A 144,179-nucleotide genomic window follows, 5' to 3' on the forward strand; every position below is an offset into this window, starting at 1 on the left:
AGGCTGATGGGGTGGGTCCGAGAATGAGGACCTCCGTCTTGTCTGAGTTCAGCTTCAGTCTTCTGTCCTTCATCCAGTCGGCTACGGCCTTCATTCCTCTGTGGAGGTTGGCTTTGGCGGTGTGGGGGTCTTCGGTGAGGGATATGTTCAGCTTGGTGTCGTCGGTGTAGGAGATGATGTTATGTTGTCGTGACGTGGGCGAGCGGTGTCATGTAGTTATTGAACAGCATCGGGCTGAGGGAGGATCCCTGTGGGACGCCGCAGATGATCTCGGTGGGTTTTGAGCTGAAGGGTGGGAGGCGGACGTTCTGGGTTCTGCCGGAGAGGAAGGATGTGGTCCAGGCCAGGGCCTTCTCTTGAATTTCGGCATCATGGAGGCGTGCTGATAGGGTGCGGTGGCAGACTGTGTCAAAGGCAGCTGATAGGTCCAGGAGGATGAGGGCAGCTGTTTCTCCTTTGTCCATCAGGATCCTGATGTCGTCAGTGGCGGCGATGAGGGCGGTCTCGGTGCTGTGGTTGCTGCGAAAACTGGATTGGGAGGGGTCCAGGATGTTGTTGTGTTCGAGGTAGCGAGTTAGCTGTTTGTTGACAATCTTCTCTGTCACTTTTGCCGGAACGGGAGCAGGGAGATGGGCCAGACGTTTTTGAGGTCCTTGGGGTCCGCCTTGGGTTTCTTCAGAAGGGCGTTGATCTCGGCGTGCTTCCAGCTTTCCGGGAAGGTTGCTGTCTCGAAGGGGCTGTTGATTGTTTTTCGGAGGTGGGGGCCGATGATTGTGCTGGCTTTGTTGAAGACGTGGTGAGGGCAGGGTTCCGATGGGGATCCGGAGTGGATGGAGTTCATGGTTTTGATGTTGTCTTCGTCGCTGACGTTGGACCTTGAAGGTGCCGAGTTTGACATACAGTTGGACATAATAACGTCATCAAAGAGTCTCAGTTCTTTGAAAACTCCATGAGTTCCTGGATAAATCAATACTCAAGCAAAGGGAAGTTCCTGACTGCTGAAGGCGGGTTTTTCCAAGAAATCGTTGTGGATTTTCGAAACTAGTGGAAGTAGCCCTGACATATTTGGACTGCATGAGCTATGCCTAAAGCTTGTGCCATGTGTGACACTCCCCTTTTACTGCATGTCAGTCACCCCTAAGGTATGCCTTAGGCAGCCCTATATGCAGGGTGCATTGTAGGTAGAGGGTAGGACATGTACCTTAAGTGTGTGACATGTCTTGGTAGTGACAAATAACTTCTTTGGTTTCTCACTGTTCTGAGGCTGCCCTCCCATAGGATTGCATTGGGGATTCCCTGATAAGTGTTACAGTGATAATTCCTGATATGAGAGGAGCAGCGTGAGCAAGTTTAGTATGTTTGGAATATTGATAATAAATGCTACGTAATGGTGTGCGCAGATTTATTATACCTATTTTAAGAATGCCACTTCTAGAAGTTGGCATATCTGTGTGCTATGTGTCTGCCTTCCGGATGTGGATTGCATGTCTGGCTTTGGAGTGACAGGGGCTGGTGAGGTGTGTGTGGCTTCAGGGAGGGCAGGGTGGGGCAGTGCTAGGCTGATTGGGAGATCTGCATTTGGAGTAGTGGGAGGAGTAGCCCCTGACCCTGAATAGGTGTGTGCCTGCCTAGGTGAATGCTGGCTCTGCCCCCCTGTCGTGTGTCTGATGACATTGCCTCAACCTGACAAAGGAGGGTCGGAGCCCTGTAAACAAAGTGCTCCACACCCCGCAGAACCAATTGAGGCTGGATTCCCCCCAGCCCTGTGCCAGGACAGACAAAGAAAATGCTGTTTAAATAGTAGGACTGTGACCCCATGTAGATGTGGTGCTTTTTGTGCTTCCTGGTGACTTTTTGCTGCTGGGTGCCAGGAGGAACCAGCACAAGGAACTGCTTCCCTGTTTGAGGGCCCTGTGAGCTAGCCTGCCTGGGCCTAGATCGTGCAGAAGCTGCGTAGGCTCACTAGACAACGAGGAGCGGAGTACTCGAAGGAGCCCCAGTCAGTGGGGCTCTTTGATGCATTGTGGGCTCTCTTTTTGTCTTATCCCCTGCCACGGACTGGAGTGAGGAGAGGTGGCCAGTGCAGAGAGGAAGCCAGGTGTGACGGTGCCTGACGGTGGCAGGAGCACCCTGCTGATGGCAGTTTAAGGAAGCAGAGAAAGGAGAGGTGGGCCGTGTCACCGCCATGCAGAAAGCGCTGCCCCCAGGTGAGAGGCCGTAGGAGAGGTGGGGGTAGTGCGGCTCCATTTTCCCGCAGTAGCAGCAGCCTCGGATGGTAGTGGGCAACTGCCTTGAGTAATTCCACTGCACCGTGGTGCCGAGTCGGTGCCAATTGCTACAGCTGCTCCACAAGAGAGAGCGGGCAGCTAAAACGTGGGGCACATCGTTTTTAGGGTTCCAGTGGGGGCTCAGGAGGCACAGTGGTGTCAAGTCTAATTGCTACAGCTGCACCACGAGAGAGAGAGGGCAGCTGCAACTTGGAGCATTTTTCCTTTCTGATGATGAAGGAGTGAGATACACTCCTCTGCCCCAGCGCATTGCGTACTTTGTTTTGGCTGCATTGGCAGCAAAAGGGCACTTGGAAAGCCCTAGGATCGCACCATGACATTTTGGACAAAGGGCATTTGAGCCCCAAAGAAGGCCAGTTGGCCTGGGGTCATTTCAGGGTGAATGCTAAGGTGCTGTGTGCACTTTATCTGTGATATTGGGGGGGGGGCAGTATTCATGTTTTATGCATAATGTGTTTATTCCTAATGTGGTTTATTCCTAATGTGTCTATGCCTACTGTGGTGCCTATGGCATGATGTGTTTATGCTTAGGATGGTTATGCATGAGTTTATGCCTACAGAGATTGCATAATGTGGTTATGCTGATGAGTATGCCCAAATGCTAATGTGATAATGTTGAGTACATTATTTTGCCAGTAGTTACTGGTTGTGATTTTTACTACTGGTGCTTGTGATGGTTCTGACAGTGGCATGATTGGCCCTGCCATGTATATAATCCCCTCTGAATATTGCCCAGTTGGCACAGTATATATGTGTGATTATAATTCTAATGTGTTTTGGGTAATACAAAGGCTATATTTTATATAACCTTGGGTGGAGTTTCTTTTGTGGTGTTCCTAGTGTGTTGCTGCTGTGTGTGTGTGTTGCGCAAATGCTTTACACATTGCCTCTGGGATAAGCCTGACTGCTCGTGCCAAGCTACCAAGGGGGTGAGCAGCGGTTATCTTCAGTGTGTAACTCCCTTGCCCTGACTAGAGTGGTGGTTTCTGCCTGGCTTAGGCGCAAGCCCATGCCAACCAGAAATCCCATTTCTAACATTGATCAGCAACAAACTGTTGTTTTGTTTTAAAAATTGGCAGACTGTATCAATGGTTTTATATGTTCTTTTATTTTGTAATATTGTTAAGGTTTTAATTAACTAAACAATAAACAAACTGTGAACAGTGGGGTAGCACACTATACTAAGTACAGATTTTTAGCTCTACTGTATTAAGCCACCCCCTTAATTACATCAGCTACACCCCTATGGGACACCCCTCCAGTTTTTTCGTCCCCCTTAAAGCCCTGCATGTATTTAAAATTAAGAAAGTGTCAGGACACCAAGGCAATTCTTTGAAAACTGGCAGTGGCGTCACTAGGGTTGGTGTCACCCGGTGCAGGTAACTCATGGTGTCACCCCCTCACGACTTACCGCATGGACCACCTCTGTCGGAAATGTACGGCGCTAGGTACTGTCTTACTCCCTCTAGCTCCCTCTCTCTGTCTAGCTCCCTCTCTCTCTGTCTTGCTCCCTCTAGCTCCCTCTCTCTGTTTTACTCTTACTCCCTCTAGCTCCCTCTCTCTGTCTAGCTCCCTCTAGCTCCCTCTCTCTCTGTCTTGCTCCCTCTAGCTCCCTCTCTCTGTTTTACTCCCTCTAGCTCCCTCTGGTTCCCTCTCTCTCTGTCTTACTCCCTCTAGCTCCCTCTCTCTCAGTCTTACTCCCTCTAGCTCCCTCTCCCTCTGTCTTACTTCCTCTATCTCCCTCTCTCTGTCTTGCTCCCTCTAGCTCCCTCTCTTACTCCTTCTAGCTCCCTCTCTCTCTCTGTCTTACTCCCTCTAGCTCCCTCTCTCTCTGTGTTACTCCCTCTAGCTCCCTCTCTCTGCCTTACTCCCTCTAGCTCCCTCTCTCTGCCTTACTCCCTCTAGCTCCCGCTCTCCCTCTTACTCCCTCTAGCTCCCTCTCTCTGTCTTACTCCCTCTAGCCCCCTCTCTCTCTGTCTTGCTCCCTCTAGCTCCCTCTCTCTCTCTTACTCCCTCTAGCCCCCTCTCTCTCTGTCTTACTCCCTCTAGCTCCCTCTCCCTCTAGCTTCCTCTCTCTCTGTCTTACTCCCTCTAGCCCCCTCTCTCTTACTCCCTCTAGCTCCCTCTCTCTCTCTTACTCCCTCTAGCCCACTCTCTCTCTGTCTTACTCCCTCTAGCTCTCGCTCTCTCTGTGTCTTACTCCCTCTAGCTCCCTCTCACTTTGTCTTGCTCCCTCTAGCTCCCTCTCTCTCTTACTCCCTCTAGCTCCCTCTCTCTGTCTAGCTCCCTCTCTCTCTGTCTTTCTCCCTCTGGCCCCCTCTGTCTCCCTCTCTCTGTCTTACTCCCTCTAGCTCCCTCTCTCTGTCTTACTCCCTCTAGCTCCCTCTCTCTCTGTCTTACTCCCTCTAGCTCCCTCTCTCCGTCTAGCTCCCTCTAGCTCCCTCTCTCTCTCTCTCTTACTCCCTCTAGCTCCCTCTCCCTCTGTCTTACTCCCTCTAGCTCTCTCTCTCTGTGTCTTACTCCCTCTAGCTCCCTCTCTCTCTCTTACTCCCTCTAGCTCCCTCTCCCTCTGTCTTACTCCCTCTATCTCCCTCTCTCTGTCTTACTCCCTCTAGCTCCCTCTCTCTGTCTAGCTCCCTCTAGCTCCCTCTCTCTCTCTTACTCCCTCTAGCTCCCTCTCCCTTTGTCTTGCTCCCTCTAGCTCCCTCTCTCTCTATCTTAATCCCTCTAGCTCCCCTCTGTGTCTAGCTCCCTCTCTCCCTGTCTTACACCCTCTAGCTCCCTTTGTCTCCCTCTCTGTCTTACTCCCTCTAGCTCCCTCTCTCTCTGTCTTTCTCACTCTAGCTCCCTCTCTCTCTGTCTTACTCCCTCTAGCTCCCTCTCTCTCTGTCTTACTGCCTCTAACTCCCTCTCTCTCTCTGTCTTACTCCCTCTAGCTCCCTCTCTCTTACTCCCTCTAGCTCCCTCTCTGTCTTGCTCCCTCTAGCTCCCCCTCTCTCTGTCTTGCTCCGTCTAGCTCCCTCTCTCTCTGTCTTACTCCCTCTGGCTCCCTCTCTCTCCGTCTTAGTCCCTCTAGCTCCCTCTCTCTGTCTTGCTCCCTCTAGCTCCCTCTCTCTCTCTTACTCCCTCTAGCTCCCTCTCTCTCTGTCTTGCTCGTTCTAGCTCCCTCTCTCTCTATTTTACTCCCTCTAGCTCCCGCTCTCGCTGTCTTACTCCCTCTAGCTCCCTCTGTCTGCCTTACTCCCTCTAGCTCCCGCTCTCCCTCTTACTCCCTCTAGCTCCCTCTCTCTGTCTTACTCCCTCTAGCCCCCTCTCTCTCTGTCTTGCTCCCTCTAGCTCCCTCTCTCTCTCTTACTCCCTCTAGCCCCCTCTCTCTCTGTCTTACTCCCTCTAGCTCCCTCTCCCTCTAGCTTCCTCTCTCCCTGTCTTACTCCCTCTAGCCCCCTCTCTCTTACTCCCTCTAGCTCCCTCTCTCTCTCTTACTCCCTCTAGCCCACTCTCTCTCTGTCTTACTCCCTCTAGCTCTCGCTCTCTCTGTGTCTTACTCCCTCTAGCTCCCTCTCACTTTGTCTTGCTCCCTCTAGCTCCCTCTCTCTCTCTTACTCCCTCTAGCTCCCTCTCTCTGTCTAGCTCCCTCTCTCTCTGTCTTTCTCCCACTGGCCCCCTCTGTCTCCCTCTCTCTGTCTTACTCCCTCTAGCTCCCTCTCTCTGTCTTACTCCCTCTAGCTCCCTCTCTCTCTGTCTTACTCCCTCTAGCTCCCTCTCTCCGTCTAGCTCCCTCTCTCTCTCTCTTACTCCCTCTAGCTCCCTCTCCCTCTGTCTTACTCCCTCTAGCTCTCTCTCTCTGTGTCTTACTCCCTCTAGCTCCCTCTCTCTCTCTTACTCCTTCTAGCTCCCTCTCCCTCTGTCTTACTCCCTCTAGCTCCCTCTCTCTGTCTTACTCCCTCTAGCTCCCTCTCTCTGTCTAGCTCCCTCTATCTCCCTCTCTCTCTTACTCCCTCTAGCTCCCTCTCCCTTTGTCTTGCTCCCTCTAGCTCCCTCTCTCTCTATCTTAATCCTTCTAGCTCCCCTCTGTGTCTAGCTCCCTCTCTCCCTGTCTTACTCCCTCTAGCTCCCTTTGTCTCCCTCTCTGTCTTACTCCCTCTAGCTCCCTCTCTCTCTGTCTTTCTCACTCTAGCTCCCTCTCTCTCTGTCTTACTCCCTCTAGCTCCCTCTCTCTCTGTCTTACTCCCTCTAGCTCCCTCTCTCTTACTCCCTCTAGCTCCCTCTCTGTCTTGCTCCCTTTAGCTCCCTCTCTCTCTGTCTTGCTCCGTCTAGCTCCCTCTCTCTCTGCCTTACTCCCTCTGGCTCCCTTTCTCTCTGTCTTAGTCCCTCTAGCTCCCTCTCTCTGTCTTGCTCCCTCTAGCTCCCTCTCTCTCTCTTACTCCCTCTAGCTCCCTCTCTCTCTGTCTTGCTCGTTCTAGCTCCCTCTCTCTCTATTTTACTCCCTCTAGCTCCCGCTCTCGCTGTCTTACTCCCTCTAGCTCCCTCTGTCTCCCTCTCTCTCTGTCTTACTCTCTCTAGCCCCCTCTCTCTCTGTCTTACTCCCTCTAGCTCCCTCTCTCTCTGTCTTACTCCCTCTAGCTCCCTCTCCCTCTGTCTTACTTCCTCTAGCTCCCTCTCTCTGTCTTGCTCCCTCTAGCTCCCTCTCTTACCCCTTCTAGCTCCCTCTCTCTCTGTCTTACTCCCTCTAGCTCCCTCTCTCTCTGTGTTACTCCCTCTAGCTCCCTCTCTCTGCCTTACTCCCTCTAGCTCCCTCTCTCTGCCTTACTCCCTCTAGCTCCCGCTCTCTCTCTCTTACTCCCTCTAGCTCCCACTCTCTCTCTTACTCCCTCTAGCTCCCTCTCTCTGTCTTACTCCCTCTAGCTCTCTCTCTCTCTGTGTCTTACTCCCTCTAGCTCCCTCTCACTCTGTCTTGCTCCCTCTAGCTCCCTCTCTCTCTCTTACTCCCTCTAGCTCCCTCTCTCTGTCTAGCTCCCTCTCTCTCTGTCTTGCTCCCTCTGGCCCCCTCTGTCTCCCTCTCTCTGTCTTACTCCCTCTAGCTCCCTCTCTCTGTCTAGCTCCCTCTAGCTCCCTCTCTCTCTCTTACTCCCTCTAGCTCCCTCTCCCTCTGTCTTACTCCCTCTAGCTCTCTCTCTCTGTGTCTTACTCCCTCTAGCTCCCTCTCTCTCTCTTACTCCCTCTAGCTCCCTCTCTCTGTCTAGCTCCCTCTAGCTCCCTCTCTCTCTCTAACTCCCTCTACCTCCCTCTCCCTTTGTCTTGCTCCCTCTAGCTCCCTCTCTCTCTATCTTAATCCCTCTAGCTCCCCTCTGTGTCTAGCTCCCTCTCTCCCTGTCTTACTCCCTCTAGCTCCCTTTGCCTCCCTCTCTGTCTTACTCCCTCTAGCTCCCTCCCTCTCTGTCTTTCTCACTCTAGTTCCCTCTCTCTCTGTCTTACTCCCTCTAGCTCCCTCTCTCTCTGTCTTACTCCCTCTAACTCCCTCTCTCTCTGTCTTACTCCCTCTAGCTCCCTCTCTCTTACTCCCTCTAGCTCCCTCTCTGTCTTGCTCCCTCTAGCTCCCTCTTTCTCTGTCTTGCTCCGTCTAGCTCCCTCTCCCTCTGCCTTACTCCCTCTGGCTCCCTCTCTCTCCGTCTTAGTCCCTCTAGCTCCCTCTCTCTGTCTTGCTCCCTCTAGCTCCCTCTCTCTCTCTTACTCCCTCTAGCTCCCTCTCTCTCTGTCTTGCTCGTTCTAGCTCCCTCTCTCTCTATTTTACTCCCTCTAGCTCCCGCTCTCGCTGTCTTACTCCCTCTAGCTCCCTCTGTCTCCCTCTCTCTCTGTCTTACTATCTCTAGCCCCCTCTCTCTCTGTCTTCCTCCCTCTAGCTCCCTCTCTGTCTAGCTCCCTCTAGATCCCTCTCTCTGGCTCCCTCTAGCTCCCTCTGTCTCCCTCTCTCTCTGTCTTGCTCCCTCTAGCTCCCTCTCTCTGTTTTACTCTTACTCCCTCTAGCTCCCTCTCTCTGTCTAGCTCCCTCTAGCTCCCTCTCTCTCTGTCTTGCTCCCTCTAGCTCCCTCCCTCTGTTTTACTCCCTCTAGCTCCCTCTGGTTCCCTCTCTCTCTGTCTTACTCCCTCTAGCGCCCTCTCTCTCTGTCTTACTCCCTCTAGCTCCCTCTCTCTGTCTAGCTCCCTCTAGCTCCCTCTCTCTCTCCCTTACTCCCTCTAGCTCCCTCTCCCTCTGTCTTACTCCCTCTAGCTCTCTCTCTCTCTGTGTCTTACTCCCTCTAGCTCCCTCTCTCTCTTACTCCCTCTAGCTCCCTCTCCCTCTGTCTTACTCCCTCTAGCTCCCTCTCTCTGTCTTACTCCCTCTAGCTCCCTCTCTCTGTCTTGCTCCCTCTAGCTCCCTCTCTTACTCCTTCTAGCTCCCTCTCTCTCTCTGTCTTACTCCCTCTAGCTCCCTCTCTCTCTGTGTTACTCCCTCTAGCTCCCTCTCTCTGCCTTACTCCCTCTAGCTCCCTCTCTCTGCCTTACTCCCTCTAGCTCCTGCTCTCCCTCTTACTCCCTCTAGCTCCCTCTCTCTGTCTTACTCCCTCTAGCCCCCTCTCTCTCTGTCTTGCTCCCTCTAGCTCCCTCTCTCTCCCTTACTCCCTCTAGCCCCCTCTCTCTCTGTCTTACTCCCTCTAGCCCCCTCTCTCTTACTCCCTCTAGCTCCCTCTCTCTCTCTTACTCCCTCTAGCCCACTCTCTCTCTGTCTTACTCCCTCTAGCTCTCGCTCTCTCTGTGTCTTACTCCCTCTAGCTCCCTCTCACTTTGTCTTGCTCCCTCTAGCTCCCTCTCTCTCTCTTACTCCCTCTAGCTCCCTCTCTCTGTCTAGCTCCCTCTCTCTCTGTCTTTCTCCCTCTGGCCCCCTCTGCCTCCCTCTCTCTGTCTTACTCCCTCTAGCTCCCTCTTTCTGTCTTACTCCCTCTAGCTCCCTCTCTCTCTGTCTTACTCCCTCTAGCTCCCTCTCTCCGTCTAACTCCCTCTAGCTCCCTCTCTCTCTCTCTCTTACTCCCTCAAGCTCCCTCTCCCTCTGTCTTACTCCCTCTAGCTCTCTCTCTCTGTGTCTTACTCCCTCTAGCTCCCTCTCTCTCTCTTTCTCCCTCTAGCTCCCTCTCCCTCTGTCTTACTCCCTCTAGCTCCCTCTCTCTGTCTTACTCCCTCTAGCTCCCTCTCTCTGTCTAGCTCCCTCTAGCTCCCTCTCTCTCTCTTACTCCCTCTAGCTCCCTCTCCCTTTGTCTTGCTCCCTCTAGCTCCCTCTCTCTCTATCTTAATCCCTCTAGCTCCCCTCTGTGTCTAGCTCCCTCTCTCCCTGTCTTACTCCCTCTAGCTCCCTTTGTCTCCCTCTCTGTCTTACTCCCTCTAGCTCCCTCTCTCTCTGTCTTTCTCACTCTAGCTCCCTCTCTCTCTGTCTTACTCCCTCTAGCTCCCTCTCTCTCTGTCTTACTGCCTCTAACTCCCTCTCTCTCTGTCTTACTCCCTCTAGCTCCCTCTCTCTTACTCCCTCTAGCTCCCTCTCTGTCTTGCTCCCTCTAGCTCCCTCTCTCTCTGTCTTGCTCCGTCTAGCTCCCTCTCTCTCTGCCTTACTCCCTCTGGCTCCCTCTCTCTCCGTCTTAGTCCCTCTAGCTCCCTCTCTCTGTCTTGCTCCCTCTAGCTCCCTCTCTCTCTCTTACTCCCTCTAGCTCCCTCTCTCTCTGTCTTGCTCGTTCTAGCTCCCTCTCTCTCTATTTTACTCCCTCTAGCTCCCGCTCTCGCTGTCTTACTCCCTCTAGCTCCCTCTGTCTGCCTTACTCCCTCTAGCTCCCGCTCTCCCTCTTACTCCCTCTAGCTCCCTCTCTCTGTCTTACTCCCTCTAGCCCCCTCTCTCTCTGTCTTACTCCCTCTAGCTCCCTCTCCCTCTAGCTTCCTCTCTCCCTGTCTTACTCCCTCTAGCCCCCTCTCTCTTACTCCCTCTAGCTCCCTCTCTCTCTCTTACTCCCTCTAGCCCACTCTCTCTCTGTCTTACTCCCTCTAGCTCTCACTCTCTCTGTGTCTTACTCCCTCTAGCTCCCTCTCACTTTGTCTTGCTCCCTCTAGCTCCCTCTCTCTCTCTTACTCCCTCTAGCTCCCTCTCTCTGTCTAGCTCCCTCTCTCTCTGTCTTTCTCCCTCTGGCCCCCTCTGTCTCCCTCTCTCTGTCTTACTCCCTCTAGCTCCCTCTCTCTGTCTTACTCCCTCTAGCTCCCTCTCTCTCTGTCTTACTCCCTCTAGCTCCCTCTCTCCGTCTAGCTCCCTCTAGCTCCCTCTCTCTCTCTCTTACTCCCTCTAGCTCCCTCTCCCTCTGTCTTACTCCCTCTAGCTCTCTCTCTCTGTGTCTTACTCCCTCTAGCTCCCTCTCTCTCTCTTACTCCTTCTAGCTCCCTCTCCCTCTGTCTTACTCCCTCTAGCTCCCTCTCTCTGTCTTACTCCCTCTAGCTCCCTCTCTCTGTCTAGCTCCCTCTAGCTCCCTCTCTCTCTTACTCCCTCTAGCTCCCTCTCCCTTTGTCTTGCTCCCTCTAGCTCCCTCTCTCTCTATCTTAATCCCTCTAGCTCCCCTCTGTGTCTAGCTCCCTCTCTCCCTGTCTTACTCCCTCTAGCTCCCTTTGTCTCCCTCTCTGTCTTACTCCCTCTAGCTCCCTCTCTCTCTGTCTTTCTCACTCTAGCTCCCTCTCTCTCTGTCTTACTCCCTCTAGCTCCCTCTCTCTCTGTCTTACTCCCTCTAGCTCCCTCTCTCTTACTCCCTCTAGCTCCCTCTCTGTCTTGCTCCCTTTAGCTCCCTCTCTCTCTGTCTTGCTCCGTCTAGCTCCCTCTCTCTCTGCCTTACTCCCTCTGGCTCCCTCTCTCTCTGTCTTAGTCCCTCTAGCTCCCTCTCTCTGTCTTGCTCCCTATAGCTCCCTCTCTCTCTCTTACTCCCTCTAGCTCCCTCTCTCTCTGTCTTGCTCGATCTAGCTCCCTCTCTCTCTATTTTACTCCCTCTAGCTCCCGCTCTCGCTGTCTTACTCCCTCTAGCTCCCTCTGTCTCCCTCTCTCTCTGTCTTACTCTCTCTAGCCCCCTCTCTCTCTGTCTTACTCCCTCTAGCTCCCGCGCTCTCTGTCTTCCTCCCTCTAGCTCCCTCTCTGTCTAGCTCCCTCTAGATCCCTCTCTCTGGCTCCCTCTAGCTCCCTCTGTCTCCCTCTCTCTCTGTCTTGCTCCCTCTAGCTCCCTCTCTCTGTTTTACTCTTACTCCCTCTAGCTCCCTCTCTCTGTCTAGCTCCCTCTAGCTCCCTCTCTCTCTGTCTTGCTCCCTCTAGCTCCCTCCCTCTGTTTTACTCCCTCTAGCTCCCTCTGGTTCCCTCTCTCTCTGTCTTACTCCCTCTAGCGCCCTCTCTCTCTGTCTTACTCCCTCTAGCTCCCTCTCTCTGTCTAGCTCCCTCTAGCTCCCTCTCTCTCTCCCTTACTCCCTCTAGCTCCCTCTCCCTCTGTCTTACTCCCTCTAGCTCTCTCTCTCTCTGTGTCTTACTCCCTCTAGCTCCCTCTCTCTCTGTGTTACTCCCTCTAGCTCCCTCTCCCTCTGTCTTACTCCCTCTAGCTCCCTCTCTCTGTCTTACTCCCTCTAGCTCCCTCTCTCTGTCTTGCTCCCTCTAGCTCCCTCTCTTACTCCTTCTAGCTCCCTCTCTCTCTCTGTCTTACTCCCTCTAGCTCCCTCTCTCTCTGTGTTACTCCCTCTAGCTCCCTCTCTCTGCCTTACTCCCTCTAGCTCCCTCTCTCTGCCTTACTCCCTCTAGCTCCCGCTCTCCCTCTTACTCCCTCTAGCTCCCTCTCTCTGTCTTACTCCCTCTAGCCCCCTCTCTCTCTGTCTTGCTCCCTCTAGCTCCCTCTCTCTCTCTTACTCCCTCTAGCCCCCTCTCTCTCTGTCTTACTCCCTCTAGCCCCCTCTCTCTTACTCCCTCTAGCTCCCTCTCTCTCTCTTACTCCCTCTAGCCCACTCTCTCTCTGTCTTACTCCCTCTAGCTCTCGCTCTCTCTGTGTCTTACTCCCTCTAGCTCCCTCTCACTTTGTCTTGCTCCCTCTAGCTCCCTCTCTCTCTCTTACTCCCTCTAGCTCCCTCTCTCTGTCTAGCTCCCTCTCTCTCTGTCTTTCTCCCTCTGGCCCCCTCTGCCTCCCTCTCTCTGTCTTACTCCCTCTAGCTCCCTCTCTCTGTCTTACTCCCTCTAGCTCCCTCTCTCTCTGTCTTACTCCCTCTAGCTCCCTCTCTCCGTCTAGCTCCCTCTAGCTCCCTCTCTCTCTCTCTCTTACTCCCTCTAGCTCCCTCTCCCTCTGTCTTACTCCCTCTAGCTCTCTCTCTCTGTGTCTTACTCCCTCTAGCTCCCTCTCTCTCTCTTTCTCCCTCTAGCTCCCTCTCCCTCTGTCTTACTCCCTCTAGCTCCCTCTCTCTGTCTTACTCCCTCTAGCTCCCTCTCTCTGTCTAGCTCCCTCTAGCTCCCTCTCTCTCTCTTACTCCCTCTAGCTCCCTCTCCCTTTGTCTTGCTCCCTCTAGCTCCCTCTCTCTCTATCTTAATCCCTCTAGCTCCCCTCTGTGTCTAGCTCCCTCTCTCCCTGTCTTACTCCCTCTAGCTCCCTTTGTCTCCCTCTCTGTCTTACTCCCTCTAGCTCCCTCTCTTTCTGTCTTTCTCACTCTAGCTCCCTCTCTCTCTGTCTTACTCCCTCTAGCTCCCTCTCTCTCTGTCTTACTGCCTCTAACTCCCTCTCTCTCTGTCTTACTCCCTCTAGCTCCCTCTCTCTTACTCCCTCTAGCTCCCTCTCTGTCTTGCTCCCTCTAGCTCCCTCTCTCTCTGTCTTGCTCCGTCTAGCTCCCTCTCTCTCTGCCTTACTCCCTCTGGCTCCCTCTCTCTCCGTCTTAGTCCCTCTAGCTCCCTCTCTCTGTCTTGCTCCCTCTAGCTCCCTCTCTCTCTCTTACTCCCTCTAGCTCCCTCTCTCTCTGTCTTGCTCGTTCTAGCTCCTTCTCTCTCTATTTTACTCCCTCTAGCTCCCGCTCTCGCTGTCTTACTCCCTCTAGCTCCCTCTGTCTGCCTTACTCCCTCTAGCTCCCGCTCTCCCTCTTACTCCCTCTAGCTCCCTCTCTCTGTCTTACTCCCTCTAGCCCCCTCTCTCTCTGTCTTGCTCCCTCTAGCTCCCTCTCTCTCTCTTACTCCCTCTAGCCCCCTCTCTCTCTGTCTTACTCCCTCTAGCTCCCTCTCCCTCTAGCTTCCTCTCTCTCTGTCTTACTCCCTCTAGCCCCCTCTCTCTTACTCCCTCTAGCTCCCTCTCTCTCTCTTACTCCCTCTAGCCCACTCTCTCTCTGTCTTACTCCCTCTAGCTCTCGCTCTCTCTGTGTCTTACTCCCTCTAGCTCCCTCTCACTTTGTCTTGCTCCCTCTAGCTCCCTCTCTCTCTCTTACTCCCTCTAGCTCCCTCTCTCTGTCTAGCTCCCTCTCTCTCTGTCTTTCTCCCTCTGGCCCCCTCTGTCTTCCTCTCTCTGTCTTACTCCCTCTCGCTCCCTCTCTCTGTCTTACTCCCTCTAGCTCCCTCTCTCTCTGTCTTACTCCCTCTAGCTCCCTCTCTCCGTCTAGCTCCCTCTAGCTCCCTCTCTCTCTCTCTTACTCCCTCTAGCTCCCTCTCCCTCTGTCTTACTCCCTCTAGCTCTCTCTCTCTGTGTCTTACTCCCTCTAGCTCCCTCTCTTACTCCTTCTAGCTCCCTCTCCCTCTGCCTTACTCCCTCTAGCTCCCTCTCTCTGTCTTACTCCCTCTAGCTCCCTCTCTCTGTCTAGCTCCCTCTAGCTCCCTCTCTCTCTTACTCCCTCTAGCTCCCTCTCCCTTTGTCTTGCTCCCTCTAGCTCCCTCTCTCTCTATCTTAATCCCTCTAGCTCCCCTCTGTGTCTAGCTCCCTCTCTCCCTGTCTTACTCCCTCTAGCTCCCTTTGTCTCCCTCTCTGTCTTACTCCCTCTAGCTCCCTCTCTCTCTGTCTTTCTCACTCTAGCTCCCTCTCTCTCTGTCTTACTTCCTCTAGCTCCCTCTCTCTCTGTCTTACTCCCTCTAGCTCCCTCTCTCTTACTCCCTCTAGCTCCCTCTCTGTCTTGCTCCCTTTAGCTCCCTCTCTCTCTGTCTTGCTCCGTCTAGCTCCCTCTCTCTCTGCCTTACTCCCTCTGGCTCCCTCTCTCTCTGTCTTAGTCCCTCTAGCTCCCTCTCTCTGTCTTGCTCCCTCTAGCTCCCTCTCTCTCTCTTACTCCCTCTAGCTCCCTCTCTCTCTGTCTTGCTCGATCTAGCTCCCTCTCTCTCTATTTTACTCCCTCTAGCTCCCGCTCTCGCTGTCTTACTCCCTCTAGCTCCCTCTGTCTCCCTCTCTCTCTGTCTTACTCTCTCTAGCCCCCTCTCTCTCTGTCTTACTCCCTCTAGCTCCCTCTCTCTCTGTCTTACTCCCTCTAGCTCCCTCTCCCTCTGTCTTACTTCCTCTAGCTCCCTCTCTCTGTCTTGCTCCCTCTAGCTCCCTCTCTTACCCCTTCTAGCTCCCTCTCTCTCTGTCTTACTCCCTCTAGCTCCCTCTCTCTCTGTGTTACTCCCTCTAGCTCCCTCTCTCTGCCTTACTCCCTCTAGCTCCCTCTCTCTGCCTTACTCCCTCTAGCTCCCGCTCTCTCTCTCTTACTCCCTCTAGCTCCCACTCTCTCTCTTACTCCCTCTAGCTCCCTCTCTCTGTCTTACTCCCTCTAGCTCTCTCTCTCTCTCTGTGTCTTACTCCCTCTAGCTCCCTCTCACTCTGTCTTGCTCCCTCTAGCTCCCTCTCTCTCTCTTACTCCCTCTAGCTCCCTCTCTCTGTCTAGCTCCCTCTCTCTCTGTCTTGCTCCCTCTGGCCCCCTCTGTCTCCCTCTCTCTGTCTTACTCCCTCTAGCTCCCTCTCTCTGTCTTACTCCCTCTAGCTCCCTCTCTCTCTGTCTTACTCCCTCTAGCTCCCTCTCTCTGTCTAGCTCCCTCTAGCTCCCTCTCTCTCTCTTACTCCCTCTAGCTCCCTCTCCCTCTGTCTTACTCCCTCTAGCTCTCTCTCTCTGTGTCTTACTCCCTCTAGCTCCCTCTCTCTCTCTTACTCCCTCTAGCTCCCTCTCCCTCTGTCTTACTCCCTCTAGCTCCCTCTCTCTCTCTTACTCCCTCTAGCTCCCTCTCTCTGTCTAGCTCCCTCTAGCTCCCTCTCTCTCTCTAACTCCCTCTAGCTCCCTCTCCCTTTGTCTTGCTCCCTCTAGCTCCCTCTCTCTCTATCTTAATCCCTCTAGCTCCCCTCTGTGTCTAGCTCCCTCTCTCCCTGTCTTACTCCCTCTAGCTCCCTTTGTCTCCCTCTCTGTCTTACTCCCTTTAGCTCCCTCTCTCTCTGTCTTTCTCACTCTAGTTCCCTCTCTCTCTGTCTTACTCCCTCTAGCTCCCTCTCTCTCTGTCTTACTCCCTCTAACTCCCTCTCTCTCTGTCTTACTCCCTCTAGCTCCCTCTCTCTTACTCCCTCTAGCTCCCTCTCTGTCTTGCTCCCTCTAGCTCCCTCTCTCTCTGTCTTGCTCCGTGTAGCTCCCTCTCCCTCTGCCTTACTCCCTCTGGCTCCCTCTCTCTCCGTCTTAGTCCCTCTAGCTCCCTCTCTCTGTCTTGCTCCCTCTAGCTCCCTCTCTCTCTCTTACTCCCTCTAGCTCCCTCTCTCTCTGTCTTGCTCGTTCTAGCTCCCTCTCTCTCTATTTTACTCCCTCTAGCTCCCGCTCTCGCTGTCTTACTCCCTCTAGCTCCCTCTGTCTCCCTCTCTCTCTGTCTTACTCTCTCTAGCCCCCTCTCTCTCTGTATTACTCCCTCTAGCTCCCTCTCTGTCTAGCTCCCTCTAGATCCCTCTCTCTTGCTCCCTCTAGCTCCCTCTGTCTCCCTCTCTCTCTGTCTTGCTCCCTCTAGCTCCCTCTCTCTGTTTTACTCCCTCTAGCTCCCTCTGGTTCCCTCTCTCTCTGTCTTACTCCCTCTAGCTCCCTCTCTCTCTGTCTTACTCCCTCTAGCTCCCTCTCTCTGTCTAGCTCCCTCTAGCTCCCTCTCTCTCTCCCTTACTCCCTCTAGCTCCCTCTCCTTCTGTCTTACTCCCTCTAGCTCTCTGTCTCTGTGTCTTACTCCCTCTAGCTCCCTCTCTCTCTTACTCCCTCTAGCTCCCTCTCCCTCTGTCTTACTCCCTCTAGCTCCCTCTCCCTCTGTCTTACTCCCTCTAGCGCTCTGTCTCTGTGTCTTACTCCCTCTAGCTCCCTCTCTCTCTTACTCCCTCTAGCTCCCTCTCTCTGTCTTACTCCCTCTAGCTCCCTCTCTCTGTCTCGCTCCCTCTAGCTCCCTCTCTCTCTCTTACTCCCTCTAGCTCCCTCTCCCTTTGTCTTGCTCCCTCTAGCTCCCTCTCTCTCTATCTTAATCCCTCTAGCTCCCCTGTGTGTCTAGCTCCTTCTCTCCCTGTATTACTCCCTCTAGCTCCCTTTGTCTCCCTCTCTGTCTTGCTCCCTCTAGCTCCCTCTCTCTCTGTCTTGCTCCGTCTAGCTCCCTCTCCCTCTGCCTTACTCCCTCTGGCTCCCTCTCTCTCCGTCTTAGTCCCTCTAGCTCCCTCTCTCTGTCTTGCTCCCTCTAGCTCCCTCTCTCTCTCTTACTCCCTCTAGCTCCCTCTCTCTCTGTCTTGCTCGTTCTAGCTCCCTCTCTCTCTATTTTACTCCCTCTAGCTCCCGCTCTCGCTGTCTTACTCCCTCTAGCTCCCTCTGTCTCCCTCTCTCTCTGTCTTACTCTCTCTAGCCCCCTCTCTCTCTGTCTTCCTCCCTCTAGCTCCCTCTCTGTCTAGCTCCCTCTAGATCCCTCTCTCTGGCTCCCTCTAGCTCCCTCTGTCTCCCTCTCTCTCTGTCTTGCTCCCTCTAGCTCCCTCTCTCTGTTTTACTCTTACTCCCTCTAGCTCCCTCTCTCTGTCTAGCTCCCTCTAGCTCCCTCTCTCTCTGTCTGGCTCCCTCTAGCTCCCTCCCTCTGTTTTACTCCCTCTAGCTCCCTCTGGTTCCCTCTCTCTCTGTCTTACTCCCTCTAGCGCCCTCTCTCTCTGTCTTACTCCCTCTAGCTCCCTCTCTCTGTCTAGCTCCCTCTAGCTCCCTCTCTCTCTCTCTTACTCCCTCTAGCTCCCTCTCCCTCTGTCTTACTCCCTCTAGCTCTCTCTCTCTCTCTGTGTCTCACTCCCTCTAGCTCCCTCTCTCTCTTACTCCCTCTAGCTCCCTCTCCCTCTGTCTTACTCCCTCTAGCTCCCTCTCTCTGTCTTACTCCCTCTAGCTCCCTCTCTCTGTCTTGCTCCCTCTAGCTCCCTCTCTTACTCCTTCTAGCTCCCTCTCTCTCTCTGTCTTACTCCCTCTAGCTCCCTCTCTCTCTGTGTTACTCCCTCTAGCTCCCTCTCTCTGCCTTACTCCCTCTAGCTCCCTCTCTCTGCCTTACTCCCTCTAGCTCCCACTCTCCCTCTTACTCCCTCTAGGTCCCTCTCTCTGTCTTACTCCCTCTAGCCCCCTCTCTCTCTGTCTTGCTCCCTCTAGCTCCCTCTCTCTCTCTTACTCCCTCTAGCCCCCTCTCTCTCTGTCTTACTCCCTCTAGCTCCCTCTCCCTCTAGCTTCCTCTCTCTCTGTCTTACTCCCTCTAGCCCCCTCGCTCTTACTCCCTCTAGCTCCCTCTCTCTCTCTTACTCCCTCTAGCCCACTCTCTCTGTGTCTTACTCCCTCTAGCTCTCGCTCTCTCTGTGTCTTACTCCCTCTAGCTCCCTCTCACTTTGTCTTGCTCCCTCTAGCTCCCTCTCTCTCTCTTACTCCCTCTAGCTCCCTCTCTCTGTCTAGCTCCCTCTCTCTCTGTCTTTCTCCCTCTGGCCCCCTCTGTCTCCCTCTCTCTGTCTTAAACCCTCTAGCTCCCTCTCTCTGTCTTACTCCCTCTAGCTCCCTCTCTCTCTGTCTTACTCCCTCTAGCTCCCTCTCACCGTCTAGCTCCCTCTAGCTCCCTCTCTCTCTCTCTTACTCCCTCTAGCTCCCTCTCCCTCTGTCTTACTCCCTCTAGCTCCCTCTCTCTGTCTTACTCCCTCTAGCTCCCTCTCTCTGTCTTGCTCCCTCTAGCTCCCTCTCTTACTCCTTCTAGCTCCCTCTCTCTCTCTGTCTTACTCCCTCTAGCTCCCTCTCTCTCTGTGTTACTCCCTCTAGCTCCCTCTCTCTGCCTTACTCCCTCTAGCTCCCTCTCTCTGCCTTACTCCCTCTAGCTCCTGCTCTCCCTCTTACTCCCTCTAGCTCCCTCTCTCTGTCTTACTCCCTCTAGCCCCCTCTCTCTCTGTCTTGCTCCCTCTAGCTCCCTCTCTCTCCCTTACTCCCTCTAGCCCCCTCTCTCTCTGTCTTACTCCCTCTAGCCCCCTCTCTCTTACTCCCTCTAGCTCCCTCTCTCTCTCTTACTCCCTCTAGCCCACTCTCTCTCTGTCTTACTCCCTCTAGCTCTCGCTCTCTCTGTGTCTTACTCCCTCTAGCTCCCTCTCACTTTGTCTTGCTCCCTCTAGCTCCCTCTCTCACTCTTACTCCCTCTAGCTCCCTCTCTCTGTCTAGCTCCCTCTCTCTCTGTCTTTCTCCCTCTGGCCCCCTCTGCCTCCCTCTCTCTGTCTTACTCCCTCTAGCTCCCTCTTTCTGTCTTACTCCCTCTAGCTCCCTCTCTCTCTGTCTTACTCCCTCTAGCTCCCTCTCTCCGTCTAACTCCCTCTAGCTCCCTCTCTCTCTCTCTCTTACTCCCTCAAGCTCCCTCTCCCTCTGTCTTACTCCCTCTAGCTCTCTCTCTCTGTGTCTTACTCCCTCTAGCTCCCTCTCTCTCTCTTTCTCCCTCTAGCTCCCTCTCCCTCTGTCTTACTCCCTCTAGCTCCCTCTCTCTGTCTTACTCCCTCTAGCTCCCTCTCTCTGTCTAGCTCCCTCTAGCTCCCTCTCTCTCTCTTACTCCCTCTAGCTCCCTCTCCCTTTGTCTTGCTCCCTCTAGCTCCCTCTCTCTCTATCTTAATCCCTCTAGCTCCCCTCTGTGTCTAGCTCCCTCTCTCCCTGTCTTACTCCCTCTAGCTCCCTTTGTCTCCCTCTCTGTCTTACTCCCTCTAGCTCCCTCTCTCTCTGTCTTTCTCACTCTAGCTCCCTCTCTCTCTGTCTTACTCCCTCTAGCTCCCTCTCTCTCTGTCTTACTGCCTCTAACTCCCTCTCTCTCTGTCTTACTCCCTCTAGCTCCCTCTCTCTTACTCCCTCTAGCTCCCTCTCTGTCTTGCTCCCTCTAGCTCCCTCTCTCTCTGTCTTGCTCCGTCTAGCTCCCTCTCTCTCTGCCTTACTCCCTCTGGCTCCCTCTCTCTCCGTCTTAGTCCCTCTAGCTCCCTCTCTCTGTCTTGCTCCCTCTAGCTCCCTCTCTCTCTCTTACTCCCTCTAGCTCCCTCTCTCTCTGTCTTGCTCGTTCTAGCTCCCTCTCTCTCTATTTTACTCCCTCTAGCTCCCGCTCTCGCTGTCTTACTCCCTCTAGCTCCCTCTGTCTGCCTTACTCCCTCTAGCTCCCGCTCTCCCTCTTACTCCCTCTAGCTCCCTCTCTCTGTCTTACTCCCTCTAGCCCCCTCTCTCTCTGTCTTACTCCCTCTAGCTCCCTCTCCCTCTAGCTTCCTCTCTCCCTGTCTTACTCCCTCTAGCCCCCTCTCTCTTACTCCCTCTAGCTCCCTCTCTCTCTCTTACTCCCTCTAGCCCACTCTCTCTCTGTCTTACTCCCTCTAGCTCTCACTCTCTCTGTGTCTTACTCCCTCTAGCTCCCTCTCACTTTGTCTTGCTCCCTCTAGCTCCCTCTCTCTCTCTTACTCCCTCTAGCTCCCTCTCTCTGTCTAGCTCCCTCTCTCTCTGTCTTTCTCCCTCTGGCCCCCTCTGTCTCCCTCTCTCTGTCTTACTCCCTCTAGCTCCCTCTCTCTGTCTTACTCCCTCTAGCTCCCTCTCTCTCTGTCTTACTCCCTCTAGCTCCCTCTCTCCGTCTAGCTCCCTCTAGCTCCCTCTCTCTCTCTCTTACTCCCTCTAGCTCCCTCTCCCTCTGTCTTACTCCCTCTAGCTCTCTCTCTCTGTGTCTTACTCCCTCTAGCTCCCTCTCTCTCTCTTACTCCTTCTAGCTCCCTCTCCCTCTGTCTTACTCCCTCTAGCTCCCTCTCTCTGTCTTACTCCCTCTAGCTCCCTCTCTCTGTCTAGCTCCCTCTAGCTCCCTCTCTCTCTTACTCCCTCTAGCTCCCTCTCCCTTTGTCTTGCTCCCTCTAGCTCCCTCTCTCTCTATCTTAATCCCTCTAGCTCCCCTCTGTGTCTAGCTCCCTCTCTCCCTGTCTTACTCCCTCTAGCTCCCTTTGTCTCCCTCTCTGTCTTACTCCCTCTAGCTCCCTCTCTCTCTGTCTTTCTCACTCTAGCTCCCTCTCTCTCTGTCTTACTCCCTCTAGCTCCCTCTCTCTCTGTCTTACTCCCTCTAGCTCCCTCTCTCTTACTCCCTCTAGCTCCCTCTCTGTCTTGCTCCCTTTAGCTCCCTCTCTCTCTGTCTTGCTCCGTCTAGCTCCCTCTCTCTCTGCCTTACTCCCTCTGGCTCCCTCTCTCTCTGTCTTAGTCCCTCTAGCTCCCTCTCTCTGTCTTGCTCCCTATAGCTCCCTCTCTCTCTCTTACTCCCTCTAGCTCCCTCTCTCTCTGTCTTGCTCGATCTAGCTCCCTCTCTCTCTATTTTACTCCCTCTAGCTCCCGCTCTCGCTGTCTTACTCCCTCTAGCTCCCTCTGTCTCCCTCTCTCTCTGTCTTACTCTCTCTAGCCCCCTCTCTCTCTGTCTTACTCCCTCTAGCTCCCGCGCTCTCTGTCTTCCTCCCTCTAGCTCCCTCTCTGTCTAGCTCCCTCTAGATCCCTCTCTCTGGCTCCCTCTAGCTCCCTCTGTCTCCCTCTCTCTCTGTCTTGCTCCCTCTAGCTCCCTCTCTCTGTTTTACTCTTACTCCCTCTAGCTCCCTCTCTCTGTCTAGCTCCCTCTAGCTCCCTCTCTCTCTGTCTTGCTCCCTCTAGCTCCCTCCCTCTGTTTTACTCCCTCTAGCTCCCTCTGGTTCCCTCTCTCTCTGTCTTACTCCCTCTAGCGCCCTCTCTCTCTGTCTTACTCCCTCTAGCTCCCTCTCTCTGTCTAGCTCCCTCTAGCTCCCTCTCTCTCTCCCTTACTCCCTCTAGCTCCCTCTCCCTCTGTCTTACTCCCTCTAGCTCTCTCTCTCTCTGTGTCTTACTCCCTCTAGCTCCCTCTCTCTCTGTGTTACTCCCTCTAGCTCCCTCTCCCTCTGTCTTACTCCCTCTAGCTCCCTCTCTCTGTCTTACTCCCTCTAGCTCCCTCTCTCTGTCTTGCTCCCTCTAGCTCCCTCTCTTACTCCTTCTAGCTCCCTCTCTCTCTCTGTCTTACTCCCTCTAGCTCCCTCTCTCTCTGTGTTACTCCCTCTAGCTCCCTCTCTCTGCCTTACTCCCTCTAGCTCCCTCTCTCTGCCTTACTCCCTCTAGCTCCCGCTCTCCCTCTTACTCCCTCTAGCTCCCTCTCTCTGTCTTACTCCCTCTAGCCCCCTCTCTCTCTGTCTTGCTCCCTCTAGCTCCCTCTCTCTCTCTTACTCCCTCTAGCCCCCTCTCTCTCTGTCTTACTCCCTCTAGCCCCCTCTCTCTTACTCCCTCTAGCTCCCTCTCTCTCTCTTACTCCCTCTAGCCCACTCTCTCTCTGTCTTACTCCCTCTAGCTCTCGCTCTCTCTGTGTCTTACTCCCTCTAGCTCCCTCTCACTTTGTCTTGCTCCCTCTAGCTCCCTCTCTCTCTCTTACTCCCTCTAGCTCCCTCTCTCTGTCTAGCTCCCTCTCTCTCTGTCTTTCTCCCTCTGGCCCCCTCTGCCTCCCTCTCTCTGTCTTACTCCCTCTAGCTCCCTCTCTCTGTCTTACTCCCTCTAGCTCCCTCTCTCTCTGTCTTACTCCCTCTAGCTCCCTCTCTCCGTCTAGCTCCCTCTAGCTCCCTCTCTCTCTCTCTCTTACTCCCTCTAGCTCCCTCTCCCTCTGTCTTACTCCCTCTAGCTCTCTCTCTCTGTGTCTTACTCCCTCTAGCTCCCTCTCTCTCTCTTTCTCCCTCTAGCTCCCTCTCCCTCTGTCTTACTCCCTCTAGCTCCCTCTCTCTGTCTTACTCCCTCTAGCTCCCTCTCTCTGTCTAGCTCCCTCTAGCTCCCTCTCTCTCTCTTACTCCCTCTAGCTCCCTCTCCCTTTGTCTTGCTCCCTCTAGCTCCCTCTCTCTCTATCTTAATCCCTCTAGCTCCCCTCTGTGTCTAGCTCCCTCTCTCCCTGTCTTACTCCCTCTAGCTCCCTTTGTCTCCCTCTCTGTCTTACTCCCTCTAGCTCCCTCTCTTTCTGTCTTTCTCACTCTAGCTCCCTCTCTCTCTGTCTTACTCCCTCTAGCTCCCTCTCTCTCTGTCTTACTGCCTCTAACTCCCTCTCTCTCTGTCTTACTCCCTCTAGCTCCCTCTCTCTTACTCCCTCTAGCTCCCTCTCTGTCTTGCTCCCTCTAGCTCCCTCTCTCTCTGTCTTGCTCCGTCTAGCTCCCTCTCTCTCTGCCTTACTCCCTCTGGCTCCCTCTCTCTCCGTCTTAGTCCCTCTAGCTCCCTCTCTCTGTCTTGCTCCCTCTAGCTCCCTCTCTCTCTCTTACTCCCTCTAGCTCCCTCTCTCTCTGTCTTGCTCGTTCTAGCTCCTTCTCTCTCTATTTTACTCCCTCTAGCTCCCGCTCTCGCTGTCTTACTCCCTCTAGCTCCCTCTGTCTGCCTTACTCCCTCTAGCTCCCGCTCTCCCTCTTACTCCCTCTAGCTCCCTCTCTCTGTCTTACTCCCTCTAGCCCCCTCTCTCTCTGTCTTGCTCCCTCTAGCTCCCTCTCTCTCTCTTACTCCCTCTAGCCCCCTCTCTCTCTGTCTTACTCCCTCTAGCTCCCTCTCCCTCTAGCTTCCTCTCTCTCTGTCTTACTCCCTCTAGCCCCCTCTCTCTTACTCCCTCTAGCTCCCTCTCTCTCTCTTACTCCCTCTAGCCCACTCTCTCTCTGTCTTACTCCCTCTAGCTCTCGCTCTCTCTGTGTCTTACTCCCTCTAGCTCCCTCTCACTTTGTCTTGCTCCCTCTAGCTCCCTCTCTCTCTCTTACTCCCTCTAGCTCCCTCTCTCTGTCTAGCTCCCTCTCTCTCTGTCTTTCTCCCTCTGGCCCCCTCTGTCTTCCTCTCTCTGTCTTACTCCCTCTCGCTCCCTCTCTCTGTCTTACTCCCTCTAGCTCCCTCTCTCTCTGTCTTACTCCCTCTAGCTCCCTCTCTCCGTCTAGCTCCCTCTAGCTCCCTCTCTCTCTCTCTTACTCCCTCTAGCTCCCTCTCCCTCTGTCTTACTCCCTCTAGCTCTCTCTCTCTGTGTCTTACTCCCTCTAGCTCCCTCTCTTACTCCTTCTAGCTCCCTCTCCCTCTGCCTTACTCCCTCTAGCTCCCTCTCTCTGTCTTACTCCCTCTAGCTCCCTCTCTCTGTCTAGCTCCCTCTAGCTCCCTCTCTCTCTTACTCCCTCTAGCTCCCTCTCCCTTTGTCTTGCTCCCTCTAGCTCCCTCTCTCTCTATCTTAATCCCTCTAGCTCCCCTCTGTGTCTAGCTCCCTCTCTCCCTGTCTTACTCCCTCTAGCTCCCTTTGTCTCCCTCTCTGTCTTACTCCCTCTAGCTCCCTCTCTCTCTGTCTTTCTCACTCTAGCTCCCTCTCTCTCTGTCTTACTCCCTCTAGCTCCCTCTCTCTCTGTCTTACTCCCTCTAGCTCCCTCTCTCTTACTCCCTCTAGCTCCCTCTCTGTCTTGCTCCCTTTAGCTCCCTCTCTCTCTGTCTTGCTCCGTCTAGCTCCCTCTCTCTCTGCCTTACTCCCTCTGGCTCCCTCTCTCTCTGTCTTAGTCCCTCTAGCTCCCTCTCTCTGTCTTGCTCCCTCTAGCTCCCTCTCTCTCTCTTACTCCCTCTAGCTCCCTCTCTCTCTGTCTTGCTCGATCTAGCTCCCTCTCTCTCTATTTTACTCCCTCTAGCTCCCGCTCTCGCTGTCTTACTCCCTCTAGCTCCCTCTGTCTCCCTCTCTCTCTGTCTTACTCTCTCTAGCCCCCTCTCTCTCTGTCTTACTCCCTCTAGCTCCCTCTCTCTCTGTCTTACTCCCTCTAGCTCCCTCTCCCTCTGTCTTACTTCCTCTAGCTCCCTCTCTCTGTCTTGCTCCCTCTAGCTCCCTCTCTTACCCCTTCTAGCTCCCTCTCTCTCTGTCTTACTCCCTCTAGCTCCCTCTCTCTCTGTGTTACTCCCTCTAGCTCCCTCTCTCTGCCTTACTCCCTCTAGCTCCCTCTCTCTGCCTTACTCCCTCTAGCTCCCGCTCTCTCTCTCTTACTCCCTCTAGCTCCCACTCTCTCTCTTACTCCCTCTAGCTCCCTCTCTCTGTCTTACTCCCTCTAGCTCTCTCTCTCTCTCTGTGTCTTACTCCCTCTAGCTCCCTCTCACTCTGTCTTGCTCCCTCTAGCTCCCTCTCTCTCTCTTACTCCCTCTAGCTCCCTCTCTCTGTCTAGCTCCCTCTCTCTCTGTCTTGCTCCCTCTGGCCCCCTCTGTCTCCCTCTCTCTGTCTTACTCCCTCTAGCTCCCTCTCTCTGTCTTACTCCCTCTAGCTCCCTCTCTCTCTGTCTTACTCCCTCTAGCTCCCTCTCTCTGTCTAGCTCCCTCTAGCTCCCTCTCTCTCTCTTAATCCCTCTAGCTCCCTCTCCCTCTGTCTTACTCCCTCTAGCTCTCTCTCTCTGTGTCTTACTCCCTCTAGCTCCCTCTCTCTCTCTTACTCCCTCTAGCTCCCTCTCCCTCTGTCTTACTCCCTCTAGCTCCCTCTCTCTCTCTTACTCCCTCTAGCTCCCTCTCTCTGTCTAGCTCCCTCTAGCTCCCTCTCTCTCTCTAACTCCCTCTAGCTCCCTCTCCCTTTGTCTTGCTCCCTCTAGCTCCCTCTCTCTCTATCTTAATCCCTCTAGCTCCCCTCTGTGTCTAGCTCCCTCTCTCCCTGTCTTACTCCCTCTAGCTCCCTTTGTCTCCCTCTCTGTCTTACTCCCTTTAGCTCCCTCTCTCTCTGTCTTTCTCACTCTAGTTCCCTCTCTCTCTGTCTTACTCCCTCTAGCTCCCTCTCTCTCTGTCTTACTCCCTCTAACTCCCTCTCTCTCTGTCTTACTCCCTCTAGCTCCCTCTCTCTTACTCCCTCTAGCTCCCTCTCTGTCTTGCTCCCTCTAGCTCCCTCTCTCTCTGTCTTGCTCCGTGTAGCTCCCTCTCCCTCTGCCTTACTCCCTCTGGCTCCCTCTCTCTCCGTCTTAGTCCCTCTAGCTCCCTCTCTCTGTCTTGCTCCCTCTAGCTCCCTCTCTCTCTCTTACTCCCTCTAGCTCCCTCTCTCTCTGTCTTGCTCGTTCTAGCTCCCTCTCTCTCTATTTTACTCCCTCTAGCTCCCGCTCTCGCTGTCTTACTCCCTCTAGCTCCCTCTGTCTCCCTCTCTCTCTGTCTTACTCTCTCTAGCCCCCTCTCTCTCTGTATTACTCCCTCTAGCTCCCTCTCTGTCTAGCTCCCTCTAGATCCCTCTCTCTTGCTCCCTCTAGCTCCCTCTGTCTCCCTCTCTCTCTGTCTTGCTCCCTCTAGCTCCCTCTCTCTGTTTTACTCCCTCTAGCTCCCTCTGGTTCCCTCTCTCTCTGTCTTACTCCCTCTAGCTCCCTCTCTCTCTGTCTTACTCCCTCTAGCTCCCTCTCTCTGTCTAGCTCCCTCTAGCTCCCTCTCTCTCTCCCTTACTCCCTCTAGCTCCCTCTCCTTCTGTCTTACTCCCTCTAGCTCTCTGTCTCTGTGTCTTACTCCCTCTAGCTCCCTCTCTCTCTTACTCCCTCTAGCTCCCTCTCCCTCTGTCTTACTCCCTCTAGCTCCCTCTCCCTCTGTCTTACTCCCTCTAGCGCTCTGTCTCTGTGTCTTACTCCCTCTAGCTCCCTCTCTCTCTTACTCCCTCTAGCTCCCTCTCTCTGTCTTACTCCCTCTAGCTCCCTCTCTCTGTCTCGCTCCCTCTAGCTCCCTCTCTCTCTCTTACTCCCTCTAGCTCCCTCTCCCTTTGTCTTGCTCCCTCTAGCTCCCTCTCTCTCTATCTTAATCCCTCTAGCTCCCCTGTGTGTCTAGCTCCTTCTCTCCCTGTATTACTCCCTCTAGCTCCCTTTGTCTCCCTCTCTGTCTTGCTCCCTCTAGCTCCCTCTCTCTCTGTCTTGCTCCGTCTAGCTCCCTCTCCCTCTGCCTTACTCCCTCTGGCTCCCTCTCTCTCCGTCTTAGTCCCTCTAGCTCCCTCTCTCTGTCTTGCTCCCTCTAGCTCCCTCTCTCTCTCTTACTCCCTCTAGCTCCCTCTCTCTCTGTCTTGCTCGTTCTAGCTCCCTCTCTCTCTATTTTACTCCCTCTAGCTCCCGCTCTCGCTGTCTTACTCCCTCTAGCTCCCTCTGTCTCCCTCTCTCTCTGTCTTACTCTCTCTAGCCCCCTCTCTCTCTGTCTTCCTCCCTCTAGCTCCCTCTCTGTCTAGCTCCCTCTAGATCCCTCTCTCTGGCTCCCTCTAGCTCCCTCTGTCTCCCTCTCTCTCTGTCTTGCTCCCTCTAGCTCCCTCTCTCTGTTTTACTCTTACTCCCTCTAGCTCCCTCTCTCTGTCTAGCTCCCTCTAGCTCCCTCTCTCTCTGTCTGGCTCCCTCTAGCTCCCTCCCTCTGTTTTACTCCCTCTAGCTCCCTCTGGTTCCCTCTCTCTCTGTCTTACTCCCTCTAGCGCCCTCTCTCTCTGTCTTACTCCCTCTAGCTCCCTCTCTCTGTCTAGCTCCCTCTAGCTCCCTCTCTCTCTCTCTTACTCCCTCTAGCTCCCTCTCCCTCTGTCTTACTCCCTCTAGCTCTCTCTCTCTCTCTGTGTCTCACTCCCTCTAGCTCCCTCTCTCTCTTACTCCCTCTAGCTCCCTCTCCCTCTGTCTTACTCCCTCTAGCTCCCTCTCTCTGTCTTACTCCCTCTAGCTCCCTCTCTCTGTCTTGCTCCCTCTAGCTCCCTCTCTTACTCCTTCTAGCTCCCTCTCTCTCTCTGTCTTACTCCCTCTAGCTCCCTCTCTCTCTGTGTTACTCCCTCTAGCTCCCTCTCTCTGCCTTACTCCCTCTAGCTCCCTCTCTCTGCCTTACTCCCTCTAGCTCCCACTCTCCCTCTTACTCCCTCTAGGTCCCTCTCTCTGTCTTACTCCCTCTAGCCCCCTCTCTCTCTGTCTTGCTCCCTCTAGCTCCCTCTCTCTCTCTTACTCCCTCTAGCCCCCTCTCTCTCTGTCTTACTCCCTCTAGCTCCCTCTCCCTCTAGCTTCCTCTCTCTCTGTCTTACTCCCTCTAGCCCCCTCGCTCTTACTCCCTCTAGCTCCCTCTCTCTCTCTTACTCCCTCTAGCCCACTCTCTCTGTGTCTTACTCCCTCTAGCTCTCGCTCTCTCTGTGTCTTACTCCCTCTAGCTCCCTCTCACTTTGTCTTGCTCCCTCTAGCTCCCTCTCTCTCTCTTACTCCCTCTAGCTCCCTCTCTCTGTCTAGCTCCCTCTCTCTCTGTCTTTCTCCCTCTGGCCCCCTCTGTCTCCCTCTCTCTGTCTTAAACCCTCTAGCTCCCTCTCTCTGTCTTACTCCCTCTAGCTCCCTCTCTCTCTGTCTTACTCCCTCTAGCTCCCTCTCACCGTCTAGCTCCCTCTAGCTCCCTCTCTCTCTCTCTTACTCCCTCTAGCTCCCTCTCCCTCTGTCTTACTCCCTCTAGCTCTCTCTCTGTGTGTCTTACTCCCTCTAGCTCCCTCTCTCTCTCTTACTCCCTCTAGCTCCCTCTCCCTCTGTCTTACTCCCTCTAGCTCCCTCTCTCTGTCCTACTCCCTCTAGCTCCCTCTCTCTGTCTAGCTCCCTCTAGCTCCCTCTCTCTCTCTTACTCCCTCTAGCTCCCTCTCCCTTTGTCTTGCTCCCTCTAGCTCCCTCTCTCTCTATCTTAATCCCTCTAGCTCCCCTCTGTGTCTAGCTCCCTCTCTCCCTGTCTTACTCCCTCTAGCTCCCTTTGTCTCCCTCTCTGTCTTACTCCCTCTAGCTCCCTCTCTCTCTGTCTTTCTCACTCTAGCTCCCTCTCTCTCTGTCTTACTCCCTCTAGCTCCCTCTCTCTCTGTCTTACTGCCTCTAACTCCCTCTCTCTCTGTCTTACTCCCTCTAGCTCCCTCTCTCTTACTCCCTCTAGCTCCCTCTCTGTCTTGCTCCCTCTAGCTCCCTCTCTCTCTGTCTTGCTCCGTCTAGCTCCCTCTCTCTCTGCCTTACTCCCTCTGGCTCCCTCTCTCTCCGTCTTAGTCCCTCTAGCTCCCTCTCTCTGTCTTGCTCCCTCTAGCTCCCTCTCTCTCTCTTACTCCCTCTAGCTCCCTCTCTCTCTGTCTTGCTCGTTCTAGCTCCCTCTCTCTCTATTTTACTCCCTCTAGCTCCCGCTCTCGCTGTCTTACTCCCTCTAGCTCCCTCTGTCTGCCTTACTCCCTCTAGCTCCCGCTCTCCCTCTTACTCCCTCTAGCTCCCTCTCTCTGTCTTACTCCCTCTAGCCCCCTCTCTCTCTGTCTTGCTCCCTCTAGCTCCCTCTCTCTCTCTTACTCCCTCTAGCCCCCTCTCTCTCTGTCTTACTCCCTCTAGCTCCCTCTCCCTCTAGCTTCCTCTCTCTCTGTCTTACTCCCTCTAGCCCCCTCTCTCTTACTCCCTCTAGCTCCCTCTCTCTCTCTTACTCCCTCTAGCCCACTCTCTCTCTGTCTTACTCCCTCTAGCTCTCGCTCTCTCTGTGTCTTACTCCCTCTAGCTCCCTCTCACTTTGTCTTGCTCCCTCTAGCTCCCTCTCTCTCTCTTACTCCCTCTAGCTCCCTCTCTCTGTCTAGCTCCCTCTCTCTCTGTCTTTCTCCCTCTGGCCCCCTCTGTCTCCCTCTCTCTGTCTTACTCCCTCTAGCTCCCTCTCTCTGTCTTACTCCCTCTAGCTCCCTCTCTCTCTGTCTTACTCCCTCTAGCTCCCTCTCTCCGTCTAGCTCCCTCTAGCTCCCTCTCTCTCTCTCTTACTCCCTCTAGCTCCCTCTCCCTCTGTCTTACTCCCTCTAGCTCTCTCTCTCTGTGTCTTACTCCCTCTAGCTCCCTCTCTTACTCCTTCTAGCTCCCTCTCCCTCTGCCTTACTCCCTCTAGCTCCCTCTCTCTGTCTTACTCCCTCTAGCTCCCTCTCTCTGTCTAGCTCCCTCTAGCTCCCTCTCTCTCTTACTCCCTCTAGCTCCCTCTCCCTTTGTCTTGCTCCCTCTAGCTCCCTCTCTCTCTATCTTAATCCCTCTAGCTCCCCTCTGTGTCTAGCTTCCTCTCTCCCTGTCTTACTCCCTCTAGCTCCCTTTGTCTCCCTCTCTGTCTTACTCCCTCTAGCTCCCTCTCTCTCTGTCTTTCTCACTCTAGCTCCCTCTCTCTCTGTCTTACTCCCTCTAGCTCCCTCTCTCTCTGTCTTACTCCCTCTAGCTCCCTCTCTCTTACTCCCTCTAGCTCCCTCTCTGTCTTGCTCCCTTTAGCTCCCTCTCTCTCTGTCTTGCTCCGTCTAGCTCCCTCTCTCTCTGCCTTACTCCCTCTGGCTCCCTCTCTCTCTGTCTTAGTCCCTCTAGCTCCCTCTCTCTGTCTTGCTCCCTCTAGCTCCCTCTCTCTCTCTTACTCCCTCTAGCTCCCTCTCTCTCTGTCTTGCTCGATCTAGCTCCCTCTCTCTCTATTTTACTCCCTCTAGCTCCCGCTCTCGCTGTCTTACTCCCTCTAGCTCCCTCTGTCTCCCTCTCTCTCTGTCTTACTCTCTCTAGCCCCCTCTCTCTCTGTCTTACTCCCTCTAGCTCCCTCTCTCTCTGTCTTACTCCCTCTATCTCCCTCTCCCTCTGTCTTACTTCCTCTAGCTCCCTCTCTCTGTCTTGCTCCCTCTAGCTCCCTCTCTTACCCCTTCTAGCTCCCTCTCTCTCTGTCTTACTCCCTCTAGCTCCCTCTCTCTCTGTGTTACTCCCTCTAGCTCCCTCTCTCTGCCTTACTCCCTCTAGCTCCCTCTCTCTGCCTTACTCCCTCTAGCTCCCGCTCTCTCTCTCTTACTCCCTCTAGCTCCCACTCTCTCTCTTACTCCCTCTAGCTCCCTCTCTCTGTCTTACTCCCTCTAGCTCTCTCTCTCTCTGTGTCTTACTCCCTCTAGCTCCCTCTCACTCTGTCTTGCTCCCTCTAGCTCCCTCTCTCTCTCTTACTCCCTCTAGCTCCCTCTCTCTGTCTAGCTCCCTCTCTCTCTGTCTTGCTCCCTCTGGCCCCCTCTGTCTCCCTCTCTCTGTCTTACTCCCTCTAGCTCCCTCTCTCCGTCTAGCTCCCTCTAGCTCCCTCTCTCTCTCTCTTACTCCCTCTAGCTCCCTCTCCCTCTGTCTTACTCCCTCTAGCTCTCTCTCTCTGTGTCTTACTCCCTCTAGCTCCCTCTCTTACTCCTTCTAGCTCCCTCTCCCTCTGCCTTACTCCCTCTAGCTCCCTCTCTCTGTCTTACTCCCTCTAGCTCCCCCTCTCTGTCTAGCTCCCTCTAGCTCCCTCTCTCTCTTACTCCCTCTAGCTCCCTCTCCCTTTGTCTTGCTCCCTCTAGCTCCCTCTCTCTCTAGCTTAATCCCTCTAGCTCCCCTCTGTGTCTAGCTCCCTCTCTCCCTGTCTTACTCCATCTAGCTCCCTTTGTCTCCCTCTCTGTCTTACTCCCTCTAGCTCCCTCTCTCTCTGTCTTTCTCACTCTAGCTTCCTCTCTCTCTGTCTTACTCCCTCTAGCTCCCTCACTCTCTGTCTTACTCCCTCTAGCTCCCTCTCTCTTACTCCCTCTAGCTCCCTCTCTGTCTTGCTCCCTTTAGCTCCCTCTCTCTCTGTCTTGCTCCGTCTAGCTCCCTCTCTCTCTGCCTTACTCCCTCTGGCTCCCTCTCTCTCTGTCTTAGTCCCTCTAGCTCCCTCTCTCTGTCTTGCTCCCTCTAGCTCCCTCTCTCTCTCTTACTCCCTCTAGCTCCCTCTCTCTCTGTCTTGCTCGATCTAGCTCCCTCTCTCTCTATTTTACTCCCTCTAGCTCCCGCTCTCGCTGTCTTACTCCCTCTAGCTCCCTCTGTCTCCCTCTCTCTCTGTCTTACTCTCTCTAGCCCCCTCTCTCTCTGTCTTACTCCCTCTAGCTCCCTCTCTCTCTGTCTTACTCCCTCTATCTCCCTCTCCCTCTGTCTTACTTCCTCTAGCTCCCTCTCTCTGTCTTGCTCCCTCTAGCTCCCTCTCTTACCCCTTCTACCTCCCTCTCTCTCTGTCTTACTCCCTCTAGCTCCCTCTCTCTCTGTGTTACTCCCTCTAGCTCCCTCTCTCTGCCTTACTCCCTCTAGCTCCCTCTCTCTGCCTTACTCCCTCTAGCTCCCGCTCTCTCTCTCTTACTCCCTCTAGCTCCCACTCTCTCTCTTACTCCCTCTAGCTCCCTCTCTCTGTCTTACTCCCTCTAGCTCTCTCTCTCTCTCTGTCTTACTCCCTCTAGCTCCCTCTCACTCTGTCTTGCTCCCTCTAGCTCCCTCTCTCTCTCTTACTCCCTCTAGCTCCCTCTCTCTGTCTAGCTCCCTCTCTCTCTGTCTTGCTCCCTCTGGCCCCCTCTGTCTCCCTCTCTCTGTCTTACTCCCTCTAGCTCCCTCTCTCTGTCTTACTCCCTCTAGCTCCCTCTCTCTCTGTCTTACTCCCTCTAGCTCCCTCTCTCTGTCTAGCTCCCTCTAGCTCCCTCTCTCTCTCTTACTCCCTCTAGCTCCCTCTCCCTCTGTCTTACTCCCTCTAGCTCTCTCTCTCTGTGTCTTACTCCCTCTAGCTCCCCCTCTCTCTCTTACTCCCTCTAGCTCCCTCTCCCTCTGTCTTACTCCCTCTAGCTCCCTCTCTCTCTCTTACTCCCTCTAGCTCCCTCTCTCTGTCTAGCTCCCTCTAGCTCCCTCTCTCTCTCTAACTCCCTCTAGCTCCCTCTCCCTTTGTCTTGCTCCCTCTAGCTCCCTCTCTCTCTATCTTAATCCCTCTAGCTCCCCTCTGTGTCTAGCTCCCTCTCTCCCTGTCTTACTCCCTCTAGCTCCCTTTGTCTCCCTCTCTGTCTTACTCCCTCTAGCTCCCTCTCTCTCTGTCTTTCTCACTCTAGTTCCCTCTCTCTCTGTCTTACTCCCTCTAGCTCCCTCTCTCTCTGTCTTACTCCCTCTAACTCCCTCTCTCTCTGTCTTACTCCCTCTAGCTCCCTCTCTCTTACTCCCTCTAGCTCCCTCTCTGTCTTGCTCCCTCTAGCTCCCTCTCTCTCTGTCTTGCTCCGTCTAGCTCCCTCTCCCTCTGCCTTACTCCCTCTGGTTCCCTCTCTCTCCGTCTTAGTCCCTCTAGCTCCCTCTCTCTGTCTTGCTCCCTCTAGCTCCCTCTCTCTCTCTTACTCCCTCTAGCTCCCTCTCTCTCTGTCTTGCTCGTTCTAGCTCCCTCTCTCTCTATTTTACTCCCTCTAGCTCCCGCTCTCGCTGTCTTACTCCCTCTAGCTCCCTCTGTCTCCCTCTCTCTCTGTCTTACTCTCTCTAGCCCCCTCTCTCTCTGTATTACTCCCTCTAGCTCCCTCTCTGTCTAGCTCCCTCTAGATCCCTCTCTCTTGCTCCCTCTAGTACCCTCTGTCTCCCTCTCTCTCTGTCTTGCTCCCTCTAGCTCCCTCTATCTGTTTTACTCTTACTCCCTCTAGCTCCCTCTCTCTGTCTAGCTCCCTCTAGCTCCCTCTCTCTCTGTCTTGCTCCCTCTAGCTCCCTCTCTCTGTTTTACTCCCTCTAGCTCCCTCTGGTTCCCTCTCTCTCTGTCTTACTCCCTCTAGCTCCCTCTCTCTCTGTCTTACTCCCTCTAGCTTCCTCTCTCTGTCTAGCTCCCTCTAGCTCCCTCTCTCTCTCCCTTACTCCCTCTAGCTCCCTCTCCTTCTGTCTTACTCCCTCTAGCTCTCTGTCTCTGTGTCTTACTCCCTCTAGCTCCCTCTCTCTCTTACTCCCTCTAGCTCCCTCTCCCTCTGTCTTACTCCCTCTAGCTCCCTCTCCCTCTGTCTTACTCCCTCTAGCGCTCTGTCTCTGTGTCTTACTCCCTCTAGCTCCCTCTCTCTCTTACTCCCTCTAGCTCCCTCTCTCTGTCTTACTCCCTCTAGCTCCCTCTCTCTGTCTCGCTCCCTCTAGCTCCCTCTCTCTCTCTTACTCCCTCTAGCTCCCTCTCCCTTTGTCTTGCTCCCTCTAGCTCCCTCTCTCTCTATCTTAATCCCTCTAGCTCCCCTGTGTGTCTAGCTCCTTCTCTCCCTGTATTACTCCCTCTAGCTCCCTTTGTCTCCCTCTCTGTCTTGCTCCCTCTAGCTCCCTCTCTCTCTGTCTTGCTCCGTCTAGCTCCCTCTCCCTCTGCCTTACTCCCTCTGGCTCCCTCTCTCTCCGTCTTAGTCCCTCTAGCTCCCTCTCTCTGTCTTGCTCCCTCTAGCTCCCTCTCTCTCTCTTACTCCCTCTAGCTCCCTCTCTCTCTGTCTTGCTCGTTCTAGCTCCCTCTCTCTCTATTTTACTCCCTCTAGCTCCCGCTCTCGCTGTCTTACTCCCTCTAGCTCCCTCTGTCTCCCTCTCTCTCTGTCTTACTCTCTCTAGCCCCCTCTCTCTCTGTCTTCCTCCCTCTAGCTCCCTCTCTGTCTAGCTCCCTCTAGATCCCTCTCTCTAGCTCCCTCTAGCTCCCTCTGTCTCCCTCTCTCTCTGTCTTGCTCCCTCTAGCTCCCTCTCTCTGTTTTACTCTTACTCCCTCTAGCTCCCTCTCTCTGTCTAGCTCCCTCTAGCTCCCTCTCTCTCTGTCTTGCTCCCTCTAGCTCCCTCCCTCTGTTTTACTCCCTCTAGCTCCCTCTGGTTCCCTCTCTCTCTGTCTTACTCCCTCTAGCGCCCTCTCTCTCTGTCTTACTCCCTCTAGCTCCCTCTCTCTGTCTAGCTCCCTCTAGCTCCCTCTCTCTCTCCCTTACTCCCTCTAGCTCCCTCTCCCTCTGTCTTACTCCCTCTAGCTCTCTCTCTCTCTCTGTGTCTCACTCCCTCTAGCTCCCTCTCTCTCTTACTCCCTCTAGCTCCCTCTCCCTCTGTCTTACTCCCTCTAGCTCCCTCTCTCTGTCTTACTCCCTCTAGCTCCCTCTCTCTGTCTTGCTCCCTCTAGCTCCCTCTCTTACTCCTTCTAGCTCCCTCTCTCTCTCTGTCTTACTCCCTCTAGCTCCCTCTCTCTCTGTGTTACTCCCTCTAGCTCCCTCTCTCTGCCTTACTCCCTCTAGCTCCCTCTCTCTGCCTTACTCCCTCTAGCTCCCGCTCTCCCTCTTACTCCCTCTAGCTCCCTCTCTCTGTCTTACTCCCTCTAGCCCCCTCTCTCTCTGTCTTGCTCCCTCTAGCTCCCTCTCTCTCTCTTACTCCCTCTAGCCCCCTCTCTCTCTGTCTTACTCCCTCTAGCTCCCTCTCCCTCTAGCTTCCTCTCTCTCTGTCTTACTCCCTCTAGCCCCCTCGCTCTTACTCCCTCTAGCTCCCTCTCTCTCTCTTACTCCCTCTAGCCCACTCTCTCTGTGTCTTACTCCCTCTAGCTCTCGCTCTCTCTGTGTCTTACTCCCTCTAGCTCCCTCTCACTTTGTCTTGCTCCCTCTAGCTCCCTCTCTCTCTCTTACTCCCTCTAGCTCCCTCTCTCTGTCTAGCTCCCTCTCTCTCTGTCTTTCTCCCTCTGGCCCCCTCTGTCTCCCTCTCTCTGTCTTACTCCCTCTAGCTCCCTCTCTCTGTCTTACTCCCTCTAGCTCCCTCTCTCTCTGTCTTACTCCCTCTAGCTCCCTCTCACCGTCTAGCTCCCTCTAGCTCCCTCTCTCTCTCTCTTACTCCCTCTAGCTCCCTCTCCCTCTGTCTTACTCCCTCTAGCTCTCTCTCTGTGTGTCTTACTCCCTCTAGCTCCCTCTCTCTCTCTTACTCCCTCTAGCTCCCTCTCCCTCTGTCTTACTCCCTCTAGCTCCCTCTCTCTGTCCTACTCCCTCTAGCTCCCTCTCTCTGTCTAGCTCCCTCTAGCTCCCTCTCTCTCTCTTACTCCCTCTAGCTCCCTCTCCCTTTGTCTTGCTCCCTCTAGCTCCCTCTCTCTCTATCTTAATCCCTCTAGCTCCCCTCTGTGTCTAGCTCCCTCTCTCCCTGTCTTACTCCCTCTAGCTCCCTTTGTCTCCCTCTCTGTCTTACTCCCTCTAGCTCCCTCTCTCTCTGTCTTTCTCACTCTAGCTCCCTCTCTCTCTGTCTTACTCCCTATAGCTCCCTCTCTCTCTGTCTTACTGCCTCTAACTCCCTCTCTCTCTGTCTTACTCCCTCTAGCTCCCTCTCTCTTACTCCCTCTAGCTCCCTCTCTGTCTTGCTCCCTCTAGCTCCCTCTCTCTCTGTCTTGCTCCGTCTAGCTCCCTCTCTCTCTGCCTTACTCCCTCTGGCTCCCTCTCTCTCCGTCTTAGTCCCTCTAGCTCCCTCTCTCTGTCTTGCTCCCTCTAGCTCCCTCTCTCTCTCTTACTCCCTCTAGCTCCCTCTCTCTCTGTCTTGCTCGTTCTAGCTCCCTCTCTCTCTATTTTACTCCCTCTAGCTCCCGCTCTCGCTGTCTTACTCCCTCTAGCTCCCTCTGTCTGCCTTACTCCCTCTAGCTCCCGCTCTCCCTCTTACTCCCTCTAGCTCCCTCTCTCTGTCTTACTCCCTCTAGCCCCCTCTCTCTCTGTCTTGCTCCCTCTAGCTCCCTCTCTCTCTCTTACTCCCTCTAGCCCCCTCTCTCTCTGTCTTACTCCCTCTAGCTCCCTCTCCCTCTAGCTTCCTCTCTCTCTGTCTTACTCCCTCTAGCCCCCTCTCTCTTACTCCCTCTAGCTCCCTCTCTCTCTCTTACTCCCTCTAGCCCACTCTCTCTGTCTTACTCCCTCTAGCTCTCGCTCTCTCTGTGTCTTACTCCCTCTAGCTCCCTCTCACTTTGTCTTGCTCCCTCTAGCTCCCTCTCTCTCTCTTACTCCCTCTAGCTCCCTCTCTCTCTGTCTTTCTCCCTCTGGCCCCCTCTGTCTCCCTCTCTCTGTCTTACTCCCTCTAGCTCCCTCTCTCTGTCTTACTCCCTCTAGCTCCCTCTCTCTCTGTCTTACTCCCTCTAGCTCCCTCTCTCCGTCTAGCTCCCTCTAGCTCCCTCTCTCTCTGTGTCTTACTCCCTCTAGCTCCCTCTCACTCTGTCTTGCTCCCTCTAGCTCCCTCTCTCTCTCTTACTCCCTCTAGCTCCCTCTATCTGTCTAGCTCCCTCTCTCTTTGTCTTGCTCCCTCTGGCCCCCTCTGTCTCCCTCTCTCTGTCTTACTCCCTCTAGCTCCCTCTCTCTGTCTTACTCCCTCTAGCTCACTCTCTCTCTGTCTTACTCCCTCTAGCTCCCTCTCTCTGTCTAGCTCCCTCTCTCTCTCTTACTCCCTCTAGCTCCCTCTCCCTCTGTCTTACTCCCTCTAGCTCTCTCTCTCTGTGTCTTACTCCCTCTAGCTCCCTCTCTCTCTCTTACTCCCTCTAGCTCCCTCTCCCTTTGTCTTACTCCCTCTAGCTCCCTCTCTCTCTCTTACTCCCTCTAGCTCCCTCTCTCTGTCTAGCTCCCTCTAGCTCCCTCTCTCTCTCTTACTCCCTCTAGCTCCCTCTCCCTTTGTCTTGCTCCCTCTAGCTCCCTCTCTCTCTATCTTAATCCCTCTAGCTCCCCTCTGTGTCTAGCTCCCTCTCTCCCTGTCTTACTCCCTCTAGCTCCCTTTGTCTCCCTCTCTGTCTTACTCCCTCTAGCTCCCTCTCTCTCTGTCTTTCTCACTCTAGCTCCCTCTCTCTCTGTCTTACTCCCTCTAGCTCCCTCTCTCTCTGTCTTACTCCCTCTAACTCCCTCTCTCTCTGTCTTACTCCCTCTAGCTCCCTCTCTCTTACTCCCTCTAGCTCCCTCTCTGTCTTGCTCCCTCTAGCTCCCTCTCTCTCTGTCTTGCTCCGTCTAGCTCCCTCTCCCTCTGCCTTACTCCCTCTGGCTCCCTCTCTCTCCGTCTTAGTCCCTCTAGCCCCCTCTCTCTGTCTTGCTCCCTCTAGCTCCCTCTCTCTCTCTTACTCCCTCTAGCTCCCTCTCTCTCTGTCTTGCTCGTTCTAGCTCCCTCTCTCTCTATTTTACTCCCTCTAGCTCCCGCTCTCGCTGTCTTACTCCCTCTAGCTCCCTCTGTCTCCCTCTCTCTCTGTCTTACTCTCTCTAGCCCCCTCTCTCTCTGTCTTACTCCCTCTAGCTCCCTCTCTGTCTAGCTCCCTCTAGATCCCTCTCTCTTGCTCCCTCTAGCTCCCTCTGTCTCCCTCTCTCTCTGTCTTGCTCCCTCTAGCTCCCTCTCTCTGTTTTACTCTTACTCTCTCTAGCTCCATCTCTCTGTCTAGCTCCCTCTAGCTCCCTCTCTCTCTGTCTTGCTCCCTCTAGCTCCCTCTCTCTGTTTTACTCCCTCTAGCTCCCTCTGGCTCCCTCTCTCTCTGTCTTACTCCCTCTAGCTCCCTCTCTCTCTGTCTTACTCCCTCTAGCTCCCTCTCTCTGTCTAGCTCCCTCTAGCTCCCTCTCTCTCTCCCTTACTCCCTCTAGCTCCCTCTCCCTCTGTCTTACTCCCTCTAGCTCTCTGTCTCTGTGTCTTACTCCCTCTAGCTCCCTCTCTCTCTTACTCCCTCTAGCTCCCTCTCCCTCTGTCTTACTCCCTCTAGCTCCCTCTCCCTCTGTCTTACTCCCTCTAGCGCTCTGTCTCTGTGTCTTACTCCCTCTAGCTCCCTCTCTCTCTTACTCCCTCTAGCTCCCTCTCCCTTTGTCTTGCTCCCTCTAGCTCCCTCTCTCTCTATCTTAATCCCTCTAGCTCCCCTGTGTGTCTAGCTCCTTCTCTCCCTGAATTACTCCCTCTAGCTCCCTTTGTCTCCCTCTCTGTCTTGCTCCCTCTAGCTCCCTCTCTCTCTGTCTTGCTCCGTCTAGCTCCCTCTCCCTCTGCCTTACTCCCTCTGGCTCCCTCTCTCTCCGTCTTAGGCCCTCTAGCTCCCTCTCTCTGTCTTTCTCCCTCTAGCTCCCTCTCTCTCTCTTACTCCCTCTAGCTCCCTCTCTCTCTGTCTTGCTCGTTCTAGCTCCCTCTCTCTCTATTTTACTCCCTCTAGCTCCCGCTCTCGCTGTCTTACTCCCTCTAGCTCCCTCTGTCTCCCTCTCTCTCTGTCTTACTCTCTCTAGCCCCCTCTCTCTCTGTCTTCCTCCCTCTAGCTCCCTCTCTGTCTAGCTCCCTCTAGATCCCTCTCTCTGGCTCCCTCTAGCTCCCTCTCCCTCTAGCTTCCTCTCTCTCTGTCTTACTCCCTCTAGCCCCCTCTCTCTTACTCCCTCTAGCTCCCTCTCTCTCTCTTACTCCCTCTAGCCCACTCTCTCTCTGTCTTACTCCCTCTAGCTCTCGCTCTCTCTGTGTCTTACTCCCTCTAGCTCCCTCTCACTTTGTCTTGCTCCCTCTAGCTCCCTCTCTCTCTCTTACTCCCTCTAGCTCCCTCTCTCTGTCTAGCTCCCTCTCTCTCTGTCTTTCTCCCTCTGGCCCCCTCTGTCTCCCTCTCTCTGTCTTACTCCCTCTAGCTCCCTCTCTCTGTCTTACTCCCTCTAGCTCCCTCTCTCTCTGTCTTACTCCCTCTAGCTCCCTCTCTCCGTCTAGCTCCCTCTAGCTCCCTCTCTCTCTGTGTCTTACTCCCTCTAGCTCCCTCTCACTCTGTCTTGCTCCCTCTAGCTCCCTCTCTCTCTCTTACTCCCTCTAGCTCCCTCTCTCTGTCTAGCTCCCTCTCTCTCTGTCTTGCTCCCTCTGGCCCCCTCTGTCTCCCTCTCTCTGTCTTACTCCCTCTAGCTCCCTCTCTCTGTCTTACTCCCTCTAGCTCCCTCTCTCTCTGTCTTACTCCCTCTAGCTCCCTCTCTCTGTCTAGCTCCCTCTAGCTCCCTCTCTCTCTCTTACTCCCTCTAGCTCCCTCTCCCTCTGTCTTACTCCCTCTAGCTCTCTCTCTCTGTGTCTTACTCCCTCTAGCTCCCTCTCTCTCTCCTACTCCCTCTAGCTCCCTCTCCCTCTGTCTTACTCCCTCTAGCTCCCTCTCTCTCTCTTACTCCCTCTAGCTCCCTCTCTCTGTCTAGCTCCCTCTAGCTCCCTCTCTCTCTCTTACTCCCTCTAGCTCCCTCTCCCTTTGTCTTGCTCCCTCTAGCTCCCTCTCTCTCTATCTTAATCCCTCTAGCTCCCCTCTGTGTCTAGCTCCCTCTCTACCTGTCTTACTCCCTCTAGCTCCCTTTGTCTCCCTCTCTGTCTTACTCCCTCTAGCTCCCTCTCTCTCTGTCTTTCTCACTCTAGCTCCCTCTCTCTCTGTCTTACTCCCTCTAGCTCCCTCTCTCTCTGTCTTACTCCCTCTAACTCCCTCTAACTCCCTCTCTCTCTGTCTTACTCCCTCTAGCTCCCTCTCTCTTACTCCCTCTAGCTCCCTCTCTGTCTTGCTCCCTCTAGCTCCCTCTCTCTCTGTCTTGCTCCGTCTAGCTCCCTCTCCCTCTGCCTTACTTCCTCTGGCTCCCTCTCTCTCCGTCTTAGTCCCTCTAGCTCCCTCTCTCTGTCTTGCTCCCTCTAGCTCCCTCTCTCTCTCTTACTCCCTCTAGCTCCCTCTCTCTCTGTCTTGCTCGTTCTAGCTCCCTCTCTCTCTATTTTACTCCCTCTAGCTCCCGCTCTCGCTGTCTTACTCCCTCTAGCTCCCTCTGTCTCCCTCTCTCTCTGTCTTACTCTCTCTAGCCCCCTCTCTCTCTGTCTTACTCCCTCTAGCTCCCTCTCTGTCTAGCTCCCTCTAGATCCCTCTCTCTTGCTCCCTCTAGCTCCCTCTGTCTCCCTCTCTCTCTGTCTTGCTCCCTCTAGCTCCCTCTCTCTGTTTTACTCTTACTCCCTCTAGCTCCCTCTCTCTGTCTAGCTCCCTCTAGCTCCCTCTCTCTCTGTCTTGCTCCCTCTAGCTCCCTCTCTCTGTTTTACTCCCTCTAGCTCCCTCTGGTTCCCTCTCTCTCTGTCTTACTCCCTCTAGCTCCCTCTCTCTCTGTCTTACTCCCTCTAGCTCCCTCTCTCTGTCTAGCTCCCTCTAGCTCCCTCTCTCTCTCCCTTACTCCCTCTAGCTCCCTCTCCCTCTGTCTTACTCCCTCTAGCTCTCTGTCTCTGTGTCTTACTCCCTCTAGCTCCCTCTCTCTCTTACTCCCTCTAGCTCCCTCTCCCTCTGTCTTACTCCCTCTAGCTCCCTCTCCCTCTGTCTTACTCCCTCTAGCGCTCTGTCTCTGTGTCTTACTCCCTCTAGCTCCCTCTCTCTCTTACTCCCTCTAGCTCCCTCTCCCTCTGTCTTACTCCCTCTAGCTCCCTCTCTCTGTCTTACTCCCTCTAGCTCCCTCTCTCTGTCTCGCTCCCTCTAGCTCCCTCTCTCTCTCTTACTCCCTCTAGCTCCCTCTCCCTTTGTCTTGCTCCCTCTAGCTCCCTCTCTCTCTATCTTAATCCCTCTAGCTCCCCTGTGTGTCTAGCTCCTTCTCTCCCTGTATTACTCCCTCTAGCTCCCTTTGTCTCCCTCTCTGTCTTGCTCCCTCTAGCTCCCTCTCTCTCTGTCTTGCTCCGTCTAGCTCCCTCTCCCTCTGCCTTACTCCCTCTGGCTCCCTCTCTCTCCGTCTTAGTCCCTCTAGCTCCCTCTCTCTGTCTTGCTCCCTCTAGCTCCCTCTCTCTCTCTTACTCCCTCTAGCTCCCTCTCTCTCTGTCTTGCTCGTTCTAGCTCCCTCTCTCTCTATTTTACTCCCTCTAGCTCCCGCTCTCGCTGTCTTACTCCCTCTAGCTCCCTCTGTCTCCCTCTCTCTCTGTCTTACTCTCTCTAGCCCCCTCTCTCTCTGTCTTCCTCCCTCTAGCTCCCTCTCTGTCTAGCTCCCTCTAGATCCCTCTCTCTGGCTCCCTCTAGCTCCCTCTGTCTCCCTCTCTCTCTGTCTTGCTCCCTCTCTCTGTTTTACTCTTACTCCCTCTAGCTCCCTCTCTCTGTCTAGCTCCCTCTAGCTCCCTCTCTCTCTGTCTTGCTCCCTCTAGCTCCCTCCCTCTGTTTTACTCCCTCTAGCTCCCTCTGGTTCCCTCTCTCTCTGTCTTACTCCCTCTAGCGCCCTCTCTCTCTGTCTTACTCCCTCTAGCTCCCTCTCTCTGTCTAGCTCCCTCTAGCTCCCTCTCTCTCTCCCTTACTCCCTCTAGCTCCCTCTCCCTCTGTCTTACTCCCTCTAGCTCTCTCTCTCTCTTACTCCCTCTAGCTCCCTCTCCCTCTGTCTTACTCCCTCTAGCTCCCTCTCTCTGTCTTACTCCCTCTAGCTCCCTCTCTCTGTCTCGCTCCCTCTAGCTCCCTCTCTCTCTCTTACTCCCTCTAGCTCCCTCTCCCTTTGTCTTGCTCCCTCTAGCTCCCTCTCTCTCTATCTTAATCCCTCTAGCTCCCCTCTGTGTCTAGCTCCTTCTCTCCCTGTATTACTCCCTCTAGCTCCCTTTGTCTCCCTCTCTGTCTTACTCCCTCTAGCTCCCTCTCTCTCTGTATTTCTCACTCTAGCTCCCTCTCTCTCTGTCTTACTCCCTCTAGCTCCCTCTCTCTCTGTCTTACTCCCTCTAACTCCCTCTCTCTCTGTCTTACTCCCTCTAGCTCCCTCTCTCTTACTTCCTCTAGCTCCCTCTCTGTCTTGCTCCGTCTAGCTCCCTCTCTCTCTGCCTTACTCCCTCTGGCTCAATTCAATTCAATTCAAGAAGTCTTTATTCGATTAGTTCATCATAAAAGACATAAAATACAATTTATACATATAAAAACATCTAAAACAAGTATTAAATCATTGACATGTTAATCAGCTTCTTGTTACATAGTTACAGAATTTACAGTAGCGCTCAAATACATACATATTTCAGCAGAAGACTGGGCCTAGCTAATAAACAATCACTTCTTTTAAATCCCCATTTGATTGCTTTAATATACCTAATTCTAAGCAGCCTGGCCCACCCCAAACAGCATTTTTACGTTGGCCCTTTGTGTTCTTGATAACTGGGTAGGCGGAAAACTCGGATAAAAGTAATGTAAGTCCCAGATACGAATAGGGCCATCCCCCTCCTTATACTTGCAAGAACGTAAGTAAGGGGCTGTTTTCCTTCGCTTGAATCTAATTAGGACCAAGTCCCCTGGGATGTCTTTTGGCAAAGGGCCCAACCACCCCACCCTCCTAACAGTTAAGATCCCCCATCTAGATCAGGTGGCAGGGGTCTATGAGTCTGTAACCAAAACATGGCCTTATGTAGTAAGTCTTGGCGTGTTTCAACTCTCTCCGTCTTAGTCCCTCTAGCTCCCTCTCTCTGTCTTGCTCCCTCTAGCTCCCTCTCTCTCTCTTACTCCCTCTAGCTCCCTCTCTCTCTGTCTTGCTCGTTCTAGCTCCCTCTCTCTCTATTTTACTCCCTCTAGCTCCCGCTCTCGCTGTCTTACTCCCTCTAGCTCCCTCTGTCTCCCTCTCTCTTTGTCTTACTCTCTCTAGCCCCCTCTCTGTCTAGCTCCCTCTAGCTCCCTCTCTCTTGCTCCCTCTAGCTCCCTCTGTCTCCCTCTCTCTCTGTCTTACTCCCTCTAGCTCCCTCTCTCTCTCTGTCTTACTTCCTCTAGCTACCTCTGTCTCCCTCTCGCTGTCTTACTCCCTCTAGCTCCCTCTCTCTCTGTCTTTCTCACTCTAGCCCCCTCTCTCTCTGTCTTACTCCCTCTAGCTCCCTCTCTGTCTAGCTCCCTCTAGCTCCCTCTCTCTTGCTCCCTCTAGCTCCCTCTGTCTCCCTCTCTCACTGTCTTACTCCCTCTGTCTCCCTCTCTCTCTGTATTACTCCCTCTAGCTCCCTCTGTCTCCCTCTCTTGCTGTCTTACTCCCTCTGTCTCCCTCTCTCTCTGTATTACTCCCTCTAGCTCCCTCTGTCTCCCTCTCTCTCTTACTCCATCTGTCTTCCCCGGATTTGTATAAACAAGAGTTGGTGGCACTGTACTGAAGAGCAAGCTGGCATTTGGAACTGGTTCACTGGAAAACTGAAGACTGCAAGGTACGGAAAATAGGAAACCATGCACCCTCAGATGAGCTAGGCTGCTATAGAGTTGCCTTGTGAGCAAAGAAAATTGTAGCGAGACGCTGGCGAGTGTGAACAGCATGAGGAACAGGCTTGCACAGGGAGCGACAGTAAAGGTGAGAGCAGAGGCGAGGCTGCAGTGCAGATTGGTGTCACCCCACGTGTTGGTGTCACCCGGTGCGGGCCGCACCCCCGCACCCCCTAGTGACGCCGACTGTCTTGGGAAATCCGGGACGTCTAGTCACCCTACTATTCCCTGATCTTTCAAATTGTTGGAACCCTCTAGCAGTAACAAAGCTGATATATGTGTCTCCTGTTGAGCAAGATGTTGGCAGCCAGCTTGCACCTGAAATTTAACCCTCTAAAAAAAAACTTCTTTGGGTCTGGGTCAAGAGGTCTAGGCCGAGATCATTTGAAGTGATGATGTCAGGACTTTTTGAGCTGAAAAAGACATTTAAAGCGAGGTTTTCTGCTCCACCCACTCTCCCACAGGCAAAACAATTATGTAAAATTGTATAATGCAAAAATCCCAGTTAATTTTGCAAATTTAATAGAACACGAAATTCAGACGTTACATTTTTTTCTTGTTGAGACTGGATACTGGATAACACAATTAATTGAACCACAAAAAATGACTGTATGTATGCCTGTTGGTGTTCTCATTGAGTAACAGACCAACACCTTGATAATGCCATAACACATAATACCTTAATACATAAACTAAAGAAAAAAGTAAACCAGCTAAAAAAAATATGGCAATACAATAACAAAATAAACATAAAAAATCTAAACAAACGTGGGGACACTGGGTACACACATTACAATAGCAGCATGGTGCTTGCGATAACTATGCTGTTCGTAATCAAGTGCTCACAATTATAAGGATTGTGATCCTCTCTCATAGGAAATAAAGACTAGTGTTATCGAATGGGAGGAGTTTTAACTACTGATGCTACCGTAAAAAAATCAGAAGTCTATTTGTACAGTTCATAGTGCTTAATTTGTAAAAGAAAAGTAAGTGCCAGGGCCTTCCTCAGGCAGCCACTGCTGCTTGCACCACCCACTGCCTGTGCCAGCGCTGCCAATGACAGTACCTGTATGTAAGTGTTATAATTCAGACTGTTTGAGACCCCTAAAACCATAAGAATAGCTTGGGTGCCAGGTTTTAGTTGCTTTTATTGTATATTGAATTAATAAACAGTTGTTCTGCTAATCACTAAATAACACAAATGTCGCCACCATGTGACAGCTGTCTTAAGTATAGGTATTGACAATTAAGTAAGGGTGCCAAGCACCGGAAACCACCAGCTCAAATTAAGTACTGACTTCACATCACAAAAACTAGTAACATTACTATCAAAAACGTTTGTGAAGAAAATAATTAAAGAAAATCTTCAATGAGCTGTGAATAGAGTTCTCAGTGTCCGTTTTTAAGAAACGTTAGCCTAGAAACCGCCATAACCTCTTTATGTGAGGTCAGTGTTTTAACAGATACAGCATCAATAAGAACGCTAGACAGGGGTTCAATAGTTCGTAGTTCAGAAATCACTGAGTCTGCAAAGGCTCGGGTTCAGGCAGAGCTCTGACCTCATGAAAAGCTGAGGTGTCATTCCACAAGGTCAAAGGGGACATACAAAGACCTTCTCTGAGCTAAAACTTTGCATAAACTTGAAGGGGATCCCCAAATGTGGCTTGGATGGTAATTCTCACTGCTCTTCGTCCTCTATTGATGGTTGCACGCCTGTGCTCATTGTTATTATGCTGGGTACCAGGGATGGGCAAGGTGGAGGACGTTCCATAAAGTTGATAAAAAAATTAGGTGATCGTCCATTGACAGTGTACTCGAGGAAGAACCACCAAAAGGTTTACCCGCGGATGTGCAATAGGTCAGTGTGCAGCCTCACTCTGATCTATTCTGAGGGTTAGAAAGGGATTCTGGGCAATCTAGTCACCTTTTTCTGGACTTCTTGCAGCCTCCACACAGGCATGACAGCACCAACAGCAGGGCAGGCTAAAAGAACGTCACAAAGATCTTCAGATTTTGATTCAATAGACAGCCTGTTACTCTGCCTTCTGAATGTACTGAAAGAAGGTCTTCACACGTTTATGTATCGTTTCTAAGCACTCATTTACGAGGCCCCTAGCAGCATTTTTGCGCTGCAAGAGCATCACTTTTTTGATGTTCTCTGGCCAGAAGGTAGGCTTCCAATGGTCCCCATATATCCCTGGGTCTAGAGCTAAGCGGCAGTGATTCAGCATATGTGAGTTGCTGATCCTTATTGTATATTAAGTCCTGCAGCCAGTCTTTGAATTTTAGAGCCCGTCCCCTTCCCCATCTACATGCAACCTGTCTCTTGGCTAGTAGGAGGCAGAGTGATACATATTTTCTATAGCCAGCGTCTACGTCTCCCTTGTGTCCCAGCATGCCTATCAATGGGGTGAGTATGATATTTTGTTCAGTCATTAGAGTTAATGCCTCTTCAACCGCTCTCCAATAGGCCTGTAATTGGGGAAATGACCATGCGAAATGTAGGAAATCAGTGCCTTCCATGGCACATCTGGCACATCTGTCATCTAGGCAGAGATTATAGTGGTATACTGGTGTAATTTGGCGGGTGTGTAAAAAGCCTATGTAAGATACTAGCCTAGCGCTGGGATACTTACGGGTGACTACGGGCTTTATAAAATTTATAACATGTAATAATAAGAACTTGTAGCGGTTATTACTCCTGTTAGCATTTGTAAATTTTCTCCCACTTCCTCTTCCTTATGTTGGTCTTGTTCTAGTGCCCCAGGTACATTAATACACTTGTTATTTGATTGCCCTAAGGTTTATTCCTTTTGTAGTTCTGTTTGGAAGGTTTGCATGTCAATTTTTAAGTTTAAAAATGATGTATCTTTTCTGCATGTTTTTCTGGGTTCACTTTCCTCTGATATTGATATGACCTCTTCTGCCTCTAAGTTGTTTGACCTCTTTATTGCTCTAGCTATTAAGGTCATTCTATCGTCTAGGAAAGATAATTCCAAAATATCTTTATCCATGTGGTGGAATTTTATTTGTGATGAACACAGAATTGCCAATGTATCCTCCTCCTCCATCCCTCAAAAAATAAAATCTGATCTTATCTGGTTACCCTTTGTTTCTTACCTTTCCTCTAATGCTATATCCCACTGACCACTATCTGTCTTTTCTCATCTTTTCTCTTCTCTTCTTCTTTCTTCCTTTCTCTTTTTCCTTTCTTCCTTTTCTTTTTTCTTTCTTATCTTCTATTTTCCCCTTCCCTTCCTTTGCATCCCTTGATTTTACTGTACTTCATCGCATACTGTTATGCCCGATAATATCCACCTATTTTCGTTCATATGTTTCTAATGTATGGCATGTACTCTGTTTTACTTGAAAACTTTTCAATAAAAATTTATTAAACAAAAAAAATAATAATCAGAACTTGTAATGGATGATGCACAGCATGGTGCTTGATGATATTCGTCTTGTTTGCTGGCAGCAGTAATGCCAGTGGCATAAGTGAGTGGGTTCCCAACTCCAGATTCCAGCACCAACGCGCTCCCCTACCCATGTCCAGTCTCTCTCTTTGGACTGTGTGATAGAGGAGAGATACTAAGGGGCCCATTACGATGTCGGGCGGATTGCCCGCGCCAGGCTGGCGGTAGCCACCGCCAGCCTGGCAGGGGCAATCTGCCCGACATCGTAGCACTAAAGACCCCCCGCCATATTAGGATGGCGGGGTGGGACCTCGGCGGACGGAAAGACCGTCCGCTGCTTTTCCGCCCCGGTCGCCTTGCGGCCGGGGCGGAAAAGGAATAATATGGTGGTGGTGTCTATCAGACACCGCCAGCCATATTAGGATGCCCTTCCTGACATGCTTTTCCGTGGCGACAATGCCGCCACGGAAAGGCATGCGGAGACTCCCTGTGGGGGCCCGTTGCGGGCCCCCTGGGAGTCCGGGGGGTGGGGGGTGCACATCCCCCCCGCATTTCAAAGTGCAACATAGCAGGCACCGCGCAGTGCCTGTCATGTTATGCTTTCAAATGCACAACGTGCATTTTTACCATTGCGGCGGGTGGCGCTTTCTGCACCGCCCGCCGCAATGGTAAAAATACAGGATGCACCTGCCTGTGTGGCGGGCGTATCCTAATGCTCAAGGCGGGACCGCCGCTCCTACGGTCCCGTTTTGCACGAGGATGGCGGGCGGGCAAAGTCCGCCCGCCATCCTAATGACCCCCTAAGTGTCTAGGTACCTCTGACTTCAACAGCATATGTAACATGTCATGGGTGGGGGTTTCTTGCGAAATGTCAGGAGTTGCGGCACTTATTTTGTGGCTTAGTCTGTTATATAAAAAAAATACAAAGGCGAGGGCTACCCATCACAGCTCAGGGTGTTGCAATCGAAAAATAGACCATCTCTATACAGGTCTCCCCAGATAATGGTGACCATCCTGAGTAGCATGTTTCAACACTCATGATCCTAAGTGACTGGAGTAGATGCCTGATAGAATAATGGGAGTAAAGCAGAATATAATAGAGGTTTGTTGGCCTTTTAGACAAGTTTGTCCCATATTGCATGAGTGCATGCGGTAGAGTCAGTGGGGGGCACAGCACATGCTCTAGGTCCAAAATAAGCAACAGCAGGGGTTGGGGTCATATATCTGTGTTCTATTGCTATGGCTGGCAAGTATGGGGTTGGCTTATACCAGTATATTTCATACTGACTGTGCACATAGAAAGTAAAGCTCCATATCAGGTACTCCCCTTTTGAATGGAAGTGTAAGCATCTCTTATTTTATTCAAGATTGTTTGACCACCCAGGCCAGTCGTATCAACTGTGTTCTGAGCATAGTGAAATAGTGGTGCCCCGGTGAGTAGGGAATATTAAGAAACAAACATTAAAACCTTGGCAGGACGATCATTCTCGTAAGGGAGACTCTCCCAGCATGGGATAAGGGCAGGGACAGCCAGCAGGGGATACTGTTTGTTACACTAGTCAGGACTTTGCCATAATTCACCAACAAAAGCTCATGTTTATCCCTAGACACCTCTATACCAAGATATCTCAATGTTTAGTCACGCCATTTCTGCAGGTAGTACAATTTATGGAGAAGTGTGGCTCACTGGTTAGAGGCGGCAGACCCGTAAGCAGAGAACGGCCCGGGACCAGGGTTCGATTCCCGACGCGGCAGGGTCGTGGACCAGGGTCAGCGGACTTGATAATTCTCGCCTCGGTGCCTACTCTAGTCAGAAACCACACTCGGCAACTCTGGGCATCAGCTTGCCTCATCTTCACAACGGCCCCCTCAGACCGCCGGGGATGCTTGGTCGCACCTTAGAGATACCCATCAGGGACCATCTCTCAGGGTGAGCCAGGACGGGTTCCCCAGCGGTCGAAGCGTGGAGATACTCCTCCGGGAGTCGATTCCTAGCGCTATATAAACCTGCAATAATTGAATCTCTCGAGTAGAGTCAGTTAGTGGAAAAGTACTGGATTTCCTCCAGTGTATGTGTATTCCAGATAAACTACCAACATTGACAAACTCACGGAGTACTGCATTCAAACTTTCCAGTGGGTCATGAAGATATGGTGATATCATCAGCATATAATGATAACAACAGATGTATGGTGGGATACCTGAGAGTGCATTAGTGATGGTGCTGCTGGAGGTTGGAAGCTAGCGGCTCCACTGCTAGCGAGAACAGCAGGGATGAAAACGGGCACCCCTGCCTAGTGCCATGAGTGATGGGGAAGGGTGGTGAGCAAAACCCATTTATCTGTAATGTGGCTACTAGAATATAAGAGGGCGATCCATGTTAAAAACTCCGCAGGGAATGCCATTTGCCAAAGCCCTGTCCTCAGGTAATCCCATTTTAAGGAACCAACAGCCTGATTCATGAAGCGAAATTGCGCCCGCAATGGCTGCGAAAATGCAATTGCGGGTGCAAAACACGGAATCGGCATTCAAGTACAAAATAGCGATTTCGCAAACACAGAATAGCGATTAAAATAGCGATTACGCTATAATAGTCGCAGAGTCCCGGTAGTCGCGCATTAGCGATACGGAAATAGCGACCAACCACGGAATCTGCGAAATGAATAGCGAAACGCAATTTATTCTCAATCGGCATTCATGAAAAATATACAATAGCGGAAAACCCCAAAATCGCATTTTTGCGCGGCGCAAATTAAGGACAACTCAAAGCAGGTGGTAACCATAAAAGCCATGATTAAGTAAAATTTGAAAAACAGTTGGCCAATCACCAACAGGTCCAGGCCTGACCAATCACACATAAGGACATTCAGCAGCAGCATTAGGCGTTCCACAATGCCAGGAATGTACATGGTGGTGAGGCGGCGAAGGCTACAGCGAGCAGCACGGAGGAGACGCATGAGGCAGGAAAGGATTTACCGGCAGCGGGTCACCTTGCTGGGCCAAACCAGAGAACAGATTTATGCCAAATACAGGCTGAATGGGGAAATGATCACCTGGCTGATACAAGAACTTGACCCCCTCATGCAGCACCCAACAAGGCGAAACAATTCTGTGCCTACACATGTGCAGGTATTGTGCAGCCTGCACCTCCTGGCCTCCGGCAGTTTCCAGGGCATAGTAGCGGCTGCTGGGGGGATATCCCAGCCCACCATGTCACGCTGCCTCCACACTTTCGTTGACGCCATGCTCACCCAGCTCCACTACCACATCACATTTCCCACGAGCCAACAGGAATTGGACCTGACAAAACTACAATTTTACAATGTAGCCCATTTTCCCCATGTCCTCGGCTGCATCGACTGTACCCACGTCGCCATCTGCCCACCAGCTGCCACGGAGTACATGTACCGCAACCGGAAGTCCTACCACTCCCTCAACATACAGATGGTCTGCAATGCCAAGACCATCATCACTGACATTGTCGCACAGTACCCAGGGAGTACCCATGATTCCTTTATCTTCAGGCACAGTGGACTCCACACACGACTGCTCAGAGGAGAGTTTGGGGAAGGACACCTACTTGGTAAGTACACTTTGTCGACAATGTCACATTGCAATGAAGTCACTGCGCTGCACAGGCAATCAACATCTGCTCCTCTCATTCAGGTGACAGTGGCTACGCCCTACGGGAATACCTCCTGACCCCTTACCTCAACCCTGCCACACCTCAGCAACGGCGCTACAATGTTGCGCACATCCGGACAAGGAACTGTATAGAAAGGACATTTGGCCTGCTCAAGAGCAGGTTCCGTATACTGCACAAGACAGGTGGGGCCATGTATTACAGTCCTGCTGCGTGCTGCCGCATTGTGGCTGTCTGTGCAATGCTCCATAACATTGCAACCAAGCGCCGGATACCTGTTGACATCTCAGGCAGTGAATCTGAAGGGGACGACCGGCCACCAGCACATGTGCACCATGCACGCGGGGAGAACCCAGCTGAAGGCCACAGACGTCGCAACCACATCACACTGAACAATTTCTAGCCCACCCTCTTCCCCCACCCCACATATCACAATTGCATGCAAAATGTAATGATTACACAAGGCTAATGTGTGCAGCAAAATAAATATATTTGTTTCATTCACAAGAAAAAGGTAATCAGTCCAACTATTTACAAATACCAGTATTGCTTCATACTGCAGTGTGCATGTACTTGGCAGGCTTAGCGTCAGCCTGTGCCAGTGTTATGCAGACAGTGTCAATGGCGCCTCCTGCGCGTAATGCCCAAGCGCCTCTGAGGCTCTTCCTCTTCCTGGGCACCTGTACCAGGCGTTGCCCTGGTGCTGCGCCTAGGTGGCGGGACCAGTGTGGCCGATTGGCTGCTCGCGCTGGAGGCACCCTCACTGGCATCGTCGCCCCCTACAGTGGCCGGTAGCGCAGGTGTGTGTAGTGCCGTTACCGCGGTGGTTAGGTGCTCCAGGACCCTGGTGATGTCCTCACAGCACTGCACTAGTTGGTGCTGCTGGGTGAGAGAGCGCCGCGACAACTGGGTGGTGGCATTTGCTGCCACATAATTCGACCTGCTATAGGCCGACAGCCGGCTCATCAGCTGGTGGTGGCGCCGGCTCGCTACACTGTGGTGCTTGAGCAGCGCAGCAGTGTTCTCCTCCATGGCTGCAGTCATGCGGCCCATGGCCGCCGTCATGCGGTCCATGCGGTCTCCAACTCCCGCCACATTGCGCCCAATTTTGTGCAGCTGGAGCTGGATGGCACCTTGCTGCTGTGACTGGCGCTGGTGGATACGGAGCATGCGTCTCTCAACGCTCATGCAGGCATAGCGATGTCCATTGCCCCTCCTGCCGATTGCCCGCTGTGTTGCCGCTGTCGCAGGCCCAGATCTCTTGGCACCAGCTGCAGGTGGTGTTGCAGCAGGCGTTGCTGGTGCGGCAGGGACTGGGGGCACATTAGTGGGGTGCCTGGCTCTGGCTGCGGGTGGGACGGCAGATCCAGATGCAGCAACGGTGGGGGGCCTGGCCTTGGCTGCGGGTGGGGCGGCAGATCCAGATGCAGCAACGGTGGGGGGCCTGGCCTTGGCTGCGGGTGGGGCGGCAGATCCAGATGCAGCAATGGTGGGGGGCCTGGCCTTGGCTGCGGGTGGGATGCTAGATGCAGGGGCCACAACGGTGGGGGGCCTGGCTGCTGGTGTTGTTGCAGCGGCAGGGGCTGGTGCCTGGGTTTCTGGTTGTGATTCCTCCTCCTGGGCCTCCTCATCTATCAGCAGCCTCTCGCTGTCACTGCTGTCTGCGCCACCTGTGAGGGTAAGTGGATACTCATTAGTTGCATGTGACTGTCAGACGTGCTGATGTTACATGCATGCTGGGTGACATTCCCTGGATGGCTGTGGATTTGCGTACTTTGGGACCTGTCTGGCTGCATTGGGGTACTACTACATTGTGGACATACTACATCTCCCACAATGCTTCAGGGCATTCCCTGATGCGCAACAAAGGCATGACTAAGGGCCAATAAGTGAGCCTATTTGGTCAGGGACGGTCATAGGGGACAGGGTCGCAGTCGCATGCCACTTACCTTGGGTGTCTTGGGTGGGGCGGGAGGAGTCCAGAGGGGTCACGCCAACGCACGCCTCCCTCTCAAGGGTGTCCTCGACCTGGTCCTCCAAGGGTGTGTTGGGTGGGACTGTCGGTCCGCCACCTCCAGTGCCCGATGCCTCTCCAAGGCGCTCCGCCACCCTCTCCTTTGCACGACCTCGGAGGTCATACCAGCGCTTCTTTAACTCCTCCAATGACCTATCGGCCACACCCACCGAGTTCACGCTGGCGGCTATACCCAGCCAGATCCTCCGCTTGTCTTGCTCTGGGACCTTTCTGGAGTTGGTCCCGAAGAGCCGGTCATGGTTGGCCACCACCCCTTCAATGAGGTTCTCGAGCTCCTGCTCTGAGAACTTGAGCTTTCGCTTTCGTCCTGCGCTGTTGCTGGGGCCAGGGACAGGTTCCTCAGACATGGCAGCAGATATGTCGCTATTTCAGTCGGTAAAGAAGTCGCTATCGCTGGTTTAGCGTCTGCTTTCCGACTTGCTCCCTCGGAGGTTTGCCTCGCTGTGGTGTTTGGGGGTGGGAACTGCCTGCTTCCTGGTTGTGATGTCATCACTGTGCTCGGAAAGCGACTTCCCGTTTTCCCGATCGCGCGAGAATGCGAGTCGCATTCCCGATCGCACGGGATTGCGAGTCGCATTCCCGATCGCACGGGATTGCGAGTCGCTATCCCGACGCAGGTAGCCGGGAATAGCGATTTTTCTGCGTTTTTAGTTGGTCGCTAACGGATTTAGCGCCCGCGTGCGAGTCGCTATTTTTTCCCCGAAAAGTACATGAATGCCGTTTTGCGTTTCCTCAATAGCGAGTCGCTATTACTCGCTATTAGGGACACGCAAAACGGCCCGTACATGAATCAGGCTGCAAAAGCCTTGCTGGCATCAAGGAAGATTGCAACCGCAGACAGATCTAGATCAATATCTTGCAGCACTGTGAACAGTGTATGCAAATTATGCGAGGTGGACCTTCTGGGTATGAATCCCGACTGATCTGGTAGGACCAATGATGTCATGAGGAGGCTAAGGCAGTTTAACAACACTTTGGCCATACTTTTTGCCTTGCAATTAATAAGAGGCAGGGGTTTGTAGGATTCGCAGACTTCTGCTCTATTACCGGATTTGAATAGCTCCCCGGCGCTGGCCTTCCCACAGTCAGTCCTCTCACAATCTGTATCCCATGTCATATACGGGGACCGCCGCAGCGTGCTCAGCATGCTAGGGTCCTCAGCAGGGGTTGGAGCAGTGTCCCAGTCTTATTAGGACCTGCGGCAGGTCGCACTCATAGCCGTGAGCAGGCCGTGAGCACCACGGGTCCCAGGAAGACCGAGCAGTCCAGGTTGGCTGCACCACTATCTCCACACTCCCTCGCAGTCACCGCATTGTAAGGGGCCCCCTCCAGGCAGGTCAAGTCCTCAAGGCACTCAAATAATGCCACTCTGCAGCATCCAGAGCTACAACTCAGCGGCTCATGCAGTCTCTGTAAAGCGTCCTACATGCTAGCGGCCAGCATGTCAGCCTCGTGGCCTAGCCGCAGATCAAGTAGGCCTTTCGCACAGTCAGACCCTTCCTGCACCATTTTTCATCTGAATGGTAGCTAAATAGTTCATCCTGCAGGTTCTGTTGTCAGGATAGCAGTTTTAGAAATTGTTATATTGCCATCTAAGGCAGGATTGCAGGGGATAGTGGTCCCGGACTTCAGGAGCCTCACGTACCTGTGATCATTTTTGCACACCGGCTCTCTAGCACCTCCCAAATTCAGTCAAAACCTGCTTATAATTAGGGCTCCCGATTTGATGGTATTTATTTTTTAACATTTCCGTCTGTATTTACCTGTATTTTTCTGGTCATTTTATCTGCATTTATTCACAGTTATTTTTGTAGCAAACAAAAGAAGACAGTGCAGCTAGTATTTTTCCACATTTATTTAAATAGTCATGCACACTTGCACTTAGTTGGTATAGGTTGTTGCAACTGTTTTCAAATTGGAGCCCATGTTAAGTACAAATTTACATATTGGGGACAAATGTCTTACCTGTCCTCTAAGAAAAGATGTGTGAATTAGTATTATTGATTAGGTCTTGTTTGCACAGCTGTCTGGCAAAAAGTCAAAGCAATACTCTCTCCTTTACTTGCATTTTATCAGCCATTCACAGAGTGTCTGTGTGAAGAGATAAGCATTCAGTGAGTCTTGAAGTTCCAGGACCCAGGATTTGGGAGGCCCTCTCTCCAGCCATTAGAACACAGACTACTTCCTGACACCCCAAACATGAACAAACCTATTGGCGGGTACCTGTTCGTTTGATTTTGAAGCTTGTCTTTGTGAAAGGGCTGCTGCTGTCTGTAGACGAGGGGCCTTCTCACCAGATTATTATGGGTCACCTTCAAGATACGAAGGGAACTGGATGCGAATGCTGGTGCAGCAAGAGATACCGAAATACATAAGTCACAGGACTGCAGCTATCCATGGTGAGCAAGAGTCGCGGGCCTTTTAATCAGGCAGAACTAGCCCTTTTCAACAGGGTTTCTATGACTTTAATGGTCTGCACAGTCACTTCATGACAGAGAGCAGATACTTTGGGCATAAATGCTGATTAAGACATATAATTTCAAATGGCCATTTGAGTTCACTTAATGTTTTACATAGTAATTTTGGTTTGCTCAAAAAATGATGCACTGAATATCGAAACCTGTTGTTCTGCAGACAGGGAGCTCCTGACTGCACTTATTCACCCCTCTCCAGAGTGGCAGTTTGACTGCAGCAGTTTCAAACTTCTTTCTGCAGCCCCTGTGTGCCTCAGACACAGATTTTCCAAAAGTGCACAGAGGCAGCAGGAGCATTTGGTTTGTCAGTATTTTTCCGTTTGTTTATATAAATAAAGACAAAGAAAAAAGGTTTCTGTCTGTATGTATATGTAAAAATATGTTTAAACGGAAAACCGGGAGCCTTAATTATAATTAAATCAAAAGTATAGGGAAACATTGACACATAACTAGCAGCCAGATGGAACAAGCATTTGCAATGCAATAGGTCTCGCAGTTGTGAGAGTTTGAGCTATTGGCATTGTAAATGGCAATGCCTTTTTATTTACGTGTTCGTTTTTAAAACATAAAATAAAGGCATTGTCATTTATAATGCCAATAGGTTAAACTCTCGCAAATGTGAGACCTATTGCATTGCAAACGCTTGTTCTTCTATATCATGTATGAAGAAGCCTTGAAATTGTGCCCCTCTGTACTAAAAATTCATAACACAATTGGCTTACACAACAAGTGACTTACCCCTTAGTTCACTAATGGTAATGTGAAGAGGACGGGACGGTGGCTAGAAGATTTTTTAATTTAATATTTAAGTACTATCACCTTCAATAAATACTTCTCATTGCAATGATATGACCTGATGTGCTAAGAAGAAATACTTCCGCATGTTAAAGAAAAAAAAGAATTACAATTGTAAATAGACCTTATAGTATTTTTGTCATGATGGTAATGCATGATTTACATGCTACTTTTTAGAGGCTCACCTTGTCATGGGATTTTACAGCCAAGCACGGCCCTAGGCTCGGTCTGACTTGACTGTCCCTGGTAATTTTTGGCTCGCACACCTCTATGCGTGTGACACGATAATCAGAAGGCGGCACGAGAATATGTCATGAGTAACAATATGTTACCGGTGATGCACCTGTGAACACGCATTTCCATCACCACCTAGTACCAGTGCTTAATTTGTAAAAAAATAAGTGCCAGGGCTCCCATCAGGACACCACTGCAGTTTGCATCAGGCATTGCCTCTGTCATGTTGCCAACAATAGTAACAACAGAACTACTAACAATCGCACTCCTACAAGTGTGACAATTCAGACTATTCCAGACCGCCAAAGCTATGAAAATGCTAGATGGCAGGTAGAAAATTACTCTCTTTAAAGGATTTCCCTTCCCCTATAACGCTCAGCTCATGCCGTAACTTCTCCACTAGTGAGAAGTGAGCAGTGTGAGCAGACGCACATCGATGTGGCTGCTGTCACTGCAGTCCGGAAAAAAAACTGACCGCCTGTGCCAGGGCACAAAACTGAGCCCGATAGAGATCCATTGCAAGTCCCTCTTTTAAAAAACTGCCGAGGCTCAGCAACGGAGAGACCCGGCCCACTTAAAGCCCTGCCTAACACCCATCTTGTCACCAGTTACCTTACAGTACCTGGATTTCACTCCGTCTCGATGTAAAAAAATATGCCTACATATCTGTCCCCAGCGGCCCCTGCCCGCTCAAACCATACAAAAACTATATCCATGAAATGCAAGGTGCACCATTAAAGCTTTTCACTCCTTTTATGGTATTATATGGACTGGAGTAAAATGCTATGGCTAATTGGGGTACAGTGCATTAAACAGCCATAAACGCTTTCTTCGGTTTAGAGATTGTGTGTTTGTAAAGATCCGAGCTCGCCTCGCCCAGTCATGCCCAGGCAGGAGTTCTGACTGTCGGAGCCACCTGTGTGCTACAGTACCTAAACCAGGAAAGTATACGTGGTCACTGTCGAGCTGCTCACCTCTCTATGAGAATTAGAAAAGTGAAGTATGTTATTTATTTACCTATCAAACAGATTTTCGGATGCTGCCAATGTAGTTTGATTTTTAGAAAACACGAAAAATATACATTTCTGAGCCCTTGAAGAGTTGCACTTTTTAAACCATGAAAGCCTTATAGACGTGCTCGAAAACAGGCAGCATCTCGTAGTCATGGCAACTAGAATGTATGGAAGGGAAATAATCTAATAAAGGCCTTCATTTAGCCATAATCCGTCCTGCCACCCCACTGGTGCCTGCTCGCTGCTCGCTTCTGTGGAGAAAACCCTAGAGCAACCAACTGCAGATAGTGAAACTAAGAACTATGTTAAAGTTAAAGCACAGGGTGCGTATTGTAAAAAAAAAAAAGCTACACGATGGCCCCTCGCGTCACGTTGCTTCTTTTGCATGCTGTAAGCTGCAAAAGATAAGTCATGCCCGCTGGTATAAAAAGCTGTCTACGTGGAGCCAACGGGCCGGTGGGGGGACGGAAAGTGATAGCACGCGATGCACGCACTTTGTGCTTGCAGAGAGGAGACGCCATGCGCGTGCACATAGGTTGTCTGTGGGTGCACATGGTGTGTCTCCCTCCGCAAACCAAAGCGACAACAATAGAGTGTCGCCAAGTGAAGCAAAACATGCGCTGCATTCGCTAGGCGAGACCTAAAAAGCGCCATGTGTTTCCTAATGTTTTGTATGTTGGACTCAAAGGGGTACATTTACAAAACTTTCTTTCAACACAGGCCAGCAAGCAAAGTTGTGCTGCATTGTGTGAAAGGGTGCGAGCAGAACTATTCTAAATTTACAAAGATATGAAGCATTTCTGTGGCCCCCTTGTGCTGGCGCACTGTGAGTAGCCTAGCACTAATGCAGGTACCCGTGCACAGTAGTGCACGGGTGTCTGTGTTATAGACAATAATGTTTGTGTGGAGGAAGGGATATCTTCCTACACAAAAAAAACCCTTAGAGGCAGTTTCCTCTTTCTATGTGTGCTGCAGATTGCAGCACATGTGGAAAGAGGAAATAATGCGGAGAATTAAAGATACTTCTCCTTGTTATGCCTCACGTAGAAGGAGGAAAAGACTAGGAGAATTACATCTATTTTTACTCTTTATGCATCACTTTGGAAGGCATTACAATTTGATACAGTCCCATGTTTACAAGTCTTTATAAATTTGGGAATGTGCCAAAATCCATGGATGGATGCATGCATGGGAACGCCCATCCTCCACCCATGGAACACCTTCGAAGTTGAAATGTAACATAACATAGAGCAAGAAGCTGCCTTGTGTTACATTTCTTTACAAAGCCAGGCACAACCACGCAAATCAGGCCCTTCATGGTTTGTAAATATTACTAAAGCCTTTGAATTGGCCTTGTGTTGCCTTGCATGATGCAAGGACAGCACAAATGCTTCATAAATATGGGCCAAAGTGACTCATAGCAGCACAAATCTCTATTTGTGCTAATAAAGAACACTCTTGCAACATATAAAACGACTCTGTGTTGAAAATAAAATACCCTTTCAAGACTGTGCTGCTTTGCGTCTCTTTGCATGACTTTGTAGTGGCACAAAGTTTTTGAGAAACCTCACCCTTTACTTACACAGGAACAGTAGGCATAACCCCTGCATGAAATTATTGTACTATAAAACTATAGAAATGATTCGACCTACCTGGACCTCAAGTAAAAGGTCAGGGGCGCGCACTCTTGAGAGCCCCAGGAGTGGAGGAATCAGTTCAAGAAACCTGTGCCCCACAGATCACCAAGTGTGGCTCTGCACTATAGTATGAGATCATTTGTTTCGGAGGCGGGCTGAGGGATGGCCATTGAATTAGAGTTCAAGGAAAAGTTCTTGAACAATAAAAAATGACAGGAATAAGACAACTGGTGCATCAATCTAAACTGAGGACTTTGAAACTAATAGAATAGGTTATGAACTCGCAATGCAAGTCTCAATAGCCAGTATTTGCTGGAAGAAACTTCAAAAGAAGTTTAAGGAAATACATGAAGATACTTTAGTCAATAAGAAAGCACTTGGAATTCTTTTGAGGGTGACACTCCATTCATTTGTTTTTTTTACTTCTGCTCCATTACAGAAGAGAATGAATAGTGTGCTCATTAGTTTTCACAATGCCCTAAGAGAGACGTCCAGCTAAATATGAATGCCTTAGACCCTCTGCACAAAGCATGCAAGAAAGGCAAGGAGGGAAGTAGCCTTATTTTGACTGAAAGGGATGGTGCTGCTTTAATCAATTTGAACAAAAGGTCAGGTCCCATGCTAGGCATGCCGCTCTCACTTAGGTTGAGTCTATGATATACAAAAAGTAATTGATGGGAAATTCTAAGCTTTTCATGTACTGGGAATATATCTGGGTCGCATTACAAGATATCTTCCTTCAGTATTTATGTCTCCTACATTATAAAGTGGGAAATATTTTTATACAGGAAAATATGTCATGACTCCATTCAAAAAGGAGTGCTCCATCCTAAACTACTATGTATTTCTCCTCAGCATGTGAACACAAGCAACCCAGACATGCTATCATTAATGAGAAGTATGTGAATTCGTATTTTTTTTAGGTGTAATGTCTGAATTTTTTAAATATAACTAGACAAATCCTTCCAAGACTTCACAAATTAATTATTTAGTTTCTCGTGCAAAGACAGACCGCGCATTGAAAAATAACACAAGGTTACAGATGAGGGTACTACTTTGAGCCTGCAAATGTCTCCTTTGAGTCATTTTCTGCTCTAATGACTCTTCTCCAAGACATGCTTTACTCGAGCTAGTACAGCGATTAATTTTACACAACACAACAATTCATGAATTTTACAGTCATAATAAAAAAAACACAATTCATGAATTTTGTAGGTATAATTTACAAAAATCTAATCATTTACTCGTGTAATGGTCAAGTGAAAATTGAGTCCCTAGAGACTGTAAGTTCAATATGCTAAGGACCCTCTGCTGGGCATTTCTCTTCAGCACTGAAGACTCAGAGAGACATCCCTAAGCAAGTGAATGACAAAGGAATTTATGTCCTATCCCCACCATTTTAATTATTCCCTTAATTTATTTAATATTTTCCATTTGTCCATGAAACTCATGGACAAATGGACAAATACTGAAGAAATTGAGTGAGAAAGAATAATAGTGGGTATTGGATATTTGGACAGCTAGTATACCCAATTGGCATACTTAATTTCATTCTCACCATTTATATATATATATATATATATTCATTGAAAATGCCACAGGTTTCAGGGACGTTATAGTTAGTTGGACATTTTACTCGAACAAAACCAGAGAAATTTGGGCGTTATAGTTAGTTGAGCTTACTATAACTCATGCCCCCACAATCCACTGCTGATGGTGTCACATATTACATCACTCATGACATGTTCAGTGACATCACTCTTGACATCACTGATGACGTAATCCAGTAACTGTGTGTTACTGAAAAATGTAAGGATATATATAACTGATCACTAAAAAACAACAACTTCCAAACATAGATTCAGCCAAACAGGAAATTAGGTTGATCACAACATACTCCACAGGAAATCAATAAATCAGAAATATACTTCGAAAAAATTGGAACAACTTCACTCTGGATCCCACAATTGCAACAACAGTGGGAGATAATCCAAGTATGACATTCCGTAGAACAACACACTTAAAGGATGTATTGGTACACAGTCATTTCAGACACAAAATCAAACAGACAACGTGGCTACAAAGCATGGGATTTCACAAATGCAAATGCATGAGTTGTAAAGTGTGTACCATAGCCAAAAACACAAAAGAAATTGACATGGCAAATAAAAAAAATGTGAAGATTAAACAGAGAATATCCTGTAAGATTCAATTTGTGATCTATATAGCGGAGTGTCCCTGCCCGCTCAAATATGTGGGCAGTACCATATGTGAGCTGAAGAAAAGGATACTAGAACATGTTAGGGCAACAGTGAACACTGATAGAAGCAACGCCATAGCAAAGCATATGGAAAAAGAACACAGAGGGAACTGGAAATTACTAACTTTCTATGCCGTGGAACAGGTGGAGCTACAATCCGGCGGTGGAGATAGAGAAAAGCTCCTGTGGCAAAAGGAATCCAGACCTATACTCAATTTTTGAACTCTAACCCCGAGAGGATTGAATCAGGATGAGGAGCTCAATTCGCATCTGTGATGTACACAAAGATGTTTGGAATTCAGACCCCCAAAAAAAGCATGAAGACCAAAAATGCTGAATGCATCAAGTGACATAATATATATACACAAATATATGAGCTGAGGACATTGACTGGAACATTAATCTCCCTTGCATTGGTTTTAACTTGTATATATCTTATAATGAAACCTTCTGTATATTTATTGCAGCAACGTATGGAGGGATGACATATAATATAAAATTCCTGTAACGAAGTCAATTTAAAAGGAAGGAAATAGAGTTCAAAATACAGGTAAAGAATGTACAACCAAAGAAAGGATGCATTTGTAGTAATAGAGGGGTACATTGAGATGACTTGTTAAGCTTACACTGTGTATATTGGCCCACTGGAGGGCATCATTAACTTAACAATCATAAATTATGGTAGCGCAAACCATTAAATTCAACCTCATGAGGATAGTTTGACAGGCTTCCCCTCCTCACTGCTCGCTAGTTTTAAAAACCTGGTCATACGTTCAGTTGAGATGCATATAATTCTAATTATAATATAAACCAAGCGGCCAGTGGCCGGGATTTCACTGTGAAAATATTGGATATAGTATTGAAACATTGAGCAAGAAATAAGCATAAGGGAATAGCCTAGCATTTTGAGGCCCATGGGTGTAAAGCAGGCAACCAGGGTTTGCGTCTTGGGGTTGACAGAATAAAATTATGTCAATCCGGGCTTTAAAAAATATATATATATTCCTGTGGGGGGGGGCTTGAGCTCCCCACGCCCCGGGGACTGCCACCTCCTAATATTTTTGTAATTTGGGGGTCCATTACGGACCCCCAAGCCCAGGTGACCACCACCCCCCGGGGCTTTGTCACTGATGGAAGGGGGGCCCCCTCGTGGAGCCTGTGATGGACCTGGAGGCCGCCAACCCCCAGGGCTGGTTCCTGTAGTGCCCCGGGATGCCCACCCCCGGGACACTGCTGTTTGCTATGACAGGGCGGGAGCCGTGCGAATCCCGCCCTGTCATGGCAAACTCTGGTTTTGTTTTTGGAAGAGAGAGCAAGCAAAACCTGCTCTCTCTTCCAAAAACCAAAGCAGATTGCTTTTCCACATGGAGAGCTGCATCTTAGCAGCTCCCCTTGTGGAAAAGCAATGCTGGCTCCCGCAGGAGCTCTTGGCACTTACTGGAGGTACCTGGTGCGCTAGTTGGACCCCAAGAACCCTCAGGATTCAAGGGGACTTAATCCCCTAACTTAAAACGTGCCACGGTTTGCACAGTGGTGCAGGTAGGGGCGGGGACAGAAGTGACCTGTGCAAACACGCCCTGTGGCCGTTTTAAGTTAGGGGATAACGTCCCCTTGAATCCTGAGGGTCCCTGGGGGCCAACTAACCCACTAGGTATGTCCAGTAAGTGCCACAGAGTTGCATTGCAGAGAGGTGTAAAATGGGGCATGCCCTTGGACCACCTCTCTGCAACGCAGCACTGTGGCGCTTACTGGAGGTAGCTAGTGGGCTAGTTCGACCCTAGGGACCCTCAGGATTCAAGGGGACTTAATCTCCCAACTTAAACCGGCCACAGGTCATGTTTACACAGTGGTAAAGGGAAGGGATGGGGCCTGAGGTGACATGTGGAAACACGCCCTGTGGTGCATCTTAAGTTGGGGTATTAAGTCCCCTTTAATCCTGAGAGTCCCTGGGTCCAACTTGCCCACCATGTACCTCCAGTAAGCACCACAGAGCTGCGTTGCAGAGAGCCCCCCCTCCTTTCACCAGTGTGCAAACGTGCCCCTTGGCACGTTTTAAGGGGTAGTTTTAATCCCCCTGCCCTACTATGTACTAGAGGCTTACAGAGGAGGTCATGGTAATCACAGTGGTACACCAACGCATAGTGTTCCCTAGTGTATGTAGGTGTTTTCACTGTATTCTAGGTGTCTTTTAGCATACCACTGGCTCTAGGCCTGGTTAGTCAGAGTCAGTTACCACCAGTAACCGTCTGAAAAAGTTGTGGGCACAGGATTATTTTGTAACAAGGCCTCTTTCTGCTCCTCTGTTGGTTCTTTCTGCACGTGTCTTGCTTCTTCCTGCAGTTTTCTTCGTCTTTGAGGACTTCTCGTGCTTCTTTTTGCATTTCTTTTGCTTCTTTCTGTGCGTTTTTTCTTCTTTCTTCACTTGTCCTCCCTCTGTAGGCATAGTTAGAAACAAGCATTTAAAAAACCTTAGAAATTCACATAAAAAACCATAGGTTTCAGGCACGTTATAGTTAGGAATTAGCATTTAAAAAACCTTTGAAATTCACAAAAAGAAACATATTTTTCAGGCATGTTATAGTTAGAAATTAGCATTTAAAAAACCTTAAAAATTCACTGAAAAAAACCATAGGTTTTAGGGGCGTTATAGTTAGTTGGACATTTCACTCGTACAAAACCATAGAAATTCCCCCGTTATAGTTAGTTCAGCTAACTATAACTCGCGCGCCCGCAATGCACTGCTGATGACGTCACATATTACATCACTCATGACATGGTCAGTGACATCACTGATGACATCTCAAACGACATCAATGATGACATCATGCTTGTGATAGAGTGGCAGACCTCCTCTCACCTTAATATAACCTTTGATACACACACTCAAAAATAGAAACTAACATTTTCAAAACAATGGACATACCAGTACCAGTTACAACACACCTATTCAGTAATTCCAAGATCTACACACACATCCACTCATTCAGCAACAGTCCCACACAGTCAATCATACAAGTACTCACTCATCATATGTACTCATACGCCTATACATCCTGTTACACACCGCCACTCATGCATAGAGTTACTCGCACGCTACGGGGGCCGACTTTCCACATGTGGGGCACTGGGATCTCCCCATCCTCCTATATGTGGACGACGCAGACCTCATAGCAAGAACAGCAAGGGGACTCCAGTCTCTACTAGATGCATTCCTGAATTTCATGGGGTCCCGTGACTTAGGTATCAATATTGCAAAATCTTACACCTTGCAGGTAGGAGCTCGTCCTACAAAAAAGTATTCTTTTTCTGTAGGCTCTGCGAAGGTCCCCACTATGTTGGTGTTCTCATATCTGGGGGTCCTGCTGGATGATCGCTTGAAGTGGGGATCCCTTATACAGAAGAAAAGGGGGGAGCTTATTCGAATAACTGCCGCTATTTTCAGCTTTGCTGCCAAGATGGGCAAGCGCCCAATTGCAGCCATGCTGAAAATTTATCAGGCCAAAGGTGTATCAACTGCATGTTACGGTAGTGGAGTTTGGGGGTACACATCAGCAGACCTGTTTCACGTGGCAGAGAAGATCTTTTTAAAGCGCCTGCTGGGAATGCCACCCAGTTTATTGAACCTGGTAGCTCATGAAGAATTGGGGCCCCATTTTTATGTGATACTCTTGCTCTGCACCCTTTAGTGTTTTGGCTTAAGTGCTGGCAAAACAAGGAGCTAGAGCTTACCCAGCAGATTATAAAGGACTGTATGAACCTTGAACATATGGCTAGAATCCCACAGTTGAAGTATGTCAGAGGTCGCCTCACAGAGTTGGTCACCCGGAACTCTTTTTAAAACCCTCCTCCATAACAAAAAAGAATGTGGAATTGGTAAAGAAAGCTTTTAGTTGTATCAGGAAGCTAGAAAGATATGAACAGGAATTATGCAAACCGAGCATCTGTACATTTCTGACCCTAAAAACTCATCCATTGACCGAGCCATACCTTCTGGGAACATTGACCACCCATGAGCGGCTCTTACTCTCCAGGTTTCGCTTGATTTTTTCCATTTGTTAATTGCCGTTCCGAAAGGGTGTAGCAGAGGACGGGTTTTAGCACCCTGTGGCTGCGACAACGGGTTTCCACAGGATTTGTTCACTTTATGTTCTTCTGCAAATTTGATGAAGTGCCTCGGAGACATTTTTTACTCCCCCTTTTAAAGAGGGTTCATTTTAAACAAGTTCGCACAGCACTTTTGTATTTGCAGCTACTGAAATCAAACTGTATATTTTTTATTGTGGGCTACTGAAATCTCTAGTGAGAACCAGGGCTGGTTTGGAATATTAGCTATTTTAGGGGGAGGAGGTACTCACAGTCTTAAGGTATGACTCATGTGTGTTCTCCATTTTTAATTGCACACATATACATGTTATTTATTTATTGTATTTGTTAATATTACCCGTAACCTCTGGTGGAAACATATTTCTTGTTTTATGGCTATGAATTGTACATTTTTAATGTACTTCTTTAATGAGATGTGTATATATTTTAATTGTTATGGTTTTTACAATGTAAAACCGAATAAAGTTTATAAATGAAATGAAATGAAAATACTCACACACATAGTCACACATGCAAACAAAGTATCAAACATCCATTTACTTGCATATACAGTTATACACACACCACCACACCTACTTCTACAGAACCTTACACATACTTAGGGCCAGATGTAGGTAACTTCAATTTACCGCTCATAAATACCGAATTTTACCGATTCGGTATTTATGAATCGGTAAATATGAAGGAGGGAGATGTAGGTAATTTTTTTAATTGAATTACCGAATCGGTAACATTCGGTATTTACCGATTCGGTAAATACTGAATCGGTATTTCCCATTGATTCCTATGGGCTGTGAAGCCCATAGGAATCAATGGGAAATACCGATTCGGTATTTACCGAATCGGTAAATACCGAATGTTGCAAGGGTGCAGGGGGTGTCACTTTGACACCCTCTAGCACCCCAAGTAAAGGCATGTGTGACATGTGGCACACATACATGCCCTAAGGGCATGTCTGTGTGTCACATTGCACAGTGTGCATGCACAGATGTGCATGCACTCCTGGATTCGGTATTTTACCACACAATAGGATTGTCTCTCTAGCTGGACCTCTGGCAATATTTCTAATGAACGCACTTTGGGCCCGATGTAGGTAATTCATATTTACCACTTCTTAAATACCGAATTGTACCGATTCGGTATTTAAGAAGTGGTAAATATGAAGGGGGGAGATGTAGGTATTTCCAGATGTGTAAATGCCGAATCTTTAAGAATCGGTATTTACCGAATCTGGAAATACCTAATCGGTATTTCCTATTGATTCCTATGGGCTGTAAAGCCCATAGGAATCAATGGGCAATACCGATTCTGTAATTACAGAATCGGTAATTACCGATTGTAGCAAGGGTGCAGGGGGTGTCACTTTGACACCCTCTGGCACCCCCAAAACAGGCTCGGGTGCCATGTGGCAGGCATACCTGCCCTAAGGGCAGGTCTGCCTGTCATATGGCACAGGTGTGCATGCACACATGTGCATGCACACCAGAATCGGTATTTTACCATCAAATTGAATTTGATGGTAAAATACCGATTCTGTAAGGCTTGTGGGACTCAGAAGAGTCCCACCTACATATCAATTCTACCGAATCGGTAAAAATACCGGTTCGGTATTTTACAGATTCGGTAAATTTACCGATCGGTAAATTTACCGAATCTGTAAAATTAAGGGCCCTACATACCATTTCTGATATACCGGTCGGTAAAGGCCGAAAATACCGATTTTCGGCCGTTACCGACCGACCTACATCTGGCCCTAAATGCTCAAAATGCAATATGGAAGCAGCAGGCATAGAGCACATGCTTTATGAGTGCCCAAAACTTACAACCTTCTGGTTGGGAATAATTGGTGTTCTCAACAGGAAGCATATAACAATGCCTGCACTTTCTGCTCATTTAGTTTTGTTAGATATACAAGACACTAATAGTAACTACAAAGATTTGCTATCAATTATCTTCGCTTGTGCTAGATTGGCCATCGCACGGACATGGATTTAGAAAGAACCCCCCAGCGTCACGGAATGGTGGTATCTTATTCATGAAATACATACTATGGAACTTTCATTGGCTAAATTAAGAGGCCCTAAAGCACTAAAAAGAAGGGAGAAAATATGGGGAACTTTCATAAGCTAAACGGACAAATATTTAGTGAGACCGACATGCTATATATTTTTTTGTTATGTTTCTGACCTTTTGTAAACTTGTGTTGTAATCAATTGTTTTTCTTCTCTCTCTCTCTATAATGACAATAATATGTACAGAGAATTATGCACATATGTACAACTGAGATGATTTCATTATTGTATTTATGTTCTCTCTTGCAATAAATAAAAAAGATTAAAAAAAAAAAGACGTAGTAATCGCCAGAAAGGGGCCTGGGTCTCCGACCAGCGCTCAGGAATTCCGCTGTGTAAGACTTACAGGAGGTGCCAGGAGGGCTACTTGGCCCCCAAAGTCCCTCAGAAGTAAAGTGGATTTCACCCCCCAACCAGTACTGTTCCAGTAGGCGCGTTTGCAGAGTGGTGTAGAAAGATGAGCGTGGCCTCCGAAGACCTCTTAGCAATCCTACTGTGTGGGACTTACTGGAGGTAACAGGAGGGGTAGTTGGCCCCAAGGACAACCATGGGGGCCAACTATTCCTTCCATTACCTCCAGTAAGTCCCACACAGCAGGATTGCTAAGTTATCATAGCAAGCCATGCCCCCTTTCCCTACCACCCTGCAAACGCGTTCCCTTGTGCGCTCTTGCATGGGTATTAAAGTCCCCTTCGCTGCTGGGGGTCCTTAGGGGCCAACTAGCCTACCTGATACCTCCAGTTTGCCCCAGATAGTGAGATTGGTGACAGGTGGACACAGGCCATGCCCCCTTTCTCCACCACTCTGGAAACACGCCTCCTGGTGAGCTCTTGGTTGGTGGTTGGGGGATGAAATCCCCTTGCCTCCTGAGGGTCCCTGGGGGGCAACTAGCCCTCCTGTTATCTCTAGTAAGCCCTACATAGCTGAGAGTGGTCCGAGGCCACACCCTCTTTTTCACCACTCTCCAAATGCGCCTCCTGGCGCAATGCCACTTGGGGGATGAAGTCCACTTTAGTCCTGAGGTCCTCAGGACACAAGAGGACCCCTTCGCCCCATCAGTAATGCGCCAAGAGATGCATATGCAGAGTGGTGTAAAAAGGAGCATGGCCTCGGACCAGATCTCAGCAATCCCACTGTGCTAGTTGGCCCCCAGGGACCATCAAGATGCAAGGGGACTTAATCCCACAACCCAGAATGGTCCAGGAGGTGCGTTTGCAGAGTGGTGCAGCGAGGGTGCGGGCCTCCGGCGAGATGCTGGCTTCTTCTTTCTTTTTTTTTTTCCTTTTTTTCGAAGGGGGTTGTGTGGCCTTCGTTCTCTTAATATTTTCGGGGCCCTGGGATCTCCATTCCCCAGGGCCTGAACCATTTCTTATTTTTTTTGTTAAGCCAGGAAAGGGTCCAGGCGACCCCCTCCTGAGGCCTTTTTCATTCCCGGGAACCCCATCCCCTGGGGCATGGGCATGGCCCCCTTTTCCCTGACCACTTTTTGCCCCAGGAACCCCATCCCCCAGGGCCTGGCCTTATATTGGGGACCCCGGGGGAGACCTAATGTCCCCGCTGTCCCTGCCGCCTCCCTGCCTCCTAGGGAGTCGACATTGCTTTTGGACGAGGGGAGAGCAGCTCCCCTTGTCCAAAAGCAATTCTGCTTTGCTTCATGGAAGCGAGAGCAGTGTTTGCTATGGCAGGTCAGGACAAGAGCCGTGCTCCCACCCTGTCATAGCAAACTGCAATGTCCAGGGTGGGCACCCTGGGACATTGCTGGAGCCTGCCCTGGGGGGTGGAGGACCCCAGGGCCATGGAGGGCTCCTGCAGTGGGGCCGCACTGCCCCCCTCCAAACATGTATGTAGCTCTGGGGAGGTGGTGGTCGCCGGGGCTGGGGGACCACAACGGACCCCCATATTTAATAATTATTACCCTACGGATTTGGTGGTCCCCGGGCCAGTGTGGAGGGGGACAGAATCCCCCTACACTTTCTCTTAATTTTTGAAGCCCCGGGGATGTGGTAGTGCCTGGAGCTTTGGGTGGGCGCTAGGCCCTCCTCACTAAATAAATAAAACTCCCGGAAGGTGGTGGTCCCTGGTGCTGCGGATGCTCCACATGCCCCCCGCATAATAAATAAAGCCCCGGGGAGGTGGCGGTCCCTGGGGCTGTGGGGGCCTGTGCGGCCCCCACATATGTTTGGCACACAGCCTCCAGGACCTGGCCCACCCGGGGGCTTATTAAAACAAAGCGTGGGGCAGAAGATGAGTGGGGGAGTCAGTAGCTGTGTGGGTTAGTGAGTGTGTATGTGAGGGCTGTATGGGTGAGTCAGTGTCTGTATGGCTGTGTGGGTCCGAGGATGTGTCACTGGTATATGGGTGAATAACTGGGTATGTGAAAGGCAGCATAGGTTTGTGATGAGGTATGTGAGTGACTGTATGGAGTAAGTGAGTGTGAGAGTGGCTGTGTGGGTGAGTGTGTTCTTGTGTCAGTGACTGTATTGGTGAGTGAGTACGTTTTAGTGTGTAACTGTATGGGTAAGTGGCTGTATGTTGGGTGAGTGAGTAGGTGTGTCAGTAGCTCTATGGGTGACAGCCTCAGGATGTGAGTGGTTGTATTGGTGTAGGAGTGATATGTCAGTGGCTATATTAGTGAATGAGTGGGTGTATGAGTGGCTGTATGGGTGCATGAGTGGATTTGTGTGTAGATCTATGAATCAGTGAGTTGGTGTGTAAGTACCGGTATGGGTCTCTGAATGGGTTTGTGAATGGTTGTGTGGGCGTGGGTGTATGAAAGGTTTTATGGGGCTGAGTGGGTGCGTTAGTGATTTTGTGGATGATGTCATTTGTGATGTCATCAGTGATATCACTGACCTTGTCATAAGTGATGTAATATGTGAGGTCATAAGCAGTGCACTGCGGGTTGCAGCTATAACTGTTGAATTTCACTGGTTTTGTATGAGTGAAACCTGACGTCCCTGTAACCTTTGTTTTTTTCATTGAATTTTACTTTTTTTTAAATTTCATATACTAAATATAACGTCCCTGTAACCTTTGTCTTTTTCAGTGAATTTCTAAGGATTTTTAAATGCCAATTCCTAATTATAATGTTGGTGAGAACTTTGTTTTTTTCAGTTAGATTCTATGGTTTTTAAGTAGTAATGCCGTTTGCATATTAGTGGACAAAGGGGACATTCCTCTGACCAGCTCTCAGGAATCCCCCTGTGCAGGAGTTGCAGAAAGTACCAGGAGGGCTTATATTTATATTTAGAAGAGTGAAACCAGGGTTTGCGATAAAACTCCAGTGAAAACCTCGCACTGCACAGCTTGAATCTCATAAAGATTTATTAATGGCAACTTGTTTCACCCACACTCGGGCTTCGTCACAGCCAAAAATCATGATAAAGCCCGAGTGTGGGTGAAATGCAACACCATTAATAAATCTTTATGAGATTCAAGCTGTGGAATGTGAGGTATTCACAGGAGTTCTAGCGCAATCCCTGGTTTAAATCTTATGAATATATATATATATATATATATATATATATATATATATATATATATATATATATATATATATATATATTTTATATTGTAATATGTTACTTTACATTTAGATAAACCTTAGAAATTCACTGAAAAAATGGTTAAAGGGACATTATAGTTAAGTAAAAATTTCAGTTAAAACATATGATTTACTGAACAAAACAACTGTAATAAAATGCCAGAAATGCAGACAATAGGGACCTAGTCAGATAAAATATGTGCAAACATGCAGGGGTCTGAGGACAATTCGAACACATAATTCAAGTTGGCAAAACTAACTAGATATTTATTTTACTATATTTGCACAAAATTAGAAAGCTCTTTTAGCACGTTTTTAGATATAAGACTTTTAAATATGTACGTGATAGTTTTTAATGGAACATACTTTTTGTACTGCAACGGTTTTAACTGACTATGCAAATAAAATTACTTGACTACTTGACAATGGCTATATTTAGCTCACATAACTCTAACTCGGGCTCTAAAGTAAGTATAACTTACACCACCACCATGCACAGTGTTGTCGTCAATTATGTAATTCCAGATGTTGCAGTAATGTTATCAGTGATGTCAAAGAATATGTCATGAGTGATGTAATGTGGGAGTAAATTAGCGGTGCCTGGCAAAGGCCGAAATATAGCTACTTTGGAGCATTAGTTATGGCAAAGGTGTGCCAAAGGCAAGCCCGCCTGCACCTGTCCATGCTCGGACAGTGTTCGGCACCAGCCCCCTGTGCCGGTTTTGCTTCCAATTTGGATATTACACTAGGGGGGGGGGGGGACAACTCCGTTCCGCCCACGAATGTGTGGAATTTTGCCTGTTCCGCATTATGCAAAGAAGGTGGAGCAGGCAAATCCTCGCACACTCGCCCGGGAGAGGGGTTGGCCTCCCACCTGCGCTATTAACAATGTAGTTTATGTTTACAAAAAGCTATTTTAAGACTATAAAACCTTGTTACCTTATCTGTGGTGTCCCTCTTCCTCCATTGTGACTTCCTCATGAAAACTGTCCATGCGCAGGCACCTGCGCATGCACATTTCTCGCGAGGAATGCGCATGAGCGGGCGCCCTGCACATGCGCAGTTTTCATGCAGAAATCGCAATGGAGGAAGAGGGACACCGCAGAAAAGGTAATGAGTTTTTAAAATCTGAAAATCACATTTTTTAAACATAAACTACATTGTTAATAGCATGGGTGGGAGGCAGGTGGCGCGTAGCGGAGCTATGTGGAGTGTGCGAAGATTATTTTAGTCTTTGTGGCACTCCGCGTAACCCTGCTACGCCCACCCTTATACTACACTTCATTATTCAAAGGAAGAGCTACTCAGGTATAATTTCTCAGGTAAGATACGTCCTGGTAATATCCTTGACCCTCAAGGTACTTTAGAAACTCAAGATGTTTGGACAATAATCTCACGTTAGTTAACTCTAAAAATAGGGCCATTCATTCTTCTAGACCTTCTAAAACTGAGAAAGCTGACACCTCACAAACTAACCTTTGTGCACTAATTAATGCCTAATCGCTGATGAAAAATAAAACTGAATTTTCCAATTTCTTAGAGTTCCCTATCTTAAATTTAGCGTTAATAACAGAAACCTGGGCTGACCCCACTACTAGCTCTGACCTAGTCTCTGTGATTCTGGACAGTTATTCCATCTTCAGGCTGGACCTCACAGAAGAGAAGAGTGGGTGTTTAGCTATAATCAATCACAGGGCTCTCCAAAGTTGGTCCTGGAGAGCTGGATCCATGCCTGATTTTTAGCATATGCCCACTTTTAACATACTTCTTGTTTACCGTCCTCCAAGACCTAAAGTAACATTCACCCCGGCTTTCAGTCAGTTAATGGAAACCAAAGTCAACTTCACAAGTGATGCGGTCCTTGGTGACTTTAATTTCCATTTGGAAAATAGATTGGATAAAGCCTTTGAACTTTTCATTGAGATGGTGGCTAGCTTACGCCAAGCACAGTTGGTCGATGCTCCAACTCATGTGGCTGGTCATTTGCTTGACTGGATTTTTTCTGATAATCCTTTCCTTTAACCCCTGGCATCCCTTCCACTCACATGGTCCCACCATATGTTGTCCATGTTTGAACTGAGAATACAGGATGAAGACCTTATGGACAACCTACCCATTCAAATAAGATATGCCATACCTGGCATAAGATAGATGCTAACATGCTAAACTCATACTTTGCTTGATCCTTGCCCTTGGTCTCAAATAACTTGGATACAGCCGCAGCTGACTACCACTAATCGATAGGTACTACATTAAATCACCTAGTGCAGAGAAAGTTACAGGAACCGTAGAGTCACCCCTTCGGAACTCTGAATCTCTAACAGTGCTAGAATCCATAAAACATATTTGCCCCGGGCAAGAGCATAAATGTAAAACAAACTATGATAGCTCTGAAAAAGAGATCTACAAACGCACGATTAGTGAATAGAAAGCTCTTATCTGAAATGAAAACGTTTTGTACTTTACTCATAAAATTGAGTCTTCAAAAAATTCCTCCAAAGAGATTTTCACAGCTACTCAATCTGACATCCTTTGTGTGGTTTCCACTGTCATTTTGCCTCTACCTCTTTTACTGTATGCCAGACTTTGTTCTTGCTGGTTTGAGAATATAATTGTTTACTCATGATTGGCATCTTTAGTTTACTGGTAAGTCCCTAGTAAAGTGCACTGTGTGTGCCCAGGGCCTGTAAATCAAATGATACTATTGTGCCTGCAGCACTGCTTGCAACACTTTCCTGAGTAGCCCTGTAAACATGTCCCAAGGTTGCCACTGCAGTATCTGTGAGTGCAGCTTTAAACTGTCTTGTTGACCTGGCAAGTGCACCACTTGCCAAGCCCAAAGCTTTCCTTTTTCTACCTGTAAGGCACCCCTAAGGTAGGCCCGAGGTAGCTACATGGGCAAGGTGCCGTGTATGTGAAAGGTAGGACATGTACTGGTGTGTTGTACATGTCCTGATAGTGAAGTACAGCCAATTTCATTTTTCACTATTGAAAGGGATATCTTTCCCATAGGTTATCATTGGAGCTACCTTGTAACATCTTACAAGTGTAACTTTCAATGGGGAAGAATGGAGAGTTGGAGTTGGGCTCTCTGAGCTCAGAATTTAAAAACATATCTTTTAGTGAACATGTTTTTAAATTGTGTGTTTGAAAGTGCTACTTTCAGAAAATAGGCATTTTCTTGTTTTACCATCCTGTACCTCTGCCTACCTGTGGAATCAACGTCTGGTTTAGATTGACAGGTGGGCTGTTTAGACATTCACTCTAGACAGTCACACAAAGGGAGCTGAGGTGTGCCCTGCATATCCTGATGGCTCATCACCAGGCTGATGGGCCTTCCGGAGGAAGAGTGGTGGGAGGAGTTGTCACTGACACCTGAATAGGGATTTACCAGGGCACACACAACTCTGTCCCTGCCCCCTGGTAGTGTGTCTGTAGCCAAGGCAGGGCAAGGCGGGATCTTGTGGACAGCAAAGATTTAAAAGTATTGAACCTATAACACCACATTTTTAGAACACCTCTGGACTGAGAAGAAGAGCTGAAGAGCTGTCAGGTGGAGTACTGCCCCTTTGCTGTGTGTTGCTTTGCTGCGTTGGCCTGCAGTTGCTGCTTTTGTCTGTGGGCAGTAAAAGAGATGAACTTTGCTTTCTTGTATCCTGCTTCTCAATGGTTCTCCAAGGGCTTGTGTGTGCTTGGCTCCTGTTGGAAGTTTCAGGACCATCAAAGACTTAATCTGCAGCATCTCTGAACTCCACTGCTGGAAGTTCCTGACCTGCAAAGTGGTCCCAATTATGGGCCCTTTGAGGTCGTTCTTCTGCATCAAGACTTGAAAATCAACGCATCGCCCTTCCAGCGGCAATTTTACCCACCGCAACCTTGCTGTGAGTTAGAAAAACCATTGCATTACCATGGTGTGGTTTAAAAATCAAGGCAACCTGAAGAACCACTGATGCCCAGGTCCAGAGCACCAAGTCTACGATGTCGAAGAACCCCGCTCCGACTTCGATGCAAGCCTTGCTGTGTGGCTGAAGGAATCGACGCATCACCTGTCTGCAACTGTAGAAATCAACGCCTGTTTCACCGCATCACCAACCCACAGCATCTGGATTTTCTCGCGCATCACACCTGTGCGCCACGTTTCCATCGCATCCCCCTGCTGAAAGAAATTGCATCTGGAAATTGACGCATCGCTTCTCATCGCAGTAAGGAATTGATGCAACACTTCTCCTGCAGAAGCAGAACTAATGCCTCCATTCACCTGGGACTCAAGAACTGATACATAGCTGTGTACTTTGCTGCTTTCCTCCTTTGTGGCTGCTTTTTGTCTTGGATTTGGGTGTCTTAGATTTGGACGTATCAAAGTTACTTTGTTCTAAAAGCAACACATCTATAGAGGTCTATGGACAGAATTACTTAAAATTTTTAAAAGTGAAATGTTAAGTTATGTTCTGTGACCTGTGGTGCACGACTCTTTTTCCTTGACCAGTAATTTGTTTCTCACAAAGAACACAGAGCACTTTACCGGCAGTAGTTGGGCCGTGACCGGGACTACATTGCCCAGCAGTCTTCGCGCCTGGAGGCGCCAGCGCGCATTGCTTGAAAGCGGCTGTGGACTCCCGCGGGGCAGGAGCCTTTTTTCTTTTGCTGCTTACAGAGATCACAGAGCACTTTACCGGCAGTAGTTGTGCCACGACCGGGACTACATCGCCCACCAGTCTTCACGCCTGGAGGCGCCAGTGCGCATCGATTAAATGCCTCCACGGGCTCCCGCAGTGCAGGACGGGTGCGGGCGTGCCCGGGCAAAGCCTGGACCATAGGCGGGCCCGTCTGCACCCGTCCGCGACCTGACGAGGCTGGGCTGGGCTGGGGCTCTTGGTTGCACATCAGCGCAGATTAGCATTTGTGTATTCCCCTGATACAGCAATCTTGCTGAGAGGCCTTTTTAACTAAAATGTAAAGAGATGGGGAAGCGCAAAACAGTCATGACCTCTGTCAAGGAGCGCCCGCTAACTTTGTCAATCACTAACTTTTTAACAACAGCAATAGGGGCAAAAACAAGTGACATTGAGTCTGTGGAGGAGAGGTAGAGGGTAACACAAAGGGCCTTACAAAATGGCACCGCAACGGAGATAGTTCTTCAGCATGAGTAATCAGTAGAGCTGCCTACATCCATCAGGTCGGACACAAGAGGAAACTAAACTGCCACTTGCACCACTCAACAGCGGGGGGCTTTGTGATACTCATTGTTCCCCCCCTTCAAAAAAATACAAGGCTTGTGGGAAAGCTAAGAAAGATGCAATACCTGTTGTAACATGTAAGAAAACTGTTGCCCCCCTTTCTAAATCAGCAATAAAACAAACCTAATATGTTGTTTGTCATTACCAGGACATGCCACACAACAAAGGCACATGTCCTACCTTTTACGTACAAAGCACCCTGTCCATAGGGCTACCGAGGGCCTATATTAGGTTTGAGCTGTATGTAGTAAAAGGGAAGTTTTCAGACTTGGCAAGCACTTTATGCCAAGTCACTGTGACAGTTAACGGCACATGCAGGCCCTGCAGTGGCAGAGGCCTGAGACAGGTCTGAAAGGCTACTTCTGTGGGTTTCGCAAGCAGCGCTGCAGGCCCACTAGTAGCATTTAATTTATAACCCTGGGGATATAGGATACCATTGTACATGGGACTTACATGTAAACTAAATATGCCAAACAGGTGTAGAAAAATCATACCAAGTTTACAAGAGAGAGCAGGTGCACTTTAACATGGATCAGCAGTGGTAGAGTGCCCAGAGTTCTAAAGTCAACAAAAATAGGTCCGAAAAAATACAGGCGGAAGGTAAAATGTTTGGGGATATCCTTGCAAAAAGGGCCAGGTCCAATAAGGTGATTAGTGCTTGACTGATGGCTATTGCAACAATTTTCGCTGGAAAAGTAAGATGTGAGATTGATATATAGTTGCTGGGATCTAAAACATCAAGTTTCATCCCGGGATTTAAACTATTTTCAATTTCTTGAGATAATAGAAACATGAGGTAAAAAACCTTGTTTAGATGTAAAGATGTAATCTCTGGGGCCAATTAAATTATTTTTGAAGGACATGGATCCAGTGGGGAGCCTGGTTTAGTAGCATTAAGTAGGCTCTGGACCTGCTCAGACGTCAGTTGTGAGAAAGAAGACAGTATGGCTGGGTTACTAGGGGACGTGGGATTACCCAGCAGACAGGAAGAGAAGACTGATCAATCTGTCCTGCTGAGGAGGGGAGATTCATCATGGGAGTTATGTGGTTGCTGATTATTTATAGTAATAAAGGTGTTGTACACATCTTTTACCTTAGCGTATAAAAAAGAGACTACGGGATTACAAAAAGATTGATTACTGATATTTTTTACCTGGAAGATGGCCAGTTTCTTTACTGTTGTTGTTAGAAATGGGGGTCTCTAGCTGGAAGTGGCTTGAACCCTGTCCAAGTAAGGACCCTTCCTTCTAGTCAAGATAAGGGAGTCACACACCCAAGATAACCCCTGCTCACCCCATTGGTAGCTTGGCACGAGCAGTCATGTTTATCTCAGAGGCAATGTGTAAAGTATTTGTACATAACACACACAGTAACACTAAAACATTACACATTGGACACCGCACCAGTTTAGAAAAATAAACTATCTTTATCTAAACCAAACAAGACCAAAACAACAAAAATCCAATATACATACCTCAGTCAGTCAGTTTGTCAGTCAAAAATCTTTATTCGTCTCAGTGCCAGCCTTAAAAACGACATTTCAAGGAATGACAGATTAAAATTTGACCAACATAATCAGTGCACAAAGAATCATTTTCCAAAAATATAACGAAACCGTACAGCAGTAGAGATATACTTATAGATCATCAGACAAGTAAATTCATCGTTAATAAGGAGTAAATAATGTATTGCAGGCCTGCACTTTCTTATATTTAAAAATCTTAACAGTGGTATTAAAAAAGCACGTCTTGGAACAGTATAAAGTTTTGCAAAAAATCACAAAGTGCAAAGTGCTCTGTGTAGACTCTGAATCGTATGGGCAGAACTCTAATTTAGCATCACTATGTGCAGAACAAGGGTAGGAGACCAAGAAATGAGAAATACCCATCCTAAACCTGATCAAATAAAACATTTTGGCATGAATGAAGTAAAAGGAGATGTAGCGCTCAATGCCTTCAGGGCTGACTAAGAGCAAATGCTCAACAACCCTTTTTTTGACCAGCTCTTGACTATCTCTGACTTGGTAAAAATAGGAGAGAAAGTCTCTTTTCAGCTCTGCTCTTGGGATTTTGGCTATATTTTCAGGGATATCAAAACAGTCAGACAGTCCCAGCTTCCCCAATTGATCTTGTATATGGGTGATCCAAGGGATTTTTCTCACTCAGTCCAACTTCAAACAATCCGAGATTATAGCACGGTTCAGAACTGATTCCTCTTTACCCAAATATTGTACCATAGCTCAGTTCAGAAACAAGTTCTCAGCTCTCTGTAGGCACAAGGTATTTGAGCAACCCCATACTCCAGCACCATACAAGGTGACAGCGCACGTGAGTGCTTTATAGATGTCTATAATAGCTTTTATGGGACAGGAGCCTAGTTTTTTGGTGAATCTAAAAATAGCCTCAACATTTTGATTAAAACCTTGGACACGGTGTGCAATGTGTCCAATGTGTCCAATGTGTCCTTGCCTCAACTAAGTTCGACCAAGAGTTTTTTTGATTAAAGAGGATGCCTAAATAGGAAAAAGTTGGTGCATAAAACAACTTTTCATTATTTCGATAAAAATAATTTGTTTTCAGGGGAGATTTACCCACCACCGTAACATGTGATTTTAAAACATTTGTTTCTAATTCAAGGTTACTCATAAAGTTGTTAAAACTAGTTAAAAGCCTTTGCAACCCAACCCCGGTTCTAGACATTAAAACACAGTCATCTGTGTATAGTAACGCTGGGAGGGACCTATGGCCTATCAGGGGTGTGTCTACGTTTCCGATTCTAGTTCTAATATAACTTTCTAAATAGTCGATATATAAACAAAATTAAAAAAGGGGCAAGAACGCTTCCCTGGCGGACCCCACGATCCATCTTTATCGGAGAGGTGAGATCACCTCCAGCGGATGTATGACGGTACAACGCGTACCGTCACAACGCGTGCTTTAACAAAGCGTCCCTTACAACGCAAGTCGTTACCACGACTTGCGTTGGGGGCGTGGATTGAGAATAGTATAATTTACTATTCTAACACCAGTCCCCATGGACACTAGGGAAGGTGTTGGAATAGTAAATATACTATTCTTAATCCTCTAGCGCCCTCCAGTGCAAGTCGTGGTTATGACTTGCGTTGTAATGGACGCGTTGTTAAAGCCTTGCGGAGTAAAATCTGCGTGGTAAAGGATGTTTCCCCCTCCAGCTCCATATCGCACTCTCCCTGTTACTCCCTGGTGCATTGCTGCACCAGGTGGATCAATGCCCATGGACAGCATTATCTCCCAGAGCCTCCCCCTCTGCACCCAGTCAAAGGCAGAGGTCAAGTCCATGAACCCAAGGTGTAAAGATCCGGATTTGGCCAAAGTATATTTTCCAATGTTCAGGTGCAGGTTAAGTCACTGGTCTGCCATGCCCGTTCCTTTTTTGAAGCCGAATTGAACAACGGAAAACTCCCCATTTTCTGTTATCCAGGTTTCCAACCTTTCTAATATCACTCGACCCATGATCTTACAGGAGCAATCAATAAGAGTTATTGATCGGTAACCTTTAGGATCTGACCTGTTTCCTTTTTTAAATATGGGGACTATTATGACCGATCTCCAGGAATCTGGGGGGGCCTGGGCTGCGTAACACCTCATTATGTTAGTTAACAGTGAGAGCCACAAGGAGAGTTTACCTAAAAACAAATCCGCGGGCATACCGTCTGGCCCGGAAGCCTTGTTCTTCACGGTCTGGGATAAGGCCCTATTCTCCTCATCTATGGTCGGGGGTTCCAAAGTATATGTCCCATATTGATAGTTGGTACAAGAGTGAAGGTCATCGCCAATTCTATAAAGATTAGTGAAGTGATCTACCCAGGTCTCAGGCATGATTGACACATCAATGCTGCCTTTTTTATTGTCACTAAAGTACTCTTAATTTACAGTTTGCCAAAAGAGTCTAGAATCTTTACTCAGGCATGCCATGTGAAGTTGACCCCAAGCTTCTTGCCTGATTTCCAATTTATGTTTCTCCATGGCAGGCTTATGGTCCAAATGTGTCTGTCTCACCTCCATTCCATTACAGGGTTTAGATTTTAAGGTCTTAATTAATTTATTATGGAGCTGCAACATTCACTATTAAACCACCTTTTGTTACTCTGTGGTCTATCATTACCTTTCTTAGTTAAAAGCACCTTTGCTGTCTCTGTTATTGCCATGAAAGATGTAATCATAACTTGTGGATGTATATTATCTTCCAGGCAATCCAGAACTTGCCTTTAATTATTTTTTATAATGTGCTCCAGGACAGATTCAGGGTTAACAGTAGACCACTTCCATAATAACTGGAGGACACAATGGTATCATCAGTATGGACCACCAATTCTAAAGACAAAGGATAATGATCACTAAAATAAAGTATAAGTTAAAATAATCAGATAAAACAATAAAATCAACCAAAGTGCCTTGGTCTCTCCCAACATATGTTACTAGGTCAGAACTTGACATGTTGATAAAATCCACAGTTGAAAAGAGAGAAAATTTAAATAACAAAGAATTAAAAATATTCCCACAAGGACTACGATAAAAATGGCAACCTCCCTCAATATCTCCCGTTAAACGATGACATGCGGAGTGTTTGGAGAGGGGACAAAGTTTGCAATTAAGATCCCCACCCTCAAGCACTACGAAATCTGTTTTTATCTTCTCTGTGTGTTTCAATAGTGCAGTTTCCAATTTTTAGGCAATACTAATGTTTAGGTTATTAAAATTGTTATGATAAAAGTTAACAACCACCATAATAAAACTTTCATAAATGCAATATTAATAATCTGGAAATGTGGAGATTCCAGCTGCATCTTCCCCACTCTACCATTTAATGTTGTTGAAACCAGGGTTAGTAGTCCTCCTTTATTATGACCACCTAAAGAGGCTCGAGCTGGTGTATGAATAGAATAAAAACCATTTATATGAACTATGTCTCGCATCCATGTATCCTGTAAACATACTATGCTATATTTTCCGACAAAAGCTGCCCATTCTTCAATATCTAATTTGTTCTGCAGTCCTGCAATGCTCAAGGTGAGATTGCCATATGTAATTTCTTTGATCTGGCTGATGTGCTCGCTCTCTAAGCAAGTAGCTGAAGCACAACCCTCTTCTATCTTCAATCACCATTTCAATTAATACCTGGGAGTGCGACTCACTAGAAGGTGTTGCATCAGGCAGTGCTGGCGGAAGCTCTGATGTAGCAGAAGAAATGGGACCGGCTATGTCAGACATTTTAGGATGAGTTAACGTTAGTGAACCGCCCAAATCGGGCTTGAAAATTACTCTTGGGGATTTAATATTAAGAGTTAATGGAGGGCTCACTGTTGAATCATAATAAATGGCACTATCTAACTCAAAAGGTGTGTATGGAGGAGTAAAACTTTCAACACCGAACACACACGAAGGCTGATAATTCAGTCGGTCCACATGATCTAAAGGAGAAGAATGATTAAAAGTTAGGATGATAAATAGGAGTGGCATTTTAGTGTGTGCCGAGACAGATGCAGGCCCTTTATGTGACTATGGCTTGTAGAAGTAACCTAATGGTACAACTTCAATAGGGCCCCCGCGTTAATACTCCAGGGAAGCCTGTCCATAATCCAATGTACTAAGGACCTGTCCTTGAAATTTGCAACAATGCAGTCACCTGGCTCAGATTTAGCCTGTGAGCCCACCCATGCAACATGTTCAACATTATTTATGTTATAATACAAGTCATCACTTTTTGACCATTCTGTGCACAGTTTTATTTTTAAGCTGCTTCCAGTCTTCTTCCTTATTATTTGGCAAGGAGGGGACATTTTTAAGAACAATAACATAAGGAGTAGCTTATGGAGGAAGAATAAGTGTTCCCTGATTGTTTTTCTGAGTGTCAACACATCTGTTGAGCCCGGCCACCCAATATCTGACTGTTTTGCTGGGAGTGTTGCAGTCTGAGTAATATTAAGACTGCAATCGGCTGGCGGTGGTTATTGGAGGGAGGGTACCACATGGGTTGTGTCCAGGTTGGCGATAGGGATAGAGTTAGTCGCAATTTCTGGACCAGAGGTCAACTTTGAGATGCTGGAACCAATTAGTATCTTTAGAGACACATCAATGCTGTTTAACACCCCTACAAGGGGATCAAGAATTGACTTGATGATGGCCTCTAATGAACTGGTAATATGCGAAAATGACGCAAGGTCCCCCATTGACTCAACATTTTTAGGGGGAGTAACAATATCCAAACCGGATGTATGATGTTACAACGCCTACCTTTAGAACGCCTACCTTTACATCGTAAGTTTTACAACGCATACCATTACAGCGCATAATGCTTTTGGGCGCTGGATAGTGAATGGTTTAATTTACTATTCCAACTCCAGTCCCCGTGGATAATAGGGAAGGTTATTGGATAGTAAATTAACCTATTCCCTATCCTAGAGCGCCCCCCAGAGCAATGCGTTGTAATAGTTTGCGTTGTAAAAGTTGCGTTGTAATGGTAGTTTGTTGTAAAAGTTTCGTTGTAAAGGTTGTATACCGTTTCTCACTGCTGTAAGGCTGCTCCTCTCATATGTTTGCATTGGAGATTCCCTGATGTGTGCTTCAGTGGTAATTTCTAATCTGGAAAGAGTAGCGTTGCCATGTTTGGTATGTTTGGAATGGTGGAGATAAATCCTCCTTATTGGTAAAAAATGACTTTTTTATATACTATTTTTAAAATGCCACTTTTAGATGTGGGCATTTCTGTGTGCTTATGACTTTTGTGCTTGACAGTCTGACTCCAATCAATGTCTGGTTTAGTCTGACAGGGGCCTGTTTTGTGATTTCACTCTAGACAGTCACAATGGGAACTGAGTTGTACCCCGCATATCCTGATGGGTCTTCCTGACCTATTTATTTATTTATTTAGAAGCTTGTAGAGCGCACGGCTACCTCCAGCGGAGGTGTCCCGGCGCTAAGATTACAGGAATATCACCAGAGAGGGTTGCCTAGTTCAAGTCCATCTGAAAGGAGAAATCAAGGGATGCAGAAGCTTTAAGTGTGTTTGGAGGACCTATCACCTGCACCTGAATAGGGCGGTGCCTGCCTTTCACAATGCTGTCTCCACTCACTGTAGTGTGTCTGGAGTCAGGGCTGGGGATTGAATGGAGGTGTTGTGCACTTCTAATGTTTGTATTGAAGTTACCTCCATATCAAAGACATTATGAGAAAAAGTCAAGGGCTCTGACCCCATGATTTATGACACTGCGTGGTCTTGTAACCAGACTTGTAACCTGGCTCTACAGACTGCACCTTGCCAGAACTGTTATGTTGTGAGGAGAAAACACCACTTGGACTTGGCTTTGCTGTGCTGACCGGCTAAAGAAGGATTGCCTCTTCACCTTCCAAGGACCCTGTATGTTGGCCTTCCTGCATCCCTGCCTGTGTGCTCCAGTGATCTCCCAGGGCTTAGTTGTCTGCCCTGTGTCACTTGAAAATTCAGCATCTGGTGAGTGCTTTACTGTGTGGGCAGATTTACCATGTGGTGAAAGTGATGATCTCTCTTGGTGCTGAGGCTGCTTGAATGGGGCGCGACCAACCTTGCTTTATACTTTACCTGCAGAGGCATTCCTAGCAAGAAGCAGCACTCCGTGATGGTAGGCGCCTGGAACCTCAGATGAGAACTTGCTGCTACCCTGTCTTCAACGTGTGTGTAACGCTGCATCAGCTCTCTCCATCAGGCTGTGGGTGGTGCTGCATCGGCTCCCGACACCAGCTGGGGTTTTGGACTTCAGTGATAGAGGCCCTGCAACTTTGCCCTGAGTTGAAAGTACGGGATCGACTCTGATCAGAGCATATGAAAAAATAAGATTGACTCTTGGTGAAGGGGGAAATGCAGTGTTTATTTTGTTAGCCCTCTCGGTGGCATTTGACAACGTCTATCACAATTTGTTGACTAAATGCCTTCACTCCAGTTGAATCAGGGGAGTGGCACTTGCTCTCCTGAAATCTTTTCTTTTAGATCGAGAGCAATTCATCACACTTGACAAATTTACATCACCCCCTTCTCACTACCATGTGGAGTTCCCAGGAGCCTTCCTTAACTTTTACCCTTCGTAATCTTTATGTTAGCCCTCTGGCCAATCTTCTAAAATGTTTGGTTTCTCTGTAGTTTCCCACGCTGATGATACTCAGATTGTTGTACTGTGGTTAGCAACCCTGAGGACACTGCAATTAGATTCCACAACTGTATATCACATATTGGCAAGTGGATGAGCGACAATTGCCTGAAACTGAACTTGGGGAAAAATGAAGTTCTTTTGATCTGAAAGAACAACTCTTTCTGGTTCTCTAGGTGGTGGGCACAGGAACTTGGCATCCTTTCTATACTTGGAGCTAAAGTCAAGAACTTAGAGATTTTATTTGACAACAACCTTTTGTTTGAAAATCAGATCAATGCTATTTCTTAATACTTCTTCTTCACTTTGAAGATACTCAGAAGAGTGTTCTCTTTCTTTCCACAAGAGTTGCAGAAGACTGTGGTCTCTGCTCTTGTTTTGTTCAAGTTAGACTACTGCAATGCTATTTCCAATAATCTGCAAGAAAAACTTCTAAACAAACTCCAGATTATGCAGAACGATGCAGCCCATTTGGTTCTAGAGATTCCCTGGCATCAGTCAGCCTCACAAGCCCTAATCCAACTTCGCTGGCTGACTATGAGCAAATATATTGATTTTAAAGCACTCTGCATTGCATTTAAGGCACTTCATGACTTCGGTCCTCATCATATTAAATGCTTTTTGTCATGGTACATTACTTCCAGGTCACTATGCTCATCCATGGTAAATAACATAGTAGTTCCTAAATTTAGAGGATCTAACGAATGGCAGCAGCTTCACTGTCTGCATGGCAAAACTTTGGAACACTTTCACTCAGAATCTGAAGAAAATGACAGGTCTCTTCCCCTTTACGAAAGCACTTAAAACATGGCTTTTCATTCACTAGGCATTGTGAATCTGTTCTCAGTATAGATCTATTCTGGCACCACCTAGATGCCTCTGGGCATTAGTGTGCTTTATTTATTTATTTATATATTTATTTATTTTAACGGTTTTATATAGCGCTGGCTAGACTCAAGGGTATCCGAGCGCCTACAGGAGATGGACGTATTAGCAAAATATATGAGCAAAATGTAAAGAACAATAAATACATAGTCAAAGAAATAGGAAGTAACATTTAGTACCTAACCAGGATTTGGATATCTGTGCAAGCGTGGTTGGTGTGGGGAGAAAATATGGTGGTACGGTAGAGCCAGGGAGGGAGAAGGGAGAGGAGAAAACATGTAGGAGTATGAGGTGAATATATGTGAACTGGTAGAAGGAGGGTAGCGGTATATGTGAGAGAGATAGGCGGGAGAGGCAGGTCAGTTATAATGCAGTGAGAAACATGGCACCATAAGGGGCAGGTTGTGAGACACCTGTGAGGTAACGGGATTAAGGACCCCAGTATTTGAAGAGAAGGTGTCGTTTGAGATCTTGTTTGAAGCTGAAGTATGAGGGGTTGCAATGTAGATCTTTGGGGAGTGAGTTTCAGATGGTGGGCGCATTACAGGAGAAAGAGTGTGACTGGGTAGATTTCTTGTTTACCAAGGGAGGAACCAGAATGAGGGCATTGGTGCTCCTCAATTCTCTGGAGCAACCCGCTTTGTGAAGTTTTTGATAGAGATACATTCGTGTTTGAGGATGCATGGCTTTATGCGTAAAGCACATGTTCTTGTAGAGGGATCTGCCATCCAAGGGAAGCCATTGGAGATCTTTAAGGATGAGGGAGATGTGATCACTCCTCTTGGCATCGGAAATAAGCCTGGCCGTGAGGTTAAGGACCAACTTGATTGGGGCTAGCTGGAATTTAGGTGTACTGAGGAGTAAAGCGTCACCATAGTCTAATCTGGAGAGTACTAATAATTGAACATCAAATTTAAAGTCATCAACAGGGATGAAGGGTATGATTTTCTTGAGGTGAAGTAGTCAACAGAGAGCGCCTTTGGCTGCATTTTTTATGTGGGGAGAAAGGCTGATGTTTTAGTCAATGCTTATTCAGAGAGATTTGACTGAGCTAGAGGTGGCCAGGGATCAATTGAGAGCATTGAGGTCAGAGAGCCAGTGTTGAATGGGGAGTCCGTTGTTTTTAGGGGCAAAGAGAATGACTTCAGTTTTTTTAGGGTTGAGTTTCAGGTGATTGTGATGGAAACATTGTTGAATCTTAGTCAGGGTATCATTGAGGTGAAGAATGTCTGCATGGGATTTAATTTTAAAGTAAAGTTGGGTGTTGTCTGCATAGAAGTAGTAGTTGATACCTGCTTTCTTCATAATGAGGGTGAGGGGCTCCATGAAGAGGTTAAATAGAGAAGGAGAGAGAATAGACCCCCGGGGAACACCCAGGGAGACAGGCATAGGCATAGAGAGGCAACTGCTGATTTTGATTTGTTGGGTTCTGTACTGGAAGAAGGAGGTGAACCATTCGAGAACGGAAGCCAAACCGAACTTTGAGAATGTTGAGTAAGGCAGAGTGGTTGACAGTATGGAATGCAGCAGAGAGGTCAAGAAGGATGAGAAGGATAAATATTAATTTCATGAAATTTCATTATAGTTACTTGAGATGTATTAAACTTGTGGAATTTGGGGGGGTGTTCCATGGCAGAGCCCCTGCCAGATCCCCAGCTGGTGCCCATGGTGGGTACCGGTGGGAGCGGGCATTAACATTTTTAACAGTGGGTGCCACAGTGGCCACCCAAGGCAACCACAATGGGAGAATATAGGAGCCAGCCATTTAAAATGTTTTTTAAATTAAAGTAGATGTCCTGATGAACACCAGGGATCCCCACAATCCCTCTTTATTTTGGAGGCCATCAGGACCTCCCAATATCACTGCGGCCCCAGCAGATTACCAGCCACCATTCATTGTGGTGCTGACAGAGCCAGCACCATCCTCTTTTTCTCCTACCAAGACAGGAGCAGCTGTTGTCACTGCTCCAGCTAGGGCAGGATCAAATTTGTGCTCCCTGCTGTATGCTTTCACTCTCCTTGGAACTACAGTGTACGTATCGCACCTCAGAAGATGGGGTCCCTGGGGTCCTAGTGTGGCTCAGAGAGGGTGGCAACATGCCCCCTCCTGTTAGTTTACAAACTGCCCCTAAGGATGGGTACCTCTGGGCCTCTCCAAACAACACAAATGTACCATCCCCTTGGCCGTTGCTTCTCCCTGGGGTTTTTTCTTAATGAAGGGGGGAGACCCACATTTTTGTTTTAATGGAGCAGCAGATCCATGGCGCAGATAAAACAATTTGCCATTATTGGCCTAAGGGTGGGGTCCCTTAAAAACCCCCCAAACAGGCCTAAGAGGACAGAGTATCCCTGCCCTGCCACCATACCTTTTTTTTCTTCCTTTTCTCTAAGAGAGGAGACTGAGTCCCCAAGTCCTGAAATCGCTGCCACCACATCTTCCTTGGTGTCATGGCAGCCAATCAGATCTCTCATTGAGATATGTCGGCTCGAAAGATCCTCTGAGCCTTGAATTATAGGATGTTTTTGATCTTTAAATTCTCCAAAATTACTGAATGAACTTACACCAAATCACACAAAGCATTCTTTATAGACCAAGATCTAACGGTCTACCACACTGGATGCATTTCCATCCAGCTATTTTGGCTGCAGCAGTATCTAGTTTTCTAATAGAGAAAATGAACAGGGAAACATGCATATTGGGACCTACCTTTTTTCATGGATCACCCAGAAACTTTCTGGGAAGGAGCTGAGCTATATGTGTCGAATTTACTCATTCTCATCATATTGTAGCTTTATTGATCGCAAGCTCCCTCAGATAAGTCCTATCAGTGAGGTTCTGGATACGATTCAGTACAAGCTTTAGCTCAAAAAAGGGTGTGACTGTATCTACAGACCCCATATGTCAGAAACCCCTTTCAGAACACCCTGGGGTTACTTGGCTCAACCATGGTGGTTGAGGCCTTTTACTCCTGATGACCTGGGGACGTAATATGGATCCTGCTCAACTGGGCCAAGTGCCCCTTCTTCACTTGACTCTCAGTGGTAGCTGTGGTCAAGTTGTCATGGTTACCTCGGGGGGGGAGTAGACAGAGGTCACAGAACATGACTCATAACTCCAAATTCAAAAAGTAAGAGCAATAAATCAATGTCCAGCCAAGTACTTGATTTTATAAGAGTAGTCATTTTTAATTTTAAATCTACACATGCAATGAAGTACGACATTCAGAAGGAACAACACAATCCTCCTTGAGGTTAGGGATCTAGTAATTGTCAGATGAATCCATGTCCCACCCTCCTTCGTGTAGCATATTCACGGTTATTCCCCATTGTAGAACAGTGGGCTTTTTTGATCATCCTCCCACCTTTTGCTCTAAATGCTGATGGTTATCAATCTGAGTGCATTGGAGCTGGGGTGCCAAGACTCCAGTGCCTGTGCTCTCTCCTAAAACTGTTATGTTTGACTTGGTAATCCTAAATTGGCAAAGTTTTATCCCCTTACAAGTTACTAGTACATGGGACCAGGGGTACCCATGGCATTGGTGGTAAAGGGCTTCCCAGGGCTGCAGCACTAGTTTGTGCCATCCTAACCGACCCATGCAACGCACTGACATCAGGCCTGCCATTGCAGACTGCAGGAGCAGTGCAAACTGCTCGAACTCGACTGTGCACTCACCAAGTGTGGCACAGTAACATACACTTCCTTTTAAGGATGTAAGGCACCCCAACTGAGCCCAGGATGGAGGGTGCATTATATTGAAGGTATGGACATTTAAGTACAACCCTATATGTCCCTATAGTGGCGCTCCCCATTGGAAACTACTACATGTGTAAGTGGTCCATGGGATTACATGGGCTGCCAACCGGGCACCCTCGCGTTTGGCAGCTCCAGGATAGTACCACTAAAAGAAGTCATGTTTTGTATCAAACCATTTGCCTTCTTCACCATGACACAATTTGTGTGCCCTGGGTGATGTGGTTGCCCCCAGCTTTACTGTGTTCTGGCTGACCAGCCTTCACTTTCCCGTGCCTGCTGCAGCCAAGACAAAATGTTAATCTCCTGCCAGGCATGGTGATCACTCCCAGGAGTCAGAGATAAAGGCTAGGCAGGAGAAGGTCACACCTACCTCCTCCCTAGAGGGCTAGTGATTTGGCACATCAGAGAGGTGAACTTTAAAGGCTACACTGCCTGTGGGCTGTCCTCCTGAAAAGGAAATAGCCTGAACCTTGCCCCAGGCGTGCTTGGGAGATTAGTTATGCAGGAGGTGTACACGCCCAGGTAAGCTGGCCACACCTCTAGAATGGGCAGCCTGGTCCGTACACCTAAAGTTGAATTCTGCCATCTTTAGGAGGGCAGAAATAGTGGGTCTGGGTAGAAAAGGTGACCTACACCACCGGACTGGCTGCAGGAATTAGCTGCCCATTGGCTACTAGCTTCCACACCCCCAATGCCCCTAAATCTAGTATTTAATGTATCCTCTGCACTAGAACCACAGATCTGCACAAAGCAAAAGAGGGATTCTTTGTCCCTTCGGCAACAGACTTGGAACTGCGTGAACGACTCTCGTCCTTAGCTAAAACTCAACACTACCGAAGAGAGGGACCCTTATGGAAGTCAGAAGCTCTCTCAGTCTCCCCTAGACTAGTGGCATTAGTCCCCAGCAAACCTCAGGTAAAAACGCTCACTGTATCTAAAGAATCATTGGCCATCAAGCCCTATGCAGGACTGCCCAAATCAAGGTGGTCCAGTGCATTATGGGAGTTGTAGTCTCGCCTGCACCAATGTCACTGTCTGCTACATTACCCCCCTGACCCAGCAAAATTCCAACAGCTTTTTGTTGTGCTTACTGCTACCAAGGCTTGTTGCTCACCAGGACAGTAACCGACCCCCACACTTGATGCCACAGCTACAGAGAGCATTGTGAAACCCACATCCAACATAAGTAGCTGTGTACCTGTTGTTTTTTCACTTTGTTTCTTGCAGCAGTGTGTGTGCTTAAAACAGCACCACCCACTGCTCTCGTTCAGCACCAAGGACAGCCAGAACATCTCTGCACCTGGAGTACATGGGCTAGGTCAAATTGATCTGACTGGTGTGGTCCAGTCCTGGGGCCCACATGACCTTACTCCTACAAGGGTTCTAAGTAACTCAACCTTCAAGAGACCGATTATCCGTATTGGATTTTGCCATTGACGGCAATGTTTTTTTGTCAACGTATTTTACTGCCCGCTTTTAATATCGCTTCAAAAATCTATAACGCCGGTTATATGTAGGACATCCCATTCTTGTCGGTGTCTAAATTAAGATAAAAATACGCCCTATTTTTATAAATTGGTGTTGGATTTCTTGAGTCGTCCAATTACTTATTGTCCATGTTGGTACTCTGAAATGCTTAACACATGATCCTCTAGTGAAGCCTGGCTGCTCTTTGCCACACTACCAGGACTGAGCTATGGATTTATTAGTGTAAATCCAAGGATCCTGTTTGGGGTATTGTGATAATATTATATGGTAAGGTCATCCAGCCATGCCACATTATATTCGACTTTCCTACTACCATTCGATGGTTGCTGCATCAGCGAATGCAAACTATTAGGCCAAACTCAAGAGTTCTCCCTGTGACTCTTTAGGAATTTAGTCAAACATGTCTATGGTGCTGCACCCTGTTAGCAGCAAGGCCCCAGAACCCAACTGGTCCAGTTCATGTCTTACCCACTCTGCATCAAGGAAGAGTTTGGCGATGCAGTGGGAACCTTCAATGTGCACCCGCGAGTCCTGCCCAGTTTGGAGAAGTTGTGCTTCTTGCAGCCTAATCAGCAGCACCTGGTAGCGCAGGCTCTCTCTGCTGAGTGTTGCTGCTGGAGGCCTCTTAGATATCGGGGCAGCTCCCTACTTGTGAACACACTGTAAGTTGGCTTTGCTAAATGCAAGGTGCAACATTGTCCACTGCATCTCCGGCAGGCCTCAGTGGTGAGTCAGCTGCAGTTCCCTCCCAGTGCAGGTCCAACCCACGGATAGTAGCCAAAATATCTCCTTCAGACTGAGGCCAGAATCCTCTGCCAGCATTGGTAACCACGCCCTCCCTCCTGGTGCACGGAGTTGCTGCAGTATATGGTTATATAGGTGCAGGCTCTACCAGTACAACACCCCAGCCAAGACAGTCCTATCTTGGCACACCGTGAAGTGGTAACTTTATATTTGGCGCCCTCTGGCATATGGGGCCATTGCAATGTGGCAGTAGAGGCATAGAAAACCCACACAGCACTCAACACATGACTCAGTCTACGGTGGCACTCTCCTGGCATACACCTCCTGCACCAAAACAATCCTGCTCACAGGAGAAAGATAAATCAGTGCACAGCAGAATCCTCACACCTCGTACAGAGAGTCATCATGGCAGGGCTCCTTACTGTACTTTGCTCATTCCAACTTTTTCTTATTCCTCATAGCACACACTGTTCTTGGCAAGCAGGCATGCGCTGGCACTACAGGCTCTAGTGCAGGTAGTCTTGGTTTCCCTGGGTGATGTCTTCTCGCCCAGCAGGAAGGCTAGCAGGGCTTAGTCCCCTGTCCTGGTCACAGGCAGAAACCTTGCAGAACTTCCTCTCTTCACACAGCCCATTTGGCTGCTTGGCAAATGGCAAATTTTTAGGGACTCAACCTCCCTTTCTTATTGTCTTCTTCCTGACACCAAATATGAGTTAGGGTCTGGGTCTTTGAATTTTTAACCTAGGATTCTGCTTCTTTTGGAATAGGCTCTTCTTTTCTTCCTTTTTCATGAAAGAGGTCTGTCACAGCAGGCCCGACTCTGAAGCTGATTGTCCAAAACACAATTCATGGGAGTGACCAGAATTCACACCTGGATGTCAGTCACAGTGATATGTGCATCAAAAGGTTAATTTCAGACACCCATCCCTACTCATTATGATTCCCTTAAAGGCCCCATTTGTCTTCCTGAGATGTGTCCAGGCCCTTTCCTTGTGATCTATATCTGATTTTAGCAGCAGAATTTTGAAGTGTAAGCAGAGTCTCCCCCCTTTCCTTCCAGTGTGTTCCCACCCATCTCACAGCAATCCAGCAATACACAAATCTGTCTAGGGGGAGTCCTCTCATCCTCATGTCTTCGCCAGGCAGTCCTTTGCTTCCCTAAACGGAACTCAAGGTCCTCCATGTAATGTACTGTTACAGGCTCACTTAGTGCACATCCACAGTATATAATGCCCAGCACTGTTCCTCCATATATTGTACCCTTAAATGTACAAATGCAATTAGCACACACACTCTGTCTGTGCACACTGTTCAGTACTAAAGCGTTTTATATATTTAACCAGCGGGTGCCCGTTACAAAAACATACACTGCCAACACACACAATCACTATGAGAGTGCAACAAAACCCTTCACTCTTCGTGTATTATACTTTAGGCAAACAAACACATCCCCAGGAAGTTTTCCCTTTGAAAACACTTCACAATTCTACATCTCTCAATTAATGTACTCTTCTCAGGCTTACATACACCTAGTAAATGTACTAACCATACATGCACTGCACAGTGCTGTTCTATCCTTGTTGTAGTGTACCTTACCCGGGCACACATGCAACCAATGTAGAGCCACTACTTCTGCACTGTGAAGCACTCCACTGCCTGATATAGGCTAAAGGTGAATTAAGTACAGAGCAGTTGAACTTTAAAAAAGGTGAGAGATTCAGTAGGCTTCACTCCAGTGACACAAGGTGAAAAGGTTATGCTCACTACTACTGATCACTTCAAGGTATGCTGTCATCACCATGCTTGTGCTGCCTAACTCCTGATGAAGGCGGTAGCCTTCCACCACGATGAGAGTAGAGCTTTGGGCCAAACCCCAACAAGAACATCATCTGTGAAACAGGCCTAGTTCATGGGGCAAACACATGATCAATGTTTGCATGTGACAAAAAAAATCTGCATTGGGGATTCAGACAATAGTACAGCCAGACACTCAGGGCAGAGGAAATATTTTCCTCCCTTTCCCCAAGCACTGTGGTGGGATTTTTACCACCATTTTCATGGACTGGATGCAATATCCTCCACTGGGACTCCTTGCAGATTTTAAATTAAGACCAGCTCTTTCTATAGCTGCACTGTCTTCTCCTATTAGTAAAATGGATTACAAAAGGATACTCTTATAAATCTGCTGCCAAGAAGTACTCGAAGGAAACCTCCCAAAGGAAAAACAACTTTCTTGATACTGAGGTCGGTTCTTCCCGGAGAAAGACGTAATAACCTTGGTACAATCGCTGGTTTTCACTAGACTGGATTATTGCAATTCTCTTCTGACGGGCCTACCCAAATCCCACCTCTCTCCTCTCAAATCCATCCTCCATTCAGCAGCTCGCTTTATTTCAGGGTCTAAATGAAGCAACCACATCACTCCTATCCTGTCTTCTCTTTGATGGCTTCCCATTGAGGCAAGATCTGTTTACAAAACTGCCTGCATCACACACAAAGCCTTGCACACTTCCTCCCCTCATTACCTGGTGAATAAATTGAAATTGCCGGAGGCTCTCGACCTTCTCGCAATGTGGAAAAGCTTCTGCTTGAGCCCCCTCCTTCAAAAGGAAAAGATCAATGGTGCAATCCTTCTCTGGAAATGCGGTGAGAATCTGGAACTCACCTCCCCATTGCTCTGCGCTACCTCCTCTATCCGGATCTTCAAAGCTGACCTCAAAATTCTTCTCTTCCAAAGACACTTTCAGAACTAATACTTTCATTCTCAGGCCCCTCTAGGAAGTTCGCTCATCATGTAAATTTTTATTTTTTCTTGTACATTCCTCACCCTTGCTTGCTGTGTTGGATTTTGGGGTTTTGTACCCTTCCTTTTAAGTATTCTGTTTATCTTTTTAATGTCCTAGTGTGTAACACTTTTCTTTTGTAATGTAACTGGTTCTATTGTACAGCGCTCTGACACCTTCGGGTAATGTCTGCACTTTATAAAAATGCACTAAATAAATAAATAAAAATCTTGGCTGTGGTCAGAGATACAGGCAATGGAACAGAGTACTCATTCATATTTTTGCACATCTTAAAAAGGGGTTCTCTTCTTTCAGAGATAGCTATAAATACTCACTTGCTCCCTACTGTTGGTAAAGTTCTTGATTTAATGTACAGCATCAGGATCTATAGTTGTATTTCTCAAGCCTCGGATGGCAAAGGCCTCTGCAGTATTTCTGGGGTGCCTTGATTACATCCCTTGGGTGCTGTTAATATAGTTCAGCATGCCATCTACTTGGGCCACCTGCAGGCATTGTCGGTGTTAACCTGGTTTGGTGCCACTTCATCTTGAAGAAAATTCTTAGGCTATTTCATTGCCTCGCCCTTCCTCCCACAGATTTCCTCTCCACCTTGCCTTTCATTTTGTTTTTTACCATCATCACCATGTTGCCATTGTCCACTCTCCTGGACTCAGCTTCTACATGTGCATGATCAATACTAAGGACCTCACTTATGAGGCCCTACTGGCACTCTTGCACCGCTGGAACGTCACTTTTTTGACTTTCCAGTTGCGTAATGTGCCACTAGCATATTTATAAGGCCATGTAAAGCCAGATTATGTGGCTTTTCATGATCTTATAAATATGTGCCCTGGGGCATTCCATGGGTGTTTCTGGGGGCGTTCCCAGCAACACCCATGGCTTTCTTGACACTGCCCCGGATTTGCGAGAAATCGTAAGTCTGAGGCAGCGCCAAAAATGTACGCTTTCCCCAGGGGAGGCATAAGGGAAGTACGAGGAGAAATATCTTTATTTTTCCTTGATTTTCCTCTTTATATGTGTGTGGCATTTGACAGCACACATAGAAAGAGGAAAAAGCCTCTTGTGATTGTTTTTGTGCAGGAAGGCTTCCCTTCATGGTGCAAAGGTGCCTGCGTTGGTGCACGACAGTCCATAGTGCACCTGCGAAGGGGAAAAGGACAGGAATGTGCGGTATCTAATAAATTAGGTGCATTCTTGCCCTTTTCTTGTGCCATAGGGCAGCGCAGGACCATACGGCAAAAAACACATAAATGAGGCCGTAAGAATTTTGTAAAACATAGGTGACATGACGGAAGTCGCTTCCCATTTTTTTAGCACGCATGCTGGCTCTGTGGGGCTGATTGGGCAAATACTGGGTACAACTTTAATTGTGTAAAAGAGAAATTATGGTGCTGGGAGCAGAAAGGAACCCTAGTCGGCGACCTTATGGCTTCAAGAAAGGACCCCTCGATCATCTCCAGTTCCATTAGTGAGAGTTCTGTGGCTTACTTATCCTTGTGAGGACTAATCCTTGATGTCCACCTCCTCCCCCTATATGAACATAGCTTCATGCTACCATCAACTTAGAATCCATTGTTTAATTGCATCAGCCCACACTGTTATATTTGTACCATGCTGTATTTCTTCATGGACTTCAAATACCTTACGTAGCCAGTGCTCAATTTGAGCAGGTGGGGCCTACCGCCACTCATTTTTGAGTACTTACATTTATTTTTCCTCATAAGACTTTGATAAGAAGCAAGAGAGGAAAAACCCCACAAGGAGGAAGAGAAAGACCGAATAACCTTGACAAATGGAGAAAGCTGAAACCTGCAAGAGTGAGATAAAGGGGAAAGGAGTGACTGGTTCTGAATTAAAAGACATGAGGTGGAATCTAAATCAAGCAGCCTTGGGATTCGGCACACCGACATTCAGTAGAACCCGGGCTTCTGAGCAAAACTTTGGTCCATGCACGTGTTGTTTTTACAAATTAAGCACCGGTAAAACTTCGTTTTCACTGAGCATATTTGATTTGAAAAAGGATCTGGCTAAGAGATGGCAGATGCTTTTGTTCATCATGTTTTTTCCATCAGCAGTGCTGACTCCACAGACCAGTGACCCACACTTGAAGGGTCAGTGCCGAATCGACTCTCACCTAACCCGCCTTCACCTCTTTCGCGCGCTCACCAAGAAGCCCGCACTCAGCTTCGATCCACCAGGGCCTCCGTATTCCCAGGTCAGCTCGCAAGAAAAATTGCTAGCATGCCTGACTCGCTTACCGCCCGCGGCCATCACGCGCACGCAATAGTTTCAAATCTCATCTCCATCGTGATTAAACTTTTCCACCCTCACCTCCTGGTAATCTCACTTGAAGATGTGATTTGTGCCATGCAATATAAATATACGCTTCGGAATTAAACTGCTTCAGCAATTGTGACAAGTATTTCTCAGAAATTAAGCCCGGGCAATTTGTTTGACTGAACAGATCATTTGAAACACACATATGATGGAATAGCAATAAAGTACTTTGGAGTGAGGCCCTTGTAATAAATTCCTGCAGCGATGTGCTCATTTTTCAGGGCCTGATTTTCAAGGGCACGCATAGAGGGCCGGCCGGCCTGCCTGGAGGCGCACTGCCCCCTGTCTGTTGAACGAGACACAGCGTGATGATGCACGTTAGCTCGTGGTACCCTTGTAGTGAACACCTGACAAAATGTCGTTTCTGTTCATTTTATGACCAATATTTGGAATTACTTGTGTACACACTTTCATAATTCATAAGCATGTTGTTAACTGAAGAGTACATATTACAGCTGTTTTCCGTCATCCGCACGGACCAGGATAGCCAGTCCACCAGGCCTGGGCATCAGAGAGGCCCTCAGGCGGACACTATTTAGCGCGCAGCTGTGACTGAATACTAAGGGGCAGATTTACAAAAAAGTCGTGCAAGGCAGGGCACCCCCTCCCCCCAGGCTGCACCTCTTGCGCGACAGGGAGGGAGCAGGAGCGCGCCATATCTTTAGAGATATGGCTATCACCTCCCCTTTCCCTTGCGCTGATTTCAACTGCCGTGCGCCATGCACACACCTTTGCGCCGCAGCGAAAGGGAGTGTGCATGAGTGTAGCATAGGTTTTGTAGTTCCTGTACAAAACACAATGGAAGGCACAATGCAAAGTTATTCCCACTTTACATACATGCTGCAGAGTGTAGCACGCATGGAAAGTTGGAAAAGAACGGAAAAATGTAAGCATTTCTCCTGCTAGCGCCTCCTTTGAAGGGGCGTTTACTTTTGGCACAAAACCATGTTTACAAATCTTTGTAAATATGGTTTTGCGTCAAAAGGCATGGGTGGTAGCATGGGAACACACGTACCGCCCATGTCACGCCCCCTCGGGGCAAAGTAACGCAAAGCACTGTTTTGCTCTACATACAGGGGGGCAGATTTACAAGCCCCTTGCGCCAATTTTGCGTCACTTTTAACATGGGAAAAGTGACGCAAAAGTGGCGCAAGGAGCTTGTAAATCTGCCCCAGGGTACTTTTCAGCACAAAACCAGTTTTGCGCTGTAAAGAAAATAGCAAAACCCAAATTTGCGCTGGTTAGCGTCCCTTTTGAGACGCTAAACCATTGCCGACGTTTTGAAAATCTGCACCTAAATATCAGTGGCAAATCTTAAACAGACAGTCTTGCATGGATGCAGGGCTTTCGAAGTTCTCCCCACACGAAAGCTCAAGTACGGTCCCAAAGTCAAGGTGAGAGCAGTTGCTCCAATTTAGGCGGGGAAGGAATCAAACCTAGATATTTTTTCTTAAAGAAGCAAGAGTTTAACAGAAATCTTATATACTTGGTCTTTCTCTGTTCTTGTTGTTGTGGGTAGTATGATATTTGATATTACGTTTCTTATCTTCTCCCTCCTTGTCTCTTGATGACAGTATTTTCAGAGGCCACCAATTGGATGGTCATAATGTTTGAAAGGTCCTCTATAGGGCCAGAACAGGGTGATGATGTCTGTGTTCACTTTGATGAATGGAATGTGTAGAAAGGATATCATATAAGGCATAGTAGAATATATACTTCTTGTAAGGAGGTGATGGGGTGGGCATGGGGGAGCGTGGGGAGCACGGGGGAGCGCAGGAGGGGTGTGAGGGAGGGGGGCGTGGGAATGTCTATAATAGTAATAAAACATTTTTAAAAAATTAGACTTACCGGCTGCCAGCCGCGTCACGCCCCAGTGCTGGGACTTCCTTGTTCCATCAGACACTGTGACTTCGTCACAGTATCCGTATCCAAATCTGTTGGCCTGAGCAGACTGGAAGAGGCTCCGCTCAGGTCAGGGAGTCCGTGGGGTTTATCTAACACGGCTGTTCAATGCAGCCGGGTTAGAGAAACCTAAGTGTGCATGTTTGTTTTGGGCGGCCTGAAACGGCTGGCCAAACACACATGAGCACTTAGGGAGTGCATGTAGCACTCCTCCTCCCCTCTCCCATGCCTCATCCCCACCCGCCCTGCACACGCTGGCAATGCAAGCAGATTAAAAATAAAACAATAATGAAATATTGTTTTATTTTTTGCTGCTGACTCTGATCCAGTGCGGAGGAGCTGCCCAAAGGGACAGATGTTTGATTCATGGGGTTGGAACAAGTGGTTCTTGAGTCTCTATCTTAATCAGCAATTTCAAATAGCAGGTATGCCTAAACCTGTAGCGTCAGATTCAGGCGGCTGTGAGGTTCAGAAAACAGTGTGAGCTGTGTCTGAGATTTAAGCATCAGCCCAATTTTTTCCTATTACTACAAAAGATTGTTTAGCACCTGTTATGGGAAGCAAATCCACAACCTGAATTCTTCAAGCATCTAATGGCTTACTTATGAGAGGCCTGTGCCGCTGTTGCATCACAATTTTTGACCCAACTGCGGATCAGGCAGTAATTCACATTTATAAATAGACGTATGTGAACGAATGCGTAAGGCTTTGGTAGGCCTGCGTCGGAAAGTATCTGCACCTGAACCGGCTGCGCCATGCAGAAAATAATATATTCAAGGTAGGCATTCCCCCATAAAATCCATTGTAAAACCCACGCAGTGATATCTATGGTATTCACAATGTGTGTAGCATCATCGGCGCGTGGCGAGCAGAGCCTGAAATGCATCCAAATTCCTGCACATCGGCAAACCAGGTGAAGGAAGTGACTCGTTGACTGTGGTACATGGAGACAACATCAAAAACAAAAGGGGGAAAAGTAGAGGTAGGTTGATGTAGGGACCTGTCCTCCACCGTACTATATAAATATTCAAGAGAGTTACCTGAAAAAGGGAAGGGGGATTATTTCAATACCTTGCAGAAGACACAAAAGGAAGAGAAATGTTCTTTTCTTTTCATAACGCCCTCACCCACTGGGTTTTCCCCTTGGTGGCATGTTTCATCTTAGGGTCCATCCGTGTCCTCTATTGACAGAGGCATGCTGCTACCAACCAATAAGCCGGAGCACTAAGGGGCAGATTTATGTTAACTGGCGCATCCCCAGGGATGCGCCAGTTAATGTGCGCCACAGTGCGCCACAGCTCCGCCACCCATGGTGCGCCGCATTTACAATGCGGCGCACCATAGGGCAAAAACGGCACAGATGCGTGACGCATCTGTGCCGTAAAGGCGGCGCATTGCTGGAGTTGCGTCGCAAGCGCGACGCAGCTCCAGCAAGGCTCGGGGGTGCCCTATCTGACCAATGCTCCATCAAGACCTACGCCTGCTTCAAGCAGGCGCAGGCTTTTGATGCAGCATTGGCCTGAAAGTGACTGAGTGAAATCTTATAGATTTCACTCAGCCACTTTTGCGAGGTGCACCTGCCCCGGAACGCCCACCCTGCGCCGGAACGCCCACAAGCGGCGCAGGGCTTTACAACGTGACGCATCTGCCTAGATGCGTCACGTTGTAAATCGTTCGTAGGGATGTGCCACAGCGGCGTAAACGTGGCGCAAGGGCCTCATAAATCTGCCCCTAAATTATTAAATATAGGGGGGTGAAAAAAAGGTTAAAAATACCAAATTTGTGGGCCCAAAAACAAATGTATACTCTACCCCCAAAAAGGTATTATAAAATCTAGGGACGTGTGGGAAAACCCTAGGCGACAGCACCTAGAGGTTTCCATTTATGGTCAACTAGTTTCATGCCCTCGCCAAGGCATTTCATTAGGACCTAGAAGGAAAAATGATGTTCCTACTCCAGGTGTCACAATCAGCACAATGATTATAAAGAATTTATAAAGAAAAAGTTGAAATAAATATACAGCACCTAATTGGCCTGTGTTAAATATCAAAAAGACCTGAAAGGATATAATGGTAAAAGAGAGGTTAAAAAACACGACCGTATGGTCTATATTGTTTTCCATAAGTCATTTCTTGGTGGTGAAATAAATGATTAAACTATGCCACAAAAAAGTGCGTGAACATGTAATATAGTGTCACCAGCATATACATGTTAAAGATAGTTTTATACTTAAAATGCAACTATGATTGGGCGCCCATGAGTCCATCGTTGAGTATGAGGAGGGTCGCCTGTAGTCAAACCCTATATTTATGACCAAATGAAAAAAGCGATAGAATAAGCTTACTATTATTGTAGCGTAACTCAGCGTGTCTCCTGAGACGGGCAGGACGCCCCTACTTAATCCAGCAAGGCTACTCCCTCTCGGTAAACCTGACCGCACTAGCCTAGGGCTACGATGGTACTGGAGCCGTGGGCCAAGTGACTATTTACAAACGTTAGCGTAATGCGTGGCCTTTGATAACAAACAGACTAAAAAGACTAGACCACGATTAAAATGCTGGTTACTTCTGGGCTTTTAAAAAAACTGAGTGACTGCTATTTCTTAATCTAAACTGGATGGTATTAGAAAAATATCAAACCCAGTACCTCTCGAGCGAACCACAACTGTGTGACTAGATGTGGTCGGTAGTCCAAAACAGTCCATGTCTTCAAAGAATACGGGAGACTGGTTGTCTATCTCAATGCCTGGTATTGGCATTCAAAACTTTATTGGCACAAGCAAAAAGACAGGAAGACAGAGGAGTCTTGCCTACAGTCTGTCAGGTATATGAGGTTACTAGACAACTCCAGGGTAATATAACCTCAATACATGGATGACAGCCAGTGTTTGATTGGTAATGTTTAACCATTTAATGTTGCATGTGGAGAGTCGGTAGAGCCCTCATGGTGAATTTAATTTGTCCTTAAAGGAAACTGTGGACTGAGAAAAAGGGATTTTTTTTACACTTATCTTAAGTCCCACGCATACTGCACACTGTTGGGTGGACTGATGAATATGGTACTGGGGTTCAGACTAGGTAAACTGACCCCGAGTTATATTTTCATTCACTTCCTTCTTATGAGAGACAATTGCGTAAAGACCCATCTCTGCACCTTTTCGTGAACGTCTGCTTCATTATAAATAAGACTCCCTGTTTTCAGTTTTTACTGATTTTTACTGCAAAATACAGACAGAAATAATTCATGTTTTTGTCTGTATATATTTCTAAATGTGGATAAAAATGGGAATTGGGTTGGTTTTTAGTAATTCTAAATACTGTCTGCCGTGACTACCAGGCCAATAGATGTGTGGATTGATAGATACGGGGGTTAAAAAAGAACGGCGGGGCATATTATCAAGGGGGTTTATTTCTGCTTTTTTGGCTTTAAAAGCCAAGAAAGCGGAGAAAAAATTATCTCCCTATTACCTAGCTGTCGCTAACACCAGTTAGCGACAGCTAGTAGGAGATAGCGACCATCTTGGGCCCCACTTTGCATGTCAGTGATATTTATCACTAATGACATGCAAAGTGGGCGTGCCAAGATGTTAGCGACTGGAAACAGTCGCTAACATCGCTATCTCCTATTACCAACTTTTGGAGATATTCACGCTAAGCGCGAATATCTCCAAAAGCTAACACCTGTCCTGAGCAGTTCTTAGCCATGTTATCCAATGGGAGGTGGATGACATGGCTAAGAGCATTAGCTCGGTAATGCATGAATATCGCTGACTTTTCAGCGATATTCATGCATTGCGGCCGTTTTTTATCGCATTTGCGATAAACCTTGGTAATACCAAGGTTTATCTGCGGTAAAAATCGCCGCAGCTCAGCTGTAAAATTTTGTCTCTAACCCAAGCAATAGCGATAATTATCGCTATTGCTTGGTAATATGCCCCGGCATTTTAGTAAAGAGGCTTTAACAGCATTAGATATGGACATAGAAATTTGCATATTTTCATATAAGTACACTGTTTTATCTTCTGTGGGTGTTCACAGCTCTGAAACCTGGCAGACATTCAAGCGTGAGTGCATATTTACCAGTTAAATAAATGTGGAACTATACTAATTTCAGCTTAATTTTTCCACAAAACAAAATATGAATAAATGCAGATAAAATTTGCAAAAAATAAATATGGATAAATACAGACGGAAATGACATAAATACCATAAAACCGGGAGCCCTAATTATAAATCAATTCGATCACAGTCCATGTAAACTCCGTCAGAGTGTGTTTCATTTCTAAAAAATGAGAGATCATTCTATTGGTTGTTCATTGGCATCTCAATTTGCTGCGATGTTTGCATATGCGTGCACGGACTTTCCCAAACGTGATTCCAGAATAATGGATATTGCAAGGGCATGTGATCAGGTATACAACCTTTTTTGACTCACAGTTCGTAAGCTTTCATTGTTCCCAGACGGTGACAGTTCAAAGCCATTCAGTGAGCTAAACAAGTCACTGAATGACTTTGAACTGTCGCTGAAACAAAGCAAGCTCATCAAACTCAAGAAGGACATGGCCTACTTTAGCCATGAGAAAGTGCACTCCTATATTAGGGAGGACTACGTGTCCACAAGGAGGAACAATGGCTACAATACAGATAATGAAGCATCAGACACAGGATCGGATCATTCTAACTCCAGTTCAAAACTGTAGGAATTCAGGCATGGGGAGACAATCTACCGGAGGAATTACAATAGAGGCCCATGAGGCAACTGGGGGCATTACCAACAAGCCCCTCTATACCCTCCACCATTTTTCCATGGTCCGCCACCCCAACTGCCACTGTATCAACCATTCTATAAACCATGGGAAGCACCCCAAGGTCACAATGGACAACAACAACAAGAGAACCTGTATGAGCCTTTTTTAGGGGTAGACAAACAGAGAGGGAGAATGAGGAAATGGAACAGGGTCCGTTGGGCAACGAACCAAAAAGCCTCACAAGTGGTGACCAGGAGCATGACAGACTCCCTCAACCAACAAGCAGGGCAGAGCAACCAGTCAGTCTAGTTGTAAATCTTACTGAAACCATCCTTACCTCCACACAACAGTGCATCCTGGAAAAAGGGCTTGGTATGTCCCTACATCCAAAGTGGACAAGTTCATAGTGAGCTGTGAAGTAAATGAGTTTATAAGGAAACTCAAGTTAAGAGTGTTTTTCTCAGAGAAACAGAATGAAAATGAACCCAAGGATGACACAGGACTGAGTAACAAATCATCCCCCCCCCCCAGCGACCAGCATACCAGAGGAGATTCTAGCCTTTGAAAAGGCGGTACTGAAGGAAATTGAAGATATGGACGCCAGGAATATCAAGGTTTTCTACAATACCTCCAGGGAAGAATTACAAGCCATCAAGGACCTCTCATTGAATGATGATCTGGTAACTAAACCCGCGGATAAAGAGTGCACAACAGTGATCAGAGAGGCATATCGTACTGAGTGTCTCCAGTTACTACAGGACCAACAGAAGTATGAATCATTGACAACAGATCCTACAGAAAGGATCAGAATATGATTGGGCAGCATGGTGGAGGAGGCTTTAGGTCATGATTGACTATCTAAAAAAGAAGGGGACTTCCTTCTGAATAAGAAACTGGTCACACCTTATTTTTATACCATTCTAAAGATACATAAATATCTGGAAAAAAACATGGTTGTCCCATTGTTTCTGGAATAGGGTATATCTTGTAACCACTCTCCAAGTTTGCTGCTGCTTTCTTTTGACCTATTGTTCAAGGAACAGAGACATACTTACAAGATACTAAAGATATCCTATGCATCCTTAACACGTTACCATTCAATAAAGAAACACAATGCCTCATTGGACTCGATATAGAGGGCTCATACACTAGCCTCCCCCATTCAGCAACTTTGGAGATTCTTGAGACACTACTCTTTGGTACATATTGGAAGTACCAGACACCATGCAATCTGGTTATGGAGTGTTGCCATCTGGCATTGACAGAACATTTCTTTGCCTTTGAGGACCAACTCTTTTTACAGAAGCACTGAACTAGTATGGGCAGCACATTTGCTCCTAGCGTGGCAGGATTGTACATCCACCACCTTGAACAACAAAAGATCTTGGGGCATATGTAGGTAATTTCCATTTTGCGATTCTCAAATAGGGATTTTTAAGAAATCGCTATTTGAGAATTGCAAAATGGAATGTAGGTAATAATTCACAAGTTTTTTGGGAATCTCTAACATTCCTTAATTGCGATTAGCAAATTGCGAATCACAATTAAGGAATGAGTGTCCCATTCATTCCTATGGGCCATGAGGCCCATAGGAATGAATTGGGATACATTCTCAAATTGCGATTTTCTATGAGAAAATCGCAATTTGAGAATCACAATTCCAAGGGTGCCAGGGTGTCCAAAGGACACCTGTTGCACCCCTGGAATGGGCCTGTAAGTACATGTGGCGCACATACATGCCCTAAGGGCATGTCTGTGCGCCACATGACACTTTGAATTTAAAAAAAATGCATTTTGACAGGAAATCGCAAAATACCATCTACTTGAAGTAGGTGGCATTTTGCGATTCCTTAAGCCAAAATCGCAATTTTAAAGGCACCCCTACATAGCATTTAAGGAATCACAAAATTGCGATTCCTTAAATGCCTGAGCAAAATAAGGAATCGCAATTTTTGCGATTCCTTATTTTGCTAAGTGGCACCTACATACCAAAACGCCATTTGCAAACCGCAAACGCCTTCCTACATATGCCCCCTTGTCACCAAAGAACCCCTACAAAGACAAAATAGGACTCTGGAAGAGATATATAGATTACGTTTTCGTCATCTGGAATGAAGATGAGGACATAGCTGAGTCATTTCTCACTTGGCTCAATGAAAAGAATCAATTCCTGAAATGTACCTATACTATTACAAAAACCATGATGGTTTTTCCGGACTTAAATATTATGGCCAATGGAGCAGGTCTGAAGACAACAACCCATTTCAAAGCCGCAGCAAAGAACTGCCTCCTGAGATTTGATAGCCATCACCCGAGACATCTTAGTGAGAACCTACCTTTCGGGCAGTTCCTACATCTTCGGAGGAACTGCTCTGAGTTGAATGATTTAAAACAACAAGCAACTGACCTCTGTGCTAAACCAAAGGCACGTAACTACCCAGCTAGAACAGTTTTACAAGCTATGAAAAGAGTAAAAATCAATGACAGGCAAGCGCTTCTAGATCATACCACAAGAAAACCAGATACTACACGTCCTATATGTATTACAGTACACAGCAGTGCCTCCAACACCATCACTAAGATTGTAAATAAGCACAGGCGCATTTTGAGTGGCTGCACAATAACACTACCTAAACTGGTGTTCTCGTACAAAATAAACCGTAACTTGAAGGACATGTTTGTCCACACCTGTCCACGCCAACCTCGGGATAACACACCCAACAAAGGTTTTCTGGCTCCCATCAGTGGCCACCACCCCTGCGGTAACTGCAGCGTGTGCCCCATTACAAGAAAGAACCAACAAACAAATCACCTTTAATGATGGCACCGACTGGGAACAATGAACGTTTACGAACCCCGAGTCAAAAAACGTTGTATACCTGTTCGCATGCCCTTGCAATCTCCATGATGTAGGCATGATGTCTAGGAAAGTGCGTACATGCATTTGCGAACATCGCAGGACATTAAGATGCCAACGAACAACCGCTAGAATTACCTCTCTTTTTTTAGAAATGAAACACACTCTGACGGAGATTAAATGGACTGTGATCAAATTGTTTTATAATGAAGCAGACCTTCATGAAAAGGAGAAGAGATATGTCTTTAGACTCAAGTCTCATGAGAAGGGATTGAATGAAAATATAGCTTGGGGTCAATTTACCTAGTCTGGACACCCAGTACCATTTTCATCTTTCCACTCTTTGGTGCGCAGTATGAGCGGGAGTTAACATAAGTGTAAAAAAACTTCCCTCTTTCTCAGTCCTCAGTTTGCTTTAATGACAAATTAAATTCACCATGAGGATTGTACGGACTTTCATCATGCAACATGAAATGGTTAAACATTACCACTCAAACACTGGCACTCATACATGTTTTGAGGTTACATTACCCGGGAGTTGTCTAGTAACCTCTGATACCTGAATGACTATAAGCAAGAATCCTCTGTCTTTCAGTCTTTTTGTCTTTTTGCTTGTGCCAATAAAGTTTTGAATGCCAATACCAGGCTTTGAGATAAACAACCAGTCTCATGCATTCTTTGGAGACATGGGCTGTTTTAGACTACCGACCACATCTAGTCACACAGTTGTGGTTCGCCCGAGAGGTACTGGGTTTGCTATTTTTCTAATACCATTCAGTTTAGATTAACAAATAGCACTCACTCAGTTCTTTTACAAACCCAGAAGTAACCAGTATCTTAATTGAGGTCCACGAGGCGCGGCCGAATCTTTTTAGTCTGTTTGTTATCAAAGGCCACGCATTATGCTAACATGGTTAAATAGTCACTCGGCCCATGGCTCCAGTAATATCAGAGCCTCGGGGGAGTGCGGTCAGGTTTACTGAGAGGGAGTAGCCTTGACAGAGTAAGAAGGTGCGTCCTGCCCATCTCAGGACACACGCTGAGTTACGGTGCAATAACAGTAAGCTTATTCTATTGCTATTTTCATTTGGTCATAAATATAGGGTTTGACTACAGGCGTCCCTCCTCATACTCACCGATGGACTCATGGGGCCCAATGATGGTCGCATTTTAAGTATGAAACTATCTTTAACACGTATATGCTGGTGACACTATATTACATGTTGTGTGTTTGTACTGTCTTGTGCATCTTATTTCCACAAGTTCACACACCTTTTTTGTGACATAGTTTTATGATTTATTTCACCACCACGCCTTATGGAAAACAATATACACCGCACGGTCTTGTTTTTTAAACTCTCTTTTACCTTTATATCCTTGCAGGTCTTTTTGATATTTAACACAGGCCAATTAGGTGCTGTATATTTATTTTGACTTTTTCTTTATAAATTCTTTATAATAATTGTGTTGATTGTAACACCTGGAGTGGGAACATCGTTTTTCTTTTTAGGTTCTGACAAAATGCCTTGGGTAGAGGCATGAAACTAGTTGACCATAAAGGGAAACAATAGGTGCAGACGCCTAGGGTTTTCCCACATGTCCCCAGATTTTAGCATACCTTCTTAGGGTTGGGAATGCATTTGTTTTTGGATCCCCAAATTTGGTATTTTTAACATTTTTTTCACTTTTTCCTAAAACCCACTTCCTTCAAATTTATCATAGGTGGATAGGTGTATAGGGACCCACCTATGTTTAACAATTTAGTGCTCCAGCGTATCCGATGGTAACAGCTTGCCCCTGTTCGTAGAGAACAGGAATGGACCCAATGATGAAGCATGCCACCAAGAGGAAACCCGGGTGGTGAGGGTTTTATGAAAAGAAAAAAACCTTTTCTCTTCTTTTGTGTCTTCTGCAAGGTATTGAAAAAATCCCCCTTCCCATTTTGACGGTACATGGAGACAAGCCACCCAAAACTGTATGCAAGCTCAACTACGCCATCGAGGTGCACATTTTGCAGCTGGGAGTTGCGAGGAGACCACACCCACCACATAAGAGCGCAGGAGAAGGAAACACGTTTTTTGCTAGCAGATTTCCCTCTTTGACTTCAGGAAGGATGAGGTCATCACATACTACTGACTCAGGAGGGAGTCCATAATAGAACTGCTGAGCCAGATAGCGTCAAGACTTCAGCCACCAACTGCCAGGCTCACCAACATCCCTCTGCAGGTGAAGGGGATGGCTGTTCTCCAAATGCTGGCATTTGGCTCATTCCAGATCACAAGAGCCAGTGTGTCAGGAATATCTCAGCTTTCTTTTTCTGCCTTCCTACCCTCTGTTCTGGATGCCATCATCCCCCTCACACCCCACTACCTCATCTTCCCCAAGACACAACAGCAGCTGATGGACACCATGCATGTTTTCTATGCCTTTGCCGCATTTCCATATGTGCTAGGTGCCATGAATTGCACACATGACACTGTTTCCTCAGCAGGAACATCACACCTGTACAGGAACCGGAAGCACACATACACTATCACCATCCAGTCCATTGTAGACCATTGGGGATGTTTAGAAATGTGCTTCACAATTAACCCAGGAACTGTGCATGATGCCTACATCTTCAAGCACGTCATCATCAATGACACTTCTAGAATGGCCGGTATAGGAATGGACTACTGTTAGGTTAGTACAACTGAAGTACATAACAGACCTACTGTGAGAAGTTGGCCTGGCATATGCTGTCCACTAGTTATAGTGGGCACCTTGCACCAGTCCAAACTACCCCTAAGAAGTGCTTCAACGTTGGGTGCTAAAGGAGATCTATAGCGCTCTTGAAGAAATACACTAGAATATCTTACTATATACTATAGTGCACTTGGGTGCTTACAATGATATTGGAAAAAAGAACACCCCACTTCTCACTGCGTAATTCAAAGAATAGGCATACTTGAAGATCATAGAAATTGTAGCACACCACTTATCAAAACATTAACAGTTTTCTCATTTCCTAAAAGCACAAAAACAATCAACAAGGCTCTTTTGAAGTTTATTCTTATTTAATTAGTTTCCAACTCCAATCCCATGCCAACGCGTTTCGCCGAGGTTACTGTTAACGCATCGGCTTCCTGAATGGCTAAATGAAAGGAGAAGCACACCAGGTATATATATATAAAATATATGTATTTATTACTAAACACTCCCTACTAGTCTCGTGAGGATAGAGGTCAAAGCACATATGTTAAAATATCACAGTAAATTAGCACAATATACGTTAAGCCCTAGGGGCGAACCAAAGCATATATTAAGAAAGTGGTGTAAGAACCACAACTTGACTAGACACAAAGCTTAGAGACTGTAGAATCACTGGGACCACAAGGAACAACCCAAGGTAGTGACACAGGGGACCCACGGGGGACGCGTGCAGTGTGAGAACACAGCCGCAAATTGCTGTTAGCTTCTATGGGGAAAGTCGCGGTTGGAAATTTCAAGGTTAGGGACACTTAAGAGAGGACTTTGAGCAAACCCCTTTAGACTTAAGGGGTTCTAGGGCCAACACCCCCAGGAGCACTGGAGTACTCGAGTTACCTTACCCAGGGAAGCCGGGTGCATAGGGGTCTTTTGGTGTCGGGAATCGTCTTTGATTTCAATGGCGATTTGCTACAAAGTGCTACTGCTGTCGAAGAGGAAAGTGTCCGTGGTGATCCCAGCCTGGATCGAAGAAGAGAAGAACCTGAAAGCAGAGGGGACAGAGTCTGGGTCACTTGCCAGTGACCAGGGCACGATAAACAAATGCCCACCAATGTTTGGGGATTCAGGTGTAAAGAAGTGAAGCTTGACTCTGCAGCCGCAAGGACCAGGAGGTTTCAACGACAACCAGGAGCTGGATTCGAGCTGTCCCACGAAGGATGTCATGTGCTGCGGTGTCAGTGCCCGGATTGGACACAACAAACCTTGTCAACAGCAACCCATGCAGGAAGAGAAAATATGCCTTGGTGCGGACCAGCAAGTTCCGGGGGACTCACCAAGTGGTGGAAAGTCAGGGCACATCTGGAGCAACCAGGGAAGCCCAAGGAAAGTCAGAGTTGCCTTCTCAGGGACCCACCTGTCAACGGACCAGGGATCGTAAAGGTACCTCGAGCGGAAACACAAAGGGCCGGCTCACGACACACTTGTATAGTGTAGGCCAGCAATCTTTGGTGGAAAAGGTGCTAGGGTCTGGGCTACGAATAACTCAATGCACAGCCTCAAGGAACGTCGCGAAGCTGATGCACTTGCAAGTGTGCACGGTGTCCAGGGGTTCCGGTTCCATGGTAACCACGAGGGCTACGGGCTCTCAGCTTTGCTGCGGACTCGGTTTTGCCTCTGGGAAGTCTGGAAACTCACATCATGTGTTGCAATTACTTCGGAGTCCAGCGGGAGCTTCAGAGATGCAAACCGGGCAGACGCGTCTTTGGTGCCTGCCAAGCAGCAAAGTAACTTCTTTACTCCAAGGGAGATTCTTCAGTCATCTAGTCGTGTAGATCGTCAAAGTTCCAGGATTTCTGTAGCAGTGTTTCGTCCAGGTGTCAACCTAAGTCCTGTAGTCAGGGGTTCCTTTCTTATACCCAAGGAAGGGGTTGGACTAACTCTGGGGACCCACCTATGGGAGGGTTTGGAAAGAGGGGTGGCTACACCCATTTCCTTTGTCCAGTTTCACGCCAGAGCAGGGGCTGGTAGCACCTGCAACCGGTTTGAACTGGGCTAAGCACAGGGACACCAAATGTGCCCCCAGTGCAGACTTCAAAGCACTCTTGGAGTGCACACACCCAGCCCCAATATACTAAAGCCTGTCTGGAGGTGGTTACACCTCCCTGTGACAGGAAACCTATTGTCCAGGCCTCCCCTCCCGGAGTTTCGTACAGCAGCAGGAGGCAGACTCATGTCTGTGGCATCAATTTTGTGATTCCAGGGCTTTTTTAAACTTGTACCGGGTGTACTGGTGTGTACATGTCTCTCCCTCTAGAAGGTTGGAATCATACCCCCACTGCCAGGACTGGCGGGAGGGGGTATGATTCCAAAGTGCTTGACACCAAACACAGCATGTTTCCTTGCATCAATTCCAATGTTAGCATTTACCGCGATGTTATAATGCAATTAAAAGTATATGGTCTGGCTGCATCACAGAACAGCCCCAGAGGATAGATTCCGTAGACTGCAGAGGGGCCCTGCTCATGCATGGGCACACTCTCACACAAAACCCAGCACCCTGCCTTCAGGATTGATAAGGCCTGCCATAGGGTTGACTGATAGGTTTACATGTGTAGTGATTTAAGGTAGATATAGGCAACCTATATCTAAGGAAGGGGGGCATGCACCACCTTACCCAGGCTGCAGTAGCAGTCCTGTGGTGTAATTTTGGAAGGCTTCCCAGGGGTGGCACCATACATGCTGCAGCCCCTGGTAGGCCACTGGGGTACCTATGCCCTTGGGACCTAAGGTACCAGGGACTCATAAGGGTACCCCAGTAACCAAACTAAAGTACATTGAATCATTTTAGAGGGGAAAGCGGATAGGCTGGGGCCCTGAATAGCAGGATCCCAGCCAAACTAAGTCAAAAATCATCAAAACACCAGGAAAAAAGTGGGGGCAACCATGTAGTCAGATTCCACCTTCCTACACCTACTAACAATAAGAAGTGGATGACATAATTGCTATCTCTGTGTCTGGTGACGGAGATAGGGACATATGTATAAGTGAGTGCCTCATACATGCCCCATGAACCATGGTAAGCGTGTAATGCAAACCCCCAAGTTACACATGTTAAGACACTCAAAGCCCCTTTGTGTGCCTCTGAATGGGGTTAAGGTACAGACCAATGCACGGTTGGTGAAAATGCACTGAGGCTTTGTGGGGTGTCTCCATGCAATTCCTATGGTTCATGAGGCATGTCATGTATCCCACACCAGATGAAATTTGAAATCAGATAAATCAATAGCTTTCCTCAGGTGATGTTTAACTAGGAACATGAACTGAAGTCATCCAAATCACTCCCACGTCCTATATGTGCTGCAGTGTGTGATAAACATACATAGACAGTCATAGCTTTGAAGATTTATCATGTGCAGGAAGGTGCCCGCTCATGCACAAAGACAATCATGTACGCAACGCAAGCACCTGAGTACCATGGAGCAAGTGTGCCTGGGTTTTGTGCTAGGCAGCATATTGTGTGTCAGTGTAGGGTGAAAGGTCAGAAATGTGCTGTGTGGCCTAATTACTGCGCACTACTGCCTTTTCTCAGCGACTCAGTGCAGACAGATGATTTGCTGCACTGCACAGTGCCACTTCGCCAAATATCTGGGCCCTTGTGTCATGTGCATAGAGTGGGAAGGGTTCAATGCAATGTGTACGTAATGAAGTGCCGCATTGACATGGAGTCACTAATCGATCAGTGGCAGTAGCAACAAAACTCTGTGAGTAGCAATGCATAATTTCACTGTGTGGATTGAGGGATCCACATCAACTGCAATGGGAAAGGAATCATTAATGAAAGCATGTGCCACAACAGACAAGATAATTATGAGTAAAAAGGCAGCACCAGAGAAAGATCTGAGGAGAGTGCATCCTCAATGGCCAAACAAATCTTGGTCAGTGGTGTGAGAACAAGTACTGTTTAAATCAGCAAGTGTGTTACACAAGGCAGTATACATGTTTGTTGATCTAAGTGTCAGGAGAAGTATTTGGAAATGCCATGTGTGGCATGCCATGCCAGTGTAGGCCCCAGACATTTGCAAATGTCAATACAGTATAAAGTTGTGACACCAACAGTTCAAAAACACATCTCAGCAATACTGACAGTCTACTCGTCCACATACACGTAGGCAGACACCAGCATTGAATGTTGTAACCAATATAATGGCTTGCCTGTTCTGTGAAGTAAGTAGCCCAGATAGAAAGCATTTGAATCAATCAATATAAAACTCACAAAGTCAAACACAATGCTGCCAAACATGTCAAACATCAGTCATCAACACAGAATCAAATCCAACCTGGACAAGGCACCATAGCATATTCAGGATAACAATCTCAACATTCATGTGTCACATCAATGAGGAAAAAATCAAGGTACAGAAGTACACAATCCCCTACAAGTTGGAGTCACACACATAGATTTGAATAACCAATGTCTTTTGTCTACTTTACATAACATCAGTGTGTCTCACAGAAAGATGGCCCACATTGCAATACATATGTGTCAATCAAAGTGCACCATTACAACTCATCTGCCCAAAAACATAGTTTTAGCCTGACAATGAATAGCTAGCCTGACAATGAATAGCATTACAATCCATGTGACATGTCTGAACTGCACCACATGTATGCACCAAAACCACATTGTCAAGTAAGTGTATTATGAAATGGCTGTGCCAATGTCATGTAGGCCACCAACGACATCAGTGGTTTAACATGGACAAATGTATGTGTGAGTGTAATACATGTTGACAATGTCATTACCGACCTAGGGAGGACCAAAGAGCCAAACATCTGATCACAAATCTGTCACTTCACACATGTAGAGAGTGCACATAACATAGAGTAATCAATAACATCTCCAAATAGCCATCACAGTTAGCCACTGGATAAATATGAAAGTTAAGATGTAGAAATGTGCAATGTAACAGGCCATGCTCATTATTTGCCATTCCACAGAGAAATGGAAGAGACATGTATAAACCTATGGACAACAGTATAAATAACACATATTATGAAATACTGCCAGTAATGTGTAGGAGTGATTCAGTACACATAACACACATGGATAGGAGGGTAGCTATACCAGAGAGCTAAAACATTGACAGGTGTTATTTCTTTGTAACTTTCAGCAGAGCAATGATATGGTCTCTAGCCATTGGTCATGAACCCAATAGGACCACACTAAGACGGACCAACACTACACTTAGGCACTAACCAAGACCCAGTACATTGTGGAGAAAACCTTTGGTGTGCTGAAGTTCTGGTTCAGCTGCTTGGACTGTAGTATGGCCTAAGGCCTGCTTTGCGAGCATGTTATGTTAGCATGGCTTCTTAAAAGTTTAAGCGCCATTTTACCCTTTTGCTGCTTTTGCACACAACACTGCATAGCTGTTTTTGTAAGTTAGCCTTCATGAAGGTCTACACATGAGAAAAGGTTTTGTTTTCGACATCTCTACACTTACATCGTACCCCTAGCCTGCACAGTGAGTGCTGAAGCCGTCAAGGTTATCAAAACATGTTAGCTGTTTTTCGACATGTCCGAGTAACGCTTTCTAGACACAACAATTTGGCAGCTGTGAGCCAACTAAGATACTGTCGCTCTTTTATTGCACACTTGCCATGATTTCACACACTTGGAAGATTTTCTGTTTCCAGGGATGCAAAGAGCTTTAGCTGATCCTAATGTGTTTTACTCTTATTGAGCGGAAAGGTAATGGGGTCCCCCAAACAAGCCTAAGAGACCTTCTTTAGTTTATAATACATAGTTCCTATATAGGGAGGGTTTTAAAACTAGGAACTTTTTTTACCATCATTGTAATATGATTTCTCCTTTTGTTTTTTATAGAATTGTAACAATGCTGATCATATTATTTTTAATTCTATGTCTGCTTATGTTGGCTAGGATACTGCATTTGAGATCACGTCGTTAAAATACATATTTTAATATTACCGTGTCTCTTCTTTACTCCTGTTGTGGACTGGTATGAGAGTATAACGAAAGAGTGTTCTCACTTCCCACCATTCCTGAGTTTGTCGCCTGTTCTAGATTGTCTAATCATTGGTTACTTTGCTATAGGACGAAGAGCTGATGTGACACTGATGCTAGCTGGTTGGGGTTTTTCTAGGTACTGAGGAGAGTTTCTGTTACACCACAATTCACTGATGTCCTAGGTCTCTGTGCACAGTTCTGTGTGGGAGCAGGATCCTTGCAACAGGACATGTCAGGGAGGAGATTGCTATAATCGCCCGCTATGGTTTACAAGAGAATACTAGTATGTGCCATTCTCCACAACATCTGTCTGAACAAATGTCCCGTGGGCTGTGGACCATGATGAGTAAGACCCAGTGGAGAAGGAGGATCGAGGGGGGATTCAATATACAGTGGCTGGGGATGAGCAATGCACCCCCATTGTGTACATTTAAATGTACTTTGAAGGACAGAATGTCCAAACATAATAGGGATGTTCAACATGGAAGTAAAAGCGTGCATCCGTTATTTGTGCTGGCGTGTATGTCCCAGTCCCCGTAAACTTCAACTCATCCGTATCTCATCAACTAGAAGTAGGCCTCAAAAGGTAACTATCATGTCATCAGAGCTGTTGACCAACATTGTGCCATGCCTCACATCTATCATTTGCAAACATACAGAACTGCTATGTGAATGAGTGTACTGCATTAAAGAGACAGGTTAGCCATGCCACAATTCAAGACTCAATTTGATCAACACTCTTTCCTTGCAGTTGAGCAGTGAGTAGCTGCACAGCTAGTAGTCTTGCTGTGTTGTGCCCACAGAAAAGTGTACAACAGATGATACTCAGTGAAACTGGGAACAAAAACCACATACTACCGAACCTGAGAATAACATTTCATTGCAGTGTGTCTTACTAATGTGTTACCATGAAGAATTACGGTGTTTTGCGGGAACTCATGTAATTGCAGAGACCATCAGAGATCCTGGGTGACAGTTGTCATGGGCAAAGGCCTATAGGCATGCAAACATGTAAAAGAAGTCACTTGGAAATAATTCATACATGCATTTGTGGCTTACCACACATCAAAGTATATGTGAACTATTTCCTGGCTATAATGTGACATATACCACATCATGCTACAGTAGATAAAAGACACATTTGCCATGCATTGCTCAGCAATGCAAAGAGGACAAAAGGCCTGTAAAAATACAACATGATCAGATGATATTTTACACTGTGTAAATGGCCAAAGCGCTATGAATTTGGATAGGTAATATGCAAACATTTGAACACCTGAAGAATACTGAAATGTCAAGAGTGTGATTTCACTTGGATCAAAAGTCAGACAAAAATGCATGTGCATACACATAACTCATTGCACATAGTCAGATGGAGTGATTTAGAAATGAACTTACCTTATCATGGCAAGAGTTGTGTACCTGTTACATAAGTGTACAAGTGCATAGTTGAGTGGATGACAAATATAATATCCACCCAAAGTTGAAATGCATGTTGAGTGTGTGCCCGTACATAGTTCTGTGTCAGGGAATGCAGTATCCTATGAGCAGGAGGCACCCACAAAGGCATGCCCTCAGAGTCTATGTGGTTGCCACTAAGGTTGACAGGAGTAAGACACAGTTCATGTGAGAATTCGCAGCATCTTGTTAATTGAACATCAAAATTACAATGGGCTGTAACCATGTTTCACTGCAGTGATGACTAATGGCCCCCTCACCAACTGCAAAATCTTTTGCTGTGTGACACACACACCTCAGACCTACATCATGTTTTCTGATATATGTGTGCATGATAAAACCATGTGTGGTACATGTGTGCCTGTGCAAAATATACACAACAGAAATCCTGCAATTGGTAGCAGTCTGCACATGCAGAGATTATGTGAGGTGCTACAGTGTGTTGAGCTACAGACCCTCTGCCACAGACCAAAGTTAGTGTAGTACCAAACAGTTTGCAATAACTTAGTTTGTGTCCTGTACTTCATGACGTTTGTTGCCATCTTACATATGTGGATTGCAGTATAGTTTATAAGATGTCCTGTTAGTGTAAACAGAGGGGCATATAATGGGCACTTGTGTAGTGTAGGCCAGCAATCTTTGGTGGAAAAGGTGCTAGGGTCTGGGCTACGAATAACTCAATGCACAGCCTCAAGGAACGTCGCGAAGCTGATGCACTTGCAAGTGTGCACGGTGTCCAGGGGTTCCGGTTCCATGGTAACCACGAGGGCTACGGGCTCTCAGCTTTGCTGGGGACTCGGTTCGGCCTCTGGGAAGTCTGGAAACTCACATCATGTGTTGCAATTACTTCGGAGTCCAGCGGGAGCTTCAGAGATGCAAACCGGGCAGACGCGTCTTTGGTGCCTGCCAAGCAGCGAAGTAACTTCTTTACTCCAAGGGAGATTCTTCAGTCATCTAGTCGTGTAGATCGTCGAAGTTCCAGGATTTCTGTAGCAGAGTTTCGTCCAGGTGTCAACCTAAGTCCTGTAGTCAGGGGTTCCTTTCTTATACCCAAGGAAGGGGTTGGACTAACTCTGGGGACCCACCTATGGGAGGGTTTGGAAAGAGGGGTGGCTACACCCATTTCCTTTGTCCAGTTTCACGCCAGAGCAGGGGCTGGTAGCACCTGCAACCGGTTTGAACTGGGCTAAGCACAGGGACACCAAATGTGCCACCAGTGCAGACTTCAAAGCACTCTTGGAGTGCACACACCCAGCCCCAATATACTAAAGCCTGTCTGGAGGTGGTTACACCTCCCTGTGACAGGAAACCTATTGTCCAGGCCTCCCCTCCCGGAGTTTCGTACAGCAGCAGGAGGCCAGACTCATGTCTGTGGCATCAATTTTGTGATTCCAGGGCTTTGTTAAACTTGTACCGGGTGTACTGGTGTGTACATGTCTCTCCCTCTAGAAGGTTGGAATCATACCCCCACTGCCAGGACTGGCGGGAGGGGGTATGATTCCAAAGTGCTTGACACCAAACACAGCATGTTTCCTTGCAGCAATTCCAATGTTAGCATTTACCGCGATGTTATAATGCAATTAAAAGTATATGGTCTGGCTGCATCACAGAACAGCCCCAGAGGATAGATTCCGTAGACTGCAGAGGGGCCCTGCTCATGCATGGGCACACTCTCACACAAAACCCAGCACCCTGCCTTCAGGATTGATAAGGCCTGCCATAGGGTTGACTGATAGGTTTACATGTGTAGTGATTTAAGGTAGATATAGGCAACCTATATCTAAGGAAGGGGGGCATGCACCACCTTACCCAGGCTGCAGTAGCAGTCCTGTGGTGTAATTTTGGAAGGCTTCCCAGGGGTGGCACCATACATGCTGCAGCCCCTGGTAGGCCACTGGGGTACCTATGCCCTTGGGACCTAAGGTACCAGGGACTCATAAGGGTACCCCAGTAACCAAACTGGAGTGTACCTAAAGTACATTGAATCATTTTAGAGGGGAAAGCGGATAGGCTGGGGCCCTGAATAGCAGGATCCCAGCCAAACTAAGTCAAAAATCATCAAAACACCAGGAAAAAAGTGGGGGCAACCATGTAGTCAGATTCCACCTTCCTACAGCTACTAACAATAAGAAGTGGATGACATAATTGCTATCTCTGTGTCTGGTGACGGAGATAGGGACATATGTATAAGTGAGTGCCTCATACATGCCCCATGAACCATGGTAAGCGTGTAATGCAAACCCCCAAGTTACACATGTTAAGACACTCAAAGCCCCTTTGTGTGCCTCTGAATGGGGTTAAGGTACAGACCAATGCACGGTTGGTGAAAATGCACTGAGGCTTTGTGGGGTGTCTCCATGCAATTCCTATGGTTCATGAGGCATGTCATGTATCCCACACCAGATGAAATTTGAAATCAGATAAATCAATAGCTTTCCTCAGGTGATGTTTAACTAGGAACATGAACTGAAGTCATCCAAATCACTCCCACGTCCTATATGTGCTGCAGTGTGTGATAAACATACATAGACAGTCATAGCTTTGAAGATTTATCATGTGCAGGAAGGTGCCCGCTCATGCACAAAGACAATCATGTACGCAACGCATGCACCTGAGTACCATGGAGCAAGTGTGCCTGGGTTTTGTGCTAGGCAGCATATTGTGTGTCAGTGTAGGGTGAAAGGTCAGAAATGTGCTGTGTGGCCTAATTACTGCGCACTACTGCCTTTTCTCAGCGACTCAGTGCAGACAGATGATTTGCTGCACTGCACAGTGCCACTTCGCCAAATATCTGGGCCCTTGTTTCATGTGCATAGAGTGGGAAGGGTTCAATGCAATGTGTACGTAATGAAGTGCCGCATTGACATGGAGTCACTAATCGATCAGTGGCAGTAGCAACAAAACTCTGTGAGTAGCAATGCATAATTTCACTGTGTGGATTGAGGGATCCACATCAACTGCAATGGGAAAGGAATCATTAATGAAAGCATGTGCCACAACAGACAAGATAATTATGAGTAAAAAGGCAGCACCAGAGAAAGATCTGAGGAGAGTGCATTCTCAATGGCCAAACAAATCTTGGTCAGTGGTGTGAGAACAAGTACTGTTTAAATCAGCAAGTGTGTTACACAAGGCAGTATACATGTTTGTTGATCTAAGTGTCAGGAGAAGTATTTGGAAATGCCATGTGTGGCATGCCATGCCAGTGTAGGTACTTCATGACGTTTGTTGCCATCTTACATATGTGGATTGCAGTATAGTTTATAAGATGTCCTGTTAGTGTAAACAGAGGGGCATATAATGGGCATTGCCACACTATGGAGCACAGATAGTCTCTCTACACCACAGCAATGTTTGCAAGCATATAGCAAGATCAGTACTCTATCTAACATAACACTTAAAAAGTGTCTCTTGACCTGTGCCAGTGCTGGATTTGCTACATAGGCCCAATGCAGGCACACTTGCCCCATGAGGCAAGAATGCAACTGTTACATATGGAATGGATGTGACCATGATGGGGCACCTCACTGATAATCAATCATTAATTGCTGTGAGCCTTAGTTCCCCATCTATGTGTGCTGCTGTACACAGGACACAAATACAATTGAAGTAAATATAGGATGTGAAGGCCTAACTACATGTAATATCACTCCTGTGAAGGTATTACTTACTGATGCACTTCAGGTTTGCCTGGTACCATCTGTCAGTAAATTCACATAGCTCCATATGGTGTGAATGGCTCCCCACATGCCAACCTCAAGGAACCCCTGCCTGGTGCAGAGTAATGCAATGCAGTGAATTGCTATACATTGTGACACTTGGGATTCATCACACTTGTCTGGCCTACGCACGCTCGCTTGTGATGCTCAAACTATAGGCAAATAGATTACACAAACACATTTGCCAAGGTGCATTGTGTATGCTGTTCCAGTCATAAAGCCCAGACAGCAGATGTGCCTGAACCACATTTCATGGTGAAAGTTTGCTATCTTAGGGCCAAATGTAGGTAGCCAAATACCGGTCGGCAACGGCCGAAATCGGCCGTTACCGACCGGTATTTTGCTTTTGACATGTAGGTGGCTCGGAATTTACAGAATCGGTATATTTACCGATTCGGTAAATTTACCACTTCGGTATTTTTCCGAATCGGTAAATATGCCGATTCTGTAAATCCATATGTAGGTGGCACAGTTTGCAGTGCCACAGGCCCTTAGGAATTCTTATTTTACCACCCAATCCTATTGGGTGGTAAAATACCGAATTCCAGTGTACATGCACATCTGTGCATGTGCACCTATGCCATGTGACACACAGACATGCCCTTAGGGCATGTATGTGTGCCACTTGGCACACAAGCCTGCAATTGGGGTGCTACAGGGTGTCAAAGTTACACCCCGTTCCCCATGCCAGGATTCGGTATTTACCGATTCTGTAAATACCGAATCGGTATTTCCCATTGATTCCTATGGGCTTCAAGGCCCATAGGAATCAATGGGAAATACCGATTCAGTATTTACCGAATCGGTTAATACCGAATCCTACAGAATCAGTAATTGTGAAATCGGAATTACCTACATCTGCCTCCTTCCTATTTACCTACTCTTAAATACCGAATCGGTATGATTCGGTATTTAAGAGTAGGTAAATCGGAATTATCTGCATCTGGCCCCAAGTGTGCTAAATGATGTTTGCCGACAATCACATTTGTCATTTACCAGTTAATCGGTAAGCTGGATACCACATAAACTGTGGACTGATTAAACTAGCAGTCTCTGCTTCCCTGAGTTTATATTGCATTTATAACACATTCTAATGCAGACAGATAGCATGAATTTAGAATTTGCATATAATAGTGAATACAATAGTGTTTTTATAGGCATAGCAATGCAATATATTTGAGCAAAAAGATGCTTACTCTGCAGCTATCTACGTTCACCCAAGCACACTACAAATCATAACACCAACAAAAGTATTGTGTTTTTCACATACATATATTGTCACTCAATAAGTCAGCATGATGAAGACAAAAACTCACTCATAGGCACACTTTTTACCAATGAAACTCAACACATTCAAAAATATCAATCCTGTCAGGAAAGAAAAAGATGAGCAAGGAAAGTGAGCTCAAGGCTTGTTTACCTGCATTGCAGAATTCACTACAGTGTATAACAGACAATTGGCCTGTTGCATGGATCAGAACCCACGCATTGACCCATTGGCACGTTGGATTGCCTCCAGAGCGTTGTTCGAAAGCCGCACATTGACACCAATTTGTTTAAAACAATGCATGGTGCATTAGCATGCGCTGTGTGCTAATCCCTCGTTGGCTATATTTGTACCAATGCATCATAAAAAACAACACATTTGTTGAAAACAGGTGGGATACACCAAGGAAATGATCCAATGGCTGTGGAAGTCTACAAACTAGGAAGTGCGAAGTTGCTTTAACTTTTACTTACATTCTTTTTGTCTGTGCTGGCTGTAGGAGGTGTTTTGTGGAGTGTCTGGATGGTTTTGGAGTATGTTGGTCTTGTCGGTGTCTGTGCTGTCCCTGTCGTTTGACAATTGTATTAACTGGGTGTTGTATTTGTGACTTGTATTGTTATTGTTACAGTATTGTTGGGTGTTAATCCCTTTAGAGGTTTGTATTGTAAGGGTGGGGGTAAGGTAAAGGGGTATTTTTTATAGAGTAAAGGGGGTATAGACCAGTTTGGGCTATGTCGGGAAAGGGGCAGGCCAAGAACCTGTCGGAGGGAGAGTTTGGGGGTCTGCTTTAGCTGCTGGCACATCATGTGCCCAACATGATTACTACAGGGGGGAGGCTCAGACAGAGCTACCTCAACAAGAAGCGCAAGAAGTGGTGGGATAGAGTGCGGTGGCACATGACCAAGATGTTTGGTGTTGACTGAACCGTACACTAACTCCAACCCCGGCGGGCGAATGTGGTAACCCGTAAGGCCGATATCCTAGCTCACCTTGGCATGGAAGTTGATGGCCCCCTTGATAAGTACATATTTTCCATCTGCATGTAGTTGTGTGTGTAACTGAAAGTTATGTAATCTATTACTTGACAGTAAAGGATAGCTATTTTGAGGGATAGGATGCCAAAATACAGGCTAAGGTGATCATCATTTACCACAAATCCTTTTCCCCGCAGGGAATTATAACGCGGTTGTTACAGCCTTCAGCTGTGCACATCAAGGGGTTGACTACATCGCCTGGGGCCAGGGTCTGTGGCCAACCCACCTGGAGGCACCTGACCACCCTGCAGGCAGCCAACAATGTGCTGGACATGGTTTTTCATCATGCACAGGGTGGGGTTGGATGCATGGCCTGGCCTGCAGCCAGGGCCTGCATCCATCTCCCTGTAGGCAGCCACTTACAGACAGACAGCCAAATGCTGTGTCCAATAAAAAAGGGAGGGGAGCCACAGGGACCCCATTCCCCAGGGCTGTATTTTTTTTTAAATGGCAGAGGGGCTGCATGGCCCCACTCCCCAAGCCTTCTCAGGCCACAGGTGCCCCATCCCCTGGGGCCCAATGCACTTAAAAAGGGGAGGATCCCCCTGGGAAGGGTTTCTGAGGCTGAAAATGGCTCGTAGAGGAGGAATGCAGTCCTGAGCCCCTTAAATATACCTAGCCCAAGGCAATGGGGTCCACAGGGCCCTAATTAGGCTGGGGAGGGGGACGCTACTGACACCTCACCCCCATATATGCATATATATTAAAATGGCTGTAGCCATTTTCTTTTCTTTTTGCCGTGGTCCCACATGAGTCCCACAGGATCATGGCAAAAAACACTTATACTTTTTTTTGGCTCCAGAGGTGATCCTTCCCCCCAAGGATCCTGAAGTTCCCTAAACTTCAGGATGAGAGACTAAGTCCCTGAATCCTGTAATGGCTGCCAGCAAACTTTTTCTCATGTTGCTGACAGGCAATCGGAACGCTCACAACCACGGGAGTCAGACTCCTGTGGGAGCAAGTTGGCCCAAGGGATAATGAGCTCCCTGAGCCAATCAGACCACTCTATTTTTAATTTGGAACTTCCACAAGCCTCTCTCAAGTCTCTTGCAGATGCAACCGTTCAATTATACAAATATCTAGTACCCTATTTTCTCAAACATTACTGAACAGATGTACACCAAATCCTCAAAACCACAATCTACGGACCAAGATCTAGCTTCCTGCCAAATTTGGTGTCATTTCAATCAGCAGTTTTTGAGGTAGCACTTCCTGAAGAAGTCTTTGGAAAATGCATTGTGAATTTGTTCTTTGAGACCCCTTTTTTCTCGGCCCTAGACTTTGATAGAAAAACAGACATTTGAGGTGAGCAGATCTAGAGTGCCGCTGGTGTTGAGAGTGCTCTAACAGGAGCTGCTTTCCACCTAAACAGAGAACTACCCAGAGTTCTCTCCTTCTTTTTTGCACACACACACACACATATATATATATATATATATATATATATATATATATATATATATATATATATATATATATATATATATATATATATATATATATATATATATATATATATATATATATATATATTACCTACTGGCGGTCGCCAGTAGGTATATATAGTTAGGATTTTTTCTCTATGGGATTTTGTCTTCTGAGTTTAAAACCCACTGAGTGTTTGTAATAATTTAATACCAAACGTTTGGGAAATGTGTATTATTTACTTTCTATTTTAAGAAACTGCACATTAAAAAAGTTTCCGTGTGGTGTTTGTAAACACGGAAACTTTCTTCCCTTTTCATTATTTTGCACTATTTAAACAAGGTTGAAAAATATGGTGGTCATGTGACCAAGAGCCCGTGAGCTCGAAACGCGTCTGTTTATGCCCTGAAATAAACAATCTTTCCGGTACCTGGTGGTGTGGCTTGTCATCCTTTTTCCTGAGTTGAAGAGGAATCCGTGGATGTGTTTGAGCGGCGGCGCCCGCTCGAGAGACCAGCCCCGGCTGCCAGAAGCTGTTACGCTGTACTAAGACTTGGAATCTTTCATCTCTGCACTTCTGACGCCGTGGGGGTGATCTTACCAACGGCGCCTGACGAGAAGTGCAATACGTGGCAGCAGCAGCAGCAGCCAGGGTACGCCAGACAACTAGTGTCGAAGACGCATCCAGGCACCGACACGGTCGGAAGACCGAACTGTATTCTGGGCAATGGAGTATCTGAAGGGGCGGGAAGCCTCGGCAGAAAACGTTTTTAGGAAACAGGAGGGACCCGATGGTACTGCAGCTACCGGGTCAGCTGAAATCACTCCCCCTGGTGTGGCATCACTGAAACAAAAAGGACATGCACTGGAACGCCTGAGGAAAAAGGAACTAAGCCGCTGGTGGGAGGCGACATCTCTACAGAACTATATAGAGATGGATCGTGTCCCTCGTGGTTTGCGTATCTTTATTGTTCCAACTTTAAATAAACCAAAACCTGAAGTTTTGAAGGCATGGCGGGAGAACACCAATGCATGCTCGAAAACTATGATGCAAATTTTGGTAAAAAATGCTTGGGAGGAGCATGAGGAATTGCTAAAAGAGATGCAATCGCTCCTTGACGAATTAGCAAAGGAATCAGACCAAACAGAGGTATCAAAAACATTAAAAATTGTGGATGACAAAATACAGAAATTTGAAAAAGATCTGATTGCGAGGAAACAACGCAAATTTGAGCGTGATGAGCGGGATTATAAGTCAGGAAGAATCCTGACATTTGCTAAAAAGTTTGACAAAGCACGCTCTTCACTACTAAGAGACAAAGCACTTGGAATGGCGGACAAAGACCGGTGGCAATCTGGAACCAGCCTGAGCTCTGAAGCAAGTTTAACCGATACAAACACACAAGACAACTTAAATGTAACAGTTTTTTCCGACGAGATGCGCCTCGTGATGGAGGCCAACGAACAATCCATAAGGGGGAGAACCCGATATCAAGGCCGAGGAGGCAAGGCAAAAGCAAGAAACGACGGCAACGACGCAACAAACTCAGGAACTACTGGAGTGGGAAACAAAGGCCAGACACAGAAGATCAAGTAATGGCTGTACAGACTTCAGAGCTAACGGTAATGAATTTATCCAATAGACAATTAACTGATGATGACAAAAAAGTTCTTAGACTAGGATTAACATTTTGTCCTGACCTTCATTTTGATTATACGCAGACGCGTATAGATATGTACATGTTTGTGAGAAAACTAAAATTACACAAAATACACTCGCACAAAAAATGTGATCCAGAATTGTCTAGTAATACCGCTGAAAATGTAAGCCAAAACAGTGATTTGCAAAATGTCTTAGTTACCCTGCATGAGGAAGGTAGGATAGAACTGACGCAATCCCAGGTCCCTGCCACCCTAGAGGGCACTGACATTGTCTCCGCACCTGACGATTTATCATCTACCAACTTAGAAGTAAATGTTTCTACTGTAACCACGCCGTTCAGACCCAAATCTAGATACAGACCCCAGTTACCCAGGGACAACATAGACCTATTTCATGACCTAGTGAACAGTGACATGTTGAAACTTCTCAACAGACCGTTGGGCAAACAGAACATTACATCAGGAATGAGGGTGGCATTAAATGAGCTAAAGAACGACGATTCTATCGTCATCAAACCCTCAGATAAGGGAGGAAATGTAGTTTTGTGGGATAAGAAAATGTATATAAAAGAAGATATGAGGCAACTATCTGACACCACATGCTACACCAGAGTGGACCACTCCTATTTGAGTAAACTACTAAATAGGGTACACCAGAATATCCGTGATTGGGAGAAGAACAAACTACTGAGTTGGGATGAAACTAAATTTCTCATCAATGAAAATCCCACCACTCCGACCTTTTATCTGTTACCTAAGGTCCATAAGAATCAGACGCAACCACCTGGAAGGCCAATTGTGTCCTCCATAAACAGCCTCTTAGAAAATGTTTCACACTATGTTGACCACTTTCTCAAAAGTTATGTTAAAGATCTGATTTCACATTTAGAAGACACCAAAGACTTTCTACAAAAAGTAGAGAATATCAATTGGGAGTCACATTTTTGGCTTGTGTGTCTAGACGTAGAAAGCCTATATACTTCCATTCGACATAGGGATGGCCTGAAGGCTTGCGAACATTTCCTGAGAACCAGAAGTAGACATTTGGAAGCCCATTCCAAAATGCTACTCCAAATGATCGAATTGTGTCTTGAAGAAAATGTCTTTTTGTTCAATGGGTCTCTGTTCAAACAAATCCAGGGCACCTCGATGGGCACCTGCTTTGCCCCCAGCTACGCCAACCTACTGGTAGGCTGGTGGGAGGAGCTGGTGCTCAGGAGTGACGACCTGGAACATTGGACTACATGCGTAAATGTCTGGCTCCGCTATATAGACGACGTCTTTTTTGTGTGGGAGGGGAGTGAAAGTGAGCTAGTCAAATTTGTGGATGCACTCAATTTAAACAACTTGAACTTGAGATTTACCATGCAACATAGCCAGGAAACAATCGATTTTCTTGATATAAAACTCAATATCAAGAACAATAAGATTGAAACAGAGATCTTTAGGAAAGCAACAGCAGGAAACTCTGTGCTCCACTCCAAAAGCTGTCACCCCCCCAGTTTCAGATGGGCAATACCTTTTGGCGAGTTTTTGCGCCCCAAGAGAAATTGCAGCACAGATGAGACATACCTGAAACACAAGAAAACAATGCATGAAAGGTTTAAAATGAGGGGTTATCACGCTAGCATGCTGAAAAAAGGTGAAGATAGGGTAGCCCTCATTGACCGAAAGGATGCACTATTTAAAGACTCTAGAGCCAGACAACCAAGTCCCAAATCTCCTATAAGACTGATAACCACCTACAATACACAATCATCTGCGTTCAGCCAGATAATAAGAAGGAGGTGGGATATCCTTTTACAGGACAAAGTGTTAAAAGAAAGATTAGACCCACACCCCTCCATAACATACAGAAAAGGCAGATCCATCAAAGACCTTATAGTGCAAAGTCACTTAGACAAGAAGAAAATATGGCTGGCAGCAAAGGGTGGATTTTTCAAGTGTGGAAAATGTAAGGCCTGTAGCCACAGTACCAATGTAAGGGAGGTTGAACTCAAAAGAATAAAGAAAAAATGGAGAATCACCAAAAACATCCAATGTACCACTGACTATGTCATCTACGTAGTAACCTGCCCTTGTGGCAAATGGTACATCGGCTCAACTACTTTCCCTGTGAAGAAGAAAATCTTGGAACATTGGCGTGCAATCACGAATAAAGATTTCGCATATAGTACGGCCAAACATTTCCACCAATACCACGATGGAGACTGGACCAAAGCGAAATTTTTCGCTCTTGATTCGATCCCCAAACATATCAGAGGAGGGGACCGTCTAACAGCATTGCGCAGAGCAGAGTCCAAATTCATATTACAAGCAGGATGTATCGTACCTTTTGGGATGAACATTGATGAGGAGATGTATGTACACCTGTAATTAAGTAAACTGAGAGCTTCCCAAACCCCCTTCATTGATACTCCGATTCTATGACATATACCTCAAAATTTCTTTTAAAAATTATGATTTAGATTCTAATAATGTTTGGCTTAAATAACTTCAAATGTATTTTGATGAACTATGGTAATTAGACAGCTTGATATTTCGAGAGAGGAGAGTGATGTGATAAATGCTATCAAGTCTTAATAATTTATATGTGTCACGTTCATAATTGAACTAATGATTTTTTCCATTTTTACCATTTTCTTACTTTTCCTATAGTGATGTACTCCGTCCTGATAAGAAGCGACAAATCACTGATAGTGAATACTGTTATGAGCACTACTGCTACACGAGAAATATCTAAGTACGACTATGAGCACGGGATAGAATATTTTGGGAAAATTTCAACCATGAAATAGGTTAATACCACACCTTTTTTTGAATAGATAGAGACTATAGCCACCAACTGACTTATACTGAATCATAAGATGGATACTTAATTATGGAGGCATTATACAAGGGTACTAGACCCAAGCGACTTGATTAGATTAATCAATATTTTGCAATTCCTCCTACTTACTTTTGGTTATTCCAACTTTAAACTTATCATTCATTTTTTATCCATACCTCTCTTAAACTCCTCTCGCTCCCTCTTTCTCTCTAAACCTGTCCTCTCAACAAGGCAATATGGGTACTATACCATTATACGATTATTTTCGCTTGTCTTCTGAGTTTAAAACCCACTGAGTGTTTGTAATAATTTAATACCAAACGTTTGGGAAATGTGTATTATTTACTTTCTATTTTAAGAAACTGCACATTAAAAAAGTTTCCGTGTGGTGTTTGTAAACACGGAAACTTTCTTCCCTTTTCATTATTTTGCACTATTTAAACAAGGTTGAAAAATATGGTGGTCATGTGACCAAGAGCCCGTGAGCTCGAAACGCGTCTGTTTATGCCCTGAAATAAACAATCTTTCTGGTACCTGGTGGTGTGGCTTGTCATCCTTTTTCCTGAGTTGAAGAGGAATCCGTGGATATATATATATATATATATATATATATATATATATATATATATATATATATATATATATATATATATATTACCTACTGGCGGTCGCCAGTAGGTATATATAGTTAGGATTTTTTCTCTATGGGATTTTTAAAAATTCTATGTCTAATAACTTTGGCGTTTGTGGACGGAATTGGCTGAAATTTTCAGGAAAATGGAACATTTTGTTTCTAAGCAGCCCCTGAAAATTTGGGGGGGTTTCGTCAAGGGGGGGCCGAGAAAAAAGGGGGGTCCCAAAACACGTTTTCCCCATGTTCATTTCCATAGGGCGGTTGGCCTCACTTTTAGCCCGAACGGCTGAATGGATTTGCACGAAACTTGGCAAAATTGTAGGGACTGGTAGCCCGATGTGCCTTTGCTAGGTCTCAATATATGTGCTCCAGTGGATTTTGAGAAATTAACGTTCAAAAAAAGATATATATCTGTGACAGCGTCCCGGGTAGCGCTCCGTTTCGCGTACTTTTCGCGTTACGGAGCTTTGCGAAGCGAAGCTGATTGGCTCTCCGGTGTCTGTAAACATTCCAAACAGTCCGTAGCGGCCGCCATCTTGTCTCTCGGTAGGATCGAGAGACAAGAGGAGGCCAAAGCGAAGGGGCAAATAACCATAAGGGGGCATAGTAGATCCTCCCTGACCCCCTAGGTTTGATGTGGAGGCTTTAAAAGGGCCCCGCGGGGCACAAAAAATTAAAATAAAAAAAATCGTTTTTTTTCGTGGGGTGCGCCCGGTTCGCGAACCGGGAAGCGGTCTGGGGAGCGTACTACAAGGAAACAAGAATGATTGACTTTTAACTTATTGTATGTTTATAGACTTTTTTGGATTTTTTTTTTTTTCTGCTGAGTGACGTCTCGGCCTATCTCCACGGGATGCAGTCCCTACCATCTCGGCGTTTAAGCCCAGGGGGACCGGTAGTGTGGGAGAGATAACGTCTGTTAACGTTCGATTCGAAGGAAATCAGGAAGTGTTGAAAAACATTGTCTGCGCCATCTTGCCTTTTTTCAAATGCCACACTTTTGTCGTGCACGGCAGCCATTTTAGATGCCTTGACCAGACCCACTCTCTGCACGCTGTGGATCCTTAGCATGGCTCCCCACCCTCGCAAGCATCTCCCCCAGGCACTGGTCACCCCCGCTCTCTGTCTTATGCATGGGCAATAAACCTCCCCCCATCTGCGCTGCTCTTCCTTGAGAATCACACCCTGTGCCCGCCCGACACCTCCCTTTCGCCCTATTCACTACCGCACCCTCTGACACTCCTCTTCCTCTGTGTCCGATTGTCCAGGCCGGTTCCAGGCTATCACCTAGCCCTGCAGATGTAGTTTATGGCCCCAGCTGTAAAGAATCACCCCTCCGAGAAAAAAGGGGGGTCCCAAAACGCGTTTTTCCCATGTTAATTTCCATAGGGCGGTTACCCTCACTTTTAGCCCGAACGGCTGAATGGATTTGCATGAAACTTGGCAAAATTGTAGGGACTGGTAGCCCGATGTGCCTTTGCTAGGTCTCAATATATGTGCTCCAGTGGATTTTGAGAAATTAACGTTCAAAAAAAGATATATATCTGTGACAGCGTCCCGGGTAGCCCTCCGTTTCGCGTACTTTTTGCGTTACGGAGCTTTGCGAAGCGAAGCTGATTGGCTCTCCGGTGTCTGTAAACATTCCAAACAGTCCGTAGCGGCCGCCATCTTGTCTCTCGGTAGGATCGAGAGACAAGAGGAGGCCAAAGCGAAGGGGCAAATGACCATAAGGGGGCATAGTAGATCCTCCCTGACCCCCTAGGTTTGATGTGGAGGCTTTGAAGGGCCCCGCGGGGCAAAAAAAAACAAAAAAAAAAACCTTTTTTTTTTGGTGGGGTGCGCCCGGTTCGCGAACCGGGAAGCGGTCTGGGGAACGTACTACAAGGAAACAAGAATGATTGACTTTTAACTTATTGTATGTTTATAGACTTTTTTTGATTTTTTTTTTTTTCTGCTGAGTGACGTCTCGGCCTATCTCCACGGGATGCAGTCCCTACCATCTCGGCGTTTAAGCCCAGGGGGACCGGTAGTGTGGGAGAGATAACGTCTGTTAACGTTCGATTAGAAGGAAATCAGGAAGTGTTGAAAAACATTGTCTGCGCCATCTTGCCTTTTTTCAAATGCCACACTTTTGTCGTGCACGGCAGCCATTTTAGATGCCTTGACCAGACCCACTCTCTGCACGCTGTGGATCCTTAGCATGGCTCCCCACCCTCGCAAGCATCTCCCCCAGGCACTGGTCACCCCCGCTCTCTGTCTTATGCATGGGCAATAAACCTCCCCCCATCTGCGCTGTTCTTCCTTGAGAATCACACCCTGTGCCCGCCCGACACCTCCCTTTCGCCCTATTCGCTACCGCACCCTCTGACACTCCTCTTCCTCTGTGTCCGATTGTCCAGGCCGGTCCCAGGCTATCACCTAGCCCTGCAGATGTAGTTTATGGCCCCAGCTGTAAAGAATCACCCCTCTTCAAAGGAGTTACAGTAGATCAAGGCCCCCACCCGATGAGATCCGTCACACCACACGCGTTCCTACTATCTGAAAACCATCCTGTATTGTGATTGGGGAGGGGACCGAGCCTGAAGCGGAAGATTCCAGGGATGCCTCTTTGTACATCAAAGTTTTTACAATTATGTGTCACATTAAAAATATATAGCACTCCAACAAAGTAGTAGGATTATAAAACTTTAATAACTTATAAATATATACAACGCAACAAAAACAGTAAATACATTTAAATATTTTTTTGAAAAAGAAGCAACAATGGTCAGTAGCGGTCTGTTGTGCGAATAGTCCCAAGGCAGCACAACGTGCTGAGTTCTGGACGGCAAACAGGTGATGTTACCTGGGTGCCGCACTGGTTTTGGGTATCCTACAATGCAGCTCCGAAAAACGGCGTGGGGCGTCCCGGGGGGTGCGGGGGGAGGCCTCGTCAGTAGCGGTCTGTTGTGCGAATAGTCCCAAGGCAGCAGAACGCGCTGAGATGTGGACGGCACCCAGGTGATGTCCAGTAAGTTGCCGCACTGGTTTTGGTATCCTACAATGCTGCTCCGAATAACGGCGTGGGGCGCCCCGGGGGGGGGGGGGGCGTGAACGGGCCTCCCCAGGTGGAGGCTCGTCTGCTGTAGTGGGGCGCCCCTTTACCGTTTCAGTTGCCATTCCGCCCGCTTTTGGTACACTGTGCCAAAATCCGCCATTCAGCTGAGTTGCGCCCACTCTTGCGGTGCAGCGATAGGCGGCTGCCACAGGACTCTCAAAATGGCGGCAGGCTCTTTCCTTTTTGGGCCTGGTCCACTGAAATGGCCCTGGGACACCTTGGAACTCGGACGCTTGTCTGCTAGGGCTTGGACCCCATTCTCGAAAGCGTCCCCTCAGCCTTGAAGATTCTACAAAAGTCTTGGGGGCCCCCGACTCCTGCAGGCTTCCGGTGGGGAGCGGCTGCCATGATTGCTCGCGGAATGACCACGACGGAGCCACGAGATGGTGGTGCTTTCATGCTGACGCCAGCTTCAGTCTGAAACATCCAGAAACAAGGTGGGGCTTTCATCGTTTGGGAAAAAAAAATGTTTTAATCCAATGAAAAGTGTTATTTTTAGGTCATGTGATCAAGCCTTCCATCATTAGGAAACCAAAAGTAAAGTGAACCAATGAAAAGTTTTATAAACAAGTCACATGACCTGTTATGCGGCATAGGGCTATAAAAAGCGTAGAAAATCCGTTGCCACGTGAGGCGGCGTCAGTAGCGGACCGATGTGCGAATAGGCCAAAGGCAGCACAACGCACCAAGATCTGGATGGCACCGAGGTGGTGTCCAGCAAGTTGCCGCACTGGTGTGGCCATCCTACAATGCTGCGCCGAAAGTCGGCGTGGGGTGCCCCGTTGGCCTGTGAGGTGGCGTCAGTAGCGGACCGATGTGCGAATAGGCAGAAGGCAGCACAACGCGCCAAGATCCGGATGGCACCGAGGTGGTGTCCAGCAAGTTGCCGCACTGGTGTGGCCATCCTACAATGCTGCGCCGAAAGTCGGCGTGGGGCGCCCCGTTGGCCTGTGAGTTCGCGTCACTCAGTGGGGGCTGTTTGAGGATCTGACTGCATTGGAAAGCAATGTGATGCTGTGCGTCGCCCCCAAGATGAAGGTTCCTCGGCTGCAGTGGGGCGCCCCTTGGTGTTTCACTCGTTATGCAGCTCAGTTGCGTGCGCACTTGCGGCGAATAGGCCGAAGGCAGCACAACGCGCCGAGATCTGGATGGCACCGAGGTGGTGTCCAGCAAGTTGCCGCACTGGTGTGGCCATCCTACAATGCTGCGCCGAAAGTCGGCGTGGGGTGCCCCCTTGGCCTGTGAAGTGGCGTCAGTAGCGGACCGATGTGAGAATAGGCCGAAGGCAGCACAACGCACCAAGATCCGGATGGCACCGAGGTGGTGTCCAGCAAGTTGCCGCACTGGTGTGGCCATCCTACAATGCTGCGCCGAAAGTCGGCGTGGGGTGCCCCGTTGGCCTGTGAGGTGGCGTCAGTAGCGGACCGATGTGTGAATAGGCCGGAACCAGCACAAGGTGCCAAGATCCGGATGGCACCGAGGTGGTGTCATAGTTGAGAGTTCTGAGAAGCGGGGGGGAGGCGGCGCAAACGAGTCTCTCCCTCCATGTGGAGGCACTTCATCTGCAGTGGGGCGCCGAGATCCGGATGGCACCGAGGTGGTGTCTAGCAAGTTGCCGCACTGGTGTGTGTTGAAAAGATGAAAGGTCCACAGCAAGTCTATGTTCCTTCAGTGGAGCGCCGTCTAGCTGAGTTTCGCCCGCTCTTGCTGCTACAGCGACAGGGGGCTGCAACAGGACTCTCAAAATGGCGGCCTGTTCTTTGGATTTGGGCCTGGTCCACTAAAATGGCCCTGGGACACCTTAGAACTCGGACGCTCGAATTTTTTTTCCTTTCCTCTACATGCAAAAAAGGTAAATGCCCGGTACGTTACCTGCCTCATCTGCCACGATGTACTCTCCAGAGGAACCGAAAAAAAATATAGTTATGGTAATTGTGGCAAATTAATTTCATGTGGACAGATGAGTGTTACTCTAATAAATACAGCATATGAACATCATCATAGTCGATGGTTGGTGGAGACATTTTGACTATATCCTGGACCTGCCCGTCCTCGCCCAAAATGGCGCCGGAATAAATGGGACTCGTAACTCCTTGTTGTGTACTGGTTGCACAACCTTGATATCACGAGATACGTATGCAGTTTTGAAGCACATGGGGGACGGGGACGAGAATTGATTGAATATTTCGACATCCCTATTGATATTAAGTTCTGATGTGTTATTGATTACTGTACTATTGAAAGTTCGAATTAACGTCACCCATGGTACTTGCCCGCAAATGTATATCTAGATAATTTTATTGTAACTGGCCCTGTCGTATTTTAATTATAAAATGTACGTCCACCGATTCCGCAACTGTTAGACACCTTAGTTCTTGCAACCTAATGGCCCGCCCGTTACGTTCCTCTACAGTGTAAATGTCTCCTCATCCTATACGATTACAGTTTGCTCCGTGGCCGGCCCACGTGGTTATAGGCCCGTATTTGTATACTGACATTTTCACAATAAAGGTTTTTAAAAGAAAACATGGTAGTAGTATTTACATTGGTAAAGTTTTTAATAATAGTCACTGTTTTCGAATCAGTAAAAGGCAAGTGAAATAAAGCAGTCCAATTACATGAAGGGTAAAAGGTATAATACGCAGTAAAGATAAATGGTCAAGGGCTGTTGTGTTTTCTACTCCTGCAACATAAAGTGATCGATAAGAATCTGATATTCAGGCGTATCGGCGACTAAGACAGCAGGCCGAGCCTCTTTTGCTCAACGGCTCCGTCATGGGACGAAGAAACGCCCTTTTTATCGAAAAAGGAATATATTTTACTTGCAGGACAGTTGTAAATTTTCCGGGAAAGTACATTAGCCTGGAACATTATAACATATATGTTTAAGAAAAAATAATGTTCGAAAGTAATAAAAAGTGTAATTTTTAGGTCATATGACCAAGCCTTTCATCATTAGAATAAGAAAAGTAAAATGAACTAATGAAACGTTTTATTAACAAGTCACATGACCTGTTATGCTTACGTTACGCGCTGCGCGCCGCGCCCCGGATCGCTTCCGGGAAGCTGCGCACCGGAGCACTTCCGGATGCGCTAACGCGGCGCGTCATATGACGCATTACGCGACAACGCAGGTCCAGAATATAGTCAAAATGTCTCCTCCAACCAGCGGTCGGAACACAACCCCTTTCAGCAGGCTAAATAGTTCTGTTAAATGACAACAGAAGGGACAGGCAACAAGAACCATCAGTCAAAGAGGGGAGGGCAAGTTCTTCTCTACCGGGTCACGTTGGGGCGCTACCGGAACTGATCGAATTGGTAGTCTACAGTGTTTCTGGATGTTTCAGACTGAAGCTAGCGTCAGCATGAGAGCACCACCATCTCGTAGCTCCGTCGTGGCCATTCCACGAGCAATCATGGCAGCCGCTCCCCACCAGAAGCCTGCGGGAGTCGGGGGCCCCCAAGACTTTTGTAGAATCTTCAAGGCTGAAGGGACGCTTTCGAGAATGGAGCCCAAGCCCTAGCAGACAAGCGTCCGAGTTCCAAGGTGTCGCAGGGCCATTTCAGTGGACCAGGCCCAAAAAGGAAAGAGCCTGCCGACATTTTGAGAGTCCTGTGGCAGCCGCCTATCGCTGCACCGCAAGAGTGGGCGCAACTCAGCTGAATGGCGGATTTTGGCACAGTGTACCAAAAGCGGGCGGAATGGCAACTGAAACGGTAAAGGGGCGCCCCACTACAGCAGACGAGCCTCCACCTGGGGAGGCCCGTTCACGCCACCTCACCCCCACCCCCCCACCCCCCCGGGGCGCCCCACGCCGTTATTCGGAGCAGCATTGTAGGATACCAAAACCAGTGCGGCAACTTACTGGACATCACCTGGGTGCCGTCCACATCTCAGCGCGTTCTGCTGCCTTGGGACTATTCGCACAACAGACCGCTACTGACGAGGCCACCCCCGGGACGCCCCACGCCGTTTTTCGGAGCTGCATTGTAGGATACGAAAAACCAGTGCGGCACCCAGGTAACATCACCTGGGTGCCGTCCAGAACTCAGCACGTTGTGCTGCCTTGGGACTATTCGCACAACAGACCGCTACTGACCATTGTTGCTTCTTTTTTCAACAAAATGTTTAAATGTATTTACTGTTTTTGTTGCGTTGTATATATTTATAAGTTATTAAAGTTTTATAATCCTACTACTTTGTTGGAGTGCTATATATTTTTAATGTGACACATAATTGTAAAAACTTTGATGTACAAAGAGGCATCCCTGGAATCTTCCGCTTCAGGCTCGGTCCCCTCCCCAATCACAATACAGGATGGTTTTCAGATAGTAGGAACGCGTGTGGTGTGACGGATCTCATCGGGTGGGGGCCTTGATCTACTGTAACTCCTTTGAAGAGGGGTGATTCTTTACAGCTGGGGCCATAAACTACATCTGCAGGGCTAGGTGATAGCCTGGGACCGGCCTGGACAATCGGACACAGAGGAAGAGGAGTGTCAGAGGGTGCGGTAGTGAATAGGGCGAAAGGGAGGTGTCGGGCGGGCACAGGGTGTGATTCTCAAGGAAGAGCAGCGCAGATGGGGGGAGGTTTATTGCCCATGCATAAGACAGAGAGCGGGGGTGACCAGTGCCTGGGGGAGATGCTTGCGAGGGTGGGGAGCCATGCTAAGGATCCACAGCGTGCAGAGAGTGGGTCTGGTCAAGGCATCTAAAATGGCTGCCGTGCACGACAAAAGTGTGGCATTTGAAAAAAGGCAAGATGGCGCAGACAATGTTTTTCAACACTTCCTGATTTCCTTCGAATCGAACGTTAACAGACGTTATCTCTCCCACACTACCGGTCCCCCTGGGCTTAAACGCCGAGATAGTAGGGACTGCATCCCGTGGAGATAGGCCGAGACGTCACTCAGCAGAAAAAAAAAAAAATCAAAAAAAGTCTATAAACATACAATAAGTTAAAAGTCAATCATTCTTGTTTCCTCGTAGTACGCTCCCCAGACCGCTTCCCGGTTCGCGAACCGGGTGCACCCCACGAAAAAAAACGATTTTTTTTTTTTTTTTTTTTGCCCCGCGGGGCCCTTTTAAAGCCTCCACATCAAACCTAGGGGGTCAGGGAGGATCTACTATGCCCCCTTATGGTCATTTGCCCCTTCGCTTTGGCCTCCTCTTGTCTCTCGATCCTACCGAGAGACAAGATGGCGGCCGCTACGGACTGTTTGGAATGTTTACAGACACCGGAGAGCCAATCAGCTTCGCTTCGCAAAGCTCCGTAACGCGAAAAGTACGCGGAACGGAGCGCTACCCGGGACGCTGTCACAGATATATATCTTTTTTTGAACGTTAATTTCTCAAAATCCACTGGAGCACATATATTGAGACCTAGCAAAGGCACATCGGGCTACCAGTCCCTACAATTTTGCCAAGTTTCGTGCAAATCCATTCAGCCGTTCGGGCTAAAAGTGAGGCCAACCGCCCTATGAAAATTAACATGGGAAAAACGCGTTTTGGGACCCCCCTTTTTTCTCGGCCCCCCCTTGACAAACCCCCGCCCCCAAATTTTCAGGGGCAGCTCAGAAACAAAATGTTCCATTTTCCTGAAAATTTCAGCCAATTCCGTCCACAAACGCCAAAGTTATTAGACATAGAATTTTCAAAAATCCCATAGAGAAAAAAGCCATCACACCGTCCCTCGGGGGCCTCCGTCAAGCGGTTCAGGGAGGCACCGCATCACATTGTTTTCAAATGCAGTCACGTCCTCAAACAGCCCCCACTTACATTGAGAATAGTGAAGCTGTAGCAGGTGCAAATAAGCTTCAGATAGTCTAACAAGCACTACTCAAAACTTTGAACTATCAGAGTGCCTGAGTTTCATGCTCGATCGATTGAGCTAGCCGGATCGGGCAACAAAAAGTATAAAATAGTTATGTAAATAGTTATTTAATAAAATGTTTTACCCTGTTACTTTGCTGGTGTGTTGTATATATTTGTAATATTTGCATAGAGTTTATCGTTATTTTGGGCGGGGTGGGTGGCGGAGCCGAGCTGTCTTGCAGCCATCATGGCGTCGAGCTCGGTTCCTCTCACTGGTTTCATATTTCTCATGAGGGGTTGTTCCTAATGTTTCTATTTTAGCGAGGTCAAAAAGAGATCCCATTAGTGGCCTACTGATTTTGCTCGATTACTTTTGTTTTTTTACACGATTTTTCACTATCTGCAAAGACTAAACAGAGTATTGCGACTCTGTGCTTGTTTGTAAATAGAGAATGAACCAAAGAGAACCAATTCTAAAACAGTAAATGTTTGGATAACAATCAATCAAATGGAAAGAGAAGCAGGCACGACGGATTACAACGGGGGCAAAGGCCTGCGTTAACTACCCTTCACTATCTGCAAAGAGAGAGTACTCCTAATAGAAATGAGGGGGGGGGCAGCATTCAAAGCAGATCAGTGTGCATAAACACGAAAATGTTTTTACTTACCACGTACTTGACATTCGACAGCTTATGATATTTGCTATTAAAAAACCATTGAAATTCACTGAAAAAACCATAGGTTAGAGACCATATATAGTTAGGAATTAGCATTTAAAAAACCTTGAAAATTCACTGAAAAAACCATAGGTTATAGACTATATATAGTTAGGAATTAGCATTTACAAAACCTTGAAAATTCACTGAAAAAACCATAGGTTATAGACCATATATAGTTAGGAATTAGCATTTAAAAAACCTTATTTTACTCACACAAAACCATTGAAATTCCATATATAGTTAGTTGCACTAACTATATATCGCGCACCCGCAATCCACTGCTGATGATGTCACATATTACATCATTCATGACATGGTCAGTGACATCACTGATGACATCACTGATGACATCTCAAATGACATCACTGATGACATCACTGATGACATCTCATTTGACATCAATGACCACATCACTGATGATATCATTCATGTGACAATACAATGCATCTCCTCACATTTTAATATAACCTCTGTTACACCCAGTGTTAAATACAGAGTATAATTTTTGAAACCATTGACACACCAATACTAGTTACTACATACGCACTCACTGATTCCTACGTCTACACACACATTCACTCATTCACCCATACAATCATTCATACATACAATCACTCATCTTTACAACACTATCATATGCACTCATACACCTATACAGACACTCACACTCTGCCACTCATCCATGGAGTTACTCACACACCTAGTCAGTCCTGTAAAGATTCAATCACACTTCCATTTTCTAATCTATACAGTTAAACATAGAGCACCTTACGTTTTCAACCATATACTAACACATACTTACTCTCTTATACAATCATTGATACAAGTACACATTGATCTGCACAGAGTCACACACCTCCCAGCCAGCCACACACACACTCAGTCTCCCATGCAAATACTTGGGCAATCAATCAATAACCCATATAGTTACTCATATAGCTACTGATCAACACATGCAGCAGTTTACAGAACAACAGACATAATGATGCACAAATTAAGACAGTTTAGTCACTAACCCATGCACTCAGTGAGACACATTTAATCACTCATTCATATATTCAGTCATGCACCTACTAAATCCTTCGTCCAGACACTTATACATCCACTCATTCTTCAATATGTAAGACATATTTTAACTTTACAGAAACATACAGTCACTGGATGTTGTCATCAGTGATGTCATCAGTGATGTCATTTGAGATGTCATCAGTGATGTCATCAGTGATGTCACTGACCATGTCATGAATGATGTAATATGTGACATCATCAGCAGTGGATTGCGGGTGCGCGATATATAGTTAGTGCAACTAACTATATATGGAATTTCAATGGTTTTGTGTGAGTAAAATAAGGTTTTTTAAATGCTAATTCCTAACTATATATGGTCTATAACCTATGGTTTTTTCAGTGAATATATATATATATATATATATTACCTACTGGCGGTCGCCAGTAGGTAGTTATAGTTAGGATTGATTTCCATAGGAAAATCGCAACATTCTATTTGGAATAACTTTGGCGCCGGTTGAGCAATCAGCCTGAATTTTTCAGCACCTTCCCTGAAAGTTTGGGGGGTATTCGTCAAGCGGGGGCCGAGATAAAAGGGGGGTCCCAAAACGTGTTTTCCCCATGTTAATTTCCATAGGGCAGTCTGTCGCACTTTTAGCTCGAACGGCTGAATGGATTTTCATCAAACTTGGCAAAATTGTAGGGACTGGTTGCCCGATGTGCCTTTGCTATGTCTCAAGATATGTGCTCCAGAGGATTTTGAGTAATTTAGGTTCAAAAAAATTTATATATCTAGAGCCGCGCCCCGGTACGCGTACCGGGGAGCGCTCCGGGCACGCCACGCGACTTGCGCACGGCAAGCTGATTGGTTCTCGGGTGTCTGTAAACATTCGAAACAGTCCGCAGTGGCCGCCATCTTGTGTCTCGGTAGGATTGAGACACAAGAGGTGGCAAAAATCAAAGGGGGAAATGAGCAAAAGGGGGCAGGGTACAACCCCCCTGACCCCCTAGGTTTGATGTGGGGGCCATAAAAGGGTCCCATAGGACAATTTTTTTTTTTTTTTTTTTAGATTTTCGCTGGGGGAGTGCCGGGTACGCGTACCGGGGAGCGTACCATGGAGATAAAAGAATGACAGACTCTTTTTTTAAAAATAGCATTTTTTTATAAATTGGAGGTAGTTCTGAAAAGAACTTTTTTTTGTTTTCAGGGGAAAAACAAAAACAGGGATTCCAAAACTGCTCAACAGGAGCAAAAAAATGTGAAAATTTAGGGACGGGGAGGGCAGCGGTGTTACTGTCTCTTTATAGCAATGAGTTCAACGCTCTGCTCCCCATAACAGAGCAGTTCCTCACAATCCACGCACAGAAATTTAATGCCTGCAAACACCGGCTGTATGTTAGGGACCATTCTTCCACGTGGTGGTCCCGAAGGTGTTGCTCCACCAGTGAAGGTGCTGCCGCCATCTGTTGGTAAATTCCGTGCCAGCTCCCTGACACTCTCCCTGGCAAAGTTGTTTGGGTGTCTTCTCTTGACATGCCTAATTAAATTGGCATTTCCAAAGCTATATTTTTTTAGAGGATTGCCTCTCGATAAAATACTGCCACATATTTTGCAGGTTACTTTTGCAGCATTAACTTTTTTTTGTCCTTCAGGGATGTCATAAAATTTCCAGATGAAGTGGTTCTTTTGTTTCTGGTGAGGAGGGTCCTCAGGCAAAAAACCTTCTGAATCACTGCTGGATGACTCCCTTGCAGCCATTGCTGTAGATCAGGAAAATTAGGAAAAGAAGACAATACACAAAACAGCTCTTGCTCTCTCCAAGTACAAAGCAATAGTGAGAGAAATGGGTGGGTTTCTCAAAATTTTGAAAAAAAAAGTTCTGAACCGATGAAAAGTGTTATTTTAAAGTCACATGGCTTGACGCGCTTACGCTACGCGCCCTGGGGCGCGTCCCGGGGCGCGTAGCGTAAGCGCGTCGGGGCGCTTACGTTGCGCGATCGTATGCGCTTCCGGGTGCGCTTACGCGGTGCGTCATAAGACGCATCTCGCGGCTACTCGATACGTGTCTTATGACGCAAGGCGTGGCGGCTACGCGATACGTCACGATGTTGTTTTCGTTCGCGGCAATAGCGCTGTCGGGACGCTCACCGGTACGCGCCCCGGGGCGCGCCGTAACATTGCGCTTACCCGTGCGTTCACCGGTACGCGCCCCGCGGTGAAAAATAACAAAAAAAATAAATTAATTAACATATTTATACAATATAAAATTTGTTTTACATTTTTTCACTTTTTATACCTATAAAGATTTGCTATTAAAAAACCATTGAAATTCACTGAAAAAACCATAGGTTTCACACCAGTTATAGTTAGGAATTAGCATTAAAAAACCTATTAAATTCACTGAAAAAACCATAGGTTTCACACCAGTTATAGTTAGCTGAAAGTTTTACTCGCATAAAACCATTGAAATTCCCACGTTATAGTTAGATGGACTCACTATAACTTGCGCGTGCAATGCACTGCTGATGACGTCACATATTACATCACTCATGACATGGTCTGTGACATCACTCATGACATCACTGATGACACCATCCTTGTGACAGAGTGACAGCTCCTTTCACTGTAATATAACCCTTGAAACAACTATTCAAAAATAGAAACTAAAATATTGAAAAAAATGGAGATACACATACCACTTACAACAACCAATTCAATAATTCCACCGTCTATATACACATGCACTAATTCACCAACAGTTCTATATAGTCAATCCTACATATACTCACTCATCATATGTAGTGATACACATATACATCCTCTTACACACCGACAGTCATCCAAAAGTTACTCACACACATACTCACACATGCAAATAAACTATTGAACATCCATTTATTTGCATATACAGGTATACACACACTACCACTTTACTTCTAAGGAAACTTACACATACTTACTCTCTTAAACAATCACTTATAGAAACACATACTAATTTAAATAGGAACTCTTACAATCTCTCACTCTCACATATACTCAATTATATACAACAATATTCACCTATACTAGATTTAAACTTATGTAGTTACTGATAAGGAAACTAGCGAGACACTCATTCACTCAGTAACACACACATATACACAGTCATCCACCCATACAGTCCTGCACATATGCTGTCTTCAAAACACATACAAGCAGAGAGTCAGTCACTCATGCATCTATGTGCTAAGTAATACCCCCACCAAACCATATAGACACTCATAATGATATTAAAACAAACATCTAATAACCCATATACACACACATGTAGCTAATCACCAACCCATGCAGCCACTTATACACAAAGTGAAACACTAATACATATATTTGAATATTTAAACATTACTTGTTAATAGATGTATTCACTAAGATACACTTAATAAGCCCGTTAAACAATCAATTTTTAAAAAAAAAAACATCAATGTAAACTCTTATTTAAACATTTATTCTTCCAGCAATTTTTACATATACATATATAACAAATATTTATTTTTTAAAAATACACACATTCACTGGATGGTCTCATCAGTGATGTCATGAGTGATGTCACTGACCATGTCATGAGTGATGTAATATGTGACGTCATCAGCAGTGCATTGCACGCGCAAGTTATAGTGAGTCCAACTAACTATAACGTGGGAATTTCAATTGTTTTATGCGAGTAAAACTTTCAGCTAACTATAACTGGTGTGAAACCTATGTTTTTTTCAGTGAATTTGATAGTTTTTTATTAATGCTAATTCCTAACTATAACTGGTGTGAAACCTATGGTTTTTTCAGTGAATATATATATATATATATATATATATATATATATATATATATATATATATATATATATACACATATATATATATATATATATATATATATATATATATATATATATATATATTTATATATATATATCTATATCCTTGCTCCCAGAAACACCAGCCTGCTGCTGCACTCAAAAGCGGGTGCTCGCTCAGCGGGGGTGTACCCGCTCGAAAATCACTGCTCCCAAGTTTCACCAGATTTTGCTCATCTGATAAAGAACCAGCACTCCCAAGGGGGGGGTGGTCCAACCAGTTTTATTGGAACCCTACGCACACAAGACGCGTTTCGGCAATCAGCCTTTGTCAATTGTGAAACAGAGCCCATGGCGGTCTCGCAGTTTTTTAACCATTCAGCAAACCATGTGTTAGAATCATCACCATAGAAAGAGGACTATTCTTTTTCATATTCATCGCCATTTTGTAACATGCAAATTGTACATATACTCGTAAATACATGATAGTACATTTGTTGCTATATCTCAGGCGGTATATCAATATTTATCAAGCGCCTGCAATGAAAACAATCCAGGAATATTCATCCATGCAATAAAGCCCTGAATGGGCAATTACAAACCGTAATCAATGCATTTGTCTATCTTATCACGCCCTGTATGGGCTCCGTCCCCCTTTCCCCCAGATGATCACTCTCACAGTTTATCATTAACAACGTACTAGGTCCCAAAAAACAAGTCCATATTCAAATTATTTGTTAGAAATCTTCTAGAAAACGAGAATATCATATCAAATCAGACTCTTATACTGTATACATTACATTTCATTCTTGTACCTTATTCATCCCAAATGTACTGCCAATTCCTCATTACTGTTAAGACCTGTCGGGCTCTTAGTTTGAAGGTCTATTATATAACGTGATTCCAGCCGTCTCAGTTTTAATAGGCGATCCCCACCTCTTGGATGTATAGGTACACTGTCTAGACAAAAATAGGTCAACAGGTCCCTGTTGTGCCCATGAACTTTATTAAAATGTCTCGCGACTGGGTATGCCTCGTCTATGTTATTAATGGCCCGCATAGGCTCTAAAATAAGCAGCTTAACTGGATTAATAGTACTGCCAATATATCTCAGCCCACAAGGGCATATCAGACAGTATATTGCATATGGCGTCGAGCAAGTGAGGAATTTATTGATCATTTTGGGTGTACTGAGGCCTGGTATCTTGTATGTTAAGGT

Source organism: Lissotriton helveticus, chromosome 7 (assembly GCF_964261635.1).
Source record: "Lissotriton helveticus chromosome 7, aLisHel1.1, whole genome shotgun sequence".
Lineage (NCBI taxonomy): Eukaryota > Metazoa > Chordata > Amphibia > Caudata > Salamandridae > Lissotriton > Lissotriton helveticus.